Genomic DNA, 128,880 nt, shown 5'->3' on the forward strand with positions numbered 1-128,880 from the left:
AGCCTGAATCATGGAGACTCTGCAGAAGAGCCATGCCATCAATGAGATATGCTGATGGTTCTCTTCTGCTCCATGCTTTTACTCAGTATGTCAGCAGCCTTGTGTAATATTTGGGTTTCTAAAAGACTCTGATTTGTCTGTGGAAGTGTTGTCTCACAGTCTTCTGTCTTTTTTGTGACTTGAGCAGCTCCTCTCAATGCATAACCTACGGGCATACTTTCAGAGCACACCGGATCTGACTTTCCAGCATGTTGGACAAATTCCAGCCTGTCTTTGTAAAGCTGTATCAGCTTCTCCTTTAGTTTCCAGGATGCATATTTCTTGTGTTAGACCTCTGTGCCATCTTCTTCCTCAGAAAGGGTCTTCAATATGTCATTACTATCAGTTGAATAATTTAAAGCCCTGACTTTCATATCTTTAGACAATGCTGTTTTATCAATGTCTTCATTGAGCTTAATAAAGGCTTTGTCATACACACTGGTATGCTTCTCTGATTCTTTTCTTCGTCTGGCAGCTGTTATATTTCATTCAGAGAAGTAGTGTCCAACGAGCTTCTATGATAATTGTCATCATATGCAAAGAGATCGGGGTATGAAAGCAGCCGCTGATGTCCATCTTCATCAAGCCTTTCAGAAGCTGTCTTGGTACCCGTGCCTGTACCAGTTGTAATAGCTGTCAGTGGTTCTGGTCTAGTTCTCGCCTTCCCACAAATGAAACACTCTCCGTATGTTAAATGTTCTTGTGTCAGCCCTACTCAGTCTTGTTGGTTCAGATGTGCTCTCATTCTCAAGATTTGGAAGTTCATGCTCAGTGACTTTTGTCTTAAGGCAGTAGTTTGCTCTACATAATACATGATATGATACTATTATTTTGGAGAAAAGCATGTAATTTGTATATGAAGCCAGGGTTTTATGGACATTATCATCTCTCTGCTGAGCAAGGGTAAGTATGCATTGGAGGCCTTCAACTGTCGGCTTTTGGACATAGAGTTCTCTTTTTTTGCTTCCTTTTTTCAAATGTTTCCCATAGATGATACAATTTTTTGGATCCAAAGTCTGTAAGACATTCTCCATAATTCTAGAAACTAGTAAAAGGGAAAACTAATATACGTTTCAGATTTTGTATTTTCATACACATGGATAGACATGTCACGTTATGTCACATGACATAATACTAATACTGATAATAGGCTGAGGCTTGTTTCTATAGCTAGGCTAGTAAGCTACTAAATTTAGTCGTAGTTATTGATATAGATTAAGCTAGGTCAGTCCCAGCCTTTTCACATGACATAGTATTTGCAATGATTTTCCTGTCAGGTTAGGAAAATATACATGAAGACGATGACAAAGATAGCTCTAGCTGGATCCACCCAGGAGGAGTAAGCTAACAGTAGCCAGTTCACTGTAGACAACAACACTTTAAAGCAGAACTAAGTAACTTTTTCATCTTAATAAATCCTTCTCCAAGTCCCTGTAAGGGTAATACAAGTGTTTATGGGATGATTGGGGGGGTCTTTCATCTTTCCCTGCTGTCTCTGGCCAGAAAACAGCACTTGCAATTTTCCCCGTCTCCGACCCAGTGGCAAGACGTACTGCTTTACGACAGCCCAATACAAACTAATGCTAGATTATGACCAGCCCCGTGGCTGCTCACGGTTGTCTACAAATTCACTTTTCTCAAACTTATGTCATGGCGGAGCCAGCAAAAAAAAGGCAGAGAAGACCTTTGTCTGAGGAAAGGAGCAACTCCATGCAGTGACAACTTGCAGCAGCAACACAGCAATCACACACTGTTGTCGCGGCAACAGGCACACACACACTCACAACCCAGTGCTCCATCAGGCAGCACACACAAATATCCATCCATCTATCTATCTATCTATCTATCCATCCATCTTCAGAGCCGCTTTGTCAGCACACAAAGAAACACATCACACACATTTCCACACTCCCTTCCATATTACTCCCACATCATTCATTTTACTTGTCTCTCTTCCTCATACTGTTCACATGGTCAGATGAATGCTTGAACCGCACCGAGTCCACCGAACTATATGTTTGACACCATTAGTGTCACTGTTGTGTTAGGATTTTTCAGTAATCGGTTGCTAATGTCTTGAGAGAGCAAAGGTGCGCATGTAGCTGTGGGGTGGGGCAGGCGGCGGGGGGGTGCAGAGTATTTACGACAGTGACAAAACCAAAAGGGACCTTTAGGGGGAGCGCTAAGCGCAAGTTACTTAGTTCTGCTTTATTCAAAGATCACACCAAGGGAGTAAAGTAAGCAGTGTTGGTAATACTGCCCTCTACTGGTTTGGACAAATGCATGAACTAACACTATTATTTTCCATTATGCAGTAGTGACTTGACCAAAATAAATTAAAGTGTGTGTGGATATTTTTTAAGGTATTTTATTTCAGTTTAAACTGATTCTACTGGATATTTGTTTTCATATGAACTGTATAAGGTGTCATATGAAATATACTATTATTTAATTAATTATTTAATTATTTATACATAAATAGTATCTCAAGGGACTTACTTTGCATTAACATTTAAGGGCCAGAGGACAGAACTCCTCCCACCCACTTCGTAGCCAAGCTCATGCTGCTTTATAATCACGAGACAGAGCTTGGGGGCGGGGCTTTTGCCGGTACATACATAGACTGTAGAAAATACATACATAAAACTGCACGAAGGACGCTGAAATGCTCACCTTTGTGGGCGTGTCTGTTTACATGTCAATCATGGCAGAGAGCTTCCTGGAGGCGCGGCTTCTCCAGGAAGCGAGGTGTTTAGGCTCACCCAGCAGTAAGAAAGGTGCAAATCACCCTCTAATTAACAATTGAGGGAATCAATGAAAAATACACTTTGGGCATGTGTATAAAGCCCAAATGGCACTTTTATGATGTTTAAAGCACAGAAAAGTCGATTTAGCGTAACATGGGCCCTTTACCTCCCATACGGCCAGGCTATAGTTTTCTTCTTTTTTAGGTTTGGTATGTATAACAATATGTTTAAATTTAACAATGTTAGCAGTAAAATATTTTAACTTAAGAATTAATTTCATATATAGGAGACCTTAGAGATGAGAAAAAGCATTGTTAGATTTTCTTCTCAGAAACCAAAGCCCTTTTTGACAGTTAAGGCAGGCATACACTGTGCGATTTTTGGCCCATTTTGAGCTGATTTTCGACTCGTACGTCTATTTTTTGGGATCATGCGAGTCTTTGCTAGATTGTGTGTCGTGCATCGTGTAGTATACATGGGGTCACCAGAAGCAATTGACACCTCACGACCAGCTCCCGATCAGCAATCGTATGGTTGTAAGGAAATCAAACATGTTTGAAATCCGTCGCTCCTCATGAGAGTATCTCACAGTTGAAGCAGTGCCACGGACCGGCTTACCATAAACACTCATACTGCGCGTGCGCGAACACCATAGGACCACTGTAAAATTGACGGACTGTACTGCCCACGTCTGTCCAGCCAGTTCCTGGTCCATCACATCACTGTCTTTTATTTTTTAAAGCTCTTTTTGCTGAGATTTGCAAGTGTCTATCCACTTCCGGGTTCTTCTTCTTCGTCTGTTTTAATGGCGATGTTTCAGAGTTCTTCTTCCTTTTCAAATTTGTACATTGCATTTCCGGAAACAAGACCCAGACGTGTCATGTATGAACGTACAGTGTGAGCACTCAGATCGTGTCAGAGTGTCGGTCCTTATAGTGTGAGAACATACATCGTGAGCTGCGCACATTCAGGCTCTGCACGAGTCGCACAGTTTGAGCTGGAGCTGAGTACAAGGATTCCAAAAATCACACAGTGTATCCCAGCCTTAAGTCACTAGCCTACTCCTTTTGTTGTACTTCTGCTGGTCTTTGAAAAGGCAATTCCAGTCTTATACGTGAGCACATACACATGCCACCACAACATGAACACAGCTGAAAAGAGGCAAGACGAGGTGATCAAGTAAAACCTCATTTTGGTTTACCATCCCGCTGACCTTTGTGTGAACTCTGGTTTGTTGATGTTCTCCATGTTGCAGAGTTTCCCCAAGGGGAAAATCTCTTAGCAGCTTTTCCTCTACTTCAAAGGGAGAGAATGTAGGGCTGATTTGCATAATCAGGTGGGGAACGGCTTTTTTTGCCAGAGAGGCAGGAAAAATTTGTGGCACTGTAATCATTAAAACCCTCGTCATTGACAATAAAGAGAGGAGGTGGAGGAATTAGAGGAGGAATTGGAGAACAATAGGCAGAATGAGGGTGAGTTGTAAAGCCGGGGATAGTCCTAAATGCCAGGGGACATTACAGTGCAGCACACTAATCTGGCACAAGCTCTGTTCAGTTCAACCGTCTTTTTTCCCCACTCTGGTGAAGGCTCTGGTTGTATTTTTATTTAAATTTTTTTGGTCATTGAGTCAGTCCTAAAACCAAATTTTGGGACAAGTCATTCTTCTCTTTGAGCCTTTGTGATTAAAAAAAAAAAAGTAAAGATAAAACCACAAAACCTATTCTGTCCTCCTATCCCAGTTTTTGTCAGAATTTTTGGACTTCCTCTTTGATTTAGTCCTGGGCACAAATCAAGTTATTCGTGCGTGACTTTAACATTTATGTTAATGAAGAAGATAACAGCCTTGCATTAATTTACCATTAGACCCGATTGTCTTTACACAAGATATTAATGAACCAACTTATGGTTTCATTCACACCCAGGACTTTGGATTTATTTGTAGAACTGTAGACATCGGCCATCAGACAGTAATCCCTTATAATCTTATAATTAATTTGACTGAATTTAAACTTCAATTTCTAACTGAATTTAAAATGGCAGTTTGTGCAACTTTTGAGGGAGGTTTGCACTACAGGACGTCATTATTTAGAGAACACTGTTGCTAAACTTTAAAATCTAATCCTCGCACTGCTTTTCAATGACAATTCCACACAGAGAAAGTGGATTATGTTGCAATTGCTCCACAGCCTAAAGCTTTAGATACCGTTGTTCAGTGAAGAAGACGACCTAGCATTAAAAGTGGAACCCTTGGTAGTGTTCGAACTTGCATTAGCAGGTATCAAAAAAAACGGTTTTCATTAAAATTGTTCGAAGATTATACATCCTGTATAAAGTCTGTTAGCCTATTTAAAAAAAAAAAAAAAAAAAGAAGCTTTTACAGAAGCTATAATTTCCCTTTAATCATTATTAGCAGATGATGTGTGTTATTACTGTGAAGTGTAATGTCACCATCAGCACCTATAGAGGATGTTGTATTTACAAAAGTCTTTATTCTTTTCAATGATGGCTGCATTCCTACATTAAGAAATCAAATTCAATGTGGAAGTAATCAAGTAATCAGATTGTAGTACTTAGATTGAGTAATGCAAGGGATTACCTTACAAACTACATTTTTGGGCATGTAATCTGTAATCTGTAATTCTTACACTAAAAAGTCAAATTCAATGTGGAAGTAATCAAGTAATCAGATTACAGTACTTAGCTTAAACATTTGCAGACCCTGAAACTGCGGCCCTTGGATCCAACGGGGTCCCCGGACCCAAACTTTGGAAAGACTACTCTACAATGCCACCAAATGATACTATTTTCACTCTTCTAAAAAGGTAAGATGCTGTCGTGAACCTCCTCCTAACAAAGGATCAATAAAGTTAATAAGCACTCCAAGAAAAAAACCAAACAAACAAATAGTGTTGGTTTTATTTGAATAACGTAACCGTAAACATTACAACAACTTCCTATTAAATATGCTGTCAGTGAAAGCAATTTTATTCATTTTACCAAACTCTGAACTCTAAACATACTCAAACCCTAATACTAAATAAAATAAATGTTTAACTTGAAAGCTTTGACAATGAATGAGCCGAACAGGTAACAAGTGTGGGCATAGATTTAATGCCTTTTGGGGGCATTCATCATTCAACTCAAACATCGTCATTTGTCAATATTCCATCAGTGAAGCAGGAGAAAAAGAGTGCTACTTGTGATTGATTATTACACCATAAAGCTCTGAGGAAAAACATCTGAAAAGAACGAATAATCAGCAAAGTTAGGGCCTCTGTGGTTTGTTATTTATTACAAATGGGGTTTTAGGTCTATCATTAAAATATGTTACAAACAGCTTTGGTCAACAGGGAATTGATGCAAAAAATGACCAGGATGGGTAAAAAAAAAAAACAAATGCAAAGAAAAGGATAGCAGTTTTTTCTATTGGAAAGTTAAACATAAAAAAGTTTTACTAGTAAAACTAAAAGCGAATCAAAAGAAGGCAGTGAGAAGAAGCCCAAGGCGATGGAAAGAGCTACTGTTAAATATAAAAGAGGCCTCTTCTGTTCCCATTTTTAAATCTGTTTTAAAAACACATCTTTTCTACTGTGGCTTTTAACACAATGTGAGTTGATGTCTCGTTATTATTAGAAATTAGCTTTTAATGCTGGTATTTTACATTGTTGTATATCTGGGTTTTACATTTTATTGTGCAGTATTTTGATCAAACCGTGTTTGTTGTTAAATGTGCTCTAGAAATACATTGGACTGGATTTAGACGTCACAGCTTAACTCTTACATTACTTTAAATACATCAGCCTTAATGGCAGAACATTAGTTGCTGCATAATACAGTATATATCCCACCCACTAACAGCCAGGTGCCATGAAGGAAAGACAAGCGAGTGTGTAGTTATGTAGTTATTATATTAGCTGATCAAGTGCAAGGATGAAACTTTGATTTGCGTCCCGAGTCAGAAAGCAGATCAAGCTTTATTCAAAAAATCTGCACAGAACTGAAGGAAAAAGTTTGAAAGACAGTTGTCGTTGGGAATTTGGATGAAACCAGTGACTAAAGTCGACACTGAAGTTCTGAGGGGATGCATTTCAGCAGGCGTAGAAGCCGAATGGATAATGCATCAAAAATCGAGGGCACCTCAAGACTGACTGTGTAATGCCCTCCTACAAGCTTGCCCAATGGAAGATATTGTATGTTTTTTTTTTTTTGCCGTTTTGCCCGTCCTTCTGAGAGCCTCAGCGGCTGTGATAGACGAGACATCCATAACGACAGCATGAAAAAAAAGACAAAGCACAGGTTTAACAGAGTGACGGCAGGACAGATTATCCTGGCCCAAACATTCATTCATCCTTTGAAGAAAAGACAGAATTGATCTGCAGATAGAGAACCACAGCTTTGGACATTCTTGCAGCAAAATGGGATTTAATCGAAGACTTCTTTCTTTTTTTTTTTCTTCTTTTTTTTTTTTAGATTTAAGTGTGGTGCCATCCTTTCCCAGCAAATTAGATGCAAATTGGAAATGTAGGTTTGTGACAAAGGGATTGTGTCTTTACAAGATTCTAAACCATAGCACAAACTGTTTCTTTTACATACGGTACATGCCTCCATCTCAAGGGTCAGTCACAGAATATTGAATAGCATCAAGAAAACTGGGAAAGTTGTTAAATATTAAGAAGGATGCATAATTTAGATCTGCGTATATAAGAGAATGGTATGGCTTTCCTTCAGATTATGAAGTCTGATGCAAGTATAAAAACATAAAGGATCGTCTTAATGGATTTACACATTTTGGTAAACTAGTCCTCAATTGATTTGCGTCATACTAATACTATATTCAAACTAACCAGGACTAGTAGCTAAACATATATTCATATCACTCATTACATACATTCTCCTTACATGTTATCTATGATTATACTGGATTAATATTAAACTAAACCCAATATTAGAAGTAATTACACCAAAACCTTTAGATAACATATGTAATTTACAGTTTTGCTACTTTAGGTTTACGCAAGTTAATAACTTTGAGTAACAACCTCCTTCATTTGTTGTGCATGTAAATAAAGGTCAATGAACTTAGCAAGTTAAATATAAACTTTAAACCTATACCTAATAGGTAAAACAGACACATTGTGGTTTCAAGGGAGCCTGTTATACTTTTGACTTTCTCCAATGGTGATGAAACTCAACCGAAAAACTCCTGCAAGAAAAAAATAACAGACCTCTAAGACAGTCCTTGTGGAGCGACTTCTCTGGCATTTCAGATTTTGTGCATTAATATTACAATACCTGAGTCTGGGATAGGTAAAGGAAAAAAGATTTTTAAATATGCACATCACGGGATTGTGCTTGTAGCGTTCACAAATCAGGGACATTCTAGCCAATTTCGAGTTTAAGACAGACATTGTAACTAAACTAAAAAAAGAATGGATATTTTAACAGGACAAAAAAAGCTGTATTATTTTCTAAATAAAAGATAGAGTAGTTGCTGTGTTGTTTGAACGGTTCACTTCCTATTTCATTATTTGTCCAATCACTTTTTGTCACTTTGCCTTTTTCATTTCAAAACATTGCATATTTGTTGACTCTATGAATCACTATTTATCGTGTTTTCAATTTTTTTCCAAAAAAGCACATTTGCAGTGAAGCTTGCTTTTGCCCATCATTTGACCCCCGCGTAGATCCCTGTGCTGTTCATACCCAGGAATAAAGTGCCCCGCTGGCAAAGGTGTCTCTAGATTGAGTTGCCTCATTTCCTTTTTACCTCACTTCTCTTCAAACTTCAAACCCTGCTAAAGTGGACACAACCTGAGTGAGGGAAATGCATGAATAATAAATTCTTCACCCAAAGGGAGAAAAAGGATGGCAGAAGTCAGAGGGGAGGCGTATGAAGGGCCTGATTAAAAGTAATATATTTCATACTTTCACCTCTAAAACTTCATTTGAATATTTGGGAGGGACTACTGTTTTAACTCTCATAAAGGTGACGTTTCTTCATATTAAGAACATATTTGCACAATGGCTTGAGGTAAATCAGATACAATGGAGCCTTCCTCAGGAGCCTGCCTTTAAAATGCTGAGATTGGATATTCAATAGCCTATTCATCACATTTTATGTTAGCACTCAAGCACTTACACATTTGATATTTATTATTCATATCCAACCAATCATAGTGCATTGTGTATGGCCGTAAAGTGTTGCTGTATATATTGGCTCTCAGATCTGAGCATTTTCACACTGATACTGATAGAGATGTGTTTATCGTTTGTTTCATTGGTCGTCTTCTTATTGACTTTTGATATGGTTCTGGCATTATAATTGATTTTACATGTACTGTTATACAGGACAGCACTGCAGGATGAATGTTAGTGATGTCACTTCATAGCAAAAAGGTACCTAATACTAATCTGTTGGCCAGGCAGGGCTTTACTGTGGGGAGGTCGTTACATATCATTGTGCATGTCTGCAATAGCTCTGATGTTGACCCTAAAAAAAGCATCAGGCATTCTTTCATTACCAGCTGTCATTGATAGCATTGTAGCAGGAAAACATCCTAATAAATAATAATAAATTATCAAAATTATAATTATTCTTCTTCGCCACTAAAGTATAATTCCGTGCCAGATTGCCTCAGCCCTAAAACACGCCAATAGTCCTAAAGGTAGCGCTGCAGCAAGTCTCTAAAGTTCAAAATTTCATAACTTTCACCAAAATTTAGCCCCAATATCAAAGAAACATTTTGCACAGTTAAAGCTGCTCTTCAGAGTTTCTGAGAGAACGTCTCGATGTCCTGCCCTCAACAGCTCTACTTCCTCCCCTGCCAATCTACCAGAAGCAATGCCTCTAGGTTTATGCATGAGCATTGCAAAACATAACAAAGTCACAAAAACTACACATTTATTGTTAGAGAGCCATAACTTTTGATTAAAACATGTTTATTACCCGTCCATGACAGTGTACGCGCATTCATTTTGATTGACAGTGGCCTGCTCCAGGAAGTCAAAGCCTATTGGCTGGGCAAAGTTGGTGCTTTCTTGCATTTGTATAGGGGCTATGGAAGAAGGCGGGACTTATATACATTAATGTATATGAATGACCTCCAGCAATAGACCATAGTAAAAAACTAGTTAGGTATTTTTTCGCATTTCAAAAGAATGATACATAAACATAGATTTCTCAGAATCTCCGGATATCAGCTTTAAAGCTACTGCAAATTATAACATAAATTTCTGTTTTTTCCCAAAAAAAAAAATGTTAAAAAAAATGTTTTAAACTTCTAAAAACCTATCTTCGCCCACAATTTTTGCTCAGGTGACACCAAACCTGCAGCTACAGTGCATCTTTAGACTGTCTTAAACAAACAAACCACACTATGTCATTCGAAAATGACATATTGGAGTCATTGTAGATAGTTTTTAGAAAATATCAGAATTTTATATCAAAATCATTATTTTTTTTTCTTCTTTTTTTGTTACAGCATTTTGAATTTCACTTGTATGCTAAAAAATTAGAGTCATTACAAAATGCCATTTTTAAACATCAGTTTTTCACTTAAAGAGCCAATAAACCATTGTTAAAAACAAATAACCGACATCTCCATGCTGTCTAGATGCAATATGTGTATTTTGTCTTCATGACTGAAGGTTTGAAAGCTGCCTTTAAAAGCTGACAGTATACAGTATATTGTTTTGCTATAAATTGCCTGGCCCCAACCATTGCTGTGCAACAGCTATAATTAAACTCTGTTAACTAGTGTGAGTTTCTTGCAGGGTCTCATAATATTCCACCATGTATATCAATATATTACTAAAGTAGACAATCATTCTTTGGGAATTTGTTCATTGTTGCATGGAAACTTTGGCTACCTGACTTGTTTTAAGATTCACAGAGAACAGAGAAGGTGATTTAGCGGACAATAAACCAAAGTCGGGGATAAATTCTGTGCAGAAGGAGAGCGTCTTCTATTTAACCTTCCTCTTGTTTCTTCCTTAGCTGACTCCCTGTCCCTTCTGCGCTTGTAGAATCTCCTATTTTCTCTTTCTCCTTGTCACTGCACAACTTTTCCCTCTTGCTGTCTCTTCTTCTGCGTATCTCACTGCTATTCTGCACCTTCCTCCTCCTCCTCCTCCTCCTCACTCTTTCTCAGCCAGCCTTTGATCTTGCCAGTCCTTGCACACAGGTAGACAGTGATGCTGCATGGCTTTTCTCTGCCTATTATTGTCTTAACTCCTGCTCTGCTTTGTGCAGGAGGTCTACTGAGACATCATTTTCCCACACTACTCTGTCTAATAATGGTCTGAACAACCTTAACCTGATGCCACATGTCTGTATTCCAGTGTGACGTGTGTGAGAAGAAAGATTCACACTTAAACACGGGGTGAAACCGGTTGGATGTGTGAAGTGAATATAATATTCAGAGCCAATTAATACTACACACGATTGTAATCGATGGAAAAAAATTTCATAGCACTCAGTTGCTTCTCTTTTTTTTTTTTTTTTTTTACAGGAATTTATAATAATTTAATGTAGAGCCTATAGGTCCACCAACTCCAATACCTTGAAGTACACCTAAATATTTCATTCTCTGCTTTACATCATAAACTCATCCTTGCATCATTCTGCAGCTTTAACTTTGATTCGTGACTGTATCTGAAAAATACAAGAAAAATGCTTTAATCTTCAGCAATATAGAAAACTGTAAGATTTGGAAAAAATAAATAAATAAAAGAGGAATAATGGCAAAAATGTACTGAAACTGTTATGGGCGATGGAAACTTGAACATCAACTCTGGAACAACTAAACCGTCTATTGTAGTGCATTATGTTTTATCACCAATGACACTTTTCACACACACCACTGTGCTTTATATAAAAATGTTGGTAGGTCCCCAGTCCATAAGAAATATTAACCAATATATTATTCATCAACAAAAAACTGAAAACTTCAAACCAAGGTCTATCAAACATCTAGCCCCCAGACATTTAATTAACATGTTAGTAGAACCGGCTTCAGCTACAGTATTACCTTCCATTCAATGGGAATGGACTACAATCTCAAGCTTGAGTCCCTCATGTATTATGGAGAATTTAATTTTTTATCTATTATCAGAATATTATTCTGATTGTTGTAACTGTCTCTGTTCATTTCTGTTTATTCTGGTTGCTGTATTTTGTATTTGCTAATTGTAAATGTTTGTTGTTCCGTGCATGGTCTCGCTCTTGAACTGAACAACACTGCCTGATAAAATAAAGATTGGATAAATGAATTGAAGAAGAACCATGATTTGATAGGGCAAACATCCGCTATGTCACTGCATGCAAAAGAGTTGTAAAGGGAATCGACTTGGCTTTCTCTAAGTGGAGGAGTGTCTGAAGAGGTTTTCATAGTAATTACCTTATTTTTCTAGAATAGAATAGAAAATTGTTTATTGACATATGTACAGGTTAAAAAGAACAGGTCAATAGAACTATTGTGCATGTCCATGAGTCAGGTGGAAAAATTACATACAACAAATCAGCCAAGACGTGTCAGTATATTTTAAGAAGCCGATGACAAACTTGATGCTGGATCGGACGACCTAGTGCTGCACAATGTTCATTTATTTATTCATAATTTATTGTGAGTGTTAAAGTAACTACCGTATGTTCAGACGCAGACATCTGCCTTGCCCTATATATGCGCTTCACAAGTGAGCTCTTTAAATCTCTATAGCGTTGCTTCGTCTACACTTCACTCCTTCCCTCTGATGTTCCCTCGTCTATTCTGATGTGATGGTTCAATTACCAGCCCTCCCACTCAGGCATCAAAGTGAGAAAAATGTAAAGACTTTTATGCCATGAGAAAAACCTATTGCTTTTGTGTTTCAGCTTTTGTGTTGAATTGCGCATGTTGTAAACAGACATTACCGTAGTTTCCACAACACAAAAGTAAGAAAACTCATCACTTTCCAGTTTTCTGCTCTCTCTCTCTCTCTCTCTCTCCTCCTAATCCTTCCTTTCCCTAAGTGCTGACTCCCAGGCCCGAGCCTCAGGGATCCACACAACTTGATTGTGTTTTGATGTTCTTGCGAATCCTACAAGTGCACTCAGCACTCAAGACCTATAAGGCACATTTTCAAGACGGTTCACCCAGAGGAAAGGAGATGGAGGGGAAAGCGCGAGTATTTACGGTTACTGTTGTCAGTACGTATACAAACACTCATCATGGCATGAATAAACAAATCCCTAAACATTGGAGACAGCCAAGACATCCTGTATGTGCAATTATGCACAAATCCCCAAATATTTTTTAATGTCAGGGACATAGCAATGAGAAAGTGTTTGGGATCTAAAAGTTAACATTAATTCAATATAGATATAAAATAAATATTGTTTTTAATGAACAGTATAGTAGAAAAAACCTACTAAAATCAATATTAATGGTAGTGATTATCAAGCTGTATTTTCATCACTGTACTTATGGCACAACCAAGGTTCTAGTGATGGGATGTCCCACAACTAAAACAATAAAACTTATGGATTTAATAAGGTTAAAAGTGTTGGTTAGATATTTTATTCAGAGTAAGAAATAAAAGCCTTCCTTTGGGTATTACAGTATATTTAAACAAAGAGAAGGAAAGTATAATTTAAGAGTGGTTTATATGCACCTATTGAAACATAACTTGATGAATATCGCTGTTATTGAGTTGTTTCTATAGTTTTTTTATATAATGCTGTTTGGGGATGGGCTCCAACAAGCAGTTACTGCTTCAGCCCATTCCATTTTTGGATGTTAAAATGAATGTTTATTCTTATATATTCTTATATATATATATATATATACTCCCTCAGTTCAGTCAGTCTCTGCTAGATTGTCAACCTGTGAAGAGAGACTTTCAAGCTCATTGAAATTATTGAGAGTTCCTGATTCTGAGTGCAAAGTGTGGAATCTGTGTTCCTTAATAAACAAATCCGATTGGGGCAGATTTCAGTTATCCTCCTTGTTTTGTTTGGGGCCTGTTTATTCAATCTTTTAGATATTTCAGTTTCTTCCTACTCCTTCCTGCGTTGCATTTGAGTTCTTTTGTACACCTGTGATAAGATCTTTAGAAAAAAATATCACATAAGCAAGTGTTAATGTGTTCTCCTATAGGTTCTGAGGAAAATATAATTTTTTGCTGTACATTAATATCTTTATGATTTATATGCAGATCAGTGGTGCTGGTCAGAGGAGCGTAAAACTAACGACAGAGTGAAAGGAAGGATGCATCCTGACTTATGGCTGTGCTAAAACAGAGACGGATATTGTGCGCTTGCTGATCCCATACAACCAATGGAAGCACTGTAATACTCAGATATACAGTATTACTATTGATGCAATCATCAACCTGCTAAAGAAATCTGTGTTTGCTGATGTTGATGATTCTCTTTTAGATGTACTAGTAAAGTGCCCGTCGGAAGTATGTATTCATATAGTGGGAGCTTAAGTAGAGTTGTCTATTATGGCCAAATAAGTATGTGTTTGAAGGTTGGATGTAGTAAGAGATGTACATACTCTGTAGTGTTATAAAGGGGGGATATTTGCAGGTGAAAAGTAAAATAGTGAGTGCGATTTCCCTGGTTTAATTCTATGGGACATACGCATGATAAATTGATAAATAAAGTTTGTACCAATGCAGCGGTTTAGGTAGAATCTGATAAATGACATACATCCGTACAAATAAAACTATTTATTTAGCATACAGACAGAGATTCCTTGCTTTTATAGAGAGATAAGATGATGTTATTACTACTACAAAGATAGAAAAAATAAATGGTGATATAACTTTAAAGAGATGTGAAAACTATTGCATAAGTGCAGTTTAGATATAGGTCGAAAGCTGAATAAGAAATCTTTGTTATTAATTTGTGTAAGAAATGCTTTGAAATGATTTATATACATTTTTAGACATTTTATAATTTCATATGAGGGCATCGCCTATTTGAAGATTTCAGCCAAATCAGCATATTTCCACTCCCATAGAAAGTCTATGGTGAAATAACAACGTATTATCGTTTTAGCATTTAGTTATGCATCATCCACTTCCTTGGACATGCAAACATTATTCCTAAGAGGACGCAAACATTGCAAAGGACAGATTGTGACGTTGCACTCAAAGGAAACTTTAGAAATCTGACTTTGTGAATGTCAGTGGGTGCATCATTCGCTTTTTATTGCATATGGAGCTTCCAAATCACCTCTCATTCCGACTAGTAAAGGTTACATGTAATATTCTTTAGGTTGCGTATCCCTTGGTGTTATTTTGGGATCCATCCCATCAGACTACTGTATATCTGAGGACATGTAGAAGTCCTGTAGACTCTATACCTTGAAATTTTATTTCCAAATGCAATTTCCCAAAAGTTTTGGTACCTTTGAAGATGAAGTCTAAAGAAGGGAAAGCACACATTTAGGGAATTGTGACATCGCAAAAAAAAAAAAAAAACAAAATCCTCTGGCACCATTTTTCTTCTTTTTTTGTCAGCAACAATCAACAACATCCATGGGAATCCTAAGACATAAATAACAGATGCAGACAGCCTTGCCTATTGTGGCTGCTCTGCCACATTCATTATGCACAACAAGTTTAAATGAATAATGCAGGTGACTAAATGGTTCTACAGAAGTAGTTTAATTATCACCATGAATAATGAATTTATTATTAAAAGGTACTTGGGGACTTTAGTCACACAACGAGAGGGTGTGTGATCACTTTACCGCCCTTTTGTGCCAATTTGTTTCTTCTTTACGTGACCAACAAGTGACGAGGAACGCTAATCTGTCAGATCTCATGCAGAGTGAACACGAGCACTCATGAGATATCAACCTGTATAACAGAGAATAAAGTTATACTTGTTTCAAAACATTGACAAAGACAAATGCTGAGGTTATTGTCAGAACTTTGATTCAATCTGAGAATCTTCTACAAACAAATGTAGTATTTACACAATCTTTGCCCTGAGAGACATGTCGTATTTCTGGGTCAGCTGCCTCTAAGTAAGCACTACAGTATATCAGAGACTATATGCAACACGACAGAATTTAGAGCGTGACATTTAGTGTCTGGATTGAAAATTTAAAGTTGCCATTGAAGTATGAGCCTCGGGTCAGCCGATAGCAAAAGGTTTGAGTGTTGCCACAGACTCCCATTGCCCCTGCCTCCCACATCGAAGCAGAACAGATGTTTAAAACTGACATTCAAAGAGATGACAACAAACCAATAAAATGCCATTTTTAAGGGAAGGTATAAACATGCTCTGTTAAATTCCTTTTGAAATAAAGACGGAGACCTTGAAAATGTGCAAAATCTAAATGGCGCAATAAAAACTGGTGGTGAAAACATCTGAGTTTCCGAAAAAAACACTCAAATATGGCTAAAAGGTTTTTATGCTTTCATGAGGAGGAAACACTTTTTTGCTTCGACTTGGCGTATCTGTGGCATGGCCACTTCTTTCAGAGAAAACATGATGCTGGTACGTGTAAACAGAAGAGGAGATGGAGACATTTCTTATTAGCATTATACTTTAAAGTTATTACTGCCACATTAGACAAACAACAAAGGAAGACTGAGTGTTATAAGGAGGTTTGGAGCGTACGTCTGCCTGCAACAAAGTCAAAGATTTCACGGGAGTTACGAGGCTCCTGCCCAAAACAACCTTCAATGGAAACACATTCAAAGCACAATTATACTTTGTTGACATGTAGAAATATTGCTTTTATTTTGCAAAAATCTGTAATGGAATCACAGCTTCTAAGAGGTAGCCATTGGGATTTGAACCTACAGTAGAGAAGAGCCCGAGCCCGACCCGAGTTCATTTTCCCGCTCAGCTGTTGGGCTGGGCTCAGACATCATTTTTCACTTTTTTTTATTTTTTAATAAACACAAAAACACTTCTATATTGTTATGGTATCATTTCTAAAGTGATTTCTGCTAGTAGTGGGACGGGATATTGACGGCGTTGTGTTGCGTTTAGTTGTTCAGCGTTCACATTCACTGAATATTATTTGCTGATTTTGCTCATTCCTCACTCGCCACTGGAGAGCAGGGAACAAATATGACTGCATGCTTCAGTCAGGTCTGCGCTCCACGCACGAGCTGCCCGGTGTGGTCTGCAATGCTGTAACGGACTGGGTTCTATGTTCTGGTTATGTTCCACTTGTGTGTTTTCAGTGGTTAACTGAGATTTTCCATGGATGAGAAGGCATCATGTTACGTGCAGCTTTCTCTGCCAATGTGTGTTTTTGTTTACATGTGTTCTGAGTGTTGATTGGCTGGGAAGCTGGGGAAAGGGCGGGTGAATAATTATGTTCCCATGGCAGTGTGAGTCTATGGTGATGTAAGACGGTTCTTGGTGTGTTTGATTGTTTATTTTTGGCATGTTACTACGACCGCCATTAAAGCCTGTAAAACTGTGATAACGGCTCGAGTCACGTCATTACAATACCTTTTGGGCTGTGCTGAGGTGCATTTGTGCGACCCCCCTCACCGTGCGAGGCACTGCACTACTAATCTACCTAAACATAGACTAACCAAAGATAGGAATGAGTGAGGATGACAAACCAATGAGTTCTCCATTGAGTAATTTCTGTTTTCAAGCATACCTAAATAGTGCAGCGAATGCTATTAGAACAGTGGTTCTCAACTGGTCCCACCCTGGGACCCACATTTTGCCACGGACAACAAATTGCGACCCACTTTTTTTTTTTTTTTAGAATTCAGCCAACAAAATTTAGTTTTTCAAAAATAGCTGTTGAAAACACACATATATAATATTTTTTCCAACAGAAATCTACATATTTTCCTGTGTAACATGCATTTCACAGCATGCCTATCAAAAGAAAAGTTTTTTTCAAAATAAAATACAACATGAGAGACATTAAGCATTTATTTAATTTTGACCAGTTGTGCGCGACCCACCCAGTACAGGTCCGCGACCCACTTTTGGGCCCCGACCCACCTGTTGAGAATCACTGTACTAGAAGATTATGCCCACCTGTGGAGACAAGAAAGAGAAGGGAAGCCGACACATTTACTCAACATACCTATTTACGAGACAGGGAGTGTGGTAACAAACAGAAACAAAACTGAGAATAAACAGATAACAAACAAGAATGTACAAAGGAAGTAAATCAAACCCAACAGATGAAGAAGCCCAACAGGATTTGAACCCTCAACAGTAAACACTGCCTGTTGCACACCCAAATAATAAAACCATTTAATATGACCAACTCAGAAACAGACAGAATGACCATCAATCTAAAATAAAACAATGTAACCGGACACAAAACCCACAAATTCCAACTCATAAAAGCATTGGGAGGCAGTGACACATAAAGTGTCGCACAGTAACCTTAAACTAAGTACAATCTTTACTGTAAATAAAGATATACTCTTCAGATACATCCACAATGGGATTGGTTTGATATTGACTGCACCAACTCAGGGGCAAAGAAATGGTAACATCTACAGGACATCGCACAATGTGCGACTTTTCCTCTCCCGATACCTGCTGAGATGATTCCCTTCGTGTTAAAGCTCAGATCAGATGGGCTTTCGGTGGATGCATGAAGATATCTGAGCACCTGTGAACTCCTGTTGTTACCAGATCAATGTTAGTGGCAGGAGGAGAAGCTTGGATTTATGGTTTAGCGATTAGATTGAAGCTGCACCGAAGGAACCCAGTGGGATACAGAGTCCTCTGAGTGATTTAGGGCTGTGAAATGCTTCATGTCCTTCAAAGAGTAATTGTTAGTGTTATGTCTGCTCACACCATTCTTTGATTTGGTACAGATTACCGTAGTCACCTTAGATTAAAGTCATTTTTGAGGGATCGCTGAGAAGCCTGTGTGAGTTTGTTTATTCGAGCATAAATAGCAGCATTTGAAAAATCAATGACAACTTGACACTCGGGGCCTAGTGTTTCTCTCTCATTCGGTTTCACAAGATGAGTGTCTCCATGAGGATTAGGCTCAGACCCCATATTTCACTCATACAGGGTAGACCACGAAGAAAAGTCAAAGTCTTCAAAGACGAAGCTTATAGAAAAGTGTATGACCTTGTCATACACTTTTCTATCATTTGAGGTCATCACACCCTTTCTACTAATACCTGTTGATGATGATAGTGTTTGTTTTGTTCAGGTCACTTCATGTGAATATGGCTTTGGTATAAGCATTGCTTCTGGGTTGTGAATGTTGTGAATACTTCATGTAAAAGAACAAAAATATTCATTCAACTAAAGCAGTCATGGGATTGGAGCAGATAGTATAGTATGCAATATTTAATCAATATTATTGTTGTGTAAGTTCAGGTAAAAATGAAAGGAATACAGTGACCAAATGTATTGAATTATTTTGATAAATAAAGTTAGAGAATGAAAAAAAAAATAAAACTACAAAAATGTCAATCAAAATCAAAACAGCTTCTTGAGATGCAAAATTTAATTTACTCATTTTAATTGATTTTGATCAACTTTTATTTAATACGCTCATTTTATTTCATTTTACAAATTTAATTTACTCTTAGAAATACTGAATTTGGTACAGAAGCATGTTGATGTCATTTTTGCGGGGGTGGACAAAGTGGGCCGCGGGGCTAGTGCGAGGTGTCAGCGGACCACTTCTTTACTGGTCAAATTATTCATGGCTGGGTGGCCGATGAAACACAAAACCACCTCTGGCTGCAACACTGCGTGTGTTGTCCTGTGATGAAGCACTCAGTACTTACTCTCCAATTTCAAACATGTCACATTTTTAACAATGTGAGAACAGCGATTAATGTAAAGTAACAAAACTTGAAAAAAAAAAAAAAATCATATAAATAATAATAAATTGTAAATGGACTTGATTTATATAGTGCTTTTTATGACTACACTGAAGTAGTCCCAAAGCGTTTTACAACATCAACTCATTCACACACCAATGGGACTGAGCTGCTACGCAAGGCACTGGTCAACCACTGGAAGCAACTTAGGGTTCAGTGTCTTGCCCAAGGACACTTCGACACATAGTCAGGTATAGACTGGGATTGAACCCTCAGACGATCAGAAGACGACCCCCTCTACCACCTGAGCCACGGTCGCCCATAATAATAGATAGTAGTGTCATCTAAGTCTGAGGCAAACATTACTAGGAAACATTAGACAAAAACCAGATTGTTCTCAAATTAATTATCAAAACTATGATATGACAAATCAATGATTAGATTACATTAATATATCAATTTTTATATTAAGTGTTATTTAAAATACTCAATTGTTTTAAATATCACAGTGTATTGGTTTACCAATTGGCCACTTAAAGATCAATCCAATTTAAAGTCCTGATCCATAGATTGGGGAACACTGTTCTAGTGTAATTATTCCTATTAACAAAATGGAAATTCTGACCTTTTTCTTTTAACTGGAATAAAACTTCTCCAAGAGGAGGTGAAAAGTTTTTCAAGCAAATGCTACATGCTCATTAAAGGGCCTCTAGGCAATGGAAATGGATCATAAAACACACAAATGAATACATTGTTTTGTAACTTAATTCAGTGTCGGTTGCGGTTCCTTTTAAAATGTTTTACATTTAATTTGCTTTTCAATATTTAATATAAACATAGGCTTTGTTTTCTTATCTGTCATGGATATTTCAGGTAAATTGGTGACTATTAATAACGCACTCAGCTTTATTGTTCAACCACTCAGCAATAAAATGATCCTTATGAAAACAATGAGATTTCTCATGTCATGAAAGAAAAACTAAAGAATAAAAGTAGTTAGAAAAAAACTACAGAATAAAAGTAGTTAAAAAACTACTAGTTCAATATATTGATTGAACTTCAATGTGTAGAGTGATGTGTGAAAACTGACCAACTGGCTGGTCCATCATTTACATAAGAGGAGAAGTAGGCAAATATAAAATAACAACAAAAAGCTTGGGATTGCATATAATTTACTCTCAATTGATTTATTCAAACATCGTTGCGTGCTAAAATTAGTATTCCTGTTTATTTTCCTGTCAGTCAGTGAGATTTCTGTGCACCAAAGACTTGTTATTTGACCTTGAAAGGTTTTACATAATGTATAATCTTCACTTCCCCTCGCAGCTAAAATCCATCCCTTTCCCATCACTTCATCTTTACTACTTATGTTCAGTTATTGGTGTGATTACATTTCTCACACATTCCGTTCATGTGTTTCCCACCATCAGTAAATGTGTTGTCGATATCAGCGAGTGTGTGTGTGTGTGTTGCTCTTTTCTTAATACTACATGTGTTTGGATGTATATAAACAGTGTTAACAAAATCGTTTCTACTACTGTATGTGAAATAAAACTAAAAAATATATAAAAGAGGCATCAAATCACTTGAAGTTGAATCCTTAGGAATCATGGGAAAGTGGTTGCTGGAAATCCTGTGTAACAGTGAGTTGTGAAGAAGTGATTTGCATAGTAAATTTCACAACCACTTATGGAGGGGATTAAATTAGCTCTTCTAATTGCATCATCATTTATGTACATGAGAGGTGACAATATGCATTGACAATTCTCAGAAACAAATGTATTCTTTCATGCATGCAGCTTAAAAGCACGCATACACAGACGCCCTTACAGGCTGTGTTTCCATTACCATTGGAAATGTGCAAAATCTAAATAGCACAATAAAAAAATGGTCACGGAAACACCTGAATTTCGAAAAAACACTCAAATATTGCTAAAAAGTTTTTACACTTCTATGAGGAGGAATTTCAGACATTTCGATATTGAAATGTGTCGCGAAAGCGCTACGGAAACACTTTTTCTGCAAACACACGACACAGAATGTGACATACATGGTCACATGACCACTTCTCTCCGAGAAAACATGGTGTGGTACAGTACGTGTAAACAGAAGAGGAGACCAGGACATTTCTTAGCATTATTTACTAAGTCTCACAGGATGAGATTTCACAGGAGTTACGAGGCTTCTGCCCAAAACAACCTTTTAATGGAAACACGTTCAAAGCACAAAATACACTTTGTCAACATTTAGAAATATTGCTTTTATTTTGTGAAAATCTGTAATGGAAACCCAGTTACTCACACATGCACATGCACATGTCCTTTGAATGGTCCACCTTAACTTTGCAGCTCACGTTCAATGCTAATCACTGCCATCAAAGCCCATCTAAGTGTTTCTCTGTGCCTTTGCTTTGCTTCCAAAGATGACACTCTCTTGTCCTCCTCTTCTCACTTAGGACTCCTCCTCCTCCTCCTCCTCCTCCCTCTTGCTCTACTTCTTCTTCATACCGTCCTCACTCTTCTGCATGACCGCTTCCATGTCAGCTCTTAATTGTGTTTTGATGTTCTTCCAGACCTGCAATTGAGCTCCGGTCTCGCCAGCCAAAACAGAACAGACATTTGTCAATGCACAGGCAACGTGAGGTTTCTGCTTCCTCAATACATTTTTCACTACCTCATTTACCCCTGCTTGGCTGACAACATAGCTTCTATACCTCACTGATTCTATCTATCTATCTATCTATCTATCTATCTATCTATCTATCTATCTATCTATCTATCTATCTATCTATCTATCTATCAATCTTCACATCTTCAAAGATGTGCAATGGAGCAATAACATCAATGCAGGATGAAATCAAGGATCTTCTTTTCCCCTCTGAGGTCAATGTCACATGCAATCACTGTTACTTATAAGGCAAACACACACACACACACACACACACACACACACACACACACACACACAACCGCACAACCGCAGCGCATGCACACCCACTGTTAGTCTGTCCTAACACTCAACTATAAGCTCAGCTCAGGGAGTAAATATTTGTGCTGCGCAAGCTAGAGACAGAGGAAGGCTCCTCACCTCAGCACTGTGCCACCAAATCATGAAATATTCAGAGAGAGAGAGAGAAAGAGAGAGGTCACAGGAATGAATGAAGGAGCAGAAAGTACATGGGTAGTTGGCTTCATGTCATGGAAGATGATGGGGAGAGCTGGAGATATTTGCTGGTTGTTATAAAGAAAGAAGAAAAAAAGGAGAGGAGATGCTGAAGGATAAACAACAATGCTGAAGTCCGAAGAGAGGAACAATGAAATGTAGAAAGCCGAGAGCTTTGAAGGATTTGACAGGAAAGAGGAAGGCAAACGGAGCCAAGGGAGGCCGATGAGGGACGGCTACTCTAAACCTGGGAGACAAACCAAAATGTAGACCGACAGGCAGACAACATTATGAATAATCAGCCCCAACAATGTGTGGTGTCTTACAGCAGAGTAGATGTGTTGGAGTAAATGGATGTCAGGAAATGATGCACTAAAGCTTTTAATGGTCCCAGTCAGTCTGCAGCAGCAGAGTGATAATCCCCTTCCAGGACTTAATGATGGTTTATTATTTCACAGGTCATTCTGTCCCCGGATCGCCAAAGATTTCTCACCACTAAATCAGCTTTTCTTCACATCCACACTGCTGGCCTGTTGGTGCCTTCATGGGGTCATTTCACTATTACATTCATAGCACTTGTTATCGTATTAGAGTAAAGCCCATTATCGATTACACTGAGAATTAATTTCATTAGAGTGGCTTGAGGGAAGTTTTCCACATCATCTCCAATTTCATTCAGCTTTGATCCATAATGTCTTGTCTGGTCTATACTGGTAGACTGCACAACTATATACCAACGCACCAGGAGGGATGTGTGCAAACTCTTCTTCCCTTAGTTCGAAAAACACTTATTTAGGAACATGCAGAAAGTACCTGCTTTTCTGATGTTGATTAATTTCTCTGGCTGAATTTATAAGGGTCTTAAAACAAGGACAATTTTTCCTTCTCCCTGCAGCTATCTCCTTAAAGTATCATTAATTTTATTAATTAGTGAATAGTCAACAAATGATGCTGCTGCTGCACGCCACACTGCTTAAACTTCTACTTTATTGGTCCCACTGCAGTAATTTACTGATGTGACTTTCCTTGTTTATGAATATATTCTTTGCAAGATGATTTGCACTATTAATGATGCATTATTCAGTACTGCACTAAACAGTACAGTGCAGTTCAGCTGTTTGGAATTACTGTAATGGTTATATGCAACTCCTGCCTTAATCCATGCTGAGATGTAAAACCAAACTAGAAGCCAGTATGTATAATACCAAAAACTAAATATTAAAAATGTTGATTTTGTTGAAAGCAATTCAATAGTATGAATGTGTGTGAAGGCATTCATTCATGTCAGATGTCAGGTGCCATCATTAAAAATGCTGAAGGAACATGTCCCTAAATCACTGATATTTTATTAGTAAACAGCAAAATAAAACCTATTTTAATTATCTTCATCTTATAGAGGCCTGAAATTGAAATATAATCATCTTGCTATTATTTGATGTGTTATCTGCATTAACATTTAATTTACAAGAGTGACACGGCCAAGAGACCAACAGCTCACTTGATACAGTATATGTTTAATGTAGCTTAAAAATGAAATGGTTATATAGAGGGTTTCACCAACGTCACGTTCTGGGCAGTAACCCGGATCCACGGCCATGTTGGAGGCATTCGGGGGTAAACACTGTGATGGATAAATCACAGAAAAGCTCCTCAAAATGCTTTATAAATGCAAAGGCATACAGGGAAGGACTTGGTCCGCAGGAAAAGGCACGATATTTATTGGCACAAGTTGGATCCCTCATCTTGGATCAATGACGACCCGGAGAGTCTTCCGTCCATTATGTATCCTGATATCGTCAACTACCTGGTTTTTGCCAAGCTCATACACAGCGGAAGACCTTAAAGGCAGGGTAGGTGATTTTCGAAAGCTAGCATGATTTTGAATGTAGCCTCCCCGACTGCTCCGCCTTTACCCCCTCCCCCCTCCCCTCTGTGCTCCGTCACACTCACATGCATGCACATGCATCTTCGTTCCTTTTTCGGAACACATAAGATCTTGATTTCTGTCAGGAGGTAAAGACAATTTCAACCAAAAACGTAAAAAGTGTATCTTGAGAAAATCGCCTACCCCAGCTTTAAATCTTATGAGGGAGATACAGTATCAAGTCATCGACGACAGATGTGTTGTGAAGGCCAAAGTAAGTAATGCAATAACGTGTTTAATCAACCTAACCTTCAGATTTTTGCCTCGTAGTTCCTGGTTCAGCTTCGCTAGCCACAAGGGTCTCCTTTCCTCTGATCATTGTTCTCCCTGATTTGTTATAAGTTTTGGAAGTCTATAAAACTCCAAATGTTGTCTGACCAAAAACACTAATGTGGAGGTAAGTCCAGTTCTGCATAGCCTCTATCCAGCATGTTTTACAAGTCTCCTTGTTCTTACAAACATGAATCTAATGATTGTGTCTAAACACAGTTTTACACAAAGCCCTAAAACAAGCAACTCTTTTTATCAGGTGTGGTGGACCAGGGTAGCATCTAAAACATACTGGATAGGGGATCTCCCAGACTGGACACGGGCACCTCTGATATATTATGTGAGCCTTTGATCTTCCATTTAAAATATCCCCAATTACGTTTCAAAGTTTACTCATTTCTGTGTTGCGTTGTCTGAGTGTCTTTGGTCCTGAGGTAGCTTCAGCTTCTTCTTTGACATCTTTGAAGGCGTGGTATTTTCCTACTCCAAAACACGCTTTTTCCTACAGGCACGGGTCTGGGTTATACCTATGTGAAATTAACCATGTGAATAATTTGATGCGGCGACCCTGGAAGGGAGCAGCCAAAAGGAAATCTAAATAGTGCTAGAGGGCAAACGTCAAAGACAATAATGAAGCTACCCATGGACCTGTGGCTAAAATCAGTAACACCATCACTAACACCAGGTGATTTCCCCTCGATAAATATATCCATTAAAAAGTACTTGTCATGAAAATATATCAAAATATAAAAATACATGACAAATTAGAGTAGTACTTGATATACCAATAAAAGTTATGATGGGATACAGCTCAACTTCAAACTACATAATTTGTTTTATTCTTAAAGGGCCCATGTTACACTAAATGGACTTTTCTGTGCTTTAAACATCATAAAAGTGCTATTTGGGCTTCATACACATGCCCAAAGTGTTTTTTTCATTGATTCCCTCAATCGTTAGTTAGAAGGTGATTTGCTCCTTTCTTACACCTCGCTCCAATTTGATGACTCGTTCCCACTTTGGTGACGAATTTGACGTGGCACTGAGCTGGAGAAGCCGCGCCTCCAGGAAGGTCTCTGCTGTGATTGACATGTAAACAGACACGCCCACGAATGTGCGCATTGAGCTTGGCTATGGAGTGGGTGGGAGGAGGGCGGGCCGTCCTGTGGCCCAACGTCACCGTGCAGGGAGGAGGAAGTCAGTGTCCCGTCTATAGACTCGCCCACTCATGAATATGCATAAGTAGGCCGCAAATCAGCCTGTTTGTGTAGAGTTGCTCAGAAAGTGACTTTTCAGAGGCTAAAACTCTGGAAAACAGGCGAGTTTGGGAAAATAAACCTCAAATACTATGTTTTTGGGGTTCTTAGAACAAATGGAGATGGGTGAAAAATAGCATGATATGGGACCTTCATTATTTAATATTTCTTGTTATTTTGATAATTTATTCTAATAAGAGGTGTAGGCATTTGTTTACAATAGTTTACTGTATTTTCATATTTTATTCCTAATACTGTAAATTTCTAATCCTCTCATAATGATTTGCTGAAAGTGAGGACCTGACCTTTTAACTGGAAAAAAATTCAGCTGTTTGTTAAAAGAGGCAAATCCCATTTGATCAAACCATGAATAAACTAAAACTCATTCTTGCTTAGTAAAAATACAATGATTATAATATAACAGTCATTTCCTGGCCACAAAGTGAAACACTGGAAAAAACCATAATTACCAACCATGTGTCCGGGGGCTTGTAAACAGTGGATATAAAATAAGATTCAACTGACCTGAGGACAAAACTAAGAAACAGTAAATTTATTTAAGCCTGTGTAGGGTATCACTGATGTTTTTGATAATGTAACAACAAAATAACACAAATCCGGCACAGATTGACAATTACAATTATGGTGTAGTAATGATTTTAACTGTAATTAAAAAAAAATATTTTGCTTTTGTAATCATAATTGAATTGTAATTGACTTTAGAACACTCACTTTGTAATTGTAATTTGGGGGTAAAATTGTATTATTTATAATTAATAATAATTTTAATTATAATTTAATCAAATGCAAAACTGGGGAGCCATCTTACAGTTCTATGGCTTGCACATATACATAATTAATATTTATTAAAATATGTTTCATATTAAGTTTTCCTTTGAAAAATAAAGATAAGTAAAAAAAAAAAAATATATATATTTAAATCAAGGGTTACACTGACACATAAAAGGCTCAGATGCCCACACCAAAAATATTAAAACCTATATTTTCCTAGATAAGGAAATCTAGTTTTTGTGTATTTTACAGCTGATCTAAGACACGGGTCAAAACTAACCCATTACAGAGAGTATGGGGTTTTTTTTATTTCAGACTCAGTATTTGTGATGAATTGTAATTGAACTTTAGTAATTAAGAACATAATTGCAATTGACTTTCAGGGGATAAAAAAAACCCTCATATTTTAATAGTAATGGGGAAAAATGTTGGTCACTGTAATTGTAATTGAATTGTAATTGAACATGGATAATTGAAAGCGTAATTGTAATTTTAAAATGTAATTGACTCCAAACCTGACTGCCACATGTTCATATAACATTACCCAACAGATCTGAATCAACTTCCGTTTAGAAATTTAAAGCTGATATCCGACGTTTCTGAGAAACGTCTCGATGTCCCGCCCCCAAACAACTCCACTTCCTCCCACTGCCTCTGTCAATCTACCAGAGGCCATGCCTCTAGTTTTCGCGTAACATAACAAGGTTGCATTGATATAGGTCTATGGGTCATGTAAGAGCCAAAATCACATTTACCTGTTTGCTGTTGTGACACACGACCTTGTTTCCGTGTACACCTCAGCATTCACTTTGATTGACAGACTCCGCTACAGGAAGTCGAAGCCTATTGGCTGGGCGATCATGGCGCTCGTTTCCATTTGTATAGGGGTCTCTAGGACGAAGGCGGGACTTATATACATTGATGTATATGAAGGACCACTGGCAGTAGACCATAGTAAACTAGTTAGGTATTTTTTCGCATTTCAAAAGAATCATACCTAAACATAGATTTCTCAGAAACTCTGGATATCAGCTTTAAGATGAATTATCTTCACAATGCTCATTAGCTAATTAGCTTATGTCTTTTCAAACAGGGTAATAGATCAAAACTAGAGAGAGTTTTTGGACAATGGTTTATTTGATATCACTGTGCAAGTTAACAGCAAATTGTTGTGCCTGTTCTCTGTGTCCACAAATGCAATTCTTCTCTTCTTCCACATGGTAAAACAGTTGAACTTGATGCCCTTTCCAAATGCAATGGCACTGTCACCACAACTTGCAATTAACTGAGCCATCAGCTAGACACCAAGTGAAAAAAGATGTCCCCTGTATTATAAGCAGCACCTTTTTTCCTTTAGCTGCCACTCTGGACTCCAAAAGGTCATTATGTCTTGACTGTTGGTCCCGGTGGACTCATACTAATGATCATCTCCACTACCGTGTCCTACACTGAAGACCTCAGGGCATTAGTTATTGAGGAGAACTGTTAAAATCCAAGATAAATCTCTTTGTTTCAGGCTGTGATTCAAACAACAGGAACAATAAATGACAAATAAAGCTGTGCATGTTAAACCCAAAACAAGCCCTTCCTTCTCTGTCCTTGCGCTGCATGCTTTCCTCCTCAGCCACCAGAAATAGAAACTAGCCCAGACACATTACTATTCTTACAGCATATTCCAATGCAAGTAGATCTGGCGTCAGAGCACACAACTGATACAGTATTCTAATAATAATGGCTTCATGTTTCCCATCATGCCTATGACCATCTCTCAAGGATCAATAACACAGCTCTGCTGAAGTCTGCCCTCTGTGTATTCAAACAAACATGTTGATGTTTTAAAGTGGGAAAACAAAGACAACAATTCAGGGAACATGGTTTAGGCTTGTGATTGTGGCTAGGGATAGGTTTACCATTTTGGCGATATAGAAAATGACAATATTGCCTATATCGAGATATATCTATAATTTATATTTCATTTTTTTTACTTTGTAAAAAAAACTGAAAAAAGTCGAAGGTCAACACTACAAGACGTGCAATGTTTTAAAGACAGCAATTCATGTTTTGTAATTGCAATTAAATAAAGGAATTTGTTTTATTGCATATTTTGATAAGTGCATTGAGATGACTTGTAATGTAATTTGCGCTATACAAATAAAGTTAAATTGAATTGAATTGTGACCATCACCAGCCGCCCCTAAGGAAGGGTAAGAAACACTTTACTATTGGGATGATATAAAAAGAGAGGGCAGTGTTACACCTAGGTGAGGGTGAATCTATATATTTTTTAAACTTTATTTATACAATCACACAGTACAAATCACAGAATATAAGTATTTAATATTATTGATAGAGTACAGTCAAAACAGCGTCCTTTACAATTTTCCCATATTCCCAAGACTTATTTTGTATTAAAATTCACATTTTAGGAGTTGCTGCTTTTGTTAAGGCTCAAACATACTCGGGCGGACCCCGCGCACACAACGGACTCAGCGCAGACTGTACACTCTCCTCAGAGCTTACATACTTGGGTGCACCGCTGTGTAGTAATTTCCATTAAAATCCTACATGTACCATGATTCTTAGCGCTTCTCTGTAGTCCTCCTACTCCTAGGACGTGTTTTAAAGGTGTTGCTACTAGAGGTGGGAACCTCTGGGTACCTAACGATACAATACAATGCACGATACAAAGCTCACGATAACGATTATCTCATGATATGATGATACTGCGATTATCGATATATTGGTCAGAAATCAATCTACGATAATCTATGACATAACAAGAAAAAAAAAGATTAAGTGAAAAAATACAATTTTTATTTTATATTTCTGAAAGAAAATAAATTGAAAAAGTGTCCTATGAACAGTGACACTATTTTAGTGCAACATTTCTGTAAATAAGTGTCAACATACCAATGTAAATGAATAAGTATCTCCAATAGTACTTTCTGTAAACAAAAAATAGGGCTTTCTTACCAGTGACACCATTATAGTATAATATTCCAGTAAACAATATATTGATTCCTTCAACAAACAGTGACAACATTTCTGTGAAGACCTACCTGCACATTTTAGTGAAAAAGCAGAAAAAGATTTAAAAAAAAAAAAGATATTTAGTGCGAGCGTACCGCGATATATCGCCGTATCGAGATATCGTCACACTCCTAGTTGCTACTGTCGTGGCTTGTCTGCCAGTCTCTCCTCTAAGCTCGTGTTCATCTCTACTGCTCTGTTTCACCAGGAGGTGAAATACAGGTCGGTTTTAAATTTAATGCGGGTTGATACAATGTCGAGCATTGTTTTGTGTGACACTAACTACGCGGAGGAGTCAGCGGGGTCGTAAAATCTGAGCTTTGCATTTAATTGGCCCCGCATACTCCGCGCGGACTCCGCTTTGCAGGTGTACGTCCTAGTATGTTTGAGCCTTTACTTTTCAGAACAGCATGAAAAGCACATTTAGATAAACTACTGAATGCGTCCGAACACAGACCTTTCCCTAAACAAGCCACGCTACAAAACTCACTCACACGTGCTGTCCCTTAGAGGAGAAAAAGCCAAACGTGGTACATATTGTGCAGCTGTTTGTTATTAAATGTGACTGTGTGGCATTTTTCATCAGCACATTTAACCCCAAATTGTCTTTTTGGTTAGACTTTATTGAGTTAAAAAAATATCAAGATTTAAATTGTATTTCACCATTTTGAGAAACAATATCAAGACATGAGTTTTGGTTCATATCGTCCAGCTCTAATTGTGGCGTAAAAATTCAGTATTCCAGTCTGCGCTGTATTAAAGAGAGAGGGAGGGAGAGAGAGAGAGACGCAGTGATACACAGACCCAGCAGGAGATGCAGAGAGAGGCTGAAAGTAAGGCGGGAAGTCTGACATCTTTTTCCTTATTTCCTACATTTCTCTCCCGTTGTGGGATAAAGACGAGGATTAGACTCCGACCTCTGCTTTAATTTTGGACACTTTTGCTTCACTCTACAATTACCTCAACGTTTGGTAAATACATATCTTACTTGTAAAATTGTTTTTAGTGTTAAAACTTTTTTTTTTTTTTTCATGACCTCGTGCTGCGCTGCGCGTTTCTGCGCAACATGGACGTTTATCTGCGCACGAGACTGCGTCCCACAACCGAAAGCCCAGTGACAAACTCCCGCGTGTGACCACAGACGGAGAGCGTTCAGCGGTTTGTTCCATGAGACCTGCTCACCTGTGTGTGGTGGCCAGGCTCCGTGCGCTGTTTTAGCTCAGAGCTGCGTCCGTTTAAACGATGAGCACCGCTGGGAAATACTGCGTGTTGTTGTTCCTGCTCAAAAGTATCCTGTCGGACTCGGCAACCAGCAACCAAGGTGAGTCAGGGCATCACTGCACGCTCGTCCACACGCACACGGACACATGCACGCACTCTGAGCATCTGCACATTCAAAAAAAAGAAGAAAAAATCTAACTTCTGATACTTCAGTCTTGTGCAACAACAATAAACACACCATAAAAAAGGAAACTTTCCAAAAAGGATTACTTTCTTTGTATTTGACCATTGTTCATTTAATAGTTGCCCTTAAAACCACGTTTTTTTTCCTGATTTAATTTTTTACTCTCTTTTTTATTATTCACATTATATCGAGAGTCAATTATGTTGTGTTCCAGCAAGTATATGACATTTTTGTTTAAATAAAAAGCACAATAAGAGCACAGAGTTTTACTGAATATTTTATATTCTTTTTTTTTTTGTTCATTACTTTCACTAAAAAAAATGAGGATAAGTATTTTTACCCTTCTTTCTGTGGTATCCCATTCCTGTCACTCAAAAGAAAAAAAAAGGAAGTAAAATAATGATAATTAAAAAAAAAAAAAAAAAATCTAAGTCATAATAATGAGATACAAAGTCATAATTATGAGATGATATCTATACTATATGTATATCTGACAACTCATCATCAGGGTAAAACTAACCAATTATGTGATACTAAGTCATTATAATTGTGACTTAGTATGTCATAATTATGACTTAGCATCTCATAGTTTTGACTTAGCATCTCATAATTATATCTCAGTATCTCATCATTATTATTTTAATTTATTTTCATTTTGCTTTTCCTATCTTCTTTTTACTTGGCGGGAATGGGCTTCCATATCTTTCCCCCTCAAAAATAAAACAAGTTAAATTGAACGCACTGTGAAATGCATATACTGTATATTCAGCAATATATTCATAAAAAAAAAAAAAAAAAAAAATAGACAACGGCAGCTCAGCTGCTCAGCAACTGCAGGAGCCCAATCAGCCAAATTATAGGAGAGGGTTTGACATCCTACTTCACCTTAAAAAAATGTGAGGATAGAAACATCAGCAGAGCTATAGGGACTGTGAGTATTCAGCCGCTGGCATCCCTGTCAGTTATAGTATGGTAAGGCTTCACAGTTGCCTCTTTTAGACCTTGCAGTGTTGAGCTTATATATTCCTATATATGAATACATTTAAACTTATGCCTCTAATGACTTCCTTTCCAACACATACAGTGAGATTCATGGGTTTTGTTGTGTTTTTCTTACTTATCAGTGTAATCAGATATTCTTTTTGGTCAATTGAAATACGAATGTAGCTTGTATGTCTTGCAATCTTCTCTGAGTTATGCTCGCAGGTGAAATTGGTAAATGTTTGCCAATATTTTCCATTTTTAACATTTGCAGATCTGATAAGTTTAATATCCCTGTAAATGTTTAATGTTTGAAAAAAGCTATTTCAGAAATGGCAGCAGCCCTGCTGAATGTCAGTGGTTTACACTTGAGTGTGCGATTGTGTGTGTTTTCCCATAAGATTCCTGTCTGCCTGTGGTGGTGGTGACAGTTTTGAAAAGGATTTAAATAGAAAATGATGCACTCGAGAAAAATGCAAATATTTTTCATATGTAATAATGATATTAAAAATATTAATAAAATGAAGGGGCTGATTAACGAAAGCCAGATGTAATCTCACACAGCCAGATTAACAATATGCATTTTGGCACAATTGGATGTTTATAATTGTGTAAAGCAATTGGATTTTAAATGAATACATTTAAAATGTAAAGGTAAGTTTATGTTAAATCCAAGGTCTGTTTTTTTTCTTTAAAAACCAACCATTAGTGCATGTTTCCAGATGACTTTATTTACACATAAAGACAACTTTACATTAGGAGTATTTTTCACCTGCTGACAATTATAACAACATTCAAAAATAGCAGAACAACATAATATATGCCATGGAGACAAAGTCGTTCACACATTAACACATAGGAAATGTATTTGTAATACCAAAAGTGTTAATAACACAACTTGCACACACACAAGTCGTCTTCCTAGTGAAATGTGCTTGTAATACACTCCTTGGTTTGGTGGTTAGATTAGCAAGTGTTTTGTTTTATGTTCATTCTTCTATTTTGTAATGTATTAGATATTTCAATTTATAGTGTCTTTAATATAAATATTAAAAAACAATGTTCACCTATAATTTGTAGGAAGGTCAGCAGCTGAACCATATTGCTTTTTAAATAGTCGTTAACACACCCTCTAAAGTATTTAATATAATTTACCATTTAAATTAAATACTATCAATTATTTCTCAGAACTCTAATATCCAACTGTATAAATGCAGCACATTACCAAACAGACTAAATGACTTCAGTATTTCCTATGTAGGTATTTTATTAGGGGTGTCCTTTGTTCTCAGTTTAGATATGACGCCAATATTGCAGCCTTGAATAATGGCCAATACCGATATCGATCCATCCATCCATCTTTTCCCGCTTATTCGTAGTCGGGTCGCGGGGGAAGCATCCATAGCAGGACAGCCCAGACTTCCATCTCCCCGGCCACATCTTACAGCTCTTCCCGAGGGATCCCCAAGCTTTCCCTGGCCAGGCAAGAGACATAGTCTCTCCAGCGTGTCCTGGGTCTGCCTTCGGGGTCTCCTTCCGGAGGGGCATGCCCCCCGAAACTCATCTGGCTCTCCTCAATGCAAAAGAAGCAGCGGTTCTACTCTGAGCCCGTCCCGGATGACTGAGCTTCTCACCCTATCTCTAAGGGAGAACCCAGCCACCCTTCGGAGGGAACTAATTTCGGCCGATTGTACCCGGAGTCTTGTTCTTTCGGTCGTGACCCAAAGCTAATGACAATAGGTGAGGGTAGGAATGAAAATCGACCGATAAATTGAGAGGTTCGCCTTTCAGCTCAGCTCCCTCTTTACCACGATGTATCGGTGCAGACTCTGCATCACTGCACCAATCCGCCTGTCGATCTCTCGCTCGATCCTTCCGTCCGTCAGTCGTGAACAAGACCACAAGGTACTTGAACTCCTCCACTTGGGGCAGGACCAGAGGTTGATATCGATCTGATCTGATACAATAGTAGTGCAGATCATACATACTTTTGTACTTTGGAATGTTATAAAAGGCTTATTACTCACAGAACAATAGTCAGCAACAGTAGGTATGAGGAAAAACTGGCCCATTTATTATCAACCAATGGTTTAAAGAAATGGCGACCCTGAAAATAGAAACAAGCGGGTCAGAAAATTGATGGATGGAAGGATTACAGAGATTTGAACCTTAAACATATGAATATTCTACAATTGAATAAATGAAATGAAAAAAACTCGAAGACCCCCAAATAAATCCAATTAAAACAACATTTATTATATTCGGTATTTTAGATGCAGGTCAATATTATTAGATTTTTGTTCTATTATTATTTTGTGCTGATATCAAACAGATATCCAATATCAATATCATATCTTCATTTAGTTTGATCATAATAACAATTACTGAAGCACTGGAAGGCTGAGCTTGACAGTCACACCTCCAAATAAGAAGACTCTGATTTGTTTGTGCCAGAATTGTTTATTGTTTCTTTGGTATTTGCATGCTCATCTTGTGCCTCCAAACTCTAATATTGCTGTGATATTTGTGTCAAAGACCCGTCACAGTTGTTAGCTCAGTAATGCAGATGGTGTTCTCTAACTTGTGAACTCTCTAGGCAAAGAAGCTGTAAGATTCATATGATTCAGGGGCGGATTCACCAAGATCTCAAAATAAAGGATGGTAAACCAGTTGCTTCCTTAAATCCTTTAGTGACGCAGATTCCTCACCTGCTTCGCAAAATTTTCACAGATTGCAGCAATGATTAGTGCACGTGCAGAACTGGTGCTGACCGCAATTATTTAAATGAGCATTTTGTACGTGTTGTGTTGAACATGGAGGGTGAACATGAGTGCGGGAAAGCAAAAATAAAAAAAGCAGCAGAATTGGAGGTGTTAGTAGAGGAAACAAATAAAAAAAGCATGAATTACAGCAGATAGATAGATAGAGAGATAGATAGATAGATATTCTTTATTCATCCCGCAGTGGAAAAATGTGCGTGGATGTGACTGAGTGATGGATGGGTGCATGCACACAGCTGATAGCGTGCATGCGTGTGTGAGACAGTGATCCGCGGAGGAGAGAAGACGCACGTCCAGCGTTTCTCTCTCTCTCTCTCTCTTTTTCACGCGCGCGCGCACACACACACACACACACGTCCTGAATTGGACGAACCTTACCGGTTGGATAAGCAAAGGTTTCTACCTGTAGCCGAAAGGTGCCCCGTGAACGGCACCGAACACAGGGATAGACTCATGTACCGGCACCAACATGCCCTGCTGTCTCAGTGGGGCCACCGCCGCTTCCATGCATCGTACAAACTAGAGCTGTCAACTTTGGTCGTTTAGTCGACTAATTGGTCGATGCCGTGGTGGTCGACCAAGATTTTCATTGGTCGACCAGCAATGGTATCAGTTTCATTACCGTTTAAAAAAAAAAAAAAAAATGCAATGCAGTTATATAGGTGATAAGGATTAAATATCAAATATAATTTATTTAACGCCTAAACATGATTCTATGTCCAGCAACAGCTGTGTAAGCAAGAGCTGGCTGCAAAAAAAAAAAAAAAAGTGTTGCGCTTCAGCTGTAAGCGCAGTGCGCTGTCCTCAGAGAAGAGCAGAGAGCAGAGAGGGAACGAATTAAGACAGGTTTGAAACACAAGCATCCACTATTGAATCAATCCTTTTGCTGCACAAGAACATGGATTATCCTTATATTTGATAAGTGAATTCATTGTGTGCACTGCACACCTGTGTTTGACGTACGTTAGTTTCCCTGTGCGCTAATGTTGACATCAACATTTTATTAATAAAAGCAGGCTTACCGCCAAAACAAATGTACATATATCATTTGTATGAGGAAAAAATAGGTTTTAATTGTCTGTATCAGGTCCGGCACGGATATAAATACCTAATGTCTGTCGGACCTGTAGGTTTCAGTTTTGCTTTGTCGGGTTCTGGTCAAAGCTTGAATAAGGTTCATATCATAAATGGTCTGTGTTTAAAAGCAAAGAAGCACCACAAAAAGCCAAAACAAAATATTTGTCTCTCTTTTTCTTTCTCCCGTCCTCCTCTGCACCTGCTCATTCATTCTCAGATTTTTTTTTTTTGGTCATCTAATTGCAACATGTGCCATAGTCTTGGTCGACCAACCATTTCCTTGGTTGACTACAGCCCTAGTACAAACACTGTTGGGCTCAGAGAGGGACCGAAGGGGAGGACCTCGGCACTCGTAACATATCCCCTGGAAAGCAAACCGTAGGTACTTTCTGTGGGGAGGATATATATATCGGATGTGGAAATACGCGTCTTTCAGGTTGACGGACGTGAACCAACCGTTCTAACGCACCATGCGTAACAGAGAGGCATGCGCAAGCCGCTCTTACACAGTGCGGGAGAAATGACAGAAATCGCCCCTTTGTTGAGAAATTCCTCCTGTAAAACACGGGCTTATTCTCCCAGTGCCTGTGAGTATAGGATGCCGGTGAAACGAGGGGGGACAGCTACGAACTGCAGTCTGTATCCTCCCGTTATCGTACTTAACACCCAAGGCGAGGCTGCGAGCTCGGCCCATCTCCTCCACCTTGAGGAGAGAGTGGTTACCTGCAGCAACCCGTCAACCGAGAGGGGCGATGGTGCCCTTCAGCGGAGGAACCGTGCCATAGCCCACCCACCAAGAGGGAACGGCAAGTGTCGCTGCCGCACTGCTTATGGCACCATATTCTGCTTTTTGTTGATTTCTTCTTTGTTGCGCCCTCAGTCATTGGCGTGGGTGCGTCAGCGGGGCACACTTTATTTTTGGTAAAAAATGTGAGTGTGGGTGCGTGCTTTTGGACTTTTTTTTTTCAGAGGGGCAACAGCCGGAACCTCCATGTAAAAACATAGCGGGGTGTAGGGGGCCCTCAGGTGCGTGCTTGGCCGCAGAACAGGTGGCGCTGGAGAACGTGGAACATCCAGCTGCGTCACCGGGGAAGATGAGAGGACTACTTCAGGCTGCCCTCTTCTTCTTCCTGGCCTGGTTGTGTTATGCAGGCGGAGCCGGCGGGGTTGTAACCGAGGCCGAAGGCTTCCTGGGCCTGCCGAATGAACCGTGACCTTACTGTTCGGCGGGCGTGGGCTAAGCCTAGAAGATATCTTGAACAACATTGCTGACCAAGTGGACAGTTCTCAGACATTCTCTGTTTGTGTCACAAGATCAAATTTCATTCACCGAGCACTGAAACAATGGCAAAGGAAAAAAAAGACTGCTGTTATACACTACTGCTGCTTGACCTTCAGAATGATAATGCTTTTAGACAACAGCTCCTCCAAAATAACTAATTTGTTGACTATTTTGGCAGAGCTGATGTCTGGAATTCTGGAATTGAGCTGCCTTACTTGAGCCTGTCAATGAAGGAAAAAATCCTAAATACTCAACAATTGCCCTGGAAGACAACAATTTCAGGTTTTACAAGATTTAGATTTAAAATGTACTGCTGTTTAAACATTTTGGTATCACTTGAAATAATCCTTGTTTTTCCAAACTTTTATTCATGATTTTAAACACATTGTTTTCAACCCTTGACACAATATTTCTTATTGGTCGGTATATTGATGAAACACACTGCGATCAAATAGTCGAGCCTTGGTCCATAATGTAACACCCTCTGGGAAAACATACAGCGCGTGCTGAGAAACACGATCAGGTGCTAAGATTGAATCTGAGAGCGCGGAGAAATATTATTCGAGCACACGCTCAGATCAGCGTGCGTAGAGCAATTTTAAAAGCCGCTATATTCTTTATTATGCAAGATGTGCTGTTTTTACGTTTCTGCGCCCGTTCTATGCTCTGAGCACCCTCGCGTAGTTAAGGAAGCTAAGTAACACCATACTACTGCTCTTACATTCAGTTTTGACAAACAGAATGGGTTCACCAGAACACATTATTGTATATCTATATATTCACCACCCGCTCAAAGTGTTTTGTTAATATCTAAAACATTTGAAAGTGCTAAAATAATCAGAAACAAGTTGCTGTGCAGTGATGGGCGGAGCCAGGTGATTTAAGGCAAAACAAGACAGCAGCTGTTAGTGTGTAAAGAGAGATTTCCAACGGCTGTCAAAAATTCAGTTTATAAGACAGAAAACTCGAAAATACACTTATTATATTTAGACAGCATGGAGATGTTGGTTACTTGTTTTCAACAATGATTTATTGGCTCCTTAAGTGAAAAACTGATGTCTGAAAAGGCCATTTCTGCATTGACTGAAGTTGTTCACATGAGAGCGGAAGTCAAAAATGCGATACAATTCCGATTATTAACATTGAAAAATGTATTTAGCAAGAATTTGGTTGTTGTCAATGAAGCAAAAATTGTGAGAGGAGATGCTACGTTTTAGTTTTTTAAAAAACTAATTGATGGACCTCATAATTTGCAATAGGTTTAAACGTACAAAAGTTTCTTTGATTTTGGCGCTACATTTTTGTGAAAGTGGAAAATCTGTAACACATATGATTGATTTGTTTAATTGCTGTTCATTGCTGTAGCGCCAACTGCAGGAGGACAGAAGTACTTGGAGGATACCAATTCATCAATAGTAGTTGATTTAGCGCTAGTAATGCCAATTAAACAAACACTGGGTATCTGCTCCAGTGACTGTCATAATACTTTATTTTAGTCTTATGTTTGGCTGTTGGCACTGACCTTAGTTTAATAGTGAAGAAAGAGTCCACCAGTGGGGTAGAGAGCTCTTGGTCCTATTGGTAAAACACGTTGCAACCACTTAATGACAAGCTACATTAATTAATCCTGTCTTTAGAGCCACATTGCTATGGATCTACAGAGAGAGGCTGTAAAGAGAAAACGATTGATCCATATTTTACTGAGATTAAAATTGTTGCTAGCATCTATCTTTAAAAACCTGATGTCTTGCAGGTAAGGTGCTTTTCTTCGGGCTACAGTTTAAATGTAACCCTCTTAGTGCGAGACAAACAGGATAAACATGTAGCTCACGGTTGAAAACAACTGACAAGCTGCACACGTGTTTGAAGATTGTAGCAGGCAGAATTCAAATTAAACATTTTGGCACTATGAAACTTACATGCTATACGGCCAAAATAATAGAAAAAAAAAGTGGCATGTAGCATACAGCATTCATCTTAGCTTCATAATTTCCCACTGCTCATTGTTTCAGTGCTACCTGGTGCCGATCTAATATAGTTATTTTGTCTTGTGCATGCATTGGCCTACATTACAACAGTTCTGTAGCTTTATAGTAGTTGCAAGAATCCTATCCGAGATCTTCTGAAGTCATGTCACACTGTGTAACACATAATAGTAGTCGGGGTGGGAGTAGGCCTGGGCCTAGGGATGTAATGATTAAATGTAAGGCAGTTAAAAAATCGATTCATAGGTATCACGGTTCATATCGATTTTATGAAAATTGAATTGCAGTACTTTTTTAAACAGCAGAGGGCGCTATCCAGAAGTGTTGGCGGCGGGCGGAATCTGCTACTACTTTCTTTCTGGCCGCCTTCTACTCTTAAACATGTTCATAAATGATTCCTTACCCCTTTAGCACCGAAAGAATATCTGTAATATTACGTGAATATCTGTAAAGGTCACGTTTTTCTATTAGCTCTGTCTGCTAGCATAGCATCTCTTCTTCACTGCACAGAATAGCTGCATCCCAACCGACCACTGGGTTACCAGCGCCCTCTGCTGATGTAAATACAGTGCAGATTGTTTTTTTTTTTTTTAAAGTCCAATTGTTAAGGAACAAAATACATTTTCAGTTGCACTTTTAAAAAGAAAAATAACTATTATGCAGTTTTGCATTGTTTACTATAGAACCATTTAAATTAATAGGCTTCTTCTTCATTTGTATTATTCTTTTATTTATTTCATTCAAGATTTATTTTTAGTTAAATTGCATTGTTTACTCCGTTCATTCCACTATGGAACAAACATGCAGGTTCTGAGGTTGAACCCCCTTGTCATCCAGCCTGTTTGAAGGCGAAAGACGAGGAAAACAAAAAACTGCGACTTAGCTTGGTGGCTAGCCCCGCTCGGCATCCCTGCTTTTGCTTCCGATCACACCGCTTACGTCTCCTCTGCTGGTGGACACCGCTGGTACTAGGCTCCGCTGCTTCATAGGCCACTGGGTGTAGCCGGCGCAGCAATCCGAAGCTACGTAGTAGGTCCAGAGTTACCACATCTACCAGACTACAACTGTTTGATTTACCTAAATCTAAGATTGCCTAGCGGTGGTATACTATTTTAGAGTAATTACGCTCCAGGTTGACTGAGAAATTATTAGAACTGACTGAGTTATCTGCTGTCCCTAACACTAGTCTCTGCAGCCGACAGGCACGCCGCAAAATACGCATGAATATGACAATATATCGAGGCCGGCAAACTTACAGAGTTCATTTTATTTACTGTCCGGTTAATTGATTTATCAATTATCGGCCCAGGCCTAGGTGGGAGAAATAATCACTGCATCGCCATTCAGGCATAATAATCGATAATCAATGCATACATTTGCAGTAATCGTTTATTTAAATGGTAAGTTAGTTACACACAATACTGTAGAAGGATATTTTATTGCAAATTAAGCAATATTTATTTTAAAAGCACTAAAGTATTTCAGCTGCCTATTCAGTTTATTATATATGAATAATTTCTATATATCATTTAGAACAGTCCTTTTTGTTTATTGTATACGTTACAGTTAGGATGCTGCTACTTTAGCACTTTCCCATGCAGTTCTAACTGAACAGTTTACAGAAATCCTCTGCTGGTTTAATTAAAAATAAAATGGTAAATGTATATCCTGTCTGAATGCAACTGCTATGGTTAAAAAAAATGGCAATTCATTAGCAGTCACAGTGAAAAACAGAAAAATGTTAAAAAGTGCATCTACATGCATCGATTCATATTCTAAATCAAATCTTCCCTATATTTGTAATCGAATCGAATCATGATGTGCCTAAAGATTCCAACTGCTAAACAGTAACTGCCTTAAATCAGAAAATGTCTTACCGTTTGAGGAGGGCTTAAAAGCATCAAGTAGAACAAATGCCAGTAAACATTTTGTAATTGGTGCCAGCATCACTTTGAGAACCTCAGCCAAATCTTAAAGTTGTAATTTGTGGAAACCCATGTCTGGGAAAAGTGTCTTTTTTTTCTGGCACAAAACGCATAAGAAAATCCCATCTGTGCTTATTTGTGTCTCTTAATTAGGTTGAAGTCTTAATCCTTGCCTTAGTTGCCAAATTACATTTGGCTATGTTTTGGTCATATGATGTCTCCCGAACCAGGCAAAGTGCTTGAAACCACCAATAGATACATGGGTTTTAAAACCTGATCTACTCTTTAAAATATAACACAGTAGCAATCTTTGAATTTGTAATAGTAGGTCCAATTTGTGAAATCAAAGAAGGTTTAGTTAAAAAGAGTTCCATGAAGCACTGATCATTATTCTAGAGATGTGCTCTTCTTGAAATGCTACATGAGTGTGCTGTTTTACTAAATCCATTTGCTCCAAAACTAGGTCAGCGTGAGCACTTTTTTTTTTCCCATTTTAGATTTGTATTATATTTTCCAAATATATACATGAACATAGAACAAGTGTGGTGTAGTTATGTACACAGGGGTTTACAGTTTTCAGTTTATATAGGTTTTCTTCATTATACAAGAAATCTAATTAATTTGTTCCATTTTCGATCTAAATCCTCCTTTTTTATTCTTAAACAGTAAGTCATTTTTTCTAACCCACATTTCCTGTAGTGTATCTAACCATTGTTTATGTCTCGGTGGGTATAAAGCGAGCCAGTTTCTGGTATGGCCTTCTTGCCACCCATGAGAAGAACCTTAATCATTATGTATTGTCAGCTTGATGTTGATGTAATCTCCTTTGGTTTTTGGGCCCAATTCATAAAACACCTGTTATGTGAATATTTCTCTACCTCTTGACTCAACATCTCATTGAAGTCTGTCTTCAAATCTTGTAATTTCTTGCAAATCTACTGATTCTTATTACTTTTATATGCCTGTTCTGATTCTTTCAAATCAATGACCAACTTGTTATAGTTTTCAATTCTAATTCTCTTCATTTATGCCATCCTCGTAATCAACCTGCCTCGTATAACAGCTTTCAAAGAGTCCCACAAAATAGACAGATCTACCTCACCATTATCATTTTGCTCCTGCTCTCCTGGGTCTGATTCAGACATGTCTCCCCGGTATTTCTCCATCGGCCCGAGTTGTGCTAGGTTTTTAATAGTTTTGGCCTGTCTTGTTCCCCCTCCCCTTTGTGTTGCTATTTCAGATCCATTAATTGCGTTTTGGTATTGAATTTGGTAGAGGTGTCCCGATCCGATATTGATATCAGATATCGGTCCGATATCAGCCAGAAAATGAATATAGGATTTTATCGGACTGCATCTAAAATCACTGCTATAAGCTTTCCTATAACATTTTCCGTTCTAGCACTTCTATCCATAGGTGACTGTGGTTCACCCTCCAACAAAAGTAACCTACTGTTGCTGATTATTGTTTCTCTGTTTGAGTAACATCACTTGATCAAGCCTTTTCTAACATTCCACACCTCAAAATAAGTAATAAAAGTATGTATGATTCGTGCTGATACTGTATCGGATCAATATCGGTATCGGCCGATATGCAAGGCTGCAATATCGGTATCATATCAAAAGTGAAAAAGTTCTATCAGGTCATCCCAAGAATTTGGGGAGTTTTATCGAGTGTTGATCAGGAGTTAATAGGGATGTAACGATTCACTCAACTCCCGATACGATTCGATTCACGATGCTGGGTTCACGATACGATTCGCTCACGATTTATTTTACAAAATGGGACTGTACAGTATATAAATGACTGAAAAATATTCCTTTATTTTTTTTGGGAAAATACTATACTATTTTTCATTGTCAAAAGAATCCCTTGATGAACTATTCAAAACAATGCAATTTAACTAAAAATAAATCTTGAATGAAATAAATAAAGGAATAATACAAATGAAGAAGAAGCTTATTATTTAAATTCTGGTTCTATAGTAAACAATACAAAACTGCATAATAGTTCTTTTTCTTTTTAAAAGTGCAACTGAAAATGTATTTTGTGCCTTAACAATTGGACTAAAAAATCAAAAAAACAAAAAAACAGTAATTTACTGTATTTAGGTCAGATATTTGTTTGAACCAGCAGAGGGCGCTGGTAACCCAGTGGTCGGTTGGCATGCAGATATTTTGCAGTGAAGAAGAGATGCTATGCTAGCAGACAGAGCAAATAGACTTTTACAGATATTCACGTAATAATACAGATATTCTTTCGGTGCTAAAGGGGTAATGAATCATTTATGAATATGTTTATGAGTAGAAGGCGGCCAGAAAGAAAGTATTAGCAGATTTCGCTCGCCGCCAACACTTCTGGGTAGCGCCCTCTGCTGGTTAAAAAAGTACTGCGATTCAATTTTCACAGCATCGATGTGAATCGTTATACCTATGAATCGATTTTTAACTGCTTTACGATTAATCCTTACATCCCTAGGAGTTAATCGTCTATGCTGTGTGCTTGAGCTGGGTCATACTTGGAAGTGCGTGCGTGAGCACTTTTAGAATATGATTTGTTACTCAAAAGTCAAAACCCACCTCAGTGAGGTCTTGTTTGAATGTGATTCCTATTTTTTGCACTAACTGTAGCTGCTAAATCTGGTGTGTCACCACCAAGGTAAATACTAAGAAGTGGCAATGCTAAAAGCTACAGGGTCATTCAACTAGATTAAATTATATGATTTACGCTCTTCAAACTAGAGAGTCAAGACCACACAAATGTACAGTACATTACTAATCTAAACACCTGCTTCCATCCCTAGTGCAAATGTAAGAGTTATGTTTCACAGTTATACGTGTGTCAAACCTATTTCACAAAATGTGACAAAACATCTTTTGGTCTGGGGAGAAAAGCCAACCGTCGATTATCACGCTTCTAGACACAATACCCAGACGAGAGTAATATGATTTGGTCTGCTGATAAATGGTGGTTTCTCTCTGTCAGACAGTGTGTGTGTGTGTGTGTGTGCATTAGTGTGTATGTGTGTGTTTAAAGTGAGAAAATCCCCGTATCAAATTTCATGACTGTGTTCGCGTCCCGTGATTTCCTGGCTGCAAAGATAGTTGCAGAATTAGATTATTCTTTTGACTACATTACAGTTCATATCCAGTTTGCTTGTGTATGTGCACGTAAGAGCGTGTGTGTGTGTGTGTGTGTGTGTGTGTGTGTGTGTGTGTGTGTGTGTGTGTGTGTGTGTGTGTGTGTGTGTGTGTGTGTGTGTGTGTGTGTGTGTGTGTGTGTGTGTGTGTGTATTGAGGAAATGCCAGACAGTGGAGTGGTTTAGTAGAAAACTTTGTTGCTGTCAGACACGCTGCAGAACATTGCCTGTGATTATGAAAGATTGGTCTAATTTCACCCGAAAATCAATATCTTTCTTATCTTTCTGCCTCTCTTGGTTTGTCTACAGTCCCCCTCTTCACATTTTTCTGTGTTCTCATTTTGAACGCTGGCAAGGCCTCCTCATTATAATTCAGCCCCATATTAGCAGCAGGGTTTCAAGGCTAAATGAAGACTCTGTAAATACTAAAGCCGTTCTTTTTTCAAACATATCTTTACTGGTTATCTCCCTTGCTCCTTAAAACAGTCGTAATCTCAATGAATTAATCCAGATTTGGCAAAGTTATCTCTGTGCTAGAGTGACAGGCTCTCTAAAGACGTGACACTTTGGTCTACAATGTCAACCACTGAAGAGAGGCATTCTTTGTTGATAGAGATTGTAATTAACTGTCTCTGTAAAGACAAAGGAAATTACGCATTCGTTGGATGAAATTGGCTCAGGGGCCTCTGCAAATAACCAGATAATGGCTCTCTTCATGCCTCAGCCGTGACTCGAGTGCAAAGGGCTACAAATTGTCATATCAGTCGGTGCTCACAAAAGTCAGTGAATAATGTTCGTGAATACTTCCTAATATCGTTCCACTGGAAAGCTTCCAACTTAAATTATTATTTCATGCTTTTAAAGTAGCGTGTTTGTTTTTTTGGCAATATTGTGTTACAAAAACAACAAGGAACGAGAACTGCAAGCATTTATAAAAGGGGGCCAACTAGGGATGTAACGATTCACTCAACTCCTGATACGATTCGATTCACGATACTGGGTTTCACGATATGATTCTCTCACGATTTATTTTACAAAATGGGACTGTAGACAAATGATGACTGAAAAATATTCCTTTATTTTTTTGAGAAAAAAACAGAAAATACTGTATTATTTTTCTTTTATTTTTCATTGTCAAAAGAATCCCTTGATAAACTATTCAAAACAATGCAATTTAACTAAAAATAAAACTTGAATGAAATAAATGAAGGAATAATACAAATGACGAAGAAGCCTATTAATTTAAATTCTGGTTCTATAGTAAACAATGCAAAACTGCTTAATAGTTCTTTTTCTTTTTAAAAGTGCAACTGAAAATGTATTTTGTGCCTTAACAATTGCACTTAAAAAAACAGTCATTGCACTGATTTACATCAGATATTTGTTTGGACCAGAAGAGGGCGCTGGTAACCCAGTGGTTGGTTGGCATGCAGAAGTTCTTGGAGTGAAGAAGAGATGCTATGCGCTAGCAGACAGAGCTAATAGAAAAGCCTGACTCTTACAGATATTCACGTAATATTACAGATATTCTTTCGGTGCTAAAGGGGTAAGGAATCATTTATTAACATGTTTAAGAGTAAAAGGCGGCCAGAAAGAAAGTAGTAGCAGATTCCGCCCGCCGCGTACACTGCTGGACAAAAGAAGGGATAAATATATAGCGCCCTCTGCTGTTTAAAAAAAAGTACTGCGATTCAATTTTCAAAGTATCAATGTCAACCTTGATACCTATGAATCGATTTTTAACTGCCTTACGATTAATTGTTACATTCCTCCTGTGCATCTCGGCCCCCAAGTTTTGCGGAGCTCATGGAAGTACGTCACGAAGCATGATGGACTTTTGGCGAGCGTGTCATTTGCAGTGTTGCAATAGTAATGGCCGTGGCCCAGTTCAGGTGATTCAGTGCTATTCAGGAGTGGGCGTGCCCTATGTCAGAAGATGCGATTTTAAGAAAAAAGTGCATCTAAAGTTCATGAAAATGTGATTGAAAATGTGAAAGTTACAGGCCAAAATACATTTGCACCCATTATAGCACCACCTAGTGGCACACTTTTTGGTATGGGTGGTCTGTATGCTCTTCTATATATACCCTGTAAATTTCACAGCCCTCAACATTAGACTTCAGCTGAAATAAATATTTGTTGTTTATAGTGTAATAGGCCATGCCAACTTTGACCAATTGTGATTAACTCATTGGCTGCCAGCCATTTTCACATCTTACACCCCCCTCACTGACAGCCATTTTACAACATTTTGACTGATATTTTAAGACCCACAGAACATTTTTTACAATGACTATGTGAAATCTAAAATCAGATTCTGAAAGAATAGACTCTAGTATATATAATCAGCAGTTGAATATAAGTAGGCTTCACAGAAAACGCCAGTTTTTGACCCGGAGGCTGAGAAATTAGGCTTTTTGTGAAAAAACAACTGTCCACGGGAGCCCCCCAAAAGCACGTCCTACTCCATCAGACTCCGCCTCCAGTCTCGTGAAAAAACAACTGTCAAGCAAATCATTGTCTTTGAGGCTAATGTTTTTAGCTTTAGTGACATCTCAAACATCTGAACATTGGTTTCCTTCTATCAAACAACAAATTAACACTGAGACCGGGCTTTTGATTCAAAGTGTTTGTTGTCATTTGCACAGTAAAGAAACATGTTTTGTTGCACAATGAAATGCGGCGTCATGAAATGCTCCGAGTCTCACTCCTTGTTCACCAGTTGTTGATCGACTTCTAATATGATCGACACACTCCTAATAGTCCGCCTAGATCCACACATGCTCTGCTCCGAGTGTGCACTGCTTTAAACCACCGTCTTAGACTCTTTTTTCCATTTTCTTCCTCATAAACTCTTCACCTCCTTCTGTGCTGTTGATAACCATCGGCTAATCTCTCAACCCAAAGTGCGGTGCTGCCATCTGCAGGACAGGAGTTGGTCACTCCACCACAGTAGAAGTCTGCTATATTATGGGAGACCTCCGCCGCAGTGTTTCCTAACAACCCCTGTGAAAAAACACAATTGACATACATATTCGTCACTGGCAGTGAACGTTCGGATTTGAAATGACATGTACGTCAATGGCAGTGAGTGAGTTAACTTTGAGATATAGCCTCAGGAGCGACCCAGGGTCATACCCACCAAATTCGGTAAAAATCAGTCTTGCCATTTAGGAGGTGTACATTTCCCTTATTTGCAGTGCACCCTAATGGCCAACATTATTCAAATTTGGCTCATACCCCGACAGTCACATGCCAACCAAGGATCTCAGATTTGGTGTTGTTAGTGTTTATTTTGACCGAGATATGCAACAGTTCCCGTTTTTATAGCTAGGAGGAGTCAGAAAAAGTAGGTTTTCCAGTTTTTTGCGATTTTGTGACAAGTCAATTATAGGCGCAAATGGGCGTGGCTCAGCCCATGTGATTCAGTGCTGGATATGAGGTTTTTGAATGTGTGACATACGGTGTGGGAGTTATAGGCCAAGGAACATTTTTTACGAGTGTACAGAACCCGGAAGTGAGTAGCGTAGCAACAGAGACGCTACAAACACAGTACGGAGGACAGCACAGCTGCGGTGCAGGAGGTGGATTCTCCAGGGTGGACAGCAAACAACTATATGGTGAAAGGAGCTTCACTTGGTGCTAGCATAAGCACAATATACAGGACCTGGAGGAGTTTATCGTTATGTATCTGCGACGTAAGAGGAACCGATAAGTGGAATTGACAGGCAAGCAAACAAATGATTCCTAGGAATTTGATTACAGGGAACCGGTTCTCAGAAAGAACCGGTTTTTCGATTCCCATCCCTACTTATCATTAATAGTGCCGCTTTTACGGTTTAAATAATCAAATTACGGAGTTACTAAAGAATGAGTTCACTCAGAATGTATAGGCTTATTCAAGAAGTTAATCGCTTTAATTTTGCCCCGGTAAGTTGAGGAAGCCTAACGCTGCAGCCGTCTCACTGTAGCAGGAGGGAGGGGCTGCTGCTTCCGTTCTTCAGACAGTGAAGGATGGAGGAGTTGTCGCTTGAAGTTGCTTGATAAGTTCAACTTTTGGAACTTTGAGCAACTAGGTCGTGCAGGACCTCTTGAAGTTGCGTCATTTAAATTGATTGTGAACGCACCTTTAGTGTGTTTGCAACTCCAGAGACACCCCCTCCAAAATGGAGCGCTCTGGAAGAGCTGGATTATCCAGGGTATTAAACCTCCCCTGTTGCTTGATTCGTGTTATGTTTTGACCAAACCCCAACACACATATGTAATTTAGACCACAGGGTGAAAAATTGGTATAATATGTCTTCTTTAAACTGAAAGATGCATATAGTTTCACACCTACAGTTACAGACTGGATAATGTCACATCAAAACAGGTGGAGTTCCGAGGATAAGCCAAAGATGCACAACAAGAAAATAGAAAAACTATTTTTTTTTCAGTATCAGTAATCAGCAAATTGTAGGCTACATATTTTTTTTATTAGACATTAAAGGATTTTTATGAGGCTCTGGGGCGGTCCTAGTGTAAGGTGTTTGATTTTAAGACAAAACCCAATTCCTTAGTGTATAAAAACCAAACCCATAACCTCAACCCTAACTGTAATAAAATGTTTGTTATAGAATATGAGTCAATATTCTATATTTATGCACTAAACTAGGATTTTATCATTTTTTCTAATAAAGAGTTGGGATTTTGTCAGTTGGGATTTTTTTTGTCTCTAAAATGTGGACCTTTATTGTTCATCTCCCTCAGCACATCCAAAAGTGCTCGAAACTAATTTTAATTGTTAAATTCCTGTATTAGTCATTGATGATGACGTGCCACATCACAAGTCATCACCCATGTCATCTCAAAAAACCCAAGGTTCATGGATTGCACAACCTTTCAGGTGTTTTATGTAACATCATGTGTATTTCAATGTCGTTATTGTTGTAGAATTTACAGAAAATTACAAGTCTAACATTTTATTTGGTTAACTTGAACCTTAAAATGAAGCCTGCCACTTGGTGTATGCATGATTTTCCTTTTTAATTGTGTTTTTATGGAAGGTATGGGTTATAGGTAACCAACATTTCCACAGCCCTTTGTCTTGTCTTATTCATATAAGATGAAAACTTCTGACCTCTGAGGAGGAGACTACTATTTTCCAGATTTTACCTCGACGGAGGTCGGTTCTCTGTTAGTGTTGTTCTATACTTCTCTAAAAGCTGTTATTTCATAGGTGGGTGAATCTGATAAGGCCTTTACAGCTCTTCCCGCTCCCTATTGACAGCTTGATAACTATTGTCTGCACTCTTCCTGTTTGTCACCCCCATTTCTCATCTTTCTAAATACATTGTTGAAACTCTCTGGTACTCTCTGCCTTCCCCTCTCTGCTCTTTGCTGTCATTCTTGGTGCTTAGACTTGACTTTTACTCTCCCAACTTTCCTCCTTACTTTCTGTGTTTTTTTTGTTTCTCTCCTCTCTCTAGTGGTTCTGTTGGATACCACGGCAGTGTTAGGAGAGCTTGACTGGAAGACGTATCCTGTCAATGGGGTAAGTTACATAAATGTTTTATACAGTGTGAAAATTCATTAGACAGGCAATTTCTTTTTTCATGGCGCAGTGCTAAAACTGTCTGAATCTTTTACTAAAAAATTGAGCTCTTGAGCTTGAATCATAAAAAAAAAAATCTCTTGACCTTCATGGTGACGCAGACAGCCGACACTTTCTCTTTCCCTTATTAAATAATCATGGAGACTTTTAAGCGGCAATATTTGTTCTGGCAACATCCAAACCACTGAGACAAAAATATGGAATATATATGACTACTTCCCCATGGGGATCAGTGTATGTTTTGGTCATTGGATATTCTGTTAAAAAAAAGATTAGTTGTTATTTGAGTTTCAGTATAAAATTCAAAAATGTATTAAAATTCATATGCGCTCTTACTTTGAAAACGGCAACTTCCGGCTGCCCCATGTGAAAACGCCGGCGCTTTGTTTCTGTTCACTAACGTTTCATTTTCTGTTTTTTTTTAAACCAAAAATGAAAATCAACTAATTTTTTAATTTTTAAATGAAAATCAAATAATTACTGTTTTTATTTTTATATCCTTTAATCCTTTTTTCCTTTAACATCCATGGTAGATTTAGATAAGTGTGTTTGATTTGAAGTTTAATTTAAAAAAAAAGTGTTATTCTTGCTACAGATTTTATTTGATCATTTATCATTATTTCAAAATATGAATCAGCTAAATATGAAAGCCATAAAATATCCTCTGGACAACATAAAAACAGCAACAGACCACTGTACATTTTTCAAAACTTTAGATGATAGAAAATACCTGACCAAATGTCTAAATGTCTACAAAACATTATTTTTGTACTGTGATAAAAAAAAGTTGTAAATTCTGTATCACAACAACATAATTCTAGTCATTCAATCCCTGAGCTGAAAAATACAATAACAGACATATTTGAATGTCCACATTTATAGATTGATCTTCCCCAAGTTTCCTATTTTGGTGTTTAAACTTTAACTGCTTTAGACTTCAAATTGTATAATTCAGTATAAACCATGCTACTTATCATTAGTCTAATGTTTCTAGTGTTATCAGAACAATGCCTGTATATCTTGAGCAAAAAACTAATCCTAATGTATTTGGCACAAAAAAAAAAAATGTATACATGTTTCTTTATTACCCAAATAAAGCAATCCTAAATATAGCTTAAATGTATAGTTAACCATTCATCTCAATAAAAGTTCAATATGTTACCTTCTTAAATAAAAAAGAGCTAAAAATATAAAAGAAATACAACAAAAAACAAGCAAACAAAAACCTAAAGATCTCATCATGTTGTCAAGACTCAATACCCTCTAATTTTCTCTGACTTGCTTCTTCATAGAACAACAGTGTGCAGCAAAAACAAAGACAAACGCTGAATGAACATGCTTATAAAATGCCAAGAGGCCAAACTAATTTAATTGCATATTGTAATTTTAACAGAGCTTTGTCTGTTGGGGAAAGTGCGGTGGATTTCCTTCTTGCAAATATTTCATCCGGGACTGAGCTACCATCAGCAACAACAATCATTTTTTTCATGACGTGTGCGTACGTGTGTGTGTTATAAATGGGAGGGCTCTTGAGCTTTCAGGCTAATATTAAAAGTGTAATAAATCCCTTGGAGCAAAAGCAATAAATAGCAACAAGTAAGGTGAGATTTTCAGGGCCAAATTCCATTAATGATGAAGCTCCCATTACCTCGTGTACAAACCAAGCAGCTTGTTTGCTACAGGGACCAACAATGTCATTAATTAGTTCAACTAAAAACACAGCATAAACCAACCATCCTGGATTCACATGAAATCAATATTTCATTTAAAACTACAGAGGTTTAATGATATTTTTCTATCACACCTCTTTTTCCCTGTTTGTGTTGGTCTGACAGAGACAAATTGGCTCTTTTTAATCAAATATGTTCACCTCTTGAGTACGCTCACCGTTGATGTTGTTAATAATAAGTGTTAATGATATATCATCCTGGGTGTTCAGTGCTTAGTTATGACCGAGGTTTTTGAACTGTCAAGTTTGTCTCTGCTTCTAGATTTGTGGCGCTTCATTGTGTGTGCGGTCCTTTCTCTCTCCACCCTACATTTGCACATATGGCTTTGCCTTTTTATTTCTGTGTATTTTTGTCGGCTGTTTTTCAGTGTGAGTATTTCTTTGATCAGTCTGTTTGTTCTTTCTTTGTTTGGACTTTTAATAAAGCCTGAATCGCCCCCTAAAGCTTAATCTGCCTGACTTCCCTGTCTGGCGTCGGCACCTTGGGGTCTACCTCACACCCACTCCACCTTACACTAACTGTATTTGTGTGTCTCTGAGAGTTTTCTGAGAGCTCAAATATCTCACCTGATATTAGATTTTTACAGTAGGACTAGTTCACCTGAAAGGCTGGAGGCATCTGTATTACTGTTTTTAGTTGAATAGCATTTAGCTTTAAGCAAGTGGATAATCATTCCATATTGCCGTCACACTCCTAATTGGCACTTCACTCGGGTTAAGGTTTAGTGTTCCCTGCTCAAGGAGACTTGGATTTATGAACTTTTGGAACCAGGACTTAAATAGCCATGTTTTTAATAGAAAGCAAACTCACTTCTTAGCCACTTTTTAAAATTTCAATGTTAAAACATTCATCGATGAGCCATGTAGATGATTATCACAAATCATAAAAGTGATGTCACTCTCATTAGATTCAGGTGAGTTCGAGTCGTGAGACACACAACATCTGTAGCACAGCCATGGTTTCCTCTCACCCACAAACATAATCAGGCCTTTGTAGCCCATTGTTCCACACTGGCTAAACTGCCTTTACAATTTAGAGAGCAATTAGCACTCCCTGCAATGATGAAAAATGGTCTTATTTCTCTTGTAGTTGTTATTGAGCAGAAATTATATAGAAGTAATATTTCATAAGTGATGCCTAAGCAAGCAACAATTAAACCCCTCCTGGGTCACTTAAGCATCTGCGAGTTGTTATGGTGATCTTGGACCAGCAATAAATCGTCTGCATCACTTTGCTCTATTTTTGCGGTTCTCCAGGTTCTTCCATTACCTTGATAGCCTTACAGGAGCAAAAGTTTGTAACTGTGTTCAAGCTACATAAATCTAAGGCACATATTTTCTAATTACAGTAACAAACATTAAACTAACAAGGAACAAAAATATTCCAAGTATATGATATTTTGCCCCTCGATTAAAAAGGCATTGTGTGTTAAGGGCAATGCAAAACTTAATGTGGAATTATAGAAAAAAGCTTATTTGTTGCACGTTATCAAATGAGAAAATGAATTCCCAAGGTGGTTGCGTTCTTAAATTGGTGAGGGGTAAGGACTATATCTGGGCATGGTGGTCGTTCACTGGTACAAGTAGAAAAAAAAGCAATTCCACCTTAGACCTGCAAAAAATTGTTTAGGATAGAATCTATTTTGAAAGCTCACGGTGGGATCTGCTTGGTTGCCAGCCTCCAAGGTCACAAACACAGGAAATATCCTCAATCACAAAAAACTGAACAATGTGTTACATATTGTGTTTATCTGCTCCTTAATAAATAATAATCAAATCAACCTTAAAGAATTGAGAGAGAGAAGTTCTGCAAGTTTTTATCAGGTACTCCAGCTTCCTATAGTCCAAAAACATGTATAATGATGCATCAATTTTATATAATGCTTTCTCATAGACTCTCAAAGTTGCTTTACAGAATTAAGGGATTATTCTTTCACTCCACACTTAGTGGTGGTAACTACGATTGTAGCCACATCTGTAATTGGTTAGTTGGCCTTTTAACAGCTGGACTGAACGAATTACAAAACTTTTTGTTATCAGTTATCATTAGAAACCATCAGAACTCACTTTAATCCATTAAACTTGGTTATTATAGGTAATGTGCAATAGATGTATACAGTAATATAGCCTCTAAGAACATTACAGCATTATTTGTTGCTTTCTTTGTTTCAACAGTGGCTTTTTGCACCCACATAAACATACTTTACTGGATTTATAAATTAAGTTATTGTGTAAATTACACCAGATGTTGCATAACTAAGAAGGATTTGGCAGACAAGAAAGGTGTTTAATTTTCAGCAAGGTAAACCAATTGATTTGTTTAAAAAAATTATAATAAAAGGCTGCTTTTATTCAGAGACAACAGGAGACAGGGATGGTGAGAGCCCTCTGGTTTGATCATTTTTGCCAGTGCTGTGAGCAACAAATAGTACATTTGTTTCCTGCTTTTGGCATGTGCAGCCTCTGATGTCAAAATATGCTTCTTAATAGGAATATTTTCACTAATTCAGATGATGGTAAACCCTGTCACTTGACGTTTAATTGCATTAAAAGGCGTCTTTAATATCAGTAAGTGGAGTAAGCGTTTTGTGCAGTGTTGGCACAAAAGGAAGATGTAGGTACAGATGGCTTAGTGTTCCCTAAGGAAAACACAATTGTAATTTCTATGTCATGAATCAGCAAACTTCAACACCAAAAGAGCTATTTTAGCCTCATCTAACAAACAATAGGAGAGTGAGAGCTGTGAGGGACAGAGATTGGTCTCAGAGCCGTAGGCGAGCGGCAAATGAGCCTCACGAGGCTTGGGAGCCACAGGATGGTGATACCTGGTGTATGTGATCGCAAACTTTGGAAAGGGGACAAAGATCCATGAACATGAATTTAATATTTTACTAAAAGCAATGTTGATAAAGTACCCCCCTCCTCCCAACCTCCATCAAAATACAATCAGTATGTAGATACTAGGGATATAACGATTCACTCAACTCCCGATACGATTCGATTCATGATACTGGGTTCACGATACGATTCTCTCACGATTTATTTTACAAAATGGGACTGTAGACAAATGATGACTGAAAAATATTCCTTTATTTTTTGGGGGGAAAAAACTAGAAAAATACTGTACTGTTTTCCTTTTATTTTTCATTGTCAAAAGAATCCCTTGATAAACTATTCAAGACAATGCAATTTAACTAAAAATAAATCTTGATTTAAATAAATAAATGAATAATAAAAATAAAGAAGAAGCCTAATAATTTAAATTCTGGTTCTATAGTAAACAATGCAAAACTGCATAATAGTTCTTTTTCTTTTTAAAAGTGCAACTGAAAATGTATTTTGTGCCTTAACAATTGGACTTCAAAAAAAAAAAAAAAAGTCATTGCATTGTATTTATGTCAGATATTTGTTTGGACCAGCAGAGGGCGGTTGGCATGCAGATATTCTTGCAGTGAAGAAGAGATGCTATGCGCTAGCAGACAGAGCTAATAGAAAAACGCGACTTTTACAGATATTCACATAATATTACAGATATTCTTTCAGTGCTAAAGGGGTGAGGAATCATTTATGAACATCTTTAAGAATAGAAGGCAGCCAGAAAGAAAGTAGTAGCAGATTCCGCTTGCAGGATAGCGCCCTCTGCTGTTTAAAAAAAGTACTGTGATTCAATTTTCGGTGTATCGATGTGAACTGTGATACCTATGAATCGATTTTTAACTGCCTTACGATTCATCGTTACATCCCTAGTAGACAATAAAGTCATTATTTCTGTGTTTCAGACATTGGTATGATGATTTGGACTCAAAACATGCTTTATGGGGGCAGGTCCAACTGTAGTGAAACTGTATTATCTGAATTGTTGAAATTGTCTTTTATAGTTGAGTCCATGTGCTGAGCTAAGTGTATGTCTTATATCACAGACGTTGGCCTCAAACACATTTAAAGTACCTGACAGAAAAGCTTTTAATGCAATATTATATTGATTAAATTATTGATTTATCTGCATGTTGTACTCAAACCTAGATATTGTCTGCTACGCTACGCTGTGTTGACGAAGAGTAGTCAGAGCAATTTGTAGTTGGAAACCTGACTGCTTGAGAGAGCGTTGGTTGCACCTCATCTTTCAAACATGGGATTTGTATTCGTTTTCTCCGCTCTGAACTGTGCAACATCCCAAGGGTGCATTTTAGAACAGTGAGGCAAAACAAAATGACAAATCACCATTTCCTCTTGTTTGTATGCATAATGTAGCTCCAATTACTTTGTGCTGATCTTATGCAAACCAGAAACTTGACTCTTTCAGAAATGCTCACTTACAAGCTTTTTTTATACAAGGTATTGGAATGAAACTCTTTATTGTATTAGATTAAAAAAAAAAAAAAAAAAAACACTCAGCTTCTTCTACTTCAACTGTTTGTCCTACTGAGGAAAATGTGTCCTTTCTGTAAGCTACAGAAATTCCACTTTTTCACAAGCAGAAAGTCTTGAAAATGACAAGCTGGATTGGATGTCGTGAAGCACTGCAGAGGCCCTGCAGTTATATGCAACAATAGTCAGGATCTCTGAACACGTTTGAATTTTACATTTTTCATCCCCTCCTCACAGCATTGGGACTGCAGTGTCAGACATTCAGCCAAACCCTCTGGTCCAGCCAGAAATGTCTTTACTCCAACTGGATAACTGGATTTTGATGTAACTTTAAGCATTAAACAATGTTTTACACCAGAATAGTAAGTATATGGACTTGATCAGTATTGTTGGATGTTATATTTCACCATATTAAAAGAAAATAAAACATCCTTTGTTAAATTGACAAATAATAGTGTGGAGGCATATTCCTTGGTGCAATGCTAATCAATCCCCCCCCCACTCCAGAAATGCATATTTGCTACAGACCTTACCTTAGCATGAGAGACAATAATCCTTCTATTACTTTCTACAGTATATTCGAATGACCGCAACAGATGACGTTTCAATTATATTCTGACATCAGTCCAACATAAGGCGTGAGGACTAAAGCCGGCCCTTTAGAGCCTCCAACGTGTCCTAGAGCAGAACGGAAAAATGACAGAGAAATCATGAATTATTCTGTAAGGGGTCTATTCTCCCGTCTGGACTTAACGCCTTTTTGCACACCTGCAGTTACGCGCTTCTCTCCTACGTGTATTCTCTGCGCGTAAAGGCTGGCATACACTGTGTGATTTTTGGCCCATTTTGAGCTGATTTTTAACTCGTGCGTCTACTTTTGGGATCATGCGAGTCTCTGCTAGGTCGTGTGTCGTGCATCGTGTAGTCTATATGGGGTCACGAGAAGCGATTAACACCTCACAACCAGCTCCCGATCAGCAATCGTATGGTCGTAAGGAAATCAAACATGTTTGAAATCCAGCTCCGCGTGAGGGTATCTCACAGTTTAAGCAGTGCCACAGACCGCTGTAAAATTGATGGAGTGTACTGCCCACGTCTGTCCAGCCAGTTCCTGGTCCATCACATCGCCTTCTTTTCTTTTTTAAAGCTGTTTTGCTGAGATTTGCAAGCGTCTCTACACTTTCGGGTTCTTTCTCTTTGTCTGTTTTAATGGCAACGCTTCAGATTTCTTCTTCTTCTAATTTGTACGTTGCATTTCAGGAAACAAGACCCTGATGTGCCGTGTATGAACGTACAGTGTGAGCAGTCAGATTGTGTCAGAGTGTCGGTCCGTATAGTGTGAGAACATGATTCGTGAGCTGCATACATTCGGGCTCTGCACGTGAGTCGCAGTTTGAGCTGGAGCTGAGTACAACGATTGAAAAAATCACAGTGTATCCCAGAGCAAATAGTACCGCATAGTCTAGAATGGGGGCAGTGATGTCATTTTTTTGGGCTGTTGAGAAATTACAGAACATGGAGTTTTCCCAACGCTGGTAAATGTCATTGAAATCTGTGAAAATGATAAACTTCACTTTTAATTTGAAACGCCTTCTCTTTCCCCCCACCTAAAATCTGTGACCCAATTATGATCAAACTGCTTCATATTTGGCCCCTGAACTAAAATAAGTTTGACACCCCTGCTCTAACAAGTTTAAGCTATTTATGAGGTTGTTATGGAGCCCTGAGAGTTGGTTTCATTAACAATTTATGTCATGCCAAACTAAAAATCGCCCAAAATCAGATCAGGAAGTGCAGTGGTGGGAACACTATAGGCTATAGGCACAAATTCTTAGACTATCAAGTCAGCAAGACTATATCTGTTTGAAAACTAAATACGGTACTTAAAAACTAACTGCTTGCCCTTCACTTTATACCATTAGCATAATCAACATAAATGATTTCTTTTAATAAAATATAAGGTTAACAAAACAGGTTAAAATGCATTAGTTTTAAGTTTTATCAGTTGAGGTTTTGTTAAAACTATGAATAGATTTGCAAATATATATAAAGGAGTCATTTGCCTTCAAGTTATTTTTTATCACAAAGTTAAGAGGTTTATGCAAAGTCCACTTGGCTTTATGCAGACTGAATTATTGGGAGGGCAGTTACAATATTTATAATAAAGGAGTGACTTGATTGGCGATTGGGCACATGAGACCTGACTCAGGTCACTTAATAAAATATGAATACAGTTCCTGCAAACCCTCATCAGGATTAAGGTGGAGTTATATAATATCTATTTGAAGACTTTGATTGACTTTGCTGTGCTGGCCCTTTAAGTGTTTGCATGTCACATATTATGCTGTGTTTCAGGATAGATTTTCTTCCCCTCGACACCTCATTTTGCAGATATCATAAATATGGAATTACATAACGCAGAGGCCCAATGTGGATGTGAGTGAAATCAATTACCAGCCACAGAGTGTTTTCTGTGTAGTTGCTTTTGATTTCCTAGGACCTTTGTGCTCCAGCCTTTGACTTGGAAATTATGGTGTGCAGTCACAGGGGAAGGCTTCCGCTGAAGTCTTAGTGATGATCGGTAAAGAGAGTTCTCCTGAAAGGATGAATATCGCTTATTTGAATGCTCTCATGTGGATAAAAGCATTTGGATGGATTTATTGGAGGTTTCTTGGAGGAAAATCCTCAAAGAAATTACAGTATGATTTAGTTAAGGCATCAGGAATTCTGCAGATGTACACCTGCTTTCTCTTACTTTCAAGTACTCAAATTCAGATGATGTGCTGAGCAGCCTCCGAAAAAAAAACAGGTGAGCTTCATGACTCATTGTAGCCTATGGTCAAGAGTTAAAGTTTGCATAAAGGTCAATAAATAGCTCATAAGATATGAGTTAAAGATAGTTTTTGCAAGATTTGTGAACTGATCTGTTTCGCTGCTGAGGCTGCTCTCTTTGGTGGCAGAATGCCTTTCACCATCACACGTTTAATTGAGCGTGTGGATGCTTCCTGTCAGATTGTCAAAGTCAAAAGAATGTGACATAAATTCCATGTCCTGGTTGATCCTCTGTATAGTTACAGTGTGTAAAACTACTCATGGAATATGAGTTTATACATAGCAAAATGTGTTTGTTTTTGTTTTAAAAGACTTATAAACACTATTAACAAACATGTTTTCAGTTCTTGGTGTTGGAAACATTTTATTTTGAAAGGGACTTTTATGATCTTGGGATGATTTCTCTTTGATTTTTATGTGTAAATTCAATTTGTTTAGTGGTGCTTGGTGTTTAATGGTGTTTGTTTAACAATTTTGGTTTTCTTATTGATGTGAGTTCAAGCAACAGTGGGTCTGTTTTGCAGTTGAGAAGATTGTGTTTCTCTGTTTTTCTCCCATTATCTGGGTATCTTTGTTTACAAGTTTAAGTCCCTTCTTGGGTTATTGCACCTCCTGTCTTGTTATCAGGAGGTGCTATCAAAATCCAACAAATCCACATGAACATGCATTACCTACAGTAGGGAAAAAAACTCCCTTTTAACAGGAGGAAATCTCCAGCAGAACTGGGTTCAGAGGTGCCATTATACCCAATAAAAAGTAATTTTAATCAAAACATGACAAATTAGAGTTGCATTCTTTTATTTTCAATTATATCATTACTAACAAAATGAAAAACCAAAATTACTTAAAAATTAGAAATGTAAAAACAAAAACATTTTAGAAAAAATTAAACTGGAAACTTGGTCTTTTTTCCACCCATTTCTGAGGCTTCCTTGTTGAAGGCATATATTGTGTTCGAAATGGCACACTTCTTACTATACACTACAGACTACTATATAATGGTATACTAATACCAACCATTTGCAAATGTCTGTCTTTTTACGTATGGAACAAATTGCCTTTAAAATCATATCATATTTTTTTACTCATTTTCATGCATATATCATGTATTTGTATGTATTTGTTGGTGTAATGAAAATGTGTCTTGATGTACCTTTTATATGTAATGTTTCTGTATATTTCTTAACTGTCCTAAATGTTTTCTGTTCTTATATGTACTAGAATCTTGATTTTTTTTTTTCTTTCTATGGACCCCAGGAAGATTAGCAACCACCACGGTGGAAGTTAATAGGGATCCAATGAAGAAATATACAAATAAACAAATACTATATACTGTAAGTATGATTAAAATTAGGATGATGACCGATGATGACCGTTCCCACTGAAGTATACTTCAAAGTTTCCCAAGACGCTTTTTGAACCTACAACAACAAATGCTTTAGATGCAGTTAGGTTAAATAACTCAGTTGATTTGCCACCTTTGAAAGTGCTGAAATCATTCTAAGTGCGTAAGTGAACAATTAGAATATCAACATGTGGTCATTTGATTTATAAAACTCATGGAAACACATTTCATGCCGACATTTCGGAGATTTTCGGAGACCTGCCATTGTGCTACTGTAAAAAAAATCTGGTTAACTTCAAAACAAGAGTCCTATTTACAAAAGCGTTAAAAAACTAATGGAAGACAAGAACAGATTGGTTTTTTTTTTACATTCTGCTCGCAATGCATCATGGAAACGGTTGAGTATGACTAGTGTGCCCACCGTGCACACTTAAAAAATGTCCCGATATAGTAAGGCAGGGGAGACAATTGAGTGTCTCTCTTTTATAACTGCTTGAAAACAATGATGAAACACACACAGCAATGTTGTTTCTTTAGAAATCAGGTACAATACATGCACATTAAAGATGTCTGCAGAGCAACTGAATGTACTGCACAGACTTCATTACATTTATTCTTCAGCTAATAATCAATCAATCAATCAATCAATCTTTATTTGTATAGCGCCAAATCATAACCAATGGTATCTCAAGGCACTTTACAGTAGAGCAGTCTTAAGGACGGACTCTTCATTTTATGGATACACACATATGCATATATACGTATATACACATACATATGTATCCCACACCCAACATGAATTCATCATGGCGGCAAGGAAAACCTTCTGTTAAGCAGCAGGAACCTTGTGTGGATCCCATTCCTATGATGAACAGCCATCCACGTTATGCTGTGTTGGGTGTGTGCAGAGGAAAGGGTGGAGACAGAGCCGCTGAGTCTCTGTAACTCCACACTGAGGATCCCACGGACCTGCAAGACAAAAGCCAGAAGGAGTACAGGAGCAAACACACAAGGGAGTAAGCAGACATAGAGGGAGTGTTTGAAAGAGGAATGGGACCCTCTCCGGTCCCTCTCTAACCTAAATGACCTCTCTCTTAACGCCCTCTCCAACCTCTCTCCAACCGAGCATGCCAGACCCCCCCCCCCGGCAGTCTATGCCTATTGCATCTTAATTATGAGCTATGAGCTGGTTCCTAACTAAAAGCTTTATCAAAGAGGAATGTTTTGAGCCTAACCTTAAAGGTAGAGAGGGTGTCTGCCCCCCGAACCGTGGTTGGTAGATGGTTCCAGAGAAGTGGGGCCTGATAACTGAAAGCTCTTCCTCCTATACTACTTTTAGAGATGAATGGAACAACGAGTAGTCCAGCATTTTGAGAGCGTAGTGTTCTGGGGGGATTGTATGGCACTACAAGCTCCTTGAGATAGACTGGTGCCTGTCCATTTAGGGCTTTATAAGTGAGAAGAAGAATCTTGAATTCTATTCTATATTTTATGGGAAGCCAATGCAGAGAGGCTAATACAGGAGAAATGTGATCTCTTCTCCTAGTTTTAGTCAGTACACGTGCTGCAGCATTTTGAACCAGCTGAAGTGTCTTAAGCGACTTGCTCGGGCAGCCTGCTAAAAGAGAATTACAATAATCCAGTCTAGAGGTAACAAAAGCATGGACTAGTTTTTCGGCGTCGCCCTGAGACAGGATAGATCTGATTTTAGCAATGTTACGGAGATGAAAGAAGGCAGTTCTTGAAGTTTGTTTTATGTGAGAGTTGAAGGATAAGTCCTGATCAAATAGAACCCCAAGGTTTCTAACAGTTGTGCTTTGTGCCAGAGTAATGCCATCTAGGGCAGTTAGGCTAGCATAGGTTTCTCTAAGGTGTCGCGGGCCCAGTACAATGACCTCAGTCTTGTCTGAGTTGAGAAGAAGAAAATTTTGGTCCATCCAGGCCCTAATGTCCTTTAGACAGGCCTCAAGTTTAGATAGCTGATTTGTCTCACCTGACTTCATTGATACATACAGTTGGGTATCATCAGCATAGCAGTGGAAGTTAACAGAGTATTTTCTCATAACATTACCAAGGGGGATCATATAGATACAGAAGAGGATTGGACCTAGCACAGAGCCCTGAGGAACCCCGTAGCTTACTTTAGTGTACACAGAAGACTTATTATTCACGTGTACAAACTGGTACCTATCAGATATGTAGGACTTAAACCAGTTTAGGGCAGTCCCTGTGATTCCAAGTAATTTCTCTAATCTCTCTAGTAGAATATAGTGATCTATAGTGTCAAAAGCTGCACTAAGATCTAATAAACCAGCACTGAGAGTCGTCCTTCATCTGAAGCCCAGAGTAGATCATTAGTTACTTTAACTAAAGCAGTCTCTGTGCTGTGTTGAGCTCTAAAGCCTGACTGGAAGTCCTCGAACAGGCTGTTGTTTTGAAGAAATTCACAGAGCTGAGCTGCCACAACTTTCTCAAGAATCTTTGAAATAAAAGGAAGATTAGATATAGGCCTGTAGTTTGCTAAAGTGCTGGAATCAAGAGTAGGTTTTTTGAGAAGGGGTTTGATTACAGCTACTTTAAAGGACTGTGGCACGTAGCCTATTGATAGGGATATATTTATTGTCTCCAACAAAGATGGGCAGACTAGGGGAACAACTTCTTTAAACAGCTTAGTTGGGATCGGATCTGAAAGGCAGGTCGATGGTTTGGAGGATGAAATAATAGAGTTAAGTTCCTGAAGTCCTATATGTGTGAAACAGTTTAGGTTAGGCCTATTTACATTTAATGGTACAGCAGGCCCAGGTGAAGGCAGGGAGTGGCTAATTTTATCTCTAATCTTGTGAATTTTATCGTTAAAAAATGTCATAAAGTCCTCACAGCTGAGGGCTAGAGGAATCATGGGCTCAATAGAGCTCTGACTTTGTGTTAGCCTGGCTACAGTGCTGAAAAGGTACCTCGGATTATTTTTATTTTCTTCAATTAGTGAGGAGTAGTATGTAGATCGACTATGTCGTAAGGCTGTCATGTATTTACTATGGCTTTCTTGCCAAAGTATTCGTGACTCCTCTGTTTTATTGGAGCGCCACATTCTCTCTAATTTACGGGTTGTCTGTTTGAGTGTGTGAGTTTTAGAGCTAAACCACGGAGCTTTCCTCTGACGTTTAATAGTTTTTTCCCTCAATGGGGCAATTGAGTCCAAGGTGGATTTTAGTAGACTAGCAGAGCTATCGACAAGCAGATCCAGTTGAGAGGGGTTATAATTAATATCATAGTTATTTATTGGATGGTGCACTGAGTTTAAGGCAGCAGGAATGGCCTCTTTAAATTTAGCCACAGCACTGTTGGATAGATTTCTACTTGTAACTATTTTATTGCACAGTGCGAGATCCTCTAGGATAATGTTAAAAGATATTAAAAAGTGATCTGATAGCAGAGGATTTTCAGGGTAGACTTTTAGTTCATTAATATCAAGGCCATATGTTAGAACAAGATCAAGAGTATGATTTAAACGATGAGTAGCTTCATTAATAGTTTGAAAAAAGCCAACTGAGTCTATTAGGGACATAAAGGCTGAGCTCAGGCTATCACTATCTTTGTCCACATGGATATTAAAATCTCCTACTATCAGTATTTTATCAGAACTGAGGACTAAGTTTGATATAAACTCAGAGAATTCTGATAGAAATTCAGAATAAGGGCCTGGAGGACGGTAAATTATCGCAAATAAGACTGGCTGGCAGGTTTTTGATTCAGTATGAGATAAATTTAGAACCAGGCTTTCAAAGGAAGTGTAACTGGCCTTTGGTTTAGGATAGATTAGGAGAGAGGAATGATAAATAGCTGCTACACCACCTCCACGGCCTATGTCTCGTGGCATATGAGTATTTAAATGACTGGGAGGAGTGGCTTCATTTAAACTAACATATTCATCTTGATACAGCCATGTTTCAGTTAAACAGAATAAACCAAAGTTATTTTCTGAGATAAGGTCATTTACTAGTAGAGATTTGGATCTCAGTGATCTAATATTTAATAGAGCACATCTAATGGTTTTATGTTTTGGTGTTTCTAGATTTGAGATTTTAATTTTTTTCAGATTTTTATAATTGATAGCTCTTTTATTTGATTTTATGTTAAAATCATTGTGAAATATGGGTCGGGGGACTGACACCGTCTCCATAAAATAATATTCATCACCATCACAACAGTTGTCATGGCGATGAACACAGCTATCCTGATAGCAATGGGAGGGAAACTGTCCTAAGGCAAGCGCAGAGGGGCGTGGAGGACTCCCCCTCTGTAACATGGTCTCATTCATGAGATGTCATAACAGTGACTGTGCCATGTTTTCTGATAGTAGAGATGCTCCCTCCAAAGTAGGATGGATTCCATCTCTTCCTATCAGGTTCGGTTTTCCCCAGAAGGATCTCCAATTATCAATGAAGCCCACCTCGTTTTCTGGACACCACCTCGATAGCCAGCGGTTAAATGATGACATGCGGCTATACATGTCATCACTGGTCAGATTTGGTAAGGGACCAGAGAAAATTACGGAGTCCGACATTGTTTTAGCATAAGCACAAACTGATTCAATGTTCACTTTGGTTGCTTCCGACTGGCGACGTCGGGAGTCATTAGTGCCGACATGGAGGACTATCCTATCAAACTTACGGTTACTCTTTGCCAGCAACTTTAGATTTGATTCTATGTCGCCCGCTCTGGCCCCTGGGATGCACCTCACAATGCCCGCTGACTTCGCTAGCTTCACGTTTCTCACTATGGAGTCGCCAATTATCAGAGTTTGTTCCCCGGTGAGTGTGTTGTCCTCACAGAGGGGGGAGAATAAGATCAAACGTGATTCAAAAAGTGTATTGATCATTTATAACAAAAAATGTCTAAACACATATTAAACGTTCCTATATTGCTTTTGTTTTGAATGGTTATGTTTGCTGAAATGCTAGTGATCGTAATTTTTCTAGGAGGAATTTTGCACTAAACTCCATCACAGGCCAGATAACTAGCCTAAATAATTGCTTTTCTGTTTAACTCTGTGTTTTTACAGTGGGATGCAATAACTGAAATGGATGAGCAAAACAGACCTATCCACACCTTCCAGGTTTGCCATGTAATGGAGCCAAACCAGAACAACTGGCTGCGGTCCGGCTGGATCCAGCGACAGGCTGCGCAGAGGGTCTGGATCACAAAACTTTCCTTGATTCTTTCATGGTTTAGAAAGTTTTATTTGATACTTTGAATTAGCATAAACGTCTTGAGGCAGAGTCTGCTGTTGAAAGAGTCAAAGTCCACTGGGAGATGTCATACATTTACATAATCTGTCAAGAGAGAAAATAGCAGGCAGATAAACCTTAAAGCAACAAAAGTCACGACTTCAATCTCGAGGGGCTGAATTCCATTAGAGTGGCTCTTGTGATCCAGGATTACCTTGTTGCGTATTGACTTAAGTGCTTCTTAATATATGTAATACGCAGATGTATCACAAAACACTGAAAACCATTAGTCGGCATCACCAAGTTTAAAATAGTCTAAACAACAGTTAGTTCACTTTTTAATAAAGTTAACCTTAATATTCCTTCTGAATTGGTGCTATGACACATGAATGCATCCAACAAAAAATATGTTTTTTCTCTTTTTCTTTGGATAATTCATAATGTATCAAATTACCTGAGTACATGTAATTAATGTCATCTTGTTTTGCTACAGGTTTACGTGGAGATGCGTTTCACTTTGAGAGACTGTAACTCCATTCCGTGGGTGTCCGGCACCTGCAAAGAAACCTTCAACCTGTTTTACCTGCAGACCAATGAGCCGCTCCCTGCAGCTACACGCTTTCGTCCCAGTGACTATTCCAAGGTTGGTTAATGGATGTGAGTTCCCAGAAAGAGTTCTATGTTAAGCCACACGTAGTAGAAATAATTAAAAGCCTTGTTTTGGGTCTCTAGGTGGACACCATAGCTGCTGATGAGAGCTTCACACAGACTGATCTCGGAGATCGGGTTCTCCGTCTTAATACAGAGGTCAGGGAGGTGGGCCCAGTGACACAGAATGGCTTCTACTTGGCCTTTCAGGATGTGGGAGCTTGTATTGCTCTGGTATCTGTCAAGGTTGGTGACTGTGGTATCACTTAACGTTTTATACATAAGGCTGACTTTAAGCTGTCATTATTTATCATTAGCATGAATAGGTTGTCATTAAGTGTTGTTTGCTAAATGATGACACCTTTGGAGCTATATTGCCATTTTTTGGGTTGGGTGAGGTTAGGTATGGTTAAGGGTTAGTGTTAGGTAGGATTAACAGTATTATGCTATTTTTAACCCATCTACATTTGTTCTAAGAACCCCAACTACATAGTATTTGAGGTTTATTTTCCCAAACTCACCTGTTTTCTGGAGTTTTAGCCATCTGAAAAGTCACTTTCTGAGCGCTCCTAAAAACAGGCATTCATTCATTCATATGCATGAGTGGGCGTAAACACACACTACTTCAGCATTGCTTCAGCGTGTGTGTTTATTACAACAGCAGCAGCAGTAAATCATCAAAAATCTTAGTTCTCCTCCTTACTCGTCTGACCACCGGAATAGTCCATTTAAGACGATAGTTCATTGTTTTGTCCGACCGCTGCGTCGTGTTGGGTCACAAACACATCAGATCATCACATAAAAGTGATACAAGGCGGTATAATGGCTACTAAAAATGGAACTGATTGTAACCACTCGCTCTGCACAGCAGGGAAGTAAACTCTCAACTATCAGCTGGGTAAGCTGTTTCAAACACTCACATGAGTGTTTCTCCTCTTCACCTTTTTTGGGCTGCAGAAATAGTCCATTTAAGACGATAGTTCATTGTTTTGTCCAACCGCTACTTTGCATTGGGTCACAAACAGTTCTGGTAATGTCAGATCCTCACATAAAGGCGATACAAGGTGGTATGACGGCTGCTAAAAGTGAAACTGTTGTGAGCGCTCTTGCTTTATCTATATACTGGATTATCTATATATTGAACATAAATATATTAACTGTAATATCAACCTGCCTTCGCTATGTTTGTTTTACCTGTGAGGTAGTTTGAGTTGCTCACATTCCTATGTAGGGTAGGAGGAGTGAGGATTGTCAGGTGGAGGAGTTTCCCCTTATTAGTCATAAGGGGGCAAAAATCTGACTCTCCTGTTTGGAGCTGACTTTTCACAAAATGTGGAATCGCAAGGGAGAGAAGAAACAGAACATACTGCACCTTTAAGTTTAGGATTAGGTGTTAGGGTAATGAAGGGTGAAGGTAAAGAACGACACTTAATGACAGCCTTCATGACACCTTATTCATGCTATTGACAGGTGTCATGTCATAATAATGACAACGTAATGTTAGCCTTATGTATAAAACTTCAAGTTTAGTGTTACCCTGACTTTTTTTTACTCTGAATGACAGTAACCGAATCCCTAAACATGTCTGTTTTATTCCTTAAAGGATTTAAACAGACTTTGTTAATCCCTACAGGTCTTCTACAAACGTTGTCCATCAACTTTAAGGAACCTGGCATCATTTCCTGACACTGTTCCCCACATGGACTCGTCCTCTTTGGTAGAGGTGAGAGGGGCATGTGTGGAGAATGCAGAAGAGAGAGACACACCAAAGTTATACTGTGGTGCTGATGGAGACTGGCTGGTACCGCTGGGCCACTGTATTTGTAGCATTGGACATGAGGAGATGGATGGCTTCTGTGGGGGTGAGAAGTTTTCCTTGTGTTTTTCCGTTTATGCACATTGTGGAACTACATCTATTTTCCTCCTCCTTTTTCCATGGCTTTCTCAGCTATTCCTTTTTTTTTTTATCATTTTAATCTTCTAATTAACTCATCTACCTTTTCTTGTTTTTCTCCTAATCTGATTGGTGAGATTTTGAAGAAAGTTGTATTGCTCAGGTTTATGAGATTTAGGTCATTACACAAAGAACATTGCTGGTATTATGTTTTCAAGCAGGAATTAATTTGTTGTAATCATCCAATTTTGGGGGATTTGTGGTGTTCATTAGTAGTATTCTAATGACTGGTATAATTCAAAAGGCATAATATGCCAATTTAACATTTACATAAAAACAACCACAACCTCAAATTTTTAATATGATTGTTCTGTGAACTGCTTATTGGGATGATTTTCCCTTCTAAAAGCTGTGGCACTGTGAACGTAGTGTGTGAGTGAGTGTTGGTGGTGGTCGGAGGGGCCGATGGCGCACTATGTCAGCCTCGCTTCCGTCAGTCTGCCCCAGGGCAGCTGTGGCTCGAATAGTAGCTTACCACCACTAAGTGTGGAGTGATAGATAAATGCCTTACATCTATAAAGCGTTTTGAGTGTCTATGATAAAGCGCTATATAAAATCCTATGCATTATTATTATTATGAATATTATTATTATAATTATTATTAATATTACCTAAACAGGGCTTATTCTCAGCTTTATTGAATCACGGCGACAAACCAGGTGCAACTTGGCTTAGCTTTGTTAAATCATCTTCTAGCTACTATTTAATTAAAAAAAAAAATATATATATATATATATATATATATATTTATTTGTTTATTTTTTTCTATCAGTAATCATAGTTGGATCCAGGGTTGGGGTCAATTACATTTTTCAGTTACAATTATGTTTTCAATTACCCATGTTCAATTACAATTCAATTATGTTTACAGTGACCAACATTTTTTCCAATTACAATTTAATTACAATAATTTTTATCCTTAGAAAGTCAATTACAGTTACGTTCTTTTCAATTGCTAAAGTTTAATTACAATTAATCACAATTACTGAGCTTGAAATAAATAACCAAATAAAGTTAACCTTCCTCTTGCATTAGCTTTCTTTTCTGTTAGCATTTCTTATGATAACGGATCCTAAATCAGCTGTAAAATACACTAAAAACCAATATCTAACATCTAATTTTTTTCCTATCTATTGGTGACCTTGTTAGGTTTCCTAATCAATAAAAATCTAGGTTTTAATATTCTTGGCGTGGGCATTTGAGCCTTTTTTGTGTCAGTATACTCATCCATTGAAATAGTTTTTTTAAAATAATTTGAAACATGTTTTAATAATTGTTAACTAGATATGTGTAGAACTGTAACATTTTTCCCCATTTTTGCGTAAAATTACAATTGACAATTTTTAAAAACTTTTCATGACAATTGCAAAGTCAATTATCTAAACTCAGTTACAATGTAAAGTAATTATGACTTTGACAGCAACATAGATTTTTAAATTACAATTATAATTCCCCCATAATTGTAATAAATTATCAATTTCACAATTACAATTATAATTGACTCCAACCCTGTTGGATCTATTAAATGAATCATCACTTACATTAAGACAATAACCAACGAGCACATGGTGCTACATTTTGCAGCGTTAAAGAAGCCCTTTGCTGCTCGAAGAGAATCAGTTCCCCTGTGATGACTTGGTTACGGAGTGTATTACAGGAGGAACGCAAACAGTCATTAACACATCTGATATGTAGGCCGGCTGTGAAGTCTTTATTTGCTCCTCGGGTGTCATTTTCCCTTTTTATCTTCATCTCTTTTTATCTTCTTTCTTATTTATCTTTTCTCTCACTCTCTCTCTCAATCATTTCAAGTCAAACACCATTGAATCCTGTCAGGAAAGATTACTCATGAGACAGCAACCCAAGGGCACTGCTCTCCTCGTGTCCCTCGTATATCTCCTATTCAAGCACTCCCGTTTCATCTCCTTTGGCCGCCAGTAGTTGTTTCACTTGATTGTACAGTAGCTTTAGAAATGCTAAGGGGATCTGGCAGCTGCTACAATGAATGGGTCAGTAACTATTGTGGTAGTGGCCCACTTAGCTGCTGGAAAACGATCGGTGTTTGTCATTTGTTTCACAGCATAACTAATGACCTGAGTAGAGAATAGTATGTAACACATTATTTTATATTTTGCACAGAATATATTGTGCCTAAATCTGAAATTTGAAGATGTTATAGTAATAATCTGTCACAAAAAACATTTAGAACCAATTTAACAGTTTTTTCAACATCATGGGAGCACATGACATAGGTAAAGAACAGTGAATCTGGTTTGAATTGAATGTATAAATGCAGACACTTACAGTAATAGCTGTTTACACACTAAGGGAAGGAATGTTTTATATTAATCTGTCATTTATCTTTTTTGTTGTTGTTGTAGAGAATGACAAAGAAAATCTGTTGGTTATTGAAAACGTAGTTTTTCTTATAAGGTTTCAAACTATTTTAATGCTACTGCAACATTTTTTTGTGAACGTTCTAATGAAGCCTAGTGTAATGCTAGTTTAACACTGCATTAACACTACATAACTTTATTTGTGTTTTGTATCACAGAAGAGGTTGTCAACTACCTAAAATAACTGAACAGACTATAACCCTTCTGCATCACAATATTTCATGCTAGCATTCATTTATTTATCTTTTGAAAGCTTGGATTGTTTTTGTTTGTTACTGATTGAATTTATAGAATGCAATATTTCTAGTATTGTTTCAATCATTCAAAGACTTTAATTTTTTTTTTTTTAATTTATCAAGATCATATTATCTTACGTGTAAGAAGAGCACCAAATATCCTATTTGCCAGATATTGGCAGTTATCTGGATCAATGGTCCTGATTTTGGTGCCATGATCATTCACACTTGAAAGGCTTAGAATAAATTTATATACCCATTAATAATGATACAGTAGATTGAAATCTCCATTAAAAAAGGGTAATAAAATGCACAATCCAATCCAGATGAAACTCTGTGGGGTAAATGAGGAACCAACCCAACATAATTGAGTCAAGTTCCATAAATCAATCAAATTAAATCAATTACTAATCCAGATGCAATTTTTTTTTTTACATTTTGCCAATACTGAGGGATTTTTTTAATTTTTGAAACAGATCCAGAATTGGTATATAGATCCAGATCCCATCCAAAATTTAATGGAATCCATCATGGCGTACAGTCTATTTTTGGTTAAACTTTTCTCCAAATGTACTTTTGACGTAATCCGGCTAACGAACAAATGGATAAATAGATGCTAGTGAAAATATTACCTACTTGGTGGGGAAGGTGGTTGACTTTAGTTACATCTGTTAATTTTTGCTTTTAGTTATAAAGGGAACGTGTTTTGCTATAAAGCTGGGTTTTTTGTTTTTGTTTTTTACTTTGTCTGCACAGACAAAGTAAAAATCTTTTTAAAACAGCGATGCATGTTTTGTTATTGCAATTAAATAAATGAATTTATTTTATTGCATAATTGTGACCATCACCAGCCCTCCCTAAGGAAGGGTAAGAAACACTTTATTTTAGGGGGGATATAAAAAGAGAGGGCTGTGTTACACCTGGGTGAGGGGGAAGGGAACAGGGAGGAGAGACACAGGGAAGGAAATGGAAAGGGTGGGGAAAAGTTGATTATTTTAAAGTGAGAGTGAGATGTGATGTTGTAGTTCTGCATATTGTGCTTATTGTGTTGTGTAATCAAGCCAGTCTGGTGACAAGTGTGAAGCTTAGGTACAATGGTGGTGGCTGTGGACAGAGGGAAGGAGTGAGTGGTAATACCTAAAACAGGTATTTGGGATCAACGTGTCTAAGGTTAAGCCCAGTACGTGTTTCACCCCACAGCCCAAGGCGTGCCAGTGCATCGTAGACCAATGTATGTGCAAGAACTGCCACTGCCAACCCAAGCACTGCCCCGGAACTGAAGATGCAGCCAGGCCAGCAGAAAGCTGGGTTTTTGTGGCTGTATACTACCTTTCCTACTATATTAGTTTGCATTACAAGCTATATTTAGGTAAACATTGAGTACTGGTACTTATGAGTATGCTAAGGTCTAGCCAAGTGTCCTCTTTTTAATCTAATTATGGTCACTCTATAGTCTATACCAGTGGTTCTCAAACTTTTTTGGCTCACATACCCCTTTTCTCTTATTTCTGAATCCAAGTACCCCCTTTGTCCGACTACAGCTATATGCTTGGAAAACTGTTCAAAAACATCTATAGAGCATAATGATTGAATGAATGAGTGATAACACACACATTAAAAAATCTTATTTTGTAAGTAAGTGGAAAGAAACAGTATCTAGTGCAGTGGTTCCCAACCTTTTTTGGATCGTGAACCCATTTTGATATCAAGAATTTCTGATGATCCTAAATAATGTATTTTTTTCTAGAATTAGTTTTTGATCATGTTTGAGCGCTGATGTATATATATATATATATATATTTACTTCATTTTAGGTGAACTAGATGTAAACTTGACAAAGTGAAGGTATAGAAACACAGATGTTTAAGATTGTGTGTCGTTTTAATTTAAAGAGTAACTAAATCCCTGCTTTCTGCTGACCCGCCACTAGGGGGGGAAATTCAAAAACTGCCTTAATTATGGGTGTTACTCCTGACTCCAAGTAAGACACGCCCACTCAGAATGCTGAGTGGGCGTGTTCAACTACAATCACACACACACACACACACACACACAATCCCCACATGAAGCTGTACCCACGCACACACTACACTACAGACTCAACAGCACTATTAAATATGTATTCAGCTGAAAAAAGTGGGGTTTGGGGTTTAGTTGCTCTTTAAAAAAAGAATAATGATTAACATTTTTTTTTTATTATTTACATTTTTCAGAAGTTTCAGGCGACGCCACATGATTGACACTTTATTTGTTAATTTTCCACTCTCTCTTTCTCAAGTACCCCCTGTTGTGCCATCACAGTTTGAGAAACACTGGTCTATGCTATCTCATGGATGTGTTAAATTTAAGGAAATATTTCCTGTTGGTATTTCAGTTGTGGAATACTGTAATTTTGTTTATTATTCGTAGCATCTCCTTCTCTGTAAAATTTCTGTATAGTTTTGAATTGATGAGTTCAACAGTGCTGCTGTCTTTTGTTGTAGCTATAATGCTTTGCAATGGAAATCTCAAACAGCGTCTTTAAACTCATTACTGCTGTTAGGTTAAAGGAGGAGGTCAATAGTAGCCATGCATTACAGCATTATAGTGAATGATTTATGACCAATTATTATTATTTTTTTTCTCATCAATAATTTCCATCGGGCTGCCTAGAACTTGTACTGCAATGAAGATGTGCACTTTGCAAACAGTTGCAGGAAGTTATGACATGAACTTTGGATGACTTCTGCTTTCTCCTCGTTTTCATTTTGGAACACTGCTTCAAAGGGTGCTGTGATCAAAGCTGTCTGAGAGGCAGCGTGGGGAAACAGCATAAGAGGGAAAGAGAGATAGAGCAGGCGAGAGCGCAACGGAGAGAGAGAGAGAGAGAGGGAGAGAGAGGGAGAGAGAGAGAGAGAGAGAGAGAGAGAGAGAGAGAGAGAGAGAGAGAGAGAGAGAGAGAGAGAGAGAGAGAATAGGGAAAAACCCAGCGCTCTCAAATAGAAGCACTGCTCTGCCATCCATCTTTCTCTCCGAGCTGCCTAAACAAAGGCATCAGTGCTTATCAAACCCTGCTTTCCACCCCAATAGCATTCTGCCAGTGTGTTCTGACATCTCAATCGAGGACTTTATTGTTTTATTCCTTTCATTTAGTGTCAGCCACATGAGGATTTCTCACAGATTGGCTGGTTATGTTATGACCTAGATAAGTCAACATTATAGCACTAACGCTATTTGCTCCCCAACCTTTCTTTACAGTACCTTTTTTCAAAAAGAGCATTAACTAATGGATGTGCCTTTCTTTAATTCGGCCTGTGTCACAGCAGAACATATCAAAAATACAGTGATAACCTAATATATTTTTAGTTTCTTTTAATTACATTTTTTTTTTTTTGCCTGTTTGCAACAGTTTTCTACAAAAAAAATTAACAAGAAGGAAGCCAATTTCAGAGTACAGACAGACTTCAACCTCATCGCATTCCTGAAATGGTTATTTCACAGAGTTCCAGAAACTCTCAATATTTATCGTAATCAATAATATAATGACTTTCAGTCCAAATAGCAATGATGAGACCTTAAATGTAGGTAAAGTGGGATTAAAAAAAAGAGCAAATCAATACATCTGCTAGTTGTATCCAAGCCACCGTGACGCTCTTCTGTCCATTAAAGACTGTGTTTACTCTGGCCTCTGACGCAGTGCACCCAGACTAGAGCATCACTCATTCTCTGTGAACTTCCCATCTGCATATCAAAGCTAAGAGACCAGAGTAAACACTCTCTGGCTCCATCTGTTTCTGACAACATTAGGCTAACAGGAAACTTCCAAGTTGCACAGCTTAACAGTGACAAACCTGTCATCTCATTACATTCTTTAAATAATTTTCCAAGCAATAATTACTAGATAATTCTAAGCTTTCTCAAGACATAGTTATGCACTTTTTTTTCCAAATGTAGGTATTAGCCCATTATTTGTTAACAAAAAGGTTTTATGGATTCAATTTGCTTGACTACCAAAGTCTGTTTAGAGTTGTCTTTTGGTTTAGCAACGTTGACTGCCAAAGACGTCTATAGACGTTAATTGTGTTTGACGAAGCTCTCCTGTGAATATTGAGCTCGTACCATGATGTAGTGACCAACTGGTTCCATGTAGGTGGTAGCAGCGCAACTTTGGATGAGAGATCACCCGTGATGGGCAGAGGTCAGAGGAAGAGGAAAAGAGTTGCAAGACAGAAAATAGCGCGAGAGTTGATGCTGAAGTTCCCAGCAGCGCACACTCGACCAGAGCATGTGTGGAACTAAGTGGACTATTGAGAGTCGCGATGGTGAGATAAAACAATCAAAAAACGGGGCAAGCGGTGAGACTCGGCATGTCCGGGAGAAGTAGGAAGTTGCATGTGTGGAGAATGATCAGAATCAGAATCAGAAATGTTTTATTTGCCATGTACAGTTTTAAGGACAGTACAAGGAATTTGACTTGGTGGTTGGTGCACAAAACAAACAACAAAAAGAAATAAAAGAAATAAAAACAAAACAACAAAGAACAACCCAGCAACAATAATAATAATAATAATGATAAATATAAAGGATGAGGGATAAATAAAGGATAGATAGAGAATAAAGGATAAATAGGATAAATATAAATATATATATACAGTGCAGCAGATATCAAGCTGGTGGAGGTGGTGATCGGGTGGGTGACTTGGGGTGTGTTCATGTGGATGGTGGCAGAGGGAAAGAAGCTGTTTTTGTGTCTGGAGGTTCTGGTCCTGATGGACCGAAACCTCCTACCAGAAGGGAGAGATTGAAACAGTTTATGACCGGGGTGGGAGGGGTCGGCCACAATCTTTCCTGCATGCCTCAAAATCCTGGAGGCGTACAGGTCCTGGAGGGAGGGCAGATTGCAGCCGATGACCTTCTCTGCAGAGTGGATGATACGCTGCAGTCTGGCCTTGTCCTTGGCCGTAGCTGCAGCGTACCAAATGGTGATGGAGGAGCAGAGGATGGACTGGATGATGGAGCTGTAGAAGTTCACCATCATCTTTGTTGGCAGACTGAACTTCTTCAGCTGCCGCAGAAAGTACATCCTCTGCTGAGCTTTTTTGATAAGGGAGCTGATGTTCAGCTCCCACTTGAGGTCCTGAGTGATGATGGTCCCCAGGAAGCAGAAGTACTCTACAGAGCTCACTGTAGAGTCTCCCAGGGTGAGGGGGGTGAGGGGGGCTGGGTTCTTCCTGAAGTCTGCTATCATCTCCACTGTCTTTAAAGCATTGAGCTCCAGGTTGTTCTAGTTGCACCAGGACACCAGCCGGTCTGTCTCCCACCTGTAGTCAGACTCGTCTCCATCAGCGATGAGACCGATGATGGTCGTGTCGTCTGCAAACTTCAGGAGTTTGACCGACTGGTGAGAGGAGGTGCAGCTGTTGGTGTACAGGGAGAAGAGCAGAGGAGAAAGAACACAGCCCTGAGGAGATCCAGTGCTGATGGTCCGGGGAGCAGAGATGGTTTTTCCCAGCTTCACGTGCTGCTTCCTGTCAGACAGGAAGTCTGTGATCCACCTGCAGGTGGAGTCTGGCACGTTCAGCTGGGAAAGCTTGTCCTGAAGGAGAGCTGGGATTATTGTATTAAAAGCAGAGCTGAAGTCCACAAACAGGATCCTGGCGTAGGAGCCTGGGGAGTCCAGGTGCTGGAGGATGAAGTGGAGAGCCAGGTTTACAGCATCGTCTACGGACCTGTTGGATCTATAGGCAAACTGCAGGGGGTCCAGGTGGGGGTCGGTGATGTCCTTGATGTGGGAGAGCATGAGGCATTCAAAGGACTTCATGACCACAGATGTCAGAGCGATGGGTCTGTAGTCATTAAGTCCTGTGATCCTCAGCTTTTTAGGGACAGGAACGATGGTGGAGGCCTTAAAACAGGCTGGTACGGTGCATGTCTCCAGTGAGGTGTTAAAAATGGGGGACAGACTTGGAGGAAGGCCAAAATACAGTAAGCAAACCATTCAACTCTGACCCAGATAGCAAAATAATAATAATTTTGCCATAAAAATCCTTGTCTAAGTGTTGTTTTTGTAGTTTTATAGAAGGAAACCAATGTTGAGGTGTCCTTGAAGCAAAAAAATAATAATTTGCTTCAAAGTCACTAATAGTTTTTTTCAGAAAAAGCCATTTTTCTCAGCTTTTTGTCACAAACTTGTATGAAACTTGCCTCTACTCAACTGCTAATTAAGGAAGCATGAAACAAGCTAGAAACAAAAAAAAAAAATTCTGATGAAAGTAGAGAGTCTAATCTTTCATAATTTGTTTTTTTTTAAGATTGTCTTTGTACAAAATATTCTGTGGGTCTTGAAAAATCAATGAAAATCATCTAAAACGCCTGGCAATATGGGGTTGGCTGCTCTGAAAATGTCTGGCAGTGAATGAGTACAGGTGTCCCGATACAAATTTTTTTAGATCTGATACGATACTTTTTTTTTGTCTTCTACACCCCTTCCATTGTCCTACCCTGACTCCCTTTTCCCTGTTCCCTTCCCCGTCACCTAGGTGTAACACTGCCCTCTCTTTTTATATTCTCCTTTTGATAAAATAGTTTATACCCTTCCTTAGGGAGGGCTGGTGATAATTATGCAATGAAATAAATTGATGTATTTATTTGCAATAATAAAACATGCATTGCTGTCACAAAAAACTTGCACTACATGTACATTGACCTCTGACAGCATTTGCAGACAAGATAAAAAAAAAAAAACATATATACAATATATATCTGATACAATACTGATATTGCAGCGTTGAGTACTTGTCGATACCGATATCAATCTGATACGATATCAGTGCGATGCATACACTCAAACAGTGAACATGAACAGTGTAGTCAGCAACAGTAGATCTAAGAAAAACTGACCCATTTATTATTAACCAGTAAGTTACATAAGTTTTAACCTTAAATATAAGAATGTTCTACAATTGAATAGAATAAATTATAAATAAATTCTAAGATCTTGTCTCATGAGTGTGTCTGAAAATAATATATACCTATGATTTAAATAAATTATTTTTTATTTGGTGAATGCACTGATGAAGCCTCAGTAGTACCCCAAACAAGGTTGAGAACCACTGTGACTGACGTAAAGAAAGCATACTAGTGAATCTATAAAAGATTTTCAGTCTTCACTTCATGTGCTTTAGAAACCTTTTTATCCATCACTTTACTAAAGTACTGTGAAGCACTTTGGCCTATATTTGAATTTGTAATATGCTTTATGAACAAAGTTTGATTGATTGATTGATTGATGGATTGATTATAGTCAATGTACTATAGAGATCTGGTGTATTGAGTGTAATTGACAACACCAGCCAGAAAATGTCATTAGTCAATATACTGTATAGTGGATGGATGAATTAATTTAGAATAGAGTCCTTATAGCAGTAAACCCACAAAGACGTATTATTAACCCTGTCATTTACTTAAGCTCAGCAGGACTTCACAGCCTCACACTTACTACTGTTCCTGTCACTTCCTATTGCATTCTGTTCCTGTGCCACTCAGCATGTCCAAGAATATTAAAAATACCTAATTATACCTGCAGACTATCAAACTTTCTGAACAGGCTGATTAGGAAATTGACTACCGAATATGTTCCACGCACTGAGAATTGGAGAATTGAGCAGTGCAGGGTAGAGGTTAGATTTTAGGCCCAAGCCTGACCTGAAATTCGGGCCGGGTTTGGCCGAGATGTCACGCATTAGATTTGGGTTAGGGTGGGGGTGGGGGCGGGCTTCAAGATTTTTGTAATTTTTAATTATTTATTTATTTTTTTTTTAAATTTCTGTTACATTCATATTAATTTTTAATAAACACAAAAACACTTCTATATTGTTGTGGTATCATTCTTAAAGTGATTTCTGCTAGTAGTGGGACGGGATATTGACGGCGTTGTGTTGCGTTTAGTTGTTCAGCGTTCACATTCACTGAATATTATTTGCTGATTTTGCTCTTTCCTCACTTGCTTCTGGAGCGCAGGGAACAAATATGACTGCGTGCTTCAGTCAGTTCTGCGCTCCACGCACGAAGTTCCCCTTGTGTGTATTCAGTGGTTAACTGATGAGATTTCCCATGGCCGTGAAGGCATCATGGTTACGTGCAGCTTTCTCTGCTTATGTGGGTCTTTGTTTACATGTGTTCTGAGTGTTGATTGGCTGGGAGGCTGGGGAAAGGGCGGGCGTAAGCGGGTAAAAGACTAGTGAACAATTCTGTTCCGACAGTAGTGTGAGTGTATGATGGGGTAAGACGGTTCTTTGTGTGTTTGATTGTTTATTTTTGGCATGTTACTACGACCTCCATTAAAGCCTGTAAAACTGTGATAACGGATCGAGTCACGTCATTACAATACCTTTTGGGCAGAGCTGTGCCCACTCACGCCTCCTCCCATGAGGCACCGCGCTACTAATCTACCGGCAGCAATACGTTCAATCGAAATTATAATTTATGTGGGGTTTGCTTCGGGCTCGGGCCTACAGTTTAAGTTAATGGGTCATGCTAGGGTCGGGTCGGGCTTTATGCCCGCTGGCCCGGGTCGGGTCGGGCTGGATTTTTTGGGCTCGATCTAACCTCTGCTGCAGGGATAGTGAGCTTTGGGATTTGATAAACTTGTTTATCATCTTCTGACACCTTGATATTCATTTCATGTATAATGTTCATATTTATTTACATATACTGTATACAGACATTTTGCCAATCCTTCATAAAGGTAGTATAAACAAAATAACAACTGGGCACCCTTGTCCTTGGATTCTTACCGTTACGTTTACTGTATTGTGGTGGTTTCCCCTTTATCCTAATGTTGATGTGATGATGTGAAGAATTCTCCGCAGACACCTTCTTGATATAAACGTAACATTTTATTAATACAAAGTGAAGATGAGCGTCCGAGTTAGATCCTCCATTGCAAGGTCCTGAGTGCAGCAGAGCCAAAAGCTACACTGACGGACAACAGCCAAAGACACACATATATGGATCTGATCAGAAACCTGAAACTTAACAGGCGTTGTTTAAAGCTTTAGCTTTAACCAAAGAAGGGAAGCCACAAACTTCCACATGTCAACGAACACAGGCCGGAGTTAGATTGGTTTATGGCATGAAGCTAGAATTGGAGGAAGAGCAGACATGTGCACAGAAAACCTTCAAGGGTCACAAGTCAATGAACATTCCAACAGCAGTGCTTGCTGGATTTAATTGTTAAAACATCCAAATGGCTAACACTCAAATTTAGGTAAAATGTAAATTGCATTAAATGAATATCATGTGGCGCAGTCAATATTCCTCAGTATATAACACCACTTTTGTGTTTCATGATGCCATGGTCTTAAATGTCCAATACAAATGGTATATCCTGCAGACGTCCCTTTTTATGATTAATGTTTAACGAATAAACAACCCTAAACCACCGTCAGACAATCACTGTTTACATAGCGATACAGAAAAGCTGCACTTTCTCCAGTGTTAGTCTTTCTTCAAATTTATTTTGTGGATTCAGTTTTTCACGCTACAGGGAAAATTAGGGCACTGTATAATTTTGTTCTCGCATGACTTTTTAGAGATTTCTATATTTTCAACACGCGTCATACGTCAGCAGGACTAAAAACATTAATAATGTAAAAAGAAGCTGAATATATTGTTTTAATATACACAGCACTCTTTCTTCAGCGTGACAGTACACAAGACAAATCGTGGCTAAAATCTTCCCCTTATAAGGCATACAGACAATTTTAGTCATGCCAATTTTCTTTAAAGATTGTCAAAAAAAAATTCAATCTTGCATGCGTGCTTGTGTGTGTGTTCATGGGTGTCTGAAAGGGCGTTAGTAATATGACTATTATTATAGTCATATTAGCATTAGCCACTCCATCTTTTACTTGAAAGCAGAAACTCAGGGAGCATCTGGAGTTTGAAATTAATGTCTGTTTGTTTCCTTTTGCAGAGCTTCTGCATAGAAAGGGAGTAATATCCATGTGAATGTGGTTCTTCAAAAATTGAAAGCAGGGTAACAAATTATTTCTCTCATCAGGAGCTCAGCATCAATGTAATTCTGCCAAGGTTTCTGCCAACAGTACATGTTAGAGCGTTTTTTTTTTTCTTCTCAGTAATATGAACTGGTTTATATAAGTCTCATACATATCTAACTTTTTTCTGTTATTGTTTGACATTTGTTTTTATCACTTTTGTCTGTATAATGTGTTTAAAGAAATGGTTGTTTCAAGCCAATACTAAATACAATTCATTTCATTTTCATTTATTTATTTGTGTACAAGGAAACTCCAACAGAGAAAAACAATCAGAGATGTTCAAAATAATGGATAAGCTTCCATGTACACTTATAATGATATGTCTGCTCTAAAGGGAAGAAGGAAGACTTATTTATTCCCACCTCCATTTCCTAGTCATCAAGTTTCATCATATTGCTTCCATCTGTTTGGACTAGAAATACACAATATACTAAACAGACAAGAGAAACTTTATCTTCCAAAATAATTCACTTGAATATGTTGAATAACTTTACATAGCAATATAAATATGTGATGTAAAAGAGAAACTGACAAGTTTACAGAATATTTTATTCATTTTTACCCAGAGTTTCCCATCGCGGGATATGTTGACCCAGAGTTTATGGATAGACTCAGAGTTTGTTAATCCTCCTTTATGGAACACCCCTCAGATCATCTTATCCAAGTAAATGTTGTTTTTCCTTGAGAGAAACACTGTTTTAATAAATGTAAAGGGTTAGGCATCATTATTGAGCATACTGTAGATACAACATCCCTGAGATTATTTCTTGCACTTTTTCTTGCATTTGCAGTTCTCAGTGAACTATCCTTCACGAGTTGCGCTATTTGCCTCTAAGTCATAAATGTGGCTATAAATGCAGAGCTTTGAATTGACTCGAGTAGCCATAAAGAACAAGTGAGGTCCATTTACTTTGCACAGGCTGTTGAAAGCTAATAAACCAGCTCATTTTAATGAAACTCCCAAGACTTCTTATACATTAGAATTCATTTTACCTACACAATCAGCAACAAGTGCCATCCAAAAACACATTATTGAGACATTAAAAATGAAAAGTTGTGCTAAACTTGCGCTTTTACAATACCTTCCATGAATCTTGATGTTTTGTTCAACTGATGTTAAACCCTTTAGGAGTTTTTCTTCTTTTTAAATCTCATCAATGATCATTTAGGGATCTTTCAGGGTAAATGTAGAAATATTTTATATCCGCAGTTCAGATATATGATCATTATAAAGGGTATAAATAGCTCGTTGTAACATTTAAAACCAGTTTTCTGTTTTTTGTTTGAAATTGTTCTCTGCCTAATGTGTTGACCAGGAAACTTTTGAAAAAAGAGATTTTTAGTCTAAAAGCAACTATGAAAATTTAAAATACTGATCTGAGGCAAGAAATAAAAACTTCATTAATACCTCGCCTGGCTTCTTTAAAAGTTAACATACAACAAATCGTCACTTGTTTGTAACTTTAAGTGTTGCATTTGTTAGCTAATACCGTTACAGTGCTTAAGAGCCTGCATGTTTGTTTTAAATCATACATTTTATGAATATATGTCAGTTATTTGAGGATATCATTTTAGAGGACGTTCTGGTGTGTGTCTTTTTTGAGTACTTTAATAAAATTGACAAGCGAAACATTTTACTTGAATATGTTGAATAAACTTAGATAACGATAGCATTATGTGATGTACGGTAAAAGCCAGTGATCACTGAGAAATTGACAAATTAACAGAATCTTTTATTCATTTTTTTTGTGAAAGTTTTTATCACAAACGTTCCATTTTATATTGATGTAAGTGTTAGAAATTTTCATTCTAATGCGATAACAGTCACATTGTGATCATTGGACACCCTGTGAATCATTTACGTTACACTGAAAAACACACAATCAGGTTACACTGTACTGGCTTCCAGTAGCTTTAATTACAAAATAACTCACACAATTGGCAAAACCCCTCAATTTTCTTGCAAAATGAAACTTTACATTCAAAATAATGTAATTTCTTCTCAAAATGGTTTTTTTCTTTTCAAATGACGCGCACAAACATCATATGAATAGACATTTATAAGTAGTTTAGCAGAATTGGTTCAGGGCGTTGGTGCATTAGTTACATGTTGTGGTCATTGTGTCTCAAGCACCAGTAATTGTGTGTAAACAATTGAGAAAAACTATAGGTTATTTAACTAATTCTCTGAGTAATATGAGTGAGATGTCTCACTATGGGATATACGCCCCCTGCGTCATATCCAGAAGTCCTTTCTCATTCAGATGTGTGACCACCAGCCACTTCACTTCAGGCATGCGGAGTAGGCCCAGGCCCTCCATGTCCTCGCAGTCCGAGGACGAGGCACCTGGGACAGCGCCCCTGTCGGTGAACGGCTGGTCCTTCCAGAAGAGTGCCACTGCTTTCAACAGCTCGGGGAAGACGGGGAGCATCTGCTTCGTTGTTCTCCTGGCTGCGGGAGCCACTTCCCCGGGACCGGGATGTCTCTGTAACGATAGCAGGCCACGGGATGGACAGGGGGGCTGCAGCATGTCTGCATACATCTACCATGTCAGAGCTGGGAAGAGGAGAGGCTGGAATGCTCACCCCCTCCGTGGAGGGAGCAGAGGCTTCAGGCTTTTCAACCCAACCCGGGGTCACAAAAATGTCATCATCCTCTTCAGCCTCTGTGATGAGGAACTCCAAAGTGACATCATCATCGTCCCCACAGTCCAAGTCGAAAATATTCTCTCCGAGCGGAGGGACAAAGGAGATGTCAGACTGTGAGCCCCAGCTGGGCTCAGCAGGGGTGCTCGTCTAAATGCTCTCAGCGGCGGCAGGCTTGGCGCTGACCGGGGGAGGGGTGGGGGCCTCCTCCGATGGGCTCACTTCATAGTGAAGCTGACGCAGTGTTGGCAAGCTCCGGGGGCGTCCAAGGCCTGTTGGGCGTGTTCCAGCCCGAGACACCTGGAGCAGACCTGGTGCGTGTCCCGCTCAGAAATCTTCACATCTCACTCCCACTTTAAAATAATCAGTTCTTCACCACCCTTTCTATTTCCTGCCTAGAGTCTCTCCTCCCTGCTCCCTTCCCCCTCCCCCACCACCCCCTCACCTAGGTGTAACACTGCTCTCCCTTTTTATATCCTCCCTATAATAAAATGTTTCTTACCCTTCCTTAGGTAGGGCTGGTGATGGTCACAATTAAGCAATAAAATAAATTCATTTATTTCATTGCAATAACAAAACATGCATTGCTGCCTCAAAATGATTGCACTTCTTGTAGTGTTGACCTTTGACAGCATGTGCAGACAAGTGAAAAAAAAAAAAAAGAAATCAACTTCCTGCTTCCGAGCGGCTAGCCCCCGCGTGGGAGCTAGCCGATCAGCTAGCGGAGGGCGACAGCCAACACCTGGTGACCACGTGGAATGACGAGGGTGGTGTCGACAATAGAGGTGTTCGGACCGGTGTCTTCCTTGACAGCCGTGGGGGGGCGACGAGCAGTGGTGAGCCAAGCGGTAGGCCTTTCCTTCGACAGCCGTGGGGGTCTTCGGCGCTGTGTAATTCCCGGGCGTGGGGGAAGGAAGGCACTGCACACCTTAAAACTTCAGGCGGAAAGGATCCAAATAGGGTCCACCTGTGGACGCTTGAGCTGTGCGATGAAAGCTTCCAGAGCAAGAAGAGGTGAAAGAATGCCGATGTATTCTCTGCCCACCCGTCCTACTTATAGTAGGTGGGAGTAGCGGCGGCGGATGAATACATCTTCATCGGCCAATCAGATTGGCGGAATGAGAAAGGGTTCTGGATGTGACGCAGGGGCCGCGTATCCCATAGTGAGACATCGAAACAAATGTTATGAAACTGAATGAAGCTGTTATTGTTGTCTCTATGTTTCTCTAAAATCAACAAAAACACTTTGGTCCTTACAGGTTAAGTCAGTGTAACTTAAGAACATGGAGGAGTTGTAATAAACCTGGCAAAAAAGTTAGATATAGCAAAGGGTTACATTTTATTCCTAATTATAAAACCCAGGGATTTATATTACATTGCTCATATGTAAGTAGTAAATCTTGTGGTTGCTGGCTTTCATAATACATTGATTGCATTTCTGTTTGATATGGGTTGGTCATGATTACATTTTTTTCTACCTATATATTCTCTGACAAATATGAAAATATGCTAAATCCTGCCATATTACATAACTGCGATCACGTTTTTTTCCCCCCCTCGGTTGAGATAAGTCTGGAAAGAAAGAAGCAATCTTTCTCACAAAGTGGTTTGCCATCTTCTGATAAGCCTTAAGGGAAGGTGTGAGAAAAAAAGACGACAGATGGAGAAAATATATTGAAATAAAAATGAAATCCAAAAAAAGGTGAGAACTGGCTGAGAGAAACTACCAGAAAATATTGAAACGATAAGAAAGGATGACGGTTATGATTGAGCTGATGGTAAGAGTAAAAAAATAAAGGATGTAAAACTACATAAAATAGTCACAAACTGCTGTGATAAATAATAAATGAACTTATAATCAGGGTAATTGTATGCTAATACAATTGCTTATATACTGTATATGTATATATATATATATATATATATTTTTTTTTTTTTTTTCACCTACTTGTCAAATACAGCTCTCTCAAACATGTGCGTTATTCCTCAGACAAATAATCATTGGGTTTAAATTTCAAATATAAACACCAAAGATGACATCTGATCAGCTCATCTATATACATTTAATGTGTTATTAAATGGGGACAGTGTGGAGGTTTGCTTCTGAGGAGCGGGGTCTGCGGGAGGGAGTGTGTTTATTGAGTGTAGACACGTCCCTGAGATTATTTATTCCTTTTTTTTGCAGTTCTTGCCGAAATATCCTTTGTAAGTAGTGATTTTTGCCTTTTTAGTTGTGTTACGTGAATGTGGCTATCAATGCAAAGCTCTGAATTGACTCAAGTAGCCATTAACAACTACCAATAGTCAAGTGACGTCCATTGGCTTTTCACAGGTTGTTGAAAGCTATACTTATTATACATGATCATTATTTTTATTGAGCTACAAGTGCCAAGTTGTGCTAAACTTGTGCTTTTACATAACCTTCCACGAATCTTCAACTTTCAACTTTATTTCTATGGCACCTTTCATAGAGGACATATAGCTCAAAGTGCTTTACAATCTTCATGTTTTTGTTCTAACTAATGGTAAAACCTCTTAAAGATTTTCTTCTTTGTAATTCTCATTATTAATAATTAAAGTAGCTCATGTTTTAACATTTGTATCCTGTTGAAAAATTGGAAATACAATGAACGAACGAACAATTGAAACAAGAAATCATTATTTTGCTAATACCTTGTTTGGTTTCTTTAAAATTGAAGGTACGACAAACCGTCACTTGTTTATAATGATACTAAGAATAAAAAAAAATACATTTTAAGTGCTTTTTGAGAACTCAAAGACACTTTACAATTGTTAAAACAGAAAGAACAGCACCGTAGGGACAGACTAACAGACAATGCAAATGCAACATAACAACAATAAAAGTAATAACTACAGAACTAACTACTCAAAATACACAACAATCAGAAGGTAAAAGTTTGTTTAAAAAGGTGAGTTTTTTATGAGTGACTTTTAGTATTGCCTTGGTTATTGCGTTAAAGTGCCTCAGAGCTCTCATGTTTGTTTTAAATCGTATACATTTTGTTGATATACGTGGGTTGTGTGAGGATATCATTTTAGAGGACGTTCTGGTGTGTGTCTGCTTTTGAATATTTCTAATAATTGCATGACAGTTATCTACAGCCTTCTGGGAAATAGGGTGAGACCTGAGGCGTGAAAGGGAGCAGCTGCTGGAGATTTGAAATAAATTTGTGTGCTAAAGGGATTGCGGTTGTATAACGAAATCATACCTGGCGAATTCATACCTGGCTCCTTTTTTTCTGCAGCTTGTAACCCGGGCTTCTTCAAAGCAATCGCTGGCAACACCAAATGCTCCAAGTGTCCTCTGCATAGCTCCAGCCATGACCAGGCCGGCACCCTCTGTCACTGCGATAAAGGCTTTTACCGGGCTCTCAAGGACCCCACCACCATGGCCTGTACAAGTTAGTAGACTTTTTATTAGTTGGGGTCAATTACATTTTAAAATTACAATTACGTCTTCAACTATCCATGTTCAATTACAACTTAATTATGATTATGGTGGCCTGCATTTTTTTCCAATTACAATTATATTCTCAATTACTAAAGTTCAATTACAATTAATCACAATTGCTGAGCCTTTAATGAATAACCCCATAAAACGTAACCTTTCTCTTGTGTTAGCTTTCTGTTCACACAGAGGTAGGCAACTTTTATCACAGCGGGGCCACAAATATGTGTTTGTTTGATCTGAGGTTCACATGATCAACATTCATCTCAGCATTTTGAATAATGAGCAATCTGAGTATTATTACAGGAAAGAACAATTAGTTTTTATAGTAATTTTGCCTGTCATTCAGTGTATGTTTGTTGTTGTCTTGCTCATTTTGTAATGCATTTTGTAGATTTCTGTTGTTTTATTGTGTATTTTTCCTTAAAAATATATGTTTTTTGCAGTCATATTGTGTATTTGTGCTGTCCTTTTGTGTGTGCGTGTTTTTTTTTTTTTTTAGTTGCTAGTACGGTAAGTTTGCAGAGTAATTTTTTGTGTTTTCCTTGTCTTTTTGTGTACTTTTGTATATTTTTTGAGTAATTTTGTGTATTTCTGTTGCTGTTTTGTTCATTTTTGCAGTCATTTTTTTGTTTTTTTCTCTTGTCGTTTTCTGTATTTTCCTGCAATATTGTAATTCTTTGTAATTTTGTACGTATGTTTACTTTGCGGGCGGCAAAAAATTAGACCAATGGCTGCATGTCGCCCCTTGGCCACCAGTTACCAATGCCTGTGCTAGCATCTCTTATGATAATGGGGCGGATGTCTTAAATCAGATGTAAGATACACTAAAAAATATTATCTATCATCTAATTTGTTTCTCATCTCTTGGTTACCATGTTAGGCTTCCTAATCAATGAAATATTGGTATTAATAGTTCTGGTTTGGGCGTCTAAGCCTTTTTTTTTTATCAGTATACCCATAGATTTCAATTTTAATTGACCCCAACCCCGCTTTTTACACCCTCAGTCTTTCTATTCGTCTTGTTCAGTCTTTTTTTTAAGAAACATGTTACGATCTGCTTTGTTAAAAAATGTGTTAAATTCAAAAACAATATGTTACAAAAAGCTGACAACTAACACTTCTAAAATCTAACACCAGGAGCAAATTGAAAATATCCCTCCCACACACCTACGCAGATCATCAAAGGCTCACCCAGTTATTATGATCATTTTGGCAGGTTTCCCTGCTAAAAAAAAATTCTGAAGTCCTGAAAACAAAAATGCAAAAAGGACTGGAACAGTTTAGTTTAAAATACTGACATGAGGTGTTGAAATGAAATTACAGAAGGTTATATTAGAAGCTTTAACACTTATACAGAGAAATTATGCTCTATGGCAGCTAATTATTTAATCATAATTATGGAACTCCACATTACAGAATAACACATTTTGCAATACATTTAAAAAGTAATGCTCTTTCACTTCATGATTTAATAACACCTGCATTAGTGTTGATGTGCATCGAAGAACACAACCTCCGCCAAGCACCAACTATCCTCTTTGCCAGATATTGGCAGTTATCTGGATCATTCACACTTTAAATGATTGGAAGAAATTTTCTATCACCATTAATAATGATACAGTATGCCCAAATGTATGGACACTTCCTGTTTTGAAAAATTGCAATGAAATGCAAAATCTGTATTCGATCCAGATGAAACTCGGGATAATTGAGGAACCAGCCTGACGTAGCTGAGTTTCATAAAGATCAGTCAATTACCAACCGAGAAATACATTTTTGAAACGTTACCAATGATGAGAGTTTGAGACTTTTTAATGTGGCTGAGTGATTTATTTATCTGCCTCACAGGAAGAATGTCATGGGTTCAAGCCCTAGAGTGGACACTTGGGTTTTCTGTGTGGAGTTTGCCAGTTCTCCCTGTGCTTGGGTTTTCTCTGGGTACTCCAGCTTCCTCAATCCAAAAACTTTAGATTGATGGAGGTTGGATTGGTTAGGTTGATTGGAATCTCTACTGGTGGTCCGGGGGCCACATGCAGCCCTTGGTTTAATTCTGTGAGGTCTTCAAGACAAATCCACCAAAAATTGGAATTAAAGAAATTAGAAGTATTATGAAGCCCAACATAATACACAAAATAACTCACAAAACAACATCAAAATGCACAGAATGTAAACAAAAATATAAAAAACACAAAAAAGATTCCAAACAGAAACAAACTCATAATACAAACATATGGACATCAGACACACAAAACAACCACCTAAACTCACAAAACAACAACACATATACAAAATTACACTAATGCTAACAAAAATACTGAAAAAAAAATCCCCAAAAGGCACAGATTGACAAATGACAAAAACACATATAATTCCCAAAATGACAGATAAATTCACAAAAAGACTAAAAACTAATAAAAATACATAAAAATACAACAAACAACGACAAAAAAAAAAAAAAAAAAAAAACTTTGTTTCCTGTGTTATTGCTCAGATTAGTCGTTATTCTTAATACTGGCATGAATGTTGATGATGTGGCCCTCGGATCAGACAATCACATATTTGTGGCCCCGCTGTGATAATAGTTGCCTGCCTCTGTGTGAACAGAAAGCTAACACAAGAGAAAGGTTACGTTTTATGGATTATGTACCCTCGCCTAGCACCCAATGATCGCTTGAGATAAACACCAGCCAGAAAGCGGATGGAGTTTTGAATCCGAAACCACTCTGAAATTTAATGGAATCTTGGCGTGAAGTCTATCGTTGCCTAAAATGTTTTGAAAAATGTGTTAATTACAATTGATGTAATCCTGTTAACAGACACAACTAAAAAAATAAATAAATCAGGTGAAAATATTGCTCCCTTGTGTTGTAATATTTTAAGTAATAGACTACAGGTTTTTGTACAAATTGTGTTTGTTATTACAAAATGTGGGGTTGCTTTTTCTTTTTTCTTTTCAGAAAAAAATTAATCAAAATGTGTAAAAATATTATTGATTTTGCATTTAGACTTCTTATTGCTCTGCATTATTACTAAATGTGGGTGTGATACAATATCATGTGATAATGTATTACGTTTTGGCAAGATGACACGTTATGCAGTCTTACTACATGTTCTGCTTAACCACCATGTGTCTGTTCTATTCTATTATTAAAGTCACAGCTAATAGAGTAATAATGGTATGAGCAAACAGAGTTTTTTGTTCTTCTAAATGTTTATTCTTTGCAGGACCTCCATCAGCCCCCAGAAACTTGGTGTCGTTGATCAATGACACCGCTCTCTTCTTGCGCTGGATGCCTCCCAGTGATTTGGGGGGCAGGAAGGACATCACTTATAACGTCCTGTGCCAGCGCTGTGATGGAAGTGACGGTGATGGTATGACACAGTGCGAGGCCTGTGAACCAGACCTGCGCTTCATCCCACGGGCCCTTGGTTTAACAGGCACCTCCGTGGCCATACTGGATTTTGCCTCCCACACCAACTACACTTTTCATGTGGAGGCCATGAACGGAGTCTCAGGCTTGGTTTTGTCCGCTCGTTTGCTGACAAATGTTACCGTCAATACACAACAAGCTGGTGAGTTTGAGATGTTTGATAACTTGTGTGTCGCCCATTTTAGCCTCTCTTATATTTTTTGGGTGTTTCTCCCATTGCATAAAGGGTTTTCAGGCTTTCATCTGAGCATTTGATTTGATTCAATAGCTGTGTTGCCATTATCCTTGGAAATGCACAAAATCTAGATAGCGCTGTAAAAACTAGTGATGGAAACACCTGAATTTAGAAAAAGCAACCAAATATTGCTAAAAAGTTTTTACGCTTTCTTGAGAAGGTTTTTCAGACGTGTCAATATTGCAATGTGTCGCAAAAGTGCTATGGAAACACTTTTTCCGAAAATTCTCATCACATGACGTGATGTACCTGGTCACATGACCACTTCTCTCAGAGTAAATATGACCAGTAAATTTCTACTTATTATTATTATTTAATACTTAAACATGAAACAACAAAGAAATATGAAGTGTTATAAGGAGGTTTGGAGCGTCCATCTTCCTGCAGCAAAGTCTCCCGGGATGAGATTTCACGGAGTTATGAGGCTCCTCCCCTAAACAACTTTCAATGGAAACCATGGAATGTAAAAAGAATGGATGGGACACACTCACGAGGAAGTGAAGCTTTATTTATTTAGTGCTCCCCCTGCTGACTGGCTGCAGTATAGGTCATAAACCCCGCCTCCTTTATTATAACAGCCGATGATTGAGCAGTATGCAAAATGGGCGGGGTCGTGCAACAGTGGCTCCTCCCGCCAGACCCTACTGCGCAGACTCTGGCTCCAAATAACGTCAGATTTGCAAGATGGAAGCGGCCCTAAGCACTCTATTTGGGCTTCAAGAACATTGAATGGGAACAGCTACAGTGCACGCCCACTGATGGAAACACGTTCAAAGCGCAATTATACTTTCTCAACATTTAGAAATATGGCTTTTATTTTGCGAAAATCTGTAATGGAAACCCAGCTATCATTTTATATGTAATCCCTTGCTTTAACTTGGACTATAAACAGTATTAAGTAATATTTCCATCTTGCTAGAATATGAAAAAGAGATGACAGTTCTTTATCTTGTGAATGGCAACATTTTATGGCAAACTCATTAAACTGGTCAATGGTAATATATAAGATATTTGGACAAAATTCCAATTTTCATGGTGAATGTTGAGTCTGTCGTAAAGAATGAGGGTTTAATTTCAACATGGACCCTACTCAGTAGATAATGGTTCAATATATTTAAAAAAACATTACAGTTTTTACAATTGTATTGGAAGAAACTGACAGAAGAACCAGCTTGTGTTTAGTCATTTCAACACTTTTGGCCAGGTTAGAAGGAAAAAAGTTTGAAAGAACAATAATTCTTATCAACTGCTAAAATAATGTGACTATTTACCTCCTGGTGTAATATTTTCATTAATTGATTTGTCTGTTAGCAGGGTTACTTCAAAATTACTTTTGTACAAATATTTGACTAAAAATATAGACCTTACTCCTTGGAAGATTCCATCATAATCAATAAACTAAATTAATGGTGATATACATTTTCTACAAGCCTTTAAAGTGCTGATCATAGTACAGTGATCAGGATCACTGATCCAGATACCATTATCTGGCAAAGAGCAGATTCGGCATTTGGCGGAGGTTTGCACGCTCTGAGTGCTCTTGTATATCAATAAATTCCTCTTGGCATCAACTGGCGCCTTGTCCAGGGTGTACCCCCCGCCCAGTGCTCTTTGAAAGCTGGAGATAGGCACCAGCTGACCCCTGTAGCCCTGAGCAAGAACAAGTGGGTCAGACAACGAATGAGCAAATATTCCTATTCCTTGTTCAACGAATCAAATGTATTATGTTGAAATTGACTTTTTTTTTTTTCATAGAGATTTCTGTTGAGATTTGTTTTAGTTCATTTTTAATTTGTTCCTTCGAAATAAATAAATAAATGTTTTTCCAAGAGATAGAAATTGGCCAAGCAGGCTGAAACTCTAAAGTTTTCATTGATTCACATCACCAGTGACAGTGCTTCTGTCTAATTAATAAATAGACATTAACGATACATTGCTTGTCCAAAGATTCAGTAAAAAAAAATATGTGAAGAGCAAAAGAAGTGTTTTTATGTAAGACCATTGGGATTCTGTTTTATGAAGTATGGCTTCCAATAGCTTATATTTAGCAGTGAATTTCCTAATGCAACATCTACGTTACATAATGCATGACTTTTATATCCCATGAGTACTGTGTTTGTAATGCAGGAAGGTTCAGTTTTTGGTTTTTTTTTTAAAACGCCCTAATTGGATGGTGAACCATTTTTCTCTGTAAAATACTGCAGTTTGTTCCTCAAACTCAGTTTCCCCCGTCCAGTTTATTGTGTCAATAGGTGAGGCACACTTCTGACCTTTAATATGCTGACGGAGCCACTGTAACCACAAGCTGGTCCTAATTAACAGATAAAGCTAACTTGAGGTCAGCTACAGCTGCCAGTTCACATAAGGGTGTTGTCTTTGGCTGGAATTAGGAGAAATAGAAGACTTGAAGTTCAACCTCACTTTTATACCTCAAGGGCTCGGACATGGATGGAATAATTGATGGATAAGGTTGAGATGAAGAGAGGGAAGCGAGTGGATTAATGAATTATAAAGTGATGTTGTGTTCACAGCCCAACCCCCGCTTCAACAAGCTCAGCAAAAAGACGTAGAAGTGAATACATGAATGAGGAGAAGAGATTGTCTCTTTATTCTGGCCAAGTACATTATGGGTTTGTCATTTGATTTGCTTACATTAAGTGATAAAAAAAAATTGATAATCTAGATTTGGCATTATTATAACCGAGTTGGTCAAATCACTGGGGTCTGTGACTTCAATCAGAGCTGAGCCTAATTTAATGAGAAGATTTGACAAAAGCTTAACCATAATGAGTGAGAGTCCTGAAGCTGATGTGAAATGGCATGTGAGGACGAGAGAGACACCAAAATATTCACAAACCCAATATTAGCCTGGTTTTATTCACCCGTCACTAAAACGTTAATTACAGTTAGCTGCCAGCACCGGATGAACATGACGTCCATCAAGTTAAACAGTGAAAGTGACTTTCAGCACAGCCAGAAATGAGAAACTATCTCCTGAATATTCTTATTTCTAATGAGAAAAAGTCTATCACAGATTCAATCACCGGTGTGGACAAACAATTTCTCAGTCACACAGTAATTCAGGAATTCTTTTTGTCGTTAACTGGAAATAGCTTGCTCATTATTTTCTGTCGTTAGGAGGAGCATGCAATCTGAAAACACACATTTTGGTTAGAAAAGCACAGGGAATATTTCATCATATTCAGTCCATTATTTGCCATTTAACTGATTCACAAGTCAATCATTTAACTCAAGCAACAGCAGGTTAACAACATGTCACGTGTTTTGGAGACTTTGACTTCAATATGAAACATGTCTTAAGATACAATCCAGTCTTAAAACAGTGAGTTGTTTCCATGTAACTGTAAGGAGTCATGTGGAATACATTAAGGTGATGTCTTCTTTGTGCTTGTGTTTCTTGATTTTTGTAGTGAGTCAAAGAAAGGAATCAATCAATAATCACTGGAGTCTCTGGACTTTGTTGATGACGTGTGTCCTCTTGCCTTCATATTACAAAGGAAGTCCTGATTGGTTCAAGGTTGAGTAGATGCAGTTTGGTAATTACGATTTTGGCCTCCACGAATCGTCAGCGATTTTTACGTTTAAAATGCAGCCTTTGATGGATATAAAACTTGAGTTTTAGGGTTTTTTTAGGTGGGGAGCTTGTGTTAAACGTGTCGATACTCCCCCATGAGTTGATTGACATAAGTACCTAATGAATTAGTATTAATTGATTATTAATCCAGTGGACACTCGAGCCAGAAAATGTTGACAGGCTGGTGTTTCTTGTTCAAAACCTGTATTTATACGCTGTAATTGTTTTCAAGGAGATGCGTTTATAGTTAGCCCATATTAAATTTTGGCAAATTCTTTTGTAAGTTTTAGTATTCATCAATATTCTTTGTTAAAGCTTTTCTTTTGCACTCTAAAGTTAACATATTGTGTGTTAAAAATCAGTTCAATAAAAATACAGCCGTTTTCCCTAAAATGATAAATAATCGTGATTAATAATCATGATTAAAATATTGATCCAAATAATCGTAATATTCATTTTGACCGTAATGGTGCAGCCCGAATGCAAATCAGCATATTGGAGTCTATACAGAAAATAATGTACAAGCAACTATAAATGTATAAATATAATACTATTTTGTATTCATTGTGCATCTCTCCTCAGGTAGTCTAAGTGACAATGGTCAAAGTTCAAATATACAAATCCATGGCATTGTGTTTGATACTGAGGTGTGGGAGGTCTCTTTATGTGTCGGTGTTGGTGTTGGTGGGCAAATAAGGCAGTGTTAAGGATGTAGTCGATGAGTAGCTCTGATGTACCCTGGGGATGACTGAGGAGAGAGAGGAGTCTATGTTTGTATGTCTTTGTTCATCCACATTAAGAAAAACTCTCTTGGAATATGATTTTTATTCTAAATTGTATTTTGCTACGAAGCAATAAGCTGTATTTTGACACACTGTAAAATATCATTGCAAAGAATTGTGAGAAAAATGAGAAAAAGAATGGTATTTATTGTACAGCCACTTTTTGATCTTTTCCATCCATCCATCCATCCATCCATTTTCTTACCCACTTCCTCCTATTTCAGGGTCATGTGGGTTTGCCGGTGCCTATCTCTGGCTCACACTGGGCGGTAGGTGGGTAGGTCATGTTGCTTTATTCTCTTATCGTGAAGCATAGTCGTGAATATAATGGGGGTTGCTAAAAGCGTACAAGAGCTTGGTTGTCTTCATCTCACCGATAATGTATTGATAAGGTGAAACACAGTGTCAGCGTAGGTGTTTAATGCATGCTGATTGGCTGTAGAATCAGCCCAGATGTCAGGCACAGTGTGTGTGTCACATGATACCCATCTCTCTGGCACAGACAGGCGGACTGATGGAAAGAGGCTGGAAAGCTAAATAATCTCCACAGAGGAAGAGAAGAAGCCTGTGGGGGACGTCCCCCGGATGTTTGGAGTGGATTAACTTGTCAAACTGGCATTGCTTGGTATAGACACAGTGTAGGCTGTGACACACACTGACAGGCGGCACATGCCAAATAAGCAGAGAAGCAAACTTCCACAGTCGCTCAAGGGCCGCCCACGGATAAAATAGTCATTTTCTCAGGACTCCCTTATTAGTATTTGTGTATTTTTTTCTTTCTCTTCAAATCTTATACAGAAAATGTGTATTTGGAGGGACCTGTTAAGCTGTTCCCACTCAACGTTCTTGAAGGCAAAATACAGCGCTTAGGGGCGCTTCCATCTTGCAAATTTGACGTCATTTGGAGCCAGCCTGCACAGTAGGGTCCATTTTGCTTACTGCCCAATCATCGACTGTCAATCATCGTCATATATGATGTCAAATCCTGTTTTTCAACCTCAAATAACTTATTTAAAGGCACGCCGTGGACTTTTTGACCTAAAGAGTTGACCCATATGAGTTATTGTTATTGATTCCTTAGACCAATATACAGCGCTTGACAGTATCAGTGCTCCAAGCAGGGCTTCCCTCTTGAAATACCGCCTATGTAAGTTTGGAGGAGACGAACCATATTTCACCAGGTCATGTGACCTGGAGAATGCTTGGAGACCATTTCACTTTACGGCAGTCATGTGACCACAGGCTCGGATATACATAGTTCCCACATTAGGTTACAACATACTGTGATTTCCCGCCCTGGCGCCATTGCTGTGGGCAGCTAAAGCCTCTGTTTACAGCCAAAAGAGCACAATATGGTAGTTTTGTGTTGGGTTAATGGTGCACTAATCACCGTGATATTTGAGTTAAATGTGGATTCTTTAGTAAGGAAAGTCGGCAAGTCAGATCCGTAATTGGCTCTCAGAGCTGGGTCGGTCGGGCTAGAGTGCGAATCGAGGCTGGGCTCGGGTTCGCCGGCGGCTGCTCCTCCAGCCGCGGCAGAACTCCTCTCCCCGCCGCCTGAGACCCGGTGCTCGGCCGGAGCCGCGTCTCGGGGTGACTCTGGAAGCGTGCCGGGCCCTTCTCGCGGATCTCCCCAGCTTTGTTGTTTGTTTGTTTGTTTTATTTAGACCCCCACTAGCTATATTGCAAAAGCAGCAGCTATTTTTCCTGGGGTCGACATCACAGACTATACATGCATGACAGTAGCGAAGTACAACAAAAACAGATTAAAAAAGATGTACAAATAATATTCACACAGAAAACAAAATATAACACAATAACCAAGGCATACATAATATATAACAACATTAACCAAAACACACACAACATAGAAATACAAAAAATAAAGTAAACTAATAGTTGAGGAAAATAAAACTCTACCTGTTTGCATAATCAGGTATAAAATTATGCCATACAAATACATATCAAGATTCAGCACACAATACGTAAGTAAGTAGTTGTTTTATTCATCTGTTTAGAGATACAGTGGGGAAAGTATACCAAGCTTTTAATTGTCATTTTCAAAGTCACCTGACATTTTGTGAACATAATTATTTATAAAAGTAGTTTTCTTGCATTAATGTTCTACTGACCATTACAAAGTGTTGTTTTTCAAAGCTTATGTGTAATGTATGTCTTTATACATAACGTAGAGGGAAGTATTACAAATATTGAATAGACAGTTTGCTCTGCTGCTACTGCCTGGTCATTTCTGTAATGGATTTTAATTTTATACAACTCCTGAAACAATAGCCAATCAAATGGAGAATTAGCAGTTAACTAGATTTCTGCAGGAGAGAAGATTTATTTTCTCTTGGTATGCTGTCTATTTGTACATTGTATGTTAATTCTTCATTATGCTTTTAATTATCGGTACACTAAACCTATTAATCAACATTACTAATATTTTTTTTCCTGATTCTTGCTTGAATGCCTAGCTTTGACAAGCTAGAATGTGGATGCTGGGAGTTCTATTAATACAGGGTAATACATTTTGGTAGAAACTTGCAAATTCAGCAAGTTCAGCCTCCCCTTAGTCTGAATAAAAGTATACTGTTTTTTACTCTTAACTCTTGGGGAAATTATGAACTTTTGTTATGCCATGCCTTTAGACTATCAGGGCAATTACCAAGTCAGTAAAAAAATAGAAAGTGTTATCATAAATATACTGTGTTAAGGTGATTTTATTCTAAGGAGGACTGAATGTGCTGGTTTTTTGTTTGTTTGTTTGTTTGTTTTTGGGTGTTTTTTGTAAATATAACCCTTTTTTTTTTTAGCTTTCTTTTAACTAGCGTGCTTGTTCCTGATGATAAGAGCAACCCGAGCTACTATAAACACACACACACTGAACAATCTCCATAATTCCTTTCAGGAAATGAACCGCGGTACCTCTTACTGTGAGACCATCAGAAATTCTAATTTACTTAGTTTACATGGACAAAATACAATAACTCAAAACTTCTCATTTATGTCCAGATATTTTTTTTTTGGTTAAATAGCAAAATCTCTCTAGTCATACACATCTTGTAGTTATACTTTAAAAAGTATCTAGGTATAGTTTATGTATGTATGGTTATTTATTAGATGACATTTCTAAAGCTAATGTTTGATGCCTGTTCCTCACCGGGCCTTCAAACCACAACATTAGTTTCAAGTAACGTTCAACTATTCCTCGAGGTCCTCGAGTACCTTCATTACAAAAGATGATTAATTAATATTTTCTGCCTCATAACCTCCTTTGTCTAAAAAGGTCTATTATTATTTTTTTTTCTTTTATACCATGCCTCCTGTCATATTAGGTGGACACTACATTTAGGCGACTGGAATCGTTTCTTTTTTCTCTGCATAATACGTATACAGTATAATGAATACATGTAAAAAATAAATAAACAAATTGATTTGTATCATTAAGAGATCGGTCTTAGTTTCTGATGATTATCAAGCAAATGTATGTTTTATCTGATTGATTGATAGAATAATCAATAGAATACCTGATGTTTGCTAGCTGCTGCCCTAAATGTGATCACCATATATGTTTACCGACTTCATCGGGATTAACAGATTTATATATGACAATAATGTTCTTTGCAGCTTTCTGACTCACATTTGTTGCACGTAAAATTCAACAGGTCACGTACAGTTCTCACATGCTAAACCCACAGTTTTTTTTATTCTATTTTTTGTGGTGTCCTGATTCAGGAGATTCTTTTTCACTCTTACTTTGTACTTTTTTCCCCTTCCCTCCAGTGGATTTTCTTCTGTTTTCATCCCCCTTCTTACTCTGGGATTCAGGCTGGCTTCTATTTATATGCTCAGATGCTAGGGAGATACAACCTCGTGGGATTTTCTTTTACAGCTCTATCTGTGTTCACTCATGCTGAGGCTCTCTCTCCTCTCTCTGTGTCCTTCCTTTTTTTTTTTGCTTAAGGATCTGTAGTCGAGGGTTAACCTATTTCTACATGTAGCCAATGAGCCGATGGATTCTTAATTATCCTTTGAACTGTGTTTTGTAATTAATCGTAATGACTGTAATTGCTCTTATTGGAACCAATAAATGCATTTGTCACAAAACCAAAATAGCTCACTGCATAAGAGTGCAATTGGTTTAAAGCTCCCATTACATTGACTCCCTTCACAGGTTGATATGATAGATTTGAACTAGTTATACTAGTAATAGTAAATCACTTTTATTGTCATATAGGTTCCTAATATGCAACATGTGTTCTCTTCTTTTAACCGATGCCTGAGAAGCGGTGGGCAGTGACAGTGTAGCACCTGAGGAACAGTAAGGGTTAAAGGCCTTGCTCAAGGGCCCCAGGTTTTTAACTATTTGTGTACTGTACCTTAAAATAGCTTCCCTTAGATAACCTCATTGTGTTTATCAGTAGCAAACTAGCACTGCAAGTTGGAATGCAGCTTTTTGTTAGTGTTGCCAGATTTGGCAAGTTTCTGCACAATTATTATGTTTTTTAAACGTTGGGCAAGTGGTTTTTAGAAAATATTCCAAGTAAAATATTGATGAAATAGTTGCCATAATGTAGGAAAAACCTACACAGTTCAATAAACTGTTCTGAAATTGGACTCAACTCAAATTGTTGTTTTTTTAAATGGAGAGAATCTTGTCCAACTTGGCATCACCAATGAATGATAGTCATCGGTTAAGCGCTGTGGTTTGCTCGATATACACTGTACGTGTGTGAGCGAGGTTATTGTGAGCACGCCCACATGATTTAATATAAGTTGGATTTAGGTATTTAGTGCTCACATTTCATATTGGAATTCGATAACTTTTTGTGGTTGCTGTGATGCCATGACTGGGAAAGCAAATTGTGTTTGCTATTTGCTTCTCTGTCTGCACTTTTTGTGAGGAACCTGTTTGTGTTATTATATATATTTTAATATTCAAATTGAATAGCATACAGTCATTCTCCTTGTTTAGTTCTGTGTTTTATTTTGCACATCTTTATGGTTTTATCATGCATTTTTAGAGGTTTCTGTTTTGAGATTTTTATAGTGTTAGGGCTAGAAATTGTCAGTTAGATCTGCTTACCACACTACATGGTGTGTCAAGTTTTTAGCTTTAAACATATTCAAGTAGCAAAATGCCTGACCAAAAATTAACATGAAAACCATGCTAAGACTATTTGTGTATCATGTCCTAAAATGACTTTTATTCTTTAAACAAGTCATTACAATGTGACATTTGATCATTGGGTTGATAAAGTTGATTCATTTTGAATGTAAAGTTGCCTATTTTTAAAACTCAAAAAAATGCTTTTAATTCATCCAGTTGTGCACTGTTTGATTTGATTTGATGTGATTTCTTTATTCATTCCGATCATGTAAATGACAACTTAAAAACGGTTTAAAATAAAAAAAAAAACAAATACACATTAAGAAATAACAGCAAAACAGTATCTTGCATTTTCAAATTTAAACTGATCTAGTCCTACCCCTTTCATTTTCTCTAGATTTCCCAACTTGAATTTGAACAAAATCGCAATTTACTAACACTATTTAATGTGAATAAACAATTAATGCACTATAATAATTGTTTTTTGCTTTAACCATACCTCCTTTACAAATAATGTACCTTATCTTTTTACTCCAAATAACAAGCGAGTACCTGTGGTAATTAATTATCAACATACCTCTGAAGAATCATATATTTTGAATAGATTTATGCTGTTGAAGTGTGAACGTTGGACACAGCCTAAAAAACATGCTTGTCATATTAAAATTCAGGATTTTTCTGGCTTTCTCTTTTTTTCTCTGTTGATATATTTTGTTCGTGGATGCAGGCTGTTGTGCTGCTGCTCTGTGAAGCGTAGAAACCCTTGGCTTCTTGACAAGATATGGGAGTTAAATCTGCACTAAAATGTGTTTGACTTGATACACTGACATGCAGACCTTTTCTCTCCTGCTTCAGCCAGTCCTCAACCTGAAGCCAGTTTTCCAGGTTCCTGAGCATGAGGACAGTTTAAGTCATTAGTCTGCTCCTGAATTTGTATTCCACCAATGACCTCCTGAACAGCACGCTCAACAACAGTGATCCCGGATCTATTAGTTTGCCGCCAAATCGTATTTTGTTCAAGCTGAGGCTTTATGAATAATTGATGGATAATGCTTGTCTCTCTGCAAGGTGCTTTTGTGATGTCCTCAGCAACCTTGTGTTGAAAATTCCCCACCGAATTCTGCAATAATGACAAACATGATAAAGAGTTACTGTGGATCCAGCGGTTGGCCTAACAAAGACATTACTCAGAGGCTGCACATTACATTGGAGCTGGACGGTAAAATGCTCATTTCCTGGCCCTTTTCTTCCCCTTGGGTATCTGTGGGGCACTCAAACTATTTCTCTTCCCCACTGTTACCAGGTTGTTACATTTCTCAAAAGCAGTTTCACTTTAGATAGTCGAGAGAGCGAGGATGCTTTTTCGCATGCGGCCCTTTGCAGCAGCTCTCAGATGTTTGTTTTGCCGGTTTCCGCAGTGAAGAGTGTCAAAACTTTTCACTCGGAGCTTTTCTTCTGATGACTGAAGACGTTTTTCTTGTGTTTTGCTTTGTCTGTAAACTCAGCGGATTTACCCAGAGGTCAGTGCTGTAGATATGGCAAAGATAACTTATTGTCTCAGTCCACTGGGCTTCCTGGACAGATGACTTGGCCTCTCATATCTGGCACAAACTTGTCATGTTTCTTTTCTGGTGGGGTTTCAGCATTTTGTAAAAAGTGTACGGAAACAAAGTGCCTTCAATAAGTCAATATTTTATATACTTTTTGTCTTTTTATTATGTGGATTAGTGGTGTTTTTTGCATTAGGGGCCAGTATATGTAATTACTGTATGTGTGTATATGTAATAATAATAGAAATATATCATATGTTTGGATTGCGTCAGATTTTATTGCGTGAATATTTGGCGGCCACACCAGAATTCCCATACCAATATCGCCACTATTTCATAAAATGGCCATGATCGGACAAAGCTTGCATAAATATTATGATAGAAAAAAAAATTGAAAGAAAAGAAGAAAGAAAAAATGACAATAAACATAAACTAACAAATTCAACAAACAGAAATATAGACATTATAAAGGAATTGCCAAAAAGAAACTACATTTTTACATGTCTTTTATCATTCTATATGTGTACACTACTTGATGGAGAACTGACCTTGTTTAGTTTTATACAAGGGAAGGTGAAGATGACTGACTTGTCGTGTTTTATATAAATTAAACTGTGAGTTTAATTTGAAGATGTTTCTCAATGATGACGATAAAGATGAAGGCAACAACATGTATTTGTAAATAAACACATATTTTATGAGTTTTTTTTTTTCAGCAAAAAAAAAAAATTGTTGAGTTTAAAATATGAAAAAAGAACTAGAGAAAGTTGCCAATCTACAGAATACATTGTATGAAAGGTTGGAAAGGCACCAGATGAAATTTTGACATTTTGAATAGCAGAATAAAATACACATAAGTAACATTATATGTATTTTCTGAAAAAATCAAATTGATTTCATATAGAAAAGGTTGTATCTTTAAATCTTTTTAAGTGAAACAAATGCAGACGAACAAAAAATATACAGTACATCATGTCAAAATTGTGTGATATTTAATAGACTTGTGCATTTTTTTTTTTTTTTATTTGATTGTGTTGAACTCTTATGTTGAGGATGACTCCTACAGACTCCTTATAGAAACCTCGGCTCTGTTCTGCAGGATCAGGTCCTGCTCTGGTCGGTATCATCAATAAGGACTGGTCCACTCAAGACAGCATCGCCCTCTCCTGGTCAGAAATGGAACAGCCCCCATCAGAGATAGTGGAGTACGAGGTCAAATATTATGAAAAGGTACAAAGTGTTATCAGTGAAGCACAGATGAATACAAACTGTGTTTTAATCAATATGAACAGATTTGAGAAGCTGTATCTTTATAGTTTAGGTTCATTTTTAGCCGTTCTTTACTCTACGGTAAGAAGTTGAAATGTTTTTGGTTCAGTATTTGTTAGCCACAAAATAACTACCTTTTTTTGCAATTTTTATTCTTTATGGCAAAATGTTTTCCTTAAATGTTTTTTTGGGGAAATATTTTGTATTTCTCTACCCCTTTTACACTTTTTTATATATTGGTTTTATAAAAATAAAAACACTTTCACCTATGATTCAATTTGTTAAATCATAACTTTTGCCAAATTATTTGGTCATTTTTCACCTGCAGCATTAATCCTCAGCCTACACCTATGAGCATTCAGAATGATTTGCTACATCTACTGCAATGACATGAACTTGTTCACTTTTGAAAGCAAGTAAAGTGGCTTTTCTTTGATTGTTTTGCAATCGTTTTATGACTACAATGTGCCTCAATTAATTTGTGCACTATCAGCACTCACAGATTGATCGTGTTGGGTGGGAGTTCTAATCCAAAAATATGAATGCAGCGTCAACATTGTGTTGTTATCGCCACCTGCACACCATCTGTTCTTACAGTTAATAGGATGAATTGTTTGTTTTGTGGAAACATAAAGTGTATTCCCAAAAGTCAGCTTTTGTTTATCATTTTTGACTGTTTTGCACGTTTACAGGAGCAGGAGCAGCTGAGCTACTCTTCCACGCGCACTAAAAGCACCAGTGTGGTGGTCACTGGCCTCAGACCGTCAACGGTTTATGTCTTCCATGTGCGCGCTCGCACCGCTGCTGGCTACACGGCTTATAGCTCCAACTTTGAGTTTGAAACTGCAGCCGATGGTATGAATGTAAAGGAATGGGAATTAAGATCTGTGGTTTATTCCGTGTTAATCTAGAGCTGTTTAGCAAAGCAGGTAAGTTTTTGATGTGGATAAACATTCCAGTGAAACCATTGGAGACACTTTATGGTTGTTCTTTGCCATGGATCAGTGAAAGTCATCATGCATGAGTTATATAGCTGAAGGTTAATTGGCTCTTTAATTTTCCAGTTTAGATTTCATAGAGTCTTCATGCACACATAACCTTTAATAGCCTAAATCACACTATTTTATCTGCATTTTCAGTTATTAGTCTAAATTTCAATCTTTTAAAGAATAAAATATGAAGAGAAAAAGGTTTTGTAGGTTTAAAATGAACCTTCAACCTTGAATTTAAATGTTATTTAACAAATCCAAAGAATATGTGAAATAATCGAATATGGTAAATTGCAATTTACTTGGGGTTTCTGGATATAAGCAGCCTATGCAATTACATAGGGCCCCATGAGCCACTAGGGGCCCCTAAAGCTGAAATGTACCTTCCTTCATTCCTAATATGCTTACAAAAAAAATGTATTATAAAGAAACAAACTGCTATCATATGCTTTAGCTCGTGCTTTTGAGGTGTAATTAGAATAGATTAGAATAGAATAGACGTTTATTGATCCCCATAGGGGAAATTAACACGTAAATATACATTTGTGGGATGGACATAAATTAGAAAAAGATAAAAAAGTAAAATAAATTAAAATTAAATTAAAAAAACAAAACAAAGGAACAACAACGGCATCAAAAACGCAACAATGTGCATTGTGCAAACGACAAATAACGGAATATGTATTTAGGCACATTGTGTGGCGCCAGCCGAGAGGTATTATGGAGAATGACTGACAGCAGGTCATGGACCATTTATTGGAATTATTTTTACTTGGTCAGCCACAAAGTAAGAAACGGCTAACTTAATAAGCAGAATATTCTTAGGAGAATATTCCCCAATAATTAATTTTTTAGAAGCCTACTTCATAAAGTCTGTTTGCTGAAAGATTCATTTTTTTATATATTTTTTTGGCGTTCTCCAATCTTTGTTTCACAGATCCTGATATTGCAGATCAAGGTCAAGTTCTCGTGATGGTCACAGCATCCGTAGGAGGCTTCTCTCTGCTAGTTATCCTCACACTCTTCCTGCTCATCACTGGGAGGTACAACACACACACACACACACGCACACACACACACATACACACACACACACACACAGTCTTTTTTTCCAAATGGCTGAACCAATTTTCCACATAATTACTCAGCATGTAGAGCAAGCACTGGCCATTCCCTTTGCTCTTCTCTCTGCTTCAGAGCCCTAAACCATTTTGTGGCACTAAATATGAAACAATGAAAAATTGCCTGACAGGGAAGATACTCGGCCTTTATTATTGGTATAAGTTCACGTTTTGCATTAACGCCTGGGTTGCTTCACTGACATGCTGGAGTGTTTGTCCATTAGTAGAAAAGCAATGGTCTCATAGTGGATTAATGGGTAAAACCAAACTAGCGTGAATGTCTGTGCAGGAATCCTGAGGGTGAGTCCATAAAAGATTATAGAGTATCATGATGTGGGAGATTCACAGGCAGTTATAAATAGGAGTGTGACGATATCTCGATACGGCGATATATCACGATATTTTTTCGCACGATCGGTTATCGATATTTTTTTTAAATGTTATTTTAATTTAATTTTTTTTTAAACCTTTTTAGCTTTTTGACTAAAATGTGCAGGTACGTCTTCACAGAAATGTCACTGTTTGTTGAAGGAACCAATATATTGTTTACTGGAATATTGCACTATAATGGTGTCACTGGTAAGAAAGACCCTATTTTTGTTTACAGAAAGTACTATTGGAGATACCTATTTATTTACATTGGTATGTTGACACTTATTTACAGAAATGTTGCACTAAAATAGTGTCACTGTTCATAGGACACTTTTTCAATTTTTTGTCTTTCAGAGATATAAAAGAAAAATTGTATTTTTTCACTTAATCTTTTTTTTTCTTGTTATGTCATAGATTATTGTAGATTGATTTCCAACCAATATATCGATAATCACAATATCGTCATATCATGAGATAATTGTTATCGTGAGCTTTGCATCGCGTATCGTCTCGTATCGTGAGGTACCCAGAGGTTCCCACCCCTAGTTATGAACCTTATAGCTTAGCTCTTTGTGGATTTATATACATGATAATAAAATATTGCAGGTATAGGCAACTGGTGGCCCGGGGTCCACTTGTGGCCCTCAGTCAAAGTTTTTGCGGCCCCCAAAGCAGATTCCCAAAAATTGCAATTCAAGAAGTTGGAAGGAATATAAAACCCAACATATTACGCAAAACAACTTCCAAAGCACACAAATCAGCAGCAAAATGCACAAAGAATTCTCAAAGTACACAAAATGACTCATAAAACAGAAAATGACAACAAAGACAGGCACAACAACCACTTCTTAAACAAACAAAATGACTACAAAAACACACAAAACACCTTACAGAATAGCTCCAAAGACACACAAACCGTTAACAAAATGACAGGAAAGTACAGAAAACAACAACAAAAATACAGAAAGTGACCCCAAAAACACATAAATCAACAACAAAAATGCAGAAAATCACAAAAAAAAAATCACAAAATTAAAATATTCCCGTGCCAATGCTCAGATTGCTCATTATTCTAAATGCTGACATGAATGTTGATCATGTGGCCCTCAGATCAGATATAATCACTTTTTTGTGGCCCTCGCTGTGATAGAGTTGCCCATCCTTGCCATAGTGTAACAAGCTATTTCTCATGGTTAAATGTAACAATTTGTTTCCAAATAGCAAACATATTTCAGCTTCATTTTAATTAATAGGAATGTTAACACAAACATTTGAGGTCAAATATCAATGATACAAGATCAATGACAGAAATCTGTTAAATATACGAGGTATTTTACTATTTTCTTTTTGGTAGTGGACAATATGACCCTTGTCTTCTCTGCATTCTACACCAGCATCAGCAGACTGTCTGCAGTAGGTGAGCTCACCTCACATATTCCCAAATATCTGTCAGGAACCTGCTGTCATCCCTCAGTCTGACAGCCCTCTGCAGGGATAGGGGGAGGGAGGGGTGGGTTTATATATTGCTTCAGCTTTCACGAGTGTCAAAAATGGCCCCCAGAGGACGCACGGGACTGCGAAACCTGCTGTATGAAAATAAAAGTTTACTATCCATCATTTCTGTCCCTTCTCTACACCTAAGCTTTATTAAAAGCTCAGCACCCATTTGGGATCATATCCATGGAGTATATTTTAATAGGCAAACATGCTTTGTGATGTTTTATGGGGATGTTGTTGAATACTAATGTTTGTTACCATACTCACTTTGGCCACAACATTTCCTCTTTGTGTAAACTGAGAATTAAGTCAGCACGTAGAGGAACTGAAATGTACCACAGGGAAGAGAATGAATGAAAGAGAATAGATATGTTTTGTTTTGCCACTTCTGAACCAACATAGTTGTGTAAAAGCTGGGGATGGAAAATTGTTAAACAGATAGAACTCTATTGGTATCGGATGCCTGGAAGTGTGAATAATTTTAGTGTGCATGAGATCACGGCTAGAGTTTTTCATCTTGAGACCAAAATAAAAAGCTACATATTTGAGAAAGGTGAAATGTAATCATGTATTTAGGTGACAAATGTGTTCCTTTCTTACAGGTGTCAGGGTTACATTAAAGCTAGGATGAAATCAGAGGAAAAGAGAAGGACTCGTTTACACAGCGAACATGGTAACGTACAGCCAGAGGTGAAAGTAACAGATTACAAGTACTCACGTTACTGTGATTGAGTTGCTTTTATGGATACTACTTGTACTTTTTTGAGTATATTTATAAATGAGTTATTTTACTTGTACTTAAGTACGTTTTACAGAAATTAATTAATTACATTTCTACACTAAACCGTTACTGAGTAAATTATTTTTTTATTTTTTGTTTTAAAATGAAAAATAAAATCAACGAACATTGTGAAACTACAAAAAATGAAATGACCAGACAGTTTTAGAGTTCATAAACATAGCTATACTTAGAGTCTGAGAATTTTTATTTTTTATTTTGAATTGAATAATTTATTCATTTTTTTTGTACATTTTGACAAACCTTTTATTTTATAAATATGCCTTTGTGGAAAATAAATTAAGTTTTGTGCAAGAATTCATCCCTTTATAAGTTTATACATGAGATGTGCAAGATGTATTACCAAAATAAAAGTGGGTATTGAAAGTAACTAGTAACTTTTACTTTGAGTACTATTAAATTGTGCTACATTTTACTTTTATGTATGACTTGCGCTTGTACTTGAGTACAATTTTAATCAAGTAACAGTACTTCTACTTGCGTAGAATATATAGTACTATTTACACCTCTGCATACAGCAGCTGTTTCTAACGTGTGATAACCATATACATTTATGTCATTATTTCATATGACTATTTTTCAAAAACAGTGTTGAAATCCATAAAGGTCAAATGGACATACAGTAAGTGTGCTTACCTTTTGTCTTCCAGTTCCTTTCTCTGGGATAAAGACCTACGTGGACCCAGATACGTATGAAGATCCCACCCAAGCTGTGGAGGAATTTGCCAAAGAGATAGTTCCCTCATACATATGCATCGAGAGGGTGATCGGAGCTGGTAAAATCTATATTAATTAATCGTTGCTGTAATTTTTCATGTATTTTCATTCAACTCAGGCTGGCTCACCTATGGCTGTAAAATTGTCCTATTTTATGCTGGGTGAAATTTTATTTAAAAAAAATCACCCGATCTCATAAAACCCTTAATTTGAAGTGTTTTATATCCGCTCCCGGCTGTTGATTTTGAGTTAATTTATTGCATCGCACCTCAGAGAAACAAAGTCAGCGGTGCTGACGGTGAATAATAAAAGTGTGTGTGTGATGGCTCGTTAAATTAAACAGATTGTGTCTACTGTTAAACCCCAGAACAATCGTCAATTACTTTGAGTCACTCTAGCACCATCTGGTGGTAGTGATTCAGGATCGTTCATAATTATAATAAGTCTTTTTTTCTATTCATGAATGATTTATAGAAAATTTATCAAAGCACATTGCATACAAGGGAAAAAATAAAAAAGTTCACACATTTATATCCGTAACTCTTTGCCTGTTTTTCTACTTATGTTTTCTACAATTGTGATTTTTTTTTTTTTTTTTTTTTACAATTTTATGTGGAATAAATACAAAATAGATGTTTAAGTAACATTTAATGCAATTTACCAGCAACGGTATCTTAACTGATGTGTATGACTGTATTCTGAGATTGATTTTTCTTTTTTTTAGGTGAGTTTGGGGAAGTGTGCAGTGGTTATTTGCGCATACCAGGAAGGATGGATATTAGTGTGGCCATAAAGACCCTTAAAGGAGGCTACATGGATCAACATCGACGAGACTTTCTACGTGAAGCCTCAATCATGGGACAGTTCAACAATCCCAACATCATCCGACTGGAGGGCGTGGTCACCAACAGTAAGTTTCTGATACAGGGCCCCCGCGGTCATAGAAATTCCTGGAAAAGTTATGGCATTTGAAAAACCAATTTTCCAGTCTTCAAAAGTCATGGAATATTTTAACTGTTTTGGAAATATAGCCTACTTTTTTCATTGTTTAAAATATGTTAAATCCCAAAGATGTTAAGCATTATCTCAAAGTGAAAGTGCCGCATACCGGCACCATAATTGAGCGTAAATCACGAGATCTCACAAGTTCACTCTCCGCCTCATTTATAAAACTGTGCGTAGGTAAGATCACTTCAGCTAGCATACACTAAAAAACAGGAAATGCATACGCAAAAAAAGGATCTTAACGCAGTACTAAGTCATGGAAATTTGCCAATATATATATCGTAGGGGTGTGACGAGATTTCTTACCACGAGATCTCACGAGATTAAACTAAACGAGATTACTCGTTGCGTTAAAAATCTGTCTCGCGTGGTTTTTTTTAATTGTATTTTATTTTATTTATTTATTTTTTGTGAGCTATCCAATTATTTGTGACCCGTGGGGGCAGTAATGCGCCTTTGCTACGTCTAGCCTATCTGAACCTAAAGAAGAAGAAGAGGGGTACGTTTTAGTTGTAGTTTCAGACAAAAACAGAACAAAAATTTTGTGGAAGAAGAAGTTTATTAACAGTTAAAAGAACATGGCTGTGTAGTTGTAGCATGTTGTTAATGACATACTTGGTCAGGCTCTGTTTGCACTATTTTCCCTTGAAAAAAGAAAGAAATGTATGATTGTATTTATTTTATTTGAACTTTTATAGATTTTAGTTTCAATTTGTGGAAGAAGTTGTTCATTAAAAGCTCACACTTACATCATGCATCATTACAAATGCATGTGCAATAGGGTTAAATAAAAGGCTGTTGGTTCAGTTATATTTTTTGTCATTGTAGTTTTCCTAAAATCTTGTCTCGTCTCGTTCTCGTGAACCCAATATCGTGTCTCGTCTCGTCATGTGAGCTGAGTGTATTGTAACACCATTTTGGAAACATTTTCAAAAAGTTTTTGAAAAATCATTGTGAAAAAAGTGTAGGAACCCTGCTGATATGTCAATCGCTGTATATGTGTCTTGGTTTCTCTCTTGCCTCTCAACCTCTTTGTTTTATTTCTCTTCAGGCAGACCAGTAATGATCGTGGTTGAGTACATGGAAAATGGAGCCCTTGATTCTTTTCTACGAGTAAGAATACTTGACATATTCCATTTTTAGATTAAAAAACTTAAGTGGTCTTCCTCTTATTGTTTTCCCTACTTGTTGCTTTCAATTTTCCCAGACCCGTGACGGTCAGTTCACAGTGCTCCAGCTGGTTGGAATGCTGCGAGGCATCGCTGTTGGCATGACCTACCTCTCAGATATGGGCTACGTTCACAGAGACCTCGCTGCCCGCAATATTTTGGTCGATGAAAACTTAGTCTGTAAAGTGTCTGATTTTGGCATGTCCAGAGTCCTTGAAGATGACAGTGAAGCAGCCTACACAACTACAGTGAGTGACCAATAACATATGGGTATCAAAACTATTCACTGCTAAAGAGATTATTATGGGGCCAGGCAGCCTAAACTTCCAGGAACCTATTGTTATCCTGCATGTTTTTCTGGAAATCCTACTTCCAATTATCACCAAATTTTGTACAAAGGTCCAGTCCCATGCCAGAGTGCCTCATTTGAAAAAAACAGGCCTATCGTCCTAAAGGGGGTGTTACAGCAAGCCTCTAAAGTTCAACATTTTGAAAAATTCACAACAAATCAACCATATGTTCTACAGATTTTAATTTTTCACCAAAATGTAGCCCAAATACTGAAGAAACCCTATCACAATGTTTGCTCAATAGACACCAAACGTCAGACGTTCCTACAAAAACAATCCACACAGATTTTTAATCATTTCATTGAAATTTGAGCCTATGCTGCATAAACATGTGTTGCTGTAATTGTTTTTATACGTATGTGCTTGCAAATTCTTGCAAAATAAATGTCCAATGTTCGTAAATTGAAATACAAAATTTTGGAGTTATTGTAGATGATGTTGAAATTATCAGAATGTTATCTCAAAAACTGAAATTTTTACAGCATTTTAAATTTTGCTCTTATGTGAACAGTTGGAGTCAATGCAAAAAAAATGAAAACATTTTTTAGCCAATAAATCACTGTTAAAAACAAATTACCAACCTTGCTGTCTAGATGCAATATGTGTATTATCAGATTTTTGTGTTTATATCTACATTTTTGACAGCCGTTTGATGCCTAACGGCTACTGTATTGCCTGACCCCAATCATTGCTGCGCGGCAGCTATAATCATAGTCTTTGTTTTATCTCAGGGAGGAAAGATACCAATACGTTGGACAGCACCAGAGGCTATTGCATATGGAAAGTTCTCGTCAGCTAGTGATATATGGAGCTATGGCATTGTGATGTGGGAAGTGATGTCTTATGGTGAAAGGCCCTACTGGGAGATGTCCAATCAAGATGTAAGATACGACTCAGACTCATGCTCAATAACTGGAACACTATGGGGACAGTTTACTCCAATCAGCAGTTATCTTTACTGATGTCCATCCCAGGTCATTTTATCAATCGATGAAGGCTACCGTCTTCCTGCTCCGATGGGCTGCCCCGTGACGCTACATCAGCTGATGCTGCACTGCTGGCAGAAGGAGTGGAGCCAGCGGCCTCGCTTCAATGAGGTCCTCTCATTCCTCGACAAACTCACAATCAATCCCAGCAGTCTGCTGACTCTAGTTAACGATGTGCAGAGGTGAGGGTCCACTTGGTGATCCCATTCATGATAGTAGTAATGTAATATGGTAATGGTCAGGTGGCCTGTGTGGCTTTACCCTCTCCTCAAATCTTAGAAAGTTTTAACAGGCTCCAGCAACCCTGAACAGGAAAATCTGATTTTTCCTAACATAGTGTACAGTTAGTAGTTTATAACAATTCCCTCTCAGGTTTAGTTATGCTAAAGATACAGTTAAAGGCCATATTTTCTAAGAATACTTATTAAAGCTATGCTTACTCGTCTTTGTGTATCAGTGATTTTTTTTTTTCTGCTTGTTATCGCAGCTACTCTCACTCTCCTGAAGAGTTGCCGGACTACCCTCTCTTTATCTCCATTGGCGACTGGCTCGACTCTATCAAAATGAGCCAATATAAGAACAACTTCCTTGCAGGAGGATACACAACACTGGATTCCATTTCAACCATGAGTATAGAGTAAGTGGAGCCAAATTACGTAGAGTGTATCCACTGTCAACAAACAAAGGTTGCATCAAAGCAACAGAGAAGTGGTGACATCCTGATGAAAATGATTTGGTTAGAAAATGCACATCATACTGTATATAGAGAGGTATTTTTTTGTGCATGTAAGCTGTAGCATAAATTTAATATCAGCGATATCAACCATAGTTAAGTTTAACTAGTCGTACTCACATTTGGAGTACATCTTCTCAATTTTGGTTTACTAGTGCACAAGTAAGGGTGAGTATTAGCAACAATGTTGCAATCCGATACGTCTCACCATACTTGGGTCACGATATGATATTATCACGATATATTGCGATATTCTACCCAGTTAATATCAAAATTAAACATAGAGATGAAAAATCAAGTTGCTGTATATGTTCATCAGAAGATATTGATCATTCAGAGGACAAATTGAGTCAAAACTATTTGCTTCAAAACATCCCATCTATTATGAATTTTATATCTACGGCGCCATCTATTGGAGTGGAGGGGCACAATTTTCAAGGTTTCTTATGTAGGAAAAGGAGCTGGTCAACATGCCCAGTAGTTAGGCTGCTCCGCTGAGAATTGGCAATGTCTCCAGCTGTACAAAACACACAATGTGAAAAATACAAAAAAAATATTGATTAAATATCAGAAAGAAAAAAAAAACGCACCCAAAAAATCATGATATATCGTGAAATCGTTTTTTTTCACACCCCATGCATGCACGAGTAGACTTCACTAGTAAAGTAAAAAGTGTCACTAGTAGACCTAAAATGTTACTGGTGAAAACAAAGTTGTGTACTAGTACTAGTAGCTGGTTGTGCTTTACTAGTCAGGTCTACTCATGCACTACTGTACCAAAAACTAAATACTTCTAGTAAAACTCAACATTTCAATAGTAGAACAGTGGTTTTCAAACTTTTTTGGCTTAAGTGCCCCCTTTTTCTAATCTCTCAATCTAAGTACCCCCTTTGTCCGACTACAACATTTTGCTCAGGATACTATGAAAAAACAACTATAGAGCATAATGATTGAATGAATGATAACACACATTTTAAAGAATCTCATTTTGTAAATAATTGGAATAAAACAGTATTTAGTGCCTCCTGAATGGATTTATTTCTATAGTTGTTATTATTTTTGGTCATCTTCCACCTAGTTTGGGACTAAGACTGACCTTTGTATTTTCAGTTCATGTTATAATCAAGATCATTTCCATCATCAATATTATGATTATAATTTTTAACTAAAAATAAACATTTTAAAACCCCAATTTTTCATGCTTTCATTTGTTCATTTTCCACTCTTTCTCTCTCAAGTACCCCCTGTAGTGCCATCATGTACCCCCATTTGAGAAACACTGCACTAGAAGACCTAATGCAGAGGAAGTAGGAGGAATTATAATCAAATCCAGCATTCTGATTGGTTATAATATTTTCAAAAGCCAATGGCATATCAGATTTTGCTTTTTCTTGCTTGGTTATTAGCATATACCGCTTACCAGTGGCAAGTTTTGCTTGACCAGTAAAGTCTACTGGAGCATGAGTAAACTTAAATAAAATACATATATACTCCTAATTGAAGCACTACTAGAGCCTAACTTTGGTTAATATAAATTATATCTAATTCATGTTAGTTCTATAGTAGTTGTTTATCCACACACAATCTCATTTATTTTGTGTATTGTAATATATTTGATCTAGAATGTGTGTCTACTCTAACATGTAACATCTACTAGTATGTTGATATGAAGTGCAGTTCTGCATGTTTTTTCATGCTGCTCTTATCAAGCATTTGACTTAAAACTGCATAAATCTCCTGCTCCCCTTCAGGGACATCAGGCGCATCGGGGTCTGTTTGATCGGCCACCAGAGGAGAATCATAAGCAGCATACAGTCCCTTCGCCTGCAGCTTCACCACATCCAGCAAAGTGGCTTTCAAGTTTGAGATTATTGCACATCATGTGACGTGTGCTCACGCTAAGCTGGATATGAACCCTCAGCTCCTCTGCATCTCCATTCCTATTACTGAACAGAGCACCAGACTGTTGGGTGTGGCAGGTACCACAGGTCTGCAGCTAGAGCGCACGAGGACTGGTCATCACTTACTCATCATTTCATGGATCAAAAAAAATAATAATAAGAAAAGAGACCTTACAACGACCAACCTCTGTCCGCTTTGGCCAAACGTGGTCCATGTTATCTCAGCAAATACTAGAGTTCACTTGAAGTTAGGACTCCTTCTTTTCTACTGTCTAGTCAAGATCACTCACAGATACCTCTTCTCTTTCTAAGTGACAATCCAAGCTTCTCTGTTGACTTTGAAAGGTCCCAAGTCTGTTACCTCACGAGGATACAAGAGAATATGTGGATATGGTCATTCTTGTTGTGTGTGTGTTATGGACCACTTTTACCACTGGTTCTTGAAACCAGTCACTGCAAATAATGACAAAATAGCAAATACAATCAAGGTTTTTATTTTAATTTTACTGAAGACCACTGAATGTCAAGAACTTTTATAAACATGTATGTGCTCTCCTCGTGATAATGCAGTATGTCTTGTACCAAAAGTCTTGTGAAAGTGTTTTATTCAATGTTGTTTCCTTATTAAATAACCCTATTTTAATACTTAGTTTTCTCTCAGCCTAACAACAAGAAGGCTGTCACATGCACAGGTAGCAATGGAGGTCATCTCTCTCTCTCCCTCTCTCTCTCTCTCTCTCTCTCTCTCCCCCTCTCTCTCTCTCTCTCCATAACACAATGCTTGTCTAACACTCTGAAGCCTGCCACATTTTCTGGACATAAAGGACCATCAGGTGAGTTGGTCAAGTGGATTTTATTGAAAGCTTACAGCAGCTTTAACAAGAAGTTACAGAAGATGAAGAGAATTTAGTGTAGGTGTTTTGCCGAGCATGAAAAGAGAACAACAATGAAACACAATTGGGTTATTAACCAGTGATTATGTCATTCCTAAAAAAGGGGATTAAAGCTTCAACTGTACTTGAGTTATGAAAAATAGTTGTTCAAATGAATGTCTTTATTTTTTGGTAAGTTTTATGGGTGTATAAGTAATAGCACAAGGAGTATAAAAACATTTTTTTTATTACAATGTGTTATATATATAATAGCAGGTTGATAAATATACTCTGCTTCTGTCCGCTGCATATTATTATATTGTTATAATAGTGACATCTTCTGAGACAGTTAAATATTATTTAGGTTATATAACTGTTTCAAACACAACTGCTAAAGTTGGTTTTATTTAGTTAAACCATGTAGTGCAGTATATGAATATATAACAAATCGCCATCTGGAAACAAGATTCAGATTATTACAGGGCCTGATTACAAACTTCATTTGTAATCAAAACAACTGTCATGAAAAGCAATGATTGTTTTACGTAACACCGGGTAGCGCAAGTATTATAGTCATAATAATATTTTTACATTGAATTTATGTAAATTAGTAAAGATATTTAGATTTGTATTAAATGTAAATCATTTCCCAACGATGTGACCCTTTTTGAATATGTGAATATTAATTACACAACAACAATATCAAATTGTTGTGTTCCATTGTAAAGCGTTGATTGTTTCAAATTGCATTTAACTCAATATTATTATTATTAGAATGGTAGTGAAAACCATGCTCACTCAGTATTACAGAACCCATAGGAAAATGTCCTGTAATGCCCTGTTCAACCGGTAGGTGGTAGTGCTGAGTCATCTCAGCGGTCTCCCAGCAACAGGGTGTAAATAATTGGTCGCTGTTGAACACGGAGTGAAGATAAGCTGCACAGCAATGAATGAACCCTCAATTTGAAGCTACTTGGCCCACAGACAGACTAAAAGGACCCATCGCGTGAGTATCGGAAGAAAAACACACCCGTCCACCCAATTACAGGTACAAAGAGCCGCTCTGCAGTCTGAGAACAGATAATACAAGCTAACATTAGCCGCGTCGGATGCAGCTGACGCGTTAGCATCAACTACTAGTAGCTGCTTTAGCGTTGAACTTCCTTGTATTTCATCTGTCAATGAGACTGTCGTGTGGATTTATTATGGTCGCAGGAAAAGTTAAATGCCGTGTGAGTAAACTATGCATGTACTGTAGCGTGCACTGGTTTGTGGCTACATGCTAGCTCGGACTAGCTAGCCACAGTGACAACAAAGAGATTAACTAGTGAAGTGTTAAATGCTGTCAGGCCTGACATAGACCTCAAGCACATATTTTAATACTCCAATATATATACACACAAATAATGTGATAACAGTGATAAGTGGAGTTTGGACGTAAAGTCGGACAAATATTAGAAAGCATTGTAGACACCTGTCTACTAATGTTAGCCCTCCATTGCTACTCAAATGTAAATAATAGTCAGCCTGAATTATTTTAACCACACGGCTTTCACTCAGTATTAGTGATCCTGTTGTGGTTTACAGCTATTCCTTCCTTAGATGAGAGCAGGGCAATATATCGAGATTTAAGATGTATCGAATTTTCTATTTTGGCGAGATAGAAAATTCAATATATATATATATATATATATATATATATATATATATATATATATATATATATATATATATATATATATATATATAGTTTATTTTGTATTAAAATACTCGTTTTAGGAGTCGCTGCTTTCGCTACTTCTCAGAACAGCATGAAAAGCACAGTTAGATGGATTGATGAGGGCGTCCCAACTCGTATTTCATACTACAAAACTCACTCACACTTGCTGTCCCGTATAGGAGACATATTATGCAGCTGTTTGTTAATAAATGTACCTGAGTTTTTTTTTTTGCATCAGCAAATTTTACCCAGAATAGTTTTAAAAATATATATATATTTTTTTTTATTTATTTATTTTTCACTGTCTCAGTGATGCTAACAAAGCCGTAAGTCTTCATTTTAACTTTCATATTTCTTGCTTTTATGTTAACACACACTCAATTATTATGATTTAAATATGTTTTCTAACGATATATTTTATAATTTATTTTTATTTTTTTACAGATTCCATATAACTAATGACTGTGGGTTAGCCAATGGGGCTCTTTGACAAGTTGGCAGGATGGCTGGGGTTAAAGAAGGAGGTGAACGTCCTTTGTCTCGGCCTGGACAACAGTGGCAAAACCACCATCATCAACAAGCTCAAGCCCTCCAACGTACGTTTCATTGTTTCTGCTTTAACTTGTATGTCAAGTCAATAAACAAACATAGTAGTGCTAGCACACCATATAATTACTTTTAAAAAATGAGAAAGAATCAAAGCATGTAAAACTTTATCAATCAATACAAGAGGATAATATCAGCTTAATAGTGTGATCGTTTAATTAAAAGCGGTGTCAAATAAAAATGATTTGCAGCTTTTTGGGAGTTTGTTCCACAGATGAGGAGCATAAAAACAAAACATTTGTTGTTGTTCTGGGAACATAACGCAGGTTTGTCCCAGATGACCTGAGACCTCTGAGTGGTTAATATTGGAGCCGAAGGTCAGAGATATATTTTGGTCCTGTACCATTTAGTGCTTCATCAGCAAGTAGTAGTATTTTGTAGTCGATTCTGTGATTGATTGGAAGCCAGTGTAAGGATTTGAGTACTGGAGTTATGTGATCCACTTTCTTTGTATTTGTGAGGACTCGAGCTGCAGGTTCTGGATTAACTGCAACTTTTCTATTCTTTCTTTAGGGAGACCTCTAAGGACAGCGTTACAGTAGTCCAGTCTACTAAAGATGAATGAATGAATAACATAACATATCAAGGATCAAAGGTTTTCTAGGTCATGTCACAGCATGACCTAGAAAACCTTTGATCCTTGATATGTTTTTTAAAGGTCCCATATCATGCTGTTTTTCATCCATCTCCATTTGTTCTAAGAACCCTAAAAACATAGTATTTGAGGTTTCTAGATTTCTAGTTTGGTTTGTGGTTTTATGCATTGTTTTTTTTAAGCTGGATGCTGACTTTCAGTCTTTCGTCTCCAGTTCAGCTCATGTGAGCTTCTTGGCATTGTTTATTACATTATTTATTCTAAATCCCTCATCATCAGCTTATCTTAAAATATCTGCTTTTTATTTCAGGCCCAAACACAAGACATTGTCCCGACGATTGGCTTCAGCATTGAAAAGTTCAAGACATCCAGGTAGCTTCTATTGTGTACCACGTTATTTCACATTTAATTAAAGATTTATTGGAACAATTTTGTATTTTTTTACCCTCCACACACTCCCTTGGTTATACCCATTATAGAATACTTTTGTTTTTAAACTTAATAGGCTGTAATTGAGCATATTTTCTGTTCTTGAAGTCTGTCCTTCACAGTGTTTGACATGTCAGGCCAAGGCAGATACAGGAATCTTTGGGAGCATTACTATAAGTAAGTACACATATGAAACAACAAGTCAGGAATCTGTGTTAATCTGTTTTACATACTAATATTTAACATTTCTTCTTAGGGAAGGTCAAGCCATCATATTTGTTATTGATAGTGCAGACAAGCTAAGGATGGTAGTGGCCAAAGAAGAGCTGGACACGTTACTAAATCATCCTGGTACGTACAGTATATACAGTGCGTGGAACTCATGGATTGCTCTAGTTTCTTCTTAAACTAATATCTATGTGTTTATCCTCGCTAACCTTTAGCATGAAAGTCCCTCCACTGTCTCTTTGCAGATATTAAACACAGAAGGGTTCCCATTTTGTTCTTTGCAAACAAGATGGATGTCAGAGACGCTCTGTCTTCTGTCAAGGTCTCCCAGTTGCTTTGCTTGGAAAACATCAAAGACAAGCCATGGCACATCTGGTATGAAAACCCAAACATCTGCATTTGTTGACTTCTTGTCAGTACGTCATAAACAATAAAAACATGTGCTTTGTTTGTCGGAATTTATCGTTGTCAGTGTGATCTTAAACCCCACTGTAAATGGCATTTTATCCTCGTTTTGAGACTTTTTTAAAAGGTTTTTACATTAAGACTCCACTGCAAACCTTAATCTTACATAAACAGTCAAATAAACTGTGACCAATAACTATACAGCCATAACTTGGTGAAGCTAGACTGATGTGGGTTTGTAGCCCGGTCTTACTCTGTAGAGTTTGTACATTCTCTCTGCATTTGTGTTATTTTAAACGCACACTGGGGCAGATGGGTCAAATTGAACAAACCATAGCCCTTTTACTGTCACCATATTGAAATGCAATGTCCAGATTTTTATCCGATAAGCCAAACTACCAGTAGTATTAGTATTATCAGTAATGCAATATATACAATAGTAGCTACATGTATATTTGCCCTTTGAAACCCATCTAAAGACTGTACATTAATCACAGTAGTGTAGTGTGGAGCAATCACTGTGAGGGTTTTTTTTGTATTGCATTATGATTTGTTGTTGTGTTTCAGTGCCACTGATGCGCTGAAAGGAGAAGGTCTGCAGGAGGGGGTCGACTGGTTACAAGGTATGACCAGAAATGCAAATACAATATAACTCAGTATCCTGCTAAAAAAAAGTATTCAGCTAATTTTACTGTTGCTGCGCTCCAAAGTGTCAGACAAGTCATCTATATAATGAATATTGTCATCTATATTTATCATATTTAAGTAAAGTAATAGTTAATTCTCATTTATCAAAATGAAGCTTAAACCTTAATTCCTGATGCAATGGTAATAATGACCACACATGCGTTTCCTGTGTGTTTCATTTGATTTCAATCCTATATTTTATTTTAATTTTTTTTTGTTTAGACATCAATCCCTCATTTATCACTATGGGTTGGGGTCAATTACAACTTTCAGTTTCAATTAGTTCAGTTTTGTTTTGTTTTTCAAGCCCTTTCTTAGATCAAACTATGCAGTGTGTATTGATCGTTCAGTGTTGATGGATTATGTTGTGGAGGTTGATAATATTGTAGTAAACGTGTTGTAAACACAGCTCCTGTGTTCTTATGCAGACTTTAATTCCCCCATAAGTTTCTTCTTGTTAAAGTCAAACATCCATGGACGTTTACCAACGTGTTGCTGCTGTTTCTACGTGACACCTGCTCTGTGTGTTGCTGAGTAACATTTTTTTTCTCTCTTTTTCTTTTTCAGACCAAATCAAAACAATGAGAACATGAGTGTGATGTATGTCAAAAGCAGGAAATCCTTTTTTTTTTTTTTTTTAACAGAATATATCGTCTTTGTTTTTTGTTTTTTTAGAAAAAACCTTAAAGAAGCATCTTAAAGGTTTTTTTTATATCAACTGAAAAGAAAATGACTCCCAACTCGACCAAGGGTAACAAACAAGGAGAATAATGGACTGCACAGTTCAGATCAATTGTTTTGATGTCTTTCTCTCCATATTGTTCACAGTTTGTTCTATTTAACATAGATTATATTAACATCCACTAGTTGCTTTAGGTGAAGATACAAATTCTTACAAATACTCTAGAAAAACACAAAAATGATTGAATTTCCTCCTGAATGGTGTCGTGATTGTCAGAGTTGACTTGACTAGTTTGTCCAGGAGAATGTATGAGTTATGCCAAAGCTTGGTGCATGTTTTTCATGTACTGTTGTTGTGTACTGTATATGTATGTATGTATTTTTGCTTCAAGCTTCACATGTAAGGTGAACCATCACTCTGAACAACAACACTACACACAGCGCTGCTCGACTCTTTTCCCGTAAACACACTAGATTTAGACGTTTGCTATGAATGAAATATTTTAAGCTCCATTTGTGTACACTGGTTGTAGACACTTGTATATATTTTTTTTATTTTGGATTAAAGTTTTGTTTAAAGATGATAAACATGAATATTGACTTATATTAAAGTGATCATCAGAAGTTATTGTTAGTTTATTTTATCAAATGTGAGTCGAATTTAAAGAAATCTAAACTTCTATCCATGATTTGCAAATAAATATGTGCAGATTGCATTTTTGTTTTGTTTTGAACTGTAATTGAACAAAATGCTGACCGTGCTTGACTTGCAATGCTTTAGTAAAAACCAATGAGTCTCTACGTTTGTACTGGAACCCTTTGATCCTTTTCTGCATCATCAGTCTGAAAGCGTGCATTTAAACCCATTTGTGCACTTGTTTCTTTTGTATCTGATGGGTCTTTGTGACCTGAACTCAGCTTTGATTTTGTTCTTGCATTTTCTTTAAGGTAAATCACAAATATCCTTTGTGATTTTAACACAAAATTACATTAATATATTTTTGGCCCCATTTACCTTCCCAGTAATTTTTTGTACTGGCTCGTTATAGTCAGAATCATCTTTAATTGGTGTGTGTTTAGTGCTGCTCATAGGCCGAGGATTGGTTGAAGCCCAATGAATCCTCTGCAGAATGTACCAAGTGTGCAGGTCTTTTTTTTTCTTTTCTGGTTATTAGTTTGTAAATTGAACCATCAACTCCATCAGGAGAAAAAATATACAACCTTGGCTTTGTGTCTTAGTTTCTTTTTTTCTTTTTTTAGGTTTTCCCTGACATTTTTCGCAGTATGTTTTTTTTTTTTTACTTTACATTTTTAAAGCTGTTAATATTACACATTAAAGCCAGGTTATTGAGCGGTCTTTATTTTATTCTAAAGCATCCAAAATGTAACAAAAAACATAATGTACCATATGGGTGAAACACTTCAGGTTGATGATTTACGTGAATAACTAGGCTGAACCCTCTGTCATTTTCATAACAGAACAGTTATAAAACAGTATATGACATTTTTACAAATCGTGAGAGAAGTTTTGCATGAGCTAGCTGCTGTATGTTGTTTTGTTTGTTAATAAAGTCATTTTTTAAAGAGGAAATATTTTAGGAAATTGTTTTGTGTGTGAAAAGGGGCTTATCTGAAATCCATCTTGATGTTTCTCTTCCTGCACTTTCTCTCCCTCAAACAACTTGAGTGCTGCCAGCAACAGCTGCTCATTATAAACCTGTGACGCTCAGACTCAGAACTACTTTGGTTGTTGGATTTGGGTGATTAGAAACATGTAAAGATTATAATCTAACACTTTAATGTTTAAACATTATTTAGAAATGATCTTAATTAAAAAGCAAATTAAACGCGCATTCAAGCTTTCTGCTTTTTAAAAATCGTCCATCTGTAAATCTTGTCGCTAGGATGTATTCCAGATGTTTACCGGATGTTTTTGCTTTTGGCACTGATCATCCATTAATTCACTTATCAGATGGTAAATAACATTGCACACTGCTGTCAGGAGCATTCTCATTAGGAACTTAGATAAACAGTCTTATGGGTATTTGGCATTAATCCAAGATTTCTATGCGATCTATCCTTTGTTCCCCTGTGCCTCTTGTTAATAATCACATCAGCATATTAAGCAATGGTGTGTTGTATAATGCTAAATACAACAAAGTCATCCAAAGGTCCTTATCATAAAAAGCTGTATCCAAAATGAAAAATAAAATAACATTTATGGAAATAAGGATAACCTAGAAACATGCCTGAAACAGTGAAGTATTATAAAAGTTAGACGACAAACAAACATCCTGGTGTTGGAGGCAATGGTTCCTGACCTGTGGTTCACAGTTAACCAGTCTGTGAAATTCTGATGTTCTTTCTCCTGGTCTTCTCTTCCATCCACCAACTTAAACCAGTCCAACAGACGGCTGCCGCCTAGTCTGATTCTGGTAAAGGTTTATTCCTGTTAATAGAAAGTCCTCTTCATTGTCGTTAATGCTTGCTTCTGCAAATGTTACATTTTAAAGCTATATTGTGATGAGTATCATGAAAGGTATTTGGCACTATGTAAATAAAAATGAATTGAGTTGGAATGGAAAGATCACAAGCCTGCCAGAGCAAAGAGTTCAGATTACTTTAGAGATAAAGCTAGGGAGATGCTTGAGATGTTTGACAGAATGACAAATACATTAACATAGTTCAGGTGTCCAGTTTTGGCAGGTAACAATCGCTGCGACAAACGCTAAAAGCACGACAAAGGTCCCAATTAAAAGCTATAGCATATATACAAATACAGTAAGTATTACTTGAGCCAGCCTTAACATTAAAAGGTACCTCTTCAAATAGGAACATTTTAAACTTTAAAGACAATACCATTCTGCTAAAATGAAACTGTATTTAATGGCAGATCAGCCACAGCTGACTTTTTAGTATAAATGCCCACTGGACAGACTGTCCATCACAGTCACGCAATGACAGGCACACCCTTGCATTAATCCTTCGTTCACTATCAAGGCTCCAATTAACATATGACCATTAATAAGAGGATTGGTTCACAACTGGCCTTGGGACCCATCATCACTCCCAAATACCAAGCCAAGACCCAAATCATGAGGCCAATTCTCAACTATTGAAGTGTTTTGCTTTTAACCAGATTACAAAGAAAAGCAAGAGTGCAACATTGTAAAAGACATACCAGAGGGAAATATTCTGCATTGGCTTTATTTAATAATGTTTTTTTTTTTGTTGTTATCATTAAGCACAACAAATAAAAGCTTTATTTAAAACAAAAAACAAGTGTTCGATGAAAGAATACAAAATGAAGTTTTCATCTGATGACCTTTACTGTAAAACATTGTGCTTTGGCAATTCATTTATGAGTGACTGCCATCAAAATATCTGTCATATTTTGCCCTCAAATGGTGTTGACCCTCATAAAAACAAATGCACGGCACACTTTTGGGTCCCAAACTTCAGGTTTAGGACATCTTAAACCATGCTTAGGAAGAAAATACAAAGTCCTTCTAAAATACCGGACTTCAGTGTAAAAAAAAAAAACAAGTGGAGTATCAGAATTATTGTTTGCCCACATGCAAGGAAACTGAATATACGCTATTTGTCCCATCTGGGACAAAATGACCAATATAGTTTCCAAATTTATTAGTTGAATTGCAATGGTTTGCTGTAGCAACCCCTCAATAAGGAATAACCTAAATAAAGTTGTGTTTTTTTTTTTTTGGTTACAAATAGGAAATTTCACATTTTTAAACTATTTGTGTCAATGCTAGTAATAATACGGTAATGCTATCTGCTCCTTTATTAAAGTGCGTCTCTCTATGTTGCATTTCAAACTGAAATACCTTCAAAAACATCATTTTAGTTTTTGGCTCTGTCCATTGTACTGAAGCGCTTCTCTGCTCGTGCCAACGGGGGGCGCTGCATGCACGTGATGTGTAAAATAAACCTGTCATTCGTTCTCTTAATAAGTAAACACCCGAGCTTTATTTAGCAAAAAGCCGCCACAATCACTGCATAGGTATATACTGTATGTGTCACGGTGTTTTTTCCTCCTCAACATCTGAGGGTATCATTAGATCTGCTCCCAGCGCTTTGGGATCCGTCCTAATTGGAAACCTGTCAGTTTGGAGCAGATGAAGCGGCTTGAGGCCGCGGAGGCCATAGGCATGGAGACACATCTCATTGGTAGATCCTGGAGAGGAAGTGGTAGACATGCTTAAATGAGATGTAATTGCTTAAAGGTGGTGAGTGCTGTAAGTGAAGCTTTCCAATGAAAAGTCTATGAACAAGAGGGAAAGTGGATTTCTATTTTATTTCTTCAGTTTAACTGCTCAGTTTCCTGCCTTGTCTGAGAAAACTGGAAATGCCATTTTTTGCCATTTGGCTGAGCTCTTTTGAGGTGCAGAGGTATGGCCAATGCAAGGGAATGTAATCTATAGCACATTTCATGTGCAAGGTATAATTCAATGTGTTTTACATGGTTTAAAACGTGAAAAGAAAACATTTAACAGTTTAAAAATCATTAAGAACATTTGAAACTGCTGTAAAAACATTAAAAAATCTCACTCAATCATACGCAGTAGAAATAAACGAGTGCCTTTAACTTGGATTTAGAAATGTTCCCACTGGATACTGAGTTCTGCTGGCAGTTTGTTCCACTTCTTTGCAACATAACAACTAAAAGCAGCATCACTATGCTTGCTGTGAACTCTGGGCTCCATTATCTGACCTGTGTCAATAGATCTGAGAGACCTGCTGGGTTCATACCTGACTAACATTTATCTATCTATCTATCTATCTATCTATCTATCTATCTATCTATCTATCTATCTATCTATCTATCTATCTATCTATCTATCTATCTATCTATCTATCTATCTATCTGTCTGTCTGTCTGTCTGTCTGTCTGTCTGTCTGTCTGTCTGTCTGTCTATCTATCAAGGAATATCTGTCTGTCTGTGTGTCTGTGGCTCAACTATCTCTGCTAATCAGGCTCAGATTGACCTGAGACTTTCAACATGGCTGCTGCTGCTTCTTTCAAAGGTGCAACGTCGGATTTGTTTGGACTGCAATGATACCGTTAATGAATTATTTTATAAAATTGTCTTAAATGCAGCTTTGCAGAACAGTCATGGTAACTCAGGATAATTTGAAAGCAAGGTAGATCTACAGGAGTAACTGCACAAAGGGCTTTTAAGAACGACAGTGAGCAACGTTTCTAACTATAAGGTGAGTAATAATAATACAAAATTGTTTGTGTGTGTGTGTGTGTGTGTGTGATACAGAATTAAATTTGTGTTAGGAATTGAGTGTTAACAAGGTCAGTTTAAAGATAATTTAGCTTTTATTCTGAATTAAAAAGGAATTAAAGCTCCCATGTAAACCATCCATATTAACCTCCCACTTTTACAGCAAGACATACTTCCTACAGGCACCGCACTATAGTCTAAGTAATATAAGGGTAATGGATAAATGCCAAACGAATGGGTTTGTGTCCAAGCAGGAAGAAAATAACTCAAATGGCTGAACTCTCACACAAAAATAAAGGGCTTCTGCATTGATTTGCAACATCTATTAACATAAATTACTGGGGATGTAAAACACAGCATGATTTTACATTTTTGGGAAATAAAAGGAACCATCAAACTACGTTGTGACGTGTTTCTAGGCAGGGCAGTCATAAGGAGGGACGTTTTGGTCCTTCTGACGCGCGTCACCGTCCTTTGACGTGTATATGCCCTCCCTTATAAACCTTAAGTCACCCAGGAGAACCTCCAACGTTTCATCCTGACCGTTCCTCACAGTCAGGATGAGAGGGAATCCACGGATTTAATAACAAGACGACGCCTGGACTTCTCCGTCAGTGCCGCAAGCACATGACTCCAGAAAAAACTACGGCAATTTTGTGCGTTTTTGCAAAAAATCAACATTCTAAACGTTTTTAAGGTATTTGCATACAAATGCGTTACTTGGACTTTGACTAGTTTAAGTAACTGACCTGATTTTGTTACGTATTTGGAAGTGAACTGCTCTCCTTTCCTCGTGGTTTCTTGTGCGTAAAGACAATTTTACGCACGGACATCCTCGCCATAAACTTGTGGAAATGATAGGGAGAAAAAGACAAAAAGTGAACAACTAACGTGATCGGTTTTATTTTTATTCAAATCGTACGTGAAATTTGTGACATTTTTACATGCTCGTGTATTTTGTAATGACAATATCGCGTGACACTTCTGTGCGTGGGTTTTTAGTATTGTTATTTCATCAAAAGTCGGTCAAATTTAGGACAAATCCTCACAAGTGGTCATAGGCTGGGTTTTATTTGAAATCGTTCCTTTTGTGCGTTCGATGTTGCTGTTGACAGAACACAAAATGCAAATTACATAATTTACATTTGCAAAGGGTTTTAAATGTTTTTTTTTTTTTTTTTGATTGTTTTTTTAACTTTACTTTAATAGTTTGAAGGTGGTTTTGTGTTAAACATTCAGCCAAATAAAAGAAAATGTAAATACATTTTATGGGTAAATTAATTTGACCGTTTTCCTGATTAAATGAGCTAAAACTGCTCACGCTTGATGATCCTTTTTGTAGAAAATGCACTTTCACTCTTTTTTCTCTCTCCCCCCCATTGAAACAACTCATTTGTGGTTGTTATTTTTCCTCAGGTCTGATCCGTATCCTCCGTGCGCCCCGCAGGTCTTCATGCCTTCCCGTTCCTAGCGGAGGACCGCAGCGACCATGACCGTCCATGTCGAGGGGCTTGTGGCTATCGCGGTCTTTTACCTGCTCATTCTGTTCGTGGGCATCTGGGCGGCATGGAAGAACAAACACTCCGGGGAGGCAGAGGGCACCGATCGCAGCGAGACCATCATGGTCGGTGGGAGAGACATTGGCTTGTTCGTTGGTGGATTCACTATGACCGGTGAGGGACGTTTGTGCTGGTTTGTTTCTTAGAGGTTCACTAAAATACACTGGAAAGTTTCTCTTAACATCACTTAAAAGTGTCTGTGTCTTAGTTTATTGTTTTGTTTTCTAAAGTCATACAGGCTATACTCACAAAAAGAAGTCATTTCCCTCTTTATTTGTGTCTTGCAGCGACATGGGTCGGTGGAGGATACATCAATGGCACTGCTGAGTATGTCTATCTGCCAGATTATGGCTTGGCTTGGGCTCAGGCTCCCTTTGGTTATGCCCTCAGCCTGGCTGTAGGTGAGTAGTGAATGTCTTTGGTTCTTGTTTTATAATAGTCTGCACTTTATGATACACGGGCTTTATACATTACATATGAGAATCATAATGTATATCATTACGTTATTGTTTTTTTTCTTTTTGATCTAAGTCAGTGGTTCCCAAACTGGGGTATGTGTACCCCTAGGGGCAGGGGTGGACTGGAACCAAAATTCAGCCCTGGCATTTTCTGTTCAGACCAGCCTACTACATTATCAGTTAACATCACGTGGAAGTTGTTATTAAGTCAGTGGTTCTCAACATGTGGCTCTTTATGTCTTAATTTTAATTATTATTTCCCCCAAAAACCTTAAAAGACGGAACTTTTTACAGATTTGCTTTGGCCGTTTTGCAACTTCCTTCGTCCCATTTTTGCCCCTTTTCAAAACTTTTTTCAGACTTTAGCAACTGTTGGCCAATAAACATCCTTTTTTTTGTTCTATTTTTGTCCATTTTTGCAAGTTCTTTTTGACACTTTTATCCATTTTTTTGTCCTTTCGTTATTTTTTTGTCCACTTTCCATCCTAATAGGCTAACTTTTGCCCAATAAACACCACTTGTTTCCTTTTTCCCTAGATTTTGCCGATATTTGTTGCACATTTTTGCCCTTTTTCACTATTGTTTGACACATTTTGCCCATTTAAGCTACCCTTTGCCATTACATAACACCTGATTCTTATTTATTTGCCCATTTCTTGGCCACTCTTAACTGCTTTTGGCCCATTTTAGTCACTTTTCACTCTTTCT

At 37.7% G+C, this 128,880-nt stretch overlaps 3 protein-coding genes across 6 annotated transcripts; all 3 read left to right on the forward strand.

Moving 5' to 3' along the window:
- Window positions 1–30,836: 30,836 nt before the first annotated feature.
- On the forward strand, window positions 30,837–115,333 carry LOC114480686 (ephrin type-A receptor 6-like). Of its 3 annotated transcripts, none has more exons than XM_028475072.1 (20): window positions 30,837–31,326; window positions 50,048–50,112; window positions 65,509–65,637; window positions 66,168–66,317; window positions 66,407–66,568; window positions 67,956–68,184; window positions 86,861–87,016; window positions 90,292–90,639; window positions 102,872–103,002; window positions 103,734–103,896; window positions 104,968–105,073; window positions 107,623–107,693; window positions 108,470–108,595; window positions 109,261–109,446; window positions 110,593–110,654; window positions 110,749–110,958; window positions 111,792–111,941; window positions 112,035–112,228; window positions 112,534–112,683; window positions 114,531–115,333. In XM_028475072.1, exons 1-20 carry the CDS (start codon window positions 31,248–31,250, stop codon window positions 114,643–114,645), a joined length of 2,982 nt encoding a protein of 993 aa, XP_028330873.1. In that variant the 5' UTR covers window positions 30,837–31,247; the 3' UTR covers window positions 114,646–115,333. The 3 variants fall into 3 exon arrangements, with proteins under 3 accessions (XP_028330873.1, XP_028330880.1, XP_028330886.1); XM_028475079.1 differs by having other exon boundaries at window positions 30,845–30,976; XM_028475085.1 differs by lacking the exons at window positions 30,837–31,326; window positions 50,048–50,112; window positions 65,509–65,637 and having other exon boundaries at window positions 66,195–66,331.
- Window positions 115,334–116,423: 1,090 nt separating this feature from the next.
- Window positions 116,424–121,531, forward strand: arl6 (ARF like GTPase 6). Of its 2 annotated transcripts, none has more exons than XM_028475093.1 (8): window positions 116,424–116,558; window positions 117,717–117,868; window positions 118,784–118,845; window positions 119,011–119,079; window positions 119,159–119,253; window positions 119,376–119,505; window positions 120,103–120,158; window positions 120,790–121,531. In XM_028475093.1, exons 2-8 carry the CDS (start codon window positions 117,749–117,751, stop codon window positions 120,813–120,815), a joined length of 558 nt encoding a protein of 185 aa, XP_028330894.1. In that variant the 5' UTR covers window positions 116,424–116,558; window positions 117,717–117,748; the 3' UTR covers window positions 120,816–121,531. The 2 variants fall into 2 exon arrangements, with proteins under 2 accessions (XP_028330894.1, XP_028330902.1); XM_028475101.1 differs by having other exon boundaries at window positions 116,452–116,600.
- Window positions 121,532–126,677: 5,146 nt separating this feature from the next.
- LOC114480168 (high-affinity choline transporter 1-like) lies at window positions 126,678–128,123 on the forward strand. The gene is made up of 3 exons (XM_028474044.1): window positions 126,678–126,803; window positions 127,572–127,828; window positions 128,002–128,123. Exons 2-3 carry the CDS (start codon window positions 127,645–127,647, stop codon window positions 128,121–128,123), a joined length of 306 nt encoding a protein of 101 aa, XP_028329845.1. The 5' UTR covers window positions 126,678–126,803; window positions 127,572–127,644.
- Window positions 128,124–128,880: the final 757 nt, after the last annotated feature.

Source organism: Gouania willdenowi, chromosome 3 (assembly GCF_900634775.1).
Source record: "Gouania willdenowi chromosome 3, fGouWil2.1, whole genome shotgun sequence".
NCBI lineage: Eukaryota > Metazoa > Chordata > Actinopteri > Blenniiformes > Gobiesocidae > Gouania > Gouania willdenowi.

Coding starts and splice junctions, on each gene's coding strand:
- LOC114480686 (XM_028475072.1), top strand. CDS start 31,248: ATGAGCACCGCTGGGAAATACTGCGTGTTGTTGTTCCTGCTCAAAAGT. Junction 105,074..107,622: donor TTCCTGCTCATCACTGGGAG/GTACAACACACA, acceptor CCTTTCTTACAG/GTGTCAGGGTTACATTAAAG. Junction 107,694..108,469: donor TCGTTTACACAGCGAACATG/GTAACGTACAGC, acceptor TTTGTCTTCCAG/TTCCTTTCTCTGGGATAAAG.
- arl6 (XM_028475093.1), top strand. CDS start 117,749: ATGGGGCTCTTTGACAAGTTGGCAGGATGGCTGGGGTTAAAGAAGGAG. Junction 119,080..119,158: donor CTTTGGGAGCATTACTATAA/GTAAGTACACAT, acceptor ATTTCTTCTTAG/GGAAGGTCAAGCCATCATAT. Junction 119,506..120,102: donor GACAAGCCATGGCACATCTG/GTATGAAAACCC, acceptor GTTGTGTTTCAG/TGCCACTGATGCGCTGAAAG.
- LOC114480168 (XM_028474044.1), top strand. CDS start 127,645: ATGACCGTCCATGTCGAGGGGCTTGTGGCTATCGCGGTCTTTTACCTG. Junction 127,829..128,001: donor TGGTGGATTCACTATGACCG/GTGAGGGACGTT, acceptor TGTGTCTTGCAG/CGACATGGGTCGGTGGAGGA.